Raw genomic sequence first — 144179 nt, forward strand, 5'->3', positions numbered from 1 at the left:
GTGCAAGTTGTGCATGCTTACTTCATTAGGTGCACAGTCTGCAGACCAGACCCAGAACATCTGACACCACTCGAACAAATGGGATCATTGTTGATTCAAAGTTGCCATCATGTTGGCATCGACAGTGCAATGACACTCCTGCCAAAACTCGCTGAGTGTCTTTTAATGTAAACTTTCAGGCAGCCATTTCTAATCGTTGATGCCATCATGCCAGTGTTAAGATGATGCCATCATATGTGCGCACTCTTCTGCTTACCTGCACGCGCACAAACACACACCAAGGGGGCTCATTCATTTTCTTCCGCTCACGATACGAGAGTGCAACTTGCGTGCATTTCATCACTGTAATTAAAAAGGGATAAATTATCGCGGTGGACATGAAAAGAAGACGACTCCAACTTCGTGACCCCGTTAATCAAGGCTGAAACGATCCGCCTAACTGGGATTTAATTGCCGTCTGCCGTCGTCTTCCAGCAATAATTTCGGGTTCGAATCGGCGACGCTGCGCCACTGAAGTAAGCCAAGCCCTGTTGGCCCATTAAAAGCTAAGGCACTCTGTTTTGGTGGGTGAAGGGGGTGAAGGGAGGGGTGTGGGGGGAAGGGGCGGGGCGGGGCGGGGGGGCAGGTGAAGGGGGTTGATGGCAACGCACACGGGGTGACTCACAATTGTGAAGTCCATGGAAGTCAATGTAAGACTATAAAGAAAGAAGCTTCCCTCTCTGGGGTGTGGTGAGGTTTAAGGGCTTTCACATACAACTTTAAAGAGCCCAAGTTTTAAATCCTCGGATATACTGTTAAATCACATGGGAGGCTTATTGTTTTCAAGGCTTCGCATATAAGCACCGTTAACCCTCTGAATGCCATTGAAACCAGTCCGATGTATGCTCATTATAGAGTATGAGCAATCATCAGCGGGGCAGGTGTCAGTGAAACGCGCCCGTGATCGAGCGTACAGTTCACGGTGCTCGACTGTGTTTCCAGTTATTATCCGATATCATGTTACATTGTGTTGAAAGAAATTCGCCGTCGCCCCTCCCAGGTCTTCCCCCTCCCATCTGCGTGTGTCCATATATGACTGAGCATACATTTGTATGACCACCAGCCCCAATGAAACCGCCCTGACATCACTGAATGCTTTTTTGCTGCATCGGCAAAACCATCCAGCAGGCCGAGAATAAATCCGTTTCATTAATCTATCATCAGCTGCAACTCAGGCTGTCTGCGAGGCAACGCTTTTCCTCTTCGGGCTGGGAAACAAGATGAGGAGAAATTAATAAGAAATAGCACGCGCGGTTGCAAAGAAATTCTGACAGGCTTCTTTTTGTCATTTTAGACAAATTGTTCCATCCTGGAGATCTCCAGGGGATGATGGGAGTCACAATAACAAGCCACGGAAAAAAGAAATATATAAGAAGTGAGTATTTTTATGATCAAATTAGTTCAAAAGTAAGATTTTTATTTGAAAAAAAAAAAAAAAAAACACCACTCAAGACCACCAACAACTACAAACCAAAAAGAAGCCCAAGTACAGAGAGTTTTAAACTGAACTAAAATACCAGTCAGAAAAACAAACAACGAACACCTTTGCACCCAAAAGACAGTAAGACCGACGACCTCAGTGTATCACAACTCGAGCTGACAGCTCACACACAACCTGCGACCTGCAGAAAGGCCCGACGGAAGCGGCTGCGTTGCCGCTCCCAGTCTTTATACTCGATCTCAATGAGCAAATTGGAAACAGGTGCGTCCAATCACCTGCTGCAGGTGCACGAAAAACAAATGTAACACAAATGCATTAAAAAAAAAAAAAAGGGCAACAACCACTAACAAGCATGGATGAAAATATAGTGTATAGATCTGAATTTGTAACAGGATGTCAGATCTCTTCTTTTTCAAAATAAAATTTTACATTTAGACGTCATTGAATTAGTGCAAATGTTACTAATTTTCTGACCCTTTTTTTTTTTTCCAGTCTATGTTTACATTTAAAGTTTATTTATTTATTGCTCAAATTTGATATTTATGTATTTGAGCAAAGGGGACTGTTACAAAAAAAACAAAAAAAACATCTAAGGAGTGCAGAAAGTTTAAATCCATGACCACAAAGACACAGCTGAACACTAAATCCTCCTCATAGAGGAATTTCAGTTACTTTTCTTTTGAAAATAAAAAACATAACATTTCAACCACCAAATCCTCATTTTCCTGCTTGTTTTCATTTAACCAGCCGCAGCTCATCCTCCCTGTGTGGTTGGCTGCTCAGATAGTGTCAAGAAGTAAGATATGATTGTATCATCAGATATCGATCCCGGCCCCAACCTGCTCCATTGCCTCGTATTGATTCAACTCAAACTGGTGCAGGAGACCTGAAATTGGTCTTTGCAGTGAATTTCACTGGTGTAGTGTTTTTATTTGTCAAGAAAACATTCATGCACTGCTCAGCCATGTCAGTACTCGCTGTCTGTCTGAATATCTGGCTGCTTTTTTGTGTTACATTCGTCTTTCTGAAGGGCAGTTATGGGTTTTTGCCAAATATCTGTTGATGTGTATCTAGATCTAATGCTTTTTATGTGCAAAGTGCAAAAGCGATGAGAATAAAACTGCACTGCTTTGCTTATTAGGTCGGTAAAATTGTCTGTTTGCTCCAACCCGCATGAGTCTTTGTTTTAAATGAGAGCAGTGAGCAGTAATTATTCAGGCTTAATTTCTAATTTTCACCAAATCCAAGAGAGTGAGGGCTAGAAATCATTAAAGGTAAAAAAAACAAAAAAAATATATTATTCAAACCTCAAACTCGGACTTTTTAACTGAGCCCCCAAACTTGTTGTTTAGTTATCAATGCCACCAAATTGAAGTGAAATGGTTAGTGAAATAAAAACAGATAAATACAAAGCCTTCTTTTATACCTCAGCAGCCGCACTTACATGACAGCGCTGCTCTATCTGATGGTGTAAAAAGCAAATGTGCTCTGCTCGAGTGTAGCATGGCATGCATCTCACTATATTTAATTTCACTGGAAAATATGAGTCAGTTGTAGAAATGTATCCATCTAAAAGCTCGACTGCTGCAGTGCCAGTCAGTCCGTCAGTCCGTCAGTCAGTCAGTCCGTCAGTCAGTGCAGTCAGCCATTCCAGCTGCAGCTTTCAGCTCCTCTTCACCGACTTTAATTTATTTTGAAATAAGATTATGTGGGAAGTTTTAGGGGCCTTAATCTGTCAGATCTGAAGTTGGTTCTGGCTGGGATTCTGATGCTGAAAAAAACATTATACTGCATTTGTACTGCAGCTTGAACAAACACAAAGAATATCAGTGAAAATGAAGAACAAATTTGTGGGAACAATTAGCACGTCATGGATTCTGTAGCAGAAACTATTCATCAGGCATTTTGCTGCTGCTATCTCTCCATATTTATTTATACTGAGATATTTTTCTGATGCTTGAAAAAAAAAAATCCACTTTTCTTTTGTTTTTCTGTTACATCCTCATAAATTAAGAAATCTATAATTTTTTGTCGATTTTATACTATTTCAGGGGCATAATAATAATAATAGGAAATAATAAGAAGGAAAAGATGTATACCCACAAACAGGCAATTTACTACCATCCACACCCGTAATCCTTCATTGCAGTAGCATGGTTGTGATGTAGCTAAAGTGATTTAACCACTGCTGACAAAACCTATTATTCCGAGGAACACCAGCTAAACAACAGGACTCTGCTCGTCCCATAATGAAGTCACTAATTTAATATGCCACTGTGCTTTGGTGGCAATAGATTCAAAATCTAATCTGGGCCAAAACTGATTAGGCCTATTAAGTGGTAATGGAGCGGGGAGCACTTAGCATGCTCGGAGGTTAAGCACCTTTATCTAAGGCGTGGCTGCTCTTTTGTTGTCTTGCTGTTAAGCTGATTGGGCCGCCGTGGCCAGCTGTCTACTTGTGTGGTCTTCATTTTTTTTTTTTTTTGGTCAGATTCTTCAAATGTGTTCACTTGTTAGGCTTACAGATGCGCTTTGGGAGAGCAAGATGCATTTAAAATGGAGAAGTTTGTGAATAAAACTGAAATAAAGTTAAGATAATGGATGTGATATATAACATGTGCTACATTTAAAAATGTCCTTTCATCATTTACATTTCCTGTTGATTTAGACACCTGTCAACCTGAATACTTTGATATTTTTTGTGAAGGATTTTTGTGGACAAAAATATGAAAACCTAGAACAAATCACAATCAATTTTGGCAACACATTTGGCAGAATTTGACAGCTAAACATTTCAATCATTATCACATATCATTTTGACATATGTCACATTTGATCAGAGACGCATTTGAAAATATATACTATTTCATTCCCTTTAAGTAGTGATGACTCCGGCTTAATCAAGTGTTAGCGAGAGAGGGAGAGGGAGCTGTATGTAATACAGTAAAATCTTCCCAATGGCAGTAGCCTATTGCGTCGTACTTAAATAGTAGAAATAAGCCTTCAACATCTTTTGATGTGTGACTGATCTGCCGACGAGCACATCCAGAAGGCATTCCTTACCCAGAGAGCTGGCTGTGGATCCTCACTCTCTGCCAGCTGAACGCTCGCTGCCACGGCACGTTTTCTTCTCACTCCCAGAAGGCCCTGACACTTTTCTGGCATGTATGAGGAATGGATCACGGGGCATAAAAAAAGACAATGTCCTGCAGTATTGAAAATTTACGGCCGAAACAGCTCACGAGGGCCCATACGTTAAAGGAGGGGACATGAGGGGCCATTCTTAAAGCAGCAATCAAATACATCTCAATTAGAGCTTCTTTTTTTTTTTTTTTTTTTTTTTTTTTTCTTCCCGGTAATACCTGCTTTAATTTGATGGGCTGAAGACACATGCCAGACTGAGATTCAAGAGACATTCAAAGCCTTTGACATGACTTGTATGATAGCTGTGAGTGGAGTTATTTCTGTCTTTGAACTTCTAGTCAGGGCCGAGTTCTTCAAACTGCATAAAATATTTTTAAAAAGTGGTAGAAAACATAGAATATAGCTTGTTTTACTGGGCTTAAGAAATTAATTTAAACTGCAAGCAAACATTGGATATTTTTAGACAATAAAACATCTATTAAAGCAGTGAAATCCCTTAATTAATGACTTCAGTCAGAATTTAAGTGAACTTAAATTACACTAATATGTAAAGGATTTTTGTGAAACAGAAAATGTCTTTTAATCTCAACATGTGTTTTTAGTTTTGCCCTTATTGTTACATTTTATTTTGCTTCGGATATGATATGGGTTTCGTAGATCTTAACTAGAAAATAGTGTTTTATACACAGTATTTTTCCTTTTATAGGAATTTATTTGTTATTAGTAATCCAACAGTAAGCGCAGATTTGCAGGGAAACTGACAGTGGTAGTGGGGCAGTGTTTACATCTAAAGCAGGTGTCAGATGCCATCTACTGGCAGCTCAAGCTGCTCTACCGTTCAACAAGCTACTACTTAATATTCACATACTTGCAGAGAGTAGAGAGACCTTAAAAGACGTAGTGTTGGTTTTTTTTGTTTTTTAATATATATTGAATACTTAAATATCTATTTAAATTCACTGAATATGAATAATGAAAATAAAACAAGGCTATAAGATGAGTGGAAAGAAAGGAGCACATTTGTATCATGGATGAAACAATTGCATCATTTTCTAGTTTTGAAAACACTTAGAAATAGTTCACGATGGTATAAAAAAAAAAAAACGCTTTATATTTTTGTGTGATTTGAAATGAGGAAAATGTGATATAGTAGTGAGTGGCCATATACGTAAATACATTGATCGGTTAACCTCCTAAATACCGTAATTAGAATATGTTTATTCTAAAAGTTAAAAACCAAAGTTATCCAAACGAAATAAAAATCCAAAATCAAACAAACAAACTGCACAGTTTGAATAATTTCACTCAGGACTCAATCAGCTCGCGTCCCCAGCCGTTTCAGTGTAGACTCATAAGATTTTGAGGCTGACGGCACAGACACGGAGCAGCTGAGCACCATCCTGTCTGTGACTCTACCATGTGACCCCGCGGCCTGTCTATCCAGATGGCCACTTCTCTGTCTGCGTGTCTGTTCGCCTCTCTTCCTGTCTCTCCCTCTCGCAGCTCCACCCAGCTGAGCCGGTCGCCGAGCGGCATGGGAGCAATTCCTCTGACAGCTCGCTGAGGCCCCCCCCCCCCCGCTGCTAACCAGCACCAAAATATCCAGACTGACCTGGGTTGCATGCAGTTCAGTGTGTGAAGGGTTAAATCAGGAGGACGCGGGTTTAAATGTGGGTTTATACACAGCTGATATCAATTTGAATACCAATTGTAATAAACGTGATGTTATCTGATGGATTTTCAAACAGCAATGTTAAATATGTGCTGTTTTTATGCCAGAGAAAGGCCATGAATCCCATATTATTTCTCATGATAGTCCTCTGTGGGTGAAAAGTTTATAGAAAAGCCACCGAACCAACTCGGGACATTAAAAGCTGTAATCGAAGCCCGAGCTGATAAAAAATTCCTTCAAGCAGCTTTGCAGCTCTTTGAAACAATGACTCACTGTTTTAATGGAAAAAAAAAAAAAAACTCTTGAGATGTAATGCTCCCTTTAGATGAAGAAATAAACAAACTACTTTACCTAACTAAACTTATAAAGTTGGCCCACTGATAACGTTTGAAGGTGAAAATCAACCGAATATCCCAGACGAGTTGACGCATATCGTCGAATCTGTGTTAAACAAAGGGAAAAGGATTGTCAGGGTGCTCGTATGTGGACGTCAGCAGAAGAATATAGCTCATGTGCAGGTACAGAGAAACATTTGCAGGTTATTTTTACAGATGCCATTTTCCATGACCCTGTTCTGTAAGCTGACTCTGCCTCTTATAAGCAGGAGAGACTGCAGAGCTCAGGTGGGTGTCTTCCTCGCAGGCCACGCCCACCGATATGGAGGATCTCCTCCGAGTTGTGTTTTCATCGTTTCTGGACTTAAGTGTAGGCCACTTAACTATCTAAGCTTTCGTAGTGATCATCCCATTTATCTGGGATTATTGCAGTGAATTTACTGTTTGGTCTTCTTCCAGGCCTAAAATGTCAAGTCCAAAGTCATGTATGCAGTAGCTTTATTCGGTAAGACCTTCGCAGATCCGTCCAAAGCTGGTAGCAGTTGATCTTTGGATAGAGCATGAAATAAATAAATCCTCTTTAGCAGATCAATATTCATCCTATTTAATGCTGGATGTGAAACTGCTGGATTTGAGGTGGTAATGCTGATGTACAGCTAATCGTTGGAAAATAAGCAGCGGGGCTTTGCGATTCTCCAGCAGATAGTTTAAACAGGAAGACGGATGAGTAAATGCCGATTGTCTAGGCAGTGGAAAAAAAAAAAACTGATAGTGATTACTTGTAATTTATACCTTCCAATTAATACGCATAACGTCTACTCTGGAGTGGGAGGCGATAGGAGCGTAAAGGACTCGCGATGATGAGTGTGTTATTGAAGCAGGGAAAATGAGCCGCTGACACCTTTCCTGCTGCAGGTTCACAGTAATGACATTGTACACTAATGATATTAGTTGACACCGCTCGTATAAATAGAGAGACAGGAAGTGAATTGATATAACAGAGGGATGTGAGGCTTCATTATTATTATCCCTGTGTGTTTCACTGTATAAAGGCCAAGCGAAAGGACATGACCTCTGGCTGGATTGGATTTTGGCACAAAGGAGGAACCGCTTCTTCCTCCATGTGTTAAATTCACTCTGGAGTAACGGCACTAAAGCACCTGTGACAGAGTGTGACAGTGGAGAGCCCTGTGGACTCCTGACAAGCAGCGACTGCTTCGTTTGCGGTGCACGCATGCACGGCCAGGTTCCCAGAGCATAAAATACATTAAAGCATCGAGAAGTTGACCGGCGTAATTTACGGCTGAACTTTCAGTTCCGTTGCGAAGTGCCCCGCCCCCACAGACTCTCGGCCTCTCCGGCCAATGATTTACTTCACCCATACCTACGATGATGTGAGATCCAAAGTCTGCATACCGACTCTTTACCGTCCTCTAGGCTACCTGATGTTAGCTGGACTGCAGCTCACGTTGATGGATCGTCCCAAGATGTGTCCGCAGCAACAAATGAAAAAGGAGATAGTTTGTAAAACGTGAATGTCCAATTCTTCTTTTTTTTTTTTTTTTTAATCATCAAAAGTTTCCCAATTATCACTCTAGTGCTTAAGTGTCTTGATTTAAGAGCTTTTAATGGGATTTTTTTTTTTTTTTTTTACTTTCAGATATTATAGAATGTTTTGATTTTTTTTTTCTCACGTTAACAATATGTTTTCCCAAAAGCACCAAACCTTACAATACAGAAGTATTTTTTTGCCATTTGTCTACACTTTTTACATAAGTATTTTTGAAAAGTCCCAGACTTTCTTGTAGGCTACTTCCTGTGTAAACTATGAGCTTCAATCCTGTCGATTCCCAGAAAATCTTGGCAATCTTCTAAGCAGAACCGTGACAGGATGACAATATAAAATATAAATATTAGGCCATAAAGGTTGTCTTTGCCAATCAGGGATTACATCAATGAGCTAGCAGGTATGACATTGATTTTAGCGACCCACGTGACAACCATATGGCGGTGCAACTGTCATGTGTACACATCCATTACATTTTGAAAGGTAGACCCAAAACATCTGTTTTTGTGGCTGCAGTCTGGCTGAATAAGACAGTCTAATAGAAAGTAACGGTTGAGTTGATGTTGTTTGGAGCTTGCTGCTCAGTAAAGTCAACACTTAAGAGCAAAAACATTTTTTATTTTTTTTATTTTTTTTTAATGTTTCATAATTTACTCCTTGTTTACTGTTGTTTCTACGAATATCAAAACCAAAGATGACTGGGAATGTAAATTCATAAAAGACAAGTATTAGGTCACTGAAACTGTGCTGAAACCAAAGATCCCAGAGCAAAAAGGGGGACGCTGAGAGGGAGACCGGCTCAGTGCTACAAAGCTGCCGGGCCGGGATGTTTACCAAGGATTTTTGGCTCACCAAGCTGAAGGGCTAAGAGGGAAAAGAAGAAAGCAAAGACGAAAGAGGAAGAAGACGGAAAAAAAAAAAAAAAAAGAAGATATTTGGCATTTCTGACTTTTCCTCAACAAACACCCGAGGGTCTAAGAGTCTCATTTAAATAAACAAAACCAAGGGGGCTGGATCAATTTGTGGACAATAAGCTTTGCCTCGGGGCCCCGTGCTCTGACTAGCTTTGAAAGTGGCGCCGGACTGGGTCTTGCTGAGTCAGAGGTAAAAATCCCATCCTTCAACAAGCTGTTGTGGAGCAATGTTCACAGGCTTCACTGGTGGCCTCAGCGAAAACTTTGAAGTTAGTGGAAGCAGACGCAGGCTGCAAATAGGCAAATCTCCATGTACAAAATGGCCGCTTGCCACAAAGTGTGTAGGAGTGGTGAAAAAAGCAGCTCTTGGCTTTGGCTGTGGGGAGTGGAGCTTGGATGGAAACTGGTGCTTGGAGCAGATTTAGGGTTTAGGATAGTGAGTGGAGCACCTGCAGGCTCCAACAGCCAGGTCTCCGTCCTGCTCCAAAGGTCGCGACCTCTCTTCAGAGGTAAATGAGGGGGCTTCCATCATGTTTGTATCTTTGACAGCAGCAGTCCAGTGAAGCCATTGTTCCTTGTTCTTTGTAGTTATTATGTATGGCCAGCAGATGGCGACCATGACACAAAGAAATCCCACAAGATCAGTGTCGGTACTTTTAAATTGTCAACAAATATGGCAATAAATTGTTATTTCTCAGAGCTACTTGGCAGTTAAGACTTTTTTTAAATGTGTCTAATATGCATAAGAAGAATTACTTGTGTTTCTTAAGACAAGATTATAAGAAATTCAGTTCTGAAACACTGATGCTCTTAAAGCATGTGAGCCTAAAAACAAACAAATCAACAGGGAAACAAACACTTTTCTTCTTTTTCATTTGTTATTAATGTAGAAGGCTGAGGCAAGACATATTTACTCGGAAAACTGAATCACACTGATAGGAAGGGAGAAATTCAGAGTGATTATTTATTTATGTTCATAGTAATTATGTATATGTGGATTAACATTCAGTCTGTGTATTTGTATAAATTGGTTCTCAGGACTGCTGCAAAATATTACAGGCTAAGACATTAAAAGTTTTCTTGCTATTTAATAAATTAGGGTCACTCTAAACACGGGGGGGGGGCTATTTGAAGCGCATCAGGACCAGAAGTCAGCTGTGATGTGTCTCATAGACCACTAGAGACTGAACTGCATCCACAAAAGAAACTTTTTTTTTTACCAAAAAGTAAAGCTCCAACCCAAAAACAAGACTCAAACAACTGCTTTACATGCAATACCGAAAATGTAACACCACTTGGAGCTTTTATTTTCAGTCTTTACTTTTTTGTTTCAGTTGTTTTTCATTATTTTCTGTTCACTGTTCATTATAGTTCTATTTTTAACCTACTCATGACATCCTTTGATCGACGCTGGCACATCCTGACATCACAGTTTGCGCTTTTAGCTGACGCAGGTCAGTTACTTGCTGATGGTCACATGGCTGCTGACGAGGATGAACTTGTACACATCATATCTGACATTGCATTCATGAAGAGAGAGAAGGATGGGTGTTTTGTGTACAATGCAACGGATCATGTTTCAGAAAAGCATGATCCACTTTCTGAGTTTTTTTTATACGCAGGTCATCACAGATTAAGTGGACAAGCTCAGTTGCGACTGAAGGAAAAAGTGGTGTCCACACTGGGATCATTGGTCATTGGTGTTACAAGTCATTTCATATTTCTAGGCCAAAAGGGCTGATAGCTTGCGTGTTCTTAATTCCTATTACACAGTAATTAAATGTGTATTTTCTTTCTACAAAATGCATTTGTTGTTGGTACAAGGAGGAGCTTGAGGCATATTGGTGGTGGATTGTATGACTAGTTTGTATGTGTCTTGTCCTGAAATTATCAGTCAGTCGAAAATACTGTTAAATGTCGGACATCCTTTGTCAATATAGATCAAGCCGGCCTTTAAATTGTCAGTAAAGTCCATTTTGTCATTGACACTACAATTCAGAATATTTATTTACAGTAGATTTCCTCTGTCGTACTAATAATAAATTCCTAAACTTGTTTCCAGTAGGGTTGAACTTCAGAGTAGAGCCCTTCGCATGTTATCTAGCCGTCATAGTTCAGCAAGGAGTCACCTGGGTTCATTAAGAGCCTGTCTGACACGTTACTCCATACCCCAGTCTCCAAATCTTATCCATACGCAGACGACATTTCCAGGATGTATGACTGTCCATAAAAAGGTCGGAGAACTGAATCAGACTTTAAAATATGACATCACCACCAAGGCGGGACAGAAAAGTGTGATACCACCACCAGTGCTGTCCATCTTCTGTCAGGTACACGCTAACAATGTTGCTTCTCGTTTATCGAGGAAATGGATTGATGAAAGTCGAGGCCAGCCAGACTGTGGGAATACATAAAGAAGAAAAAACAGATAGCGAGAGCATGATAAATAGAACATTTTCCAGAGGCTGTGCAGGGTTGGGAGAACAACAAGTCCTTCAACCGAAACGACCACGTAGGTCGTCAGTATATTCTCAAATATGACTCAAAGGAGTGTTTCTTAAATTGGCGGACTTGGTTACGTTGAAGCATCAAAAACTATTTGATAGAGTTAGAGAAAGATAATGGTTTGGGTTAAAATGATTACTTGAACTGTGTTGTGCCATTAATTACTCCGTTGTCGTGGCAACAGTGAACGTTGTTTTTTAAACAAAACTATCACGATTCAAAGATGGAAACAGGAAATAAACCGCAGTGTCCTGTGCAACCTTCGTTGTCGTTGGAACAGTTTTAAAATCAAGCAAGACTCCAGCTTGGTGTATTATGAAACCTGTAGAGAAAAAAAAAACATCTTTTCTTTCATTCAACAACTTCACAACATTCACAAGGAAGTATGCGAGAACTAGTCGCAGTAAAACATCCAGAAACAAAGAAAAAGGACAATTTACAACTGTGGGTTCAGGAAGGAGCATCTACGTTAATGAAACCATTCATTTCTTTGATCAACTGAGCTGATGTCCCTTAATTTGTCTTCCCGTATTTCTATTGGTTTTTGTGTTTGATATCGACACACTCACAGGGGAGGTATCACTTGTGCTTCAGATAGTATAAATGAAGGAATTGAGACTCTTAATTTCTTTGATCCCGTGGCTTCCTGAAATTGCCGGCTTAAACATTGTTCTGCTGTTCTCTTTCTTCCCACCGGAGACTCTCCATCCCATCCCAGACACTGAACGAGCTAGTGTAAGCCTCACTAAGTCACTCTTAGCTCCGCCGCCCCAGCTTGTGTGAGCCAATTCATGCTGAATAAGACCATGTTAATCTGGGGTTTACAACGGGACTGAGGAACTTGATTTCTTTCCTCTGTTAACCTGAAATCGCTGCGATGGCCAACTGGACTCATTGCTGACAAGTTTTTATTGTTACTGTTCCCGAGTCAAGGCGCGCACTCATACAAACACATGCGCACACATTGGCTTCACACTGTGTCCAAAAAAAGGGGCTTCACGCACAACTTGAATAATTTCCTGTTGCACACAAATACAAATACATCCCCTTAACATTGTCTTTTATGACTGTCAGTAAACTCAAATACACAATGTTCATCTTTTGTATTTCTCTGCAGAATATTTCAATCACCTCTACAGACCTTTAACAAGCTTTGATTATCGTTTTTTTTTTTTTTCCATTTCTTTTCAATACAAAGTTAAACAGAAAAATGAAGTTGTATGTAAGCTGTGTCTGAAAACAAATCAAAAATTCTTAAATTTCCAGATACTTCAATCCAGAGTTTATAGATTTTTTTTTAATGTAAAACTAAATTTCAAGATATAACTTGTGTGCCTTTTATGATTTATCCCTTTTGCAAACAAACCTGGTGTCTGTTTTTCTTTGGCAGCTTTGACAAGGAGTTTGAAGTTGATGAAAACCTGTCATCGGCAATCGTCAGATTCGGGCCTCGTGGTATTTGTTCCCGTGGGAGACTGGACTTATCAGCAACTGTCTGCACAGTGTGACGAATGGCAGGATTCGTCTTTAAGAGGTAAACACACAAAAAATGGCAACTTCACTTGATGCGAGGTATTTAAATGAGTACTTTAGTAGAGTTTTACATGAATGGGACATGTTTTGCGATTGTTTCATGATAAAAAAAAGGTTATAAAATGATTAAACATATATTCAGTTTTCATTTCAGTCACCCACAGACCAGAAAAAAAAAGAGAGCACGTGATCAATTTGAATGTTTTAACAATTTCAAAAGTACTTTGTTTGCCATAAACAGAGAGCAAAATCTAGTGTTAGCAGCTATTGTTTTTACAGTAATAAAGGAAAATAAAAACTTGATCTTACAGGAGTTGTTACACAAATGGGATAAAAAAATAAAAAATAGTAGAAAGATCATCCACCTGTCCACCTATTTAGTTCCATGTATCAGCTGATCTACTGTATATCACTAACATTGACCCAATTACATGCCAAAAACTGAACTTAAGACTTGTAACCGATAAAAATGTTCCGAAACACAGATAATCATTTCAGATGTCACTTGTACAGCTCTTTACATAGTCACACAAAAACTAATCCACACAAAGTGTCCGACATTACACAAAGTGTCCGACATTACTCAAAGGTACCTCAAAAAAATGCCGTTATCAGAGGCCCAGTGTGGAGTACAGTCAGAGGACACCTTGCCTTCTGCCCCTTATCTCGGCGCTCTTCAGTGCGGGTGAGTGTTTGGCGGTGGGAGATGGGGAGGGAGATGAGAGGGGTCTCTGGTTGTGTTGTGTATGGGCAGGGGAGCCTCTCGTGACTGGACAGTGTCAGGTGGGGTCAGCTGCAGGGGCCGGCCCGTGGGCTCACCGAAAGAATGCAGTCGTCTTATCAGTTGTAAAGGAGCCCTATAGACACTCTGAGAGAAAAGCAAATGTCTCCGCGGGAATACACAGATATTTTTCTTGTCCTGCTTCGCTCCGGTTGGCAGATTTAAAGCCGGGGTGCAGATACCGAGTACTCTGTCTGTCATGGAGGCTGTGATTTAAGACATGTTTCCCCCTCTTCTTTTTTTTTTTACAGTTTTTTTTTTTTTTTTTATCCCTTTACCTCCCTTTCTCCTAATGTTTTGATAGATTTATATGACATACTGATAATGATGAGTATTCATCATCTAGTACAGTAGCCACGGAAGCTCAAGGCCCAAAACTTGAGGTGCATTCACATCTGTAATTTAAGAGTTTGTAGTAAGTAAGGTAAAGTAAAGATTTAGCGTTATTCCATCTCATAAAAGAACTGGCAATTAATTTAAGACAGTTTGCAGGTTCTAGTCTCAGATTTTTGTTGGTGAAGCAACCGTAAATTTCAATTAGGGACTTAATGTTTCAATATGTCCTGGAATCAAAGGTTTTTTTTGTAAACCCCAAGAAAATATAATCCACTTAATACATCTTGGACAAACTAATCTTTACAAAGATTATTCAAAGTAATAAATGGAGCTGAAAGGTGGAGAATGTAGTTTATTGTACTGCTGGCTCATCAGATTTTTATACTACAGATGTTTTTGATTAATTAATAACTGCCCTATTCACCCTATAGTTTTGTCTTTTATTACTTACAGATAAATTTAAAATCAGTAAAAGTGCAGTATGAATTGTCTTGAATTGTTTAAAATCGGATAATAATGTAAAAGTATATGTAATCTTGTGTTAATTTTAACCTCTTCTTCATGGTACATGATCCAGTGCACACATCAGATCAGTTACACATCCACAAAGACAAACTTGGAGAGAAAAAAGTTGACGCAACTGACGCAGAGCTGCAAAGAAAAAGTTTTCTGTTTTCATGAAAAATTCAGCAGGATTTTCTATCAGCTGTGAAGTTGCTGAACTCAGGCTGCCTTTCTCTCCTGGGCCACTTCTCATCCCATAATCCCTTGCTCTGTTTCCTCCTCTCCTCATTGGCAAGCCCGGCCAATCAAAGACTTGAGAGGGGTGAGTGATAGGGGGTCGGATGAACCAATTACTGTGGTGATGACTGAAACCCTCCCTACAAACAGCCAAGTCACTAAGTCGCAGACTTGTTGCTCTGCGGGAAGCGAGCGCTGGTAGATTAGCGCTGCAGCAAACAGGCACAAGGGCCAACATGGCAGGGGGCTGTGACCCCGTGAGGGGTGGGGGCAGAGGTCCACCCCTCCATGTGAACCTCATAAAAAAACATGCCATCGGAAGGTAAAGGAGCCCCCCTGCGTGCCGAGCTGACCGGCGTTGTAAGGACTGGCGCGGTGATGCAGTTGGGTGGTCATGACCCCATCGCCATGGCGCCGAGAGGTTGACAAACCAAAAGTAAATCCTCCGGCTCACAGAGAGCAGATTTATAAATAGACTCAGTCTGGTCTCTACTTTAAAGTGATCGTCACTGGAATAAAACAGGGCATGTGCAATCACACAGTGAAGTCCACAGTAAACAAGGTTTGTTCTTTTTTTTTTTTTTTCACCAGAGATGCACCTGCACCGGACTCACCTGATGCGGAGTCATCAAAACAGAGCAGGTGTGGCTTTGATTGTGACGCAACAAAGAAGTCATCACTTCCAGTTTGAAAAGTCATTATGTACATAAACAATTTGGGGTTAGTTTACTTGAGTCGTTCCATTTTATACTCCCTTATACTTTGACTCCACTACATTTGAAGACATATATTGTACTATATACTCCACTGCATATTTGCATGTATACAATTGATGGTGATTGGCATTATAGATTCAGATACTCCGCAATGTACAGTAGTTAAAACAAGTCCACCTTTTAGCGACTGCAACATTAAGGTGATGTTTACACATTAATACATACAATCAAATAATGTATATTATTCTGAAATTCTGAAATCTAAATTTTACTTGTAACATCACAAGTTACATTTTTACGTTACAAGTTAGTTTTCAACACTAAACTTATTTTTTTGTTGAACTTAAATGACCAAAGATTTTAGTACTTTTTCCACAAATGCCGACCAATCAACAGTAAAAATGCACCTTTTTTTGTATAATAATGGGCATAATTACTGGTTACATAAGCACTATTAGCAAATTCGAGTAATATTTATGCATACATATTTTGACATGCTAATAATAAATGAATAATAGGTTAAGGTTATGATTTTCAGTCAGTGTGGCATGTGTTTCCTCAAAATGTCATGTCTACTTTGGACCCATTGTCACTCGTTGCATTAAGTATGAAGTATGAAGAAATACTTTTTTTTCAACCTTCAACAAGATACGCTGTAAATATCTGCTTGTATTTCATTTGTCTAATGAACCCTTGTGGAAAAGTTTGTGTTAGAAATCCCCGTCATAAATAATCAGAGATAAACAAGAAAGAAGTACTATAAAAAAAACAAAAAACACCCAGCACAAAAAAAACTTATTCAACAAAATATGTTAACAAATACAAAAATATCACAGTGGGCCAAACCGCACGTATTCAAGGCTTGGATTCTCGATGTGTCAGCATCATTTTAAATTTACAAAGTAAGATTAATACTTAACATTAAAAAAATCATTTTTGGAACGGTTTCCACACAAATGATTGAATATGTGTCACACAGTCCCAGTGGGATCCATCACTTCAGCATTTGGTTTGAGAGAGTTTGAAGACCTGTTTTGATGGAGAGACTAAACGAAACGTTTCACCACGGCTCCTCTGCCAGGAAACAATGGCACCGCTGTCAGTGGGTATAAATGATTATTGCTTTCATCTGTTTGTTTTGTTTTTTTTGCCGCTGTCAGGTACACACACAAGACAGTGTTCTCCCGTGTGTCTGATCTCTTGAGGAAAAAAAAGAAATCAGTGATTTTATTATTCATTTTATTTCGTCATTTAAGTGCTTTCTGTGCATTATCTGACCTACTAGCTGAAAAATGACAACTAAGTCATAATCATTAGCCTGAAAGTGTGTTTATACACACACATCATTTTCATGCGTCTCCATATGCACACGCTGAACATTACACGCTGCGTTGCTCTCAACACGCGGACAGCATACCGATCAGCATCAACAGTAAACAAGTTGCCATCCAGCTGGACTCCGGAGACAAGACATCTAAACAACCAGAGAGATGTGTATATTACACACACACACGCACACGCACACACACACACACACACACACACACACACACACACACACACACAGACGCGCATTCTCCCTCAGTCTAATGACCACTACAGAGATAAATTCGTGTGAACAGTGGTTATACACGAGCTTCGTATGCATAGGTTAACACACTAAGACTTAGAAAGTTTGTCTGGAAGTTGACTGCATGCAGCAAAACAATGTTGTAATCAACAGCAACATGTTATTAGTTTGTAATGTGACACGAGACTTGGAAATATGGAACAACAGCCAGCGTCTCCTGCGTTTTCTTTACTGTATTATATGTACTTTTGCCTATCTGAAAGCTAACATACTACACTTTATATAGTAATATCATGATAACACACACGTTTCCATGCTTTTTTTCCTGAAATGTTCGGATGTGTAGCAGCTGTAAAAATTGTTTGGGAACACCCATACTTTACTTAAGTCAATACATATTCAGGAATGTGGCTTGTTTTTACATTTTCACATAACTTTTCCATAAATTACAGAAAAAGTCCCTTTCAAAATGATTAATAGAACAAAAGTTGAATTCCCAGGCTGGCCCTTTCACAGACTCAATCCTCTGATACTTTCAGAAAGACTGAATCTTGAACTGATAGGTTTCCAAAGAGTTGTTATTTTTCTGAACTCCTTACACAGCCCCACTGAAAGCGTTCTGCAGGGTACTGATGACAGACATAAACGACTGATTTAAACATCTATTATTCAATCCAAAAGTGGCCCATAACTCTGAGGTGTGTTGGCACCGCGGGGGCCACCGCGTCCCGCTGAGCCAGAAGCCTGAGCGATGAGCTGCAGGAGCGCCAAGCCTCGTCTCTGCAGAGGCAACCAGGGCCTCATCTGTGACTGAGTGGGTGCTAGAACGCCAAGCAGAGAAGTGCCGGGTCGCAGCAAAGGTTAACAAAATCAAGGAAGGGAATTTACGAGCGTCCGTGCTTCACAAGCGATGTCGCCAGCAGCGAGGGAGGGAGTGTAAAAGACAGGGGTGGATGAGAGGATTATAGAGTGTGTGTGAGCCAGCGTGCAGTTGCATGGGTGTTTGCGTGCATTTGGTAGTGAGATTTTCGCCTACTTTGCAAGCAATGCATTGTGACAGAATGATGAGGGACTTTTACTGCGAGTGTGTGTTTGTTTCACACACTGTCGGGCCTGCAGCCTTCTGCAAACTGACTAAAAGTAGCTGGACCGCAGACAGAGAGACCAATAACTTCGAATGAGTTCACAGACATCGCCACCTTCTCATTAAATTTGGCATATGCAGCTCATTGTCGCGTACATGAACTAAAGGTCCAGTCGGTAGGGATTATAATCACAACAAAGGCTCTCAAAACGTCAAATCCCGAGTGTGTTAAAGAGCTTCGTACTCAACAACAGCGACAAAGGCGAAAAACTGTGAGTTTTTTCAGACTGCAATCTGTTTAATCAGCGTAATAAGTATGTAATATATCGGTGGCACCAGCAGATGTGATCCTGTTTGCACTCTGCTGACATTTGGATTTTTGTATGATTTTGTTCATTTTTTTTAACTTCCTGAAAAGGAAATTTGAAACAGATTTAGGAAGTGTTGAGTTTGTATTAATGTATTATGCAGTAACGAGGCTTCAAGCTGACGACGTGAATCAGCTGATATGCCGTAGATGTCAATCTGAAATTGTGACAACAGCAGATCTTGTCTTATTTTAACTAAAGTTCAACACTGTTGTGTCTTTGACTTTATTTAAAAAAAAAAAAAAAACGTGTTAAGAAATGAAGGGTTTCTGTCTACTGAAATTTCATAGGGCTTTTAATGTGAAACAGATACAAGAGTTGTTGAGTTTGTATTAATGCTGTACTATGCAGTAACGAGGCCTCAAGTTGACAATGTGAATCAATCAATCCACCGTAAATGTCAACATGAGACCGAATTAACTTTAACTTTTCACACTAAGACAGGACCAAATGTGACACTGGCACGGTATCTTCTGGCGTACTTTGACGTGATACCAGTTACATTACCAAGGAGGTTGACATCAGCTGCCATTGCTAACAGATATTGCCAAAAAATGTGCTCCTTGATGCCAAGTAAGAAACACTTTTAAACATACAAAGTATCTTCTGTCTGATTTGGCTTATCCTTCTGTCGCTGCTGCGTAGCTCTTTGTTGTACAACAGATTCTGTTAGAAGTGACTTTAATAGTCATTTTGATTGTGAAGGATTACAAAAGTTACCAAACTTTTGTCGTGTTTTGGGATTTTCTATGACATCGCTGACAATAAACTGAAACACTGCGGTCACATTAAGTCATTAAATTTACACTTGATGGATCTGTTCATATCAAACCCCTTTAGGCTTTGTCATGAATCAGCTAAAAACATTATCTAAAAGTGAAGATACTGGCATGCAGTAATAGGAACTATACGCACACACACACCACCAACACACACACACAGAGACACTCACACTGTACAGATAAGATGCCTCGCCTGTGTTTTGTGGCTGGCTATAAGTGGACTAGAGGCCCGAGATTTTGGGAGACAACCTAGCGATAGGACACTTCATCACGGTGGTTTGTGGAAGGTTCTCAGCTCACTCTCCCCCACTGATAGCTCCAGTTTGTCTGGAAGACGTTATGCTTTGTGATAGTCTGGCAGAATCGTGGATTTGTCTCCTCAAACCAGTTGGAAACCGTACAGTGTATCAAGTTTTAGCAGCATGTGGTTTCAATTCGATCCCTCACAAAACTGCTTTCATTTCTCTTGATTAATGTCAAACTGTTTCTAATGCTATTATTCTATGCATTATCAAAGTAACAACAGATGATAGAAGTGGTTGATTTCCAACCAAGTGAACCGCTGCGGGTTGAACGTGTACGTTTAATGCTGCATCATGTTCTGGCTCCCCGACCGGCTCCTCGCTGGTATCTTCTGGTCCTCGCCGCATGCGAACACATTCATCATTTTCACATATAATAACACGCAGCATTGGATTTCCCTTTTCTTATTTTTACAAAGCCTCCCCTGAGCTTAGTGCACAGTAGGCATCGGTCTGCCTGTCCATCTAACCCACTGCGCCGCTGACGGCTGATCTAATTCGAGCAATATTTTTGACTTTCCAAAAAGCCGTGGGGGAGAATCTGTGGCTGATGGCTCCACCCCGGGCTGAGCACCATTCATCCCCCCCCCTCCCCCCCTCTCCCACCTCCCGACCCGTCGCCTGCCGGCCCCCCTCTGCCAAACGCCGCCCCACTTGAGATCCATCCGGAGAGCATATTTGCCAGATGACAGCGCGCTCTGTGTACCATCCATTATGGCTAAGGTGGATACATTGTCATCGGGAGCTTCTCACGCTGGCATAAATCCACGGTCAACAGTAAGTCTAGGTCAAGTGATTTATACACAGGGCCACGCACGGACATACTCTCTCGCGCCGCTCTCCAGACATATACACAGAAGGTACTCTCAAACACACATCTGCCATGCAACTGCCCCGGCGCAAACTATGGAAACCTGTTACTGTACTCACAAGGGCTGTAATGGGAGTCTTGTTTAAAGTACAGAGGAATCTGGCCAAAGTCTGGCGGAGGTCACTTTTTGTGAGGAAATGCAGAGCCCGGAGGGAGTGAGTGCTCCCTGTTCACCTCCTCCTCCTCTGCTCCTCTTCACAGAGGAGGAGGAGGAGGTACAGTGTGAATCACACAGATGCACTTATACATTTCACACATGCACGCATGCCGCAATGAGGCGGCGGGCCAAGCACAGACAGCGGAAGATGAAGTGCTAAGTGGGTTGACTGTACTTGACCATAATCTCTGGATGAGAACTGAGGAGATTCAGAGTGTGTCTCGGAGGCTCGCATGTAACATGTCTGTGCAGCCCAAACGGGCGAGAGGCGAGCAGCGGAGATATCACCCGTTGGTTTGTCAACAGCCGTAACGAAGCCTCAAGTGTGGATTTTGGCCGGTGCCATTTTTCTAGTACCGAGCAGTTTGGAGCCGGAAGTGACCATATATTTGGACGAGCTGGGGGGGGGGGGGGGGGGGGACGAGCTATGGAAATCTCACTGGATCTGATTGAAACCTGGTAATACTGCGTCCCAGCGATAGTTGTTACCTGACTGCACCACAGGCCTGTCAATCAAACAGACACGCCCTCAAAAACGCGTATTTTCAAATTAATGACGGGATTATTTTCAGATGGACTGCCAGAAAACAAATAAGAAGGAACGACTTTAGCTAGAAAAAAAGAGACAAGACATTTTATTGACTTCGAATTTATGAGACTAGTTGAGTCGGAGTTTATGGAGCCGGCGGCTTTTTGGAGCCAACCTCTAGTGGCACTCGGTGGTATTGCAGTTTAAGGCACTTCCGCGTCAGCCTCATTTTTAGAACCGGAAGCTACGTCCAGTTTTATATACGGTGTGTAGTACAGCCTCTTGCTACTATCGCATTACAATCGTCCAGAGAGGGACATTTTACTTGAGTCAACTGGATTGTTTTCTCAAGGTCACAGCAGTGTTAAATGAGCACACAGCTGATATAGCACCAGGACTGAAGAATTAATAAAGCATTTTGTCAATAAAATGACGGACCACCTGCGCCATAACTCACGCATGAATCTTATCAACTATAATGGCAGCACAAAATGTAAGCGTCGTGGCCTAAATCTGGATTTACAGTGTTTCTAAAATAGCTAAATAATGTCATTTCCATCACAGCAAACAGACAAGTGCAATGACAGGACTATCGGGGATCTGTCAAAGTCACATCACTGCAGGGAGAGCGTTTGATCCTTCTGATATTGCCCACTGTCTCGTCTTTGAAAAATACAACTGACAGTTGCTCGTCTTAGCCGTAGTCCTCGCGGCCGCCCCTGTTGTACATCATCAGACTTCAACAATATTGACTTCTGTTGAGGAGATTAGCTGTCAAGCTTTTATTTTGTTAAGGGATCAAGGTCCTTCATGTTCTTACCTAAATATAACTTTACTCCGTTGCAGGTTTGAAATTGCTGGTGCAGGTGGTATTTCATTTATGAGAGCGCTCGAGACCCAAAATGCCTCGGCTTGACCGCTGGGCTTTGGAGGGATTATCTGATGAATTCGTGTTTTACAGCAGCTGTTAGTGAGAAGTCACCAGGGGTCTAAAAGTGGACGCGAATGCCCTCCGTCAATTGTGCCATATGGCCACTTTCATTTTTCACTCGTCTGAAAAGTTGCCATTACCTCCCGTTTATTTGAAGAACTTTGCGTTGCCTATTCGATACAACCGCTTAAAGATATGAACGGATTTGATTGTGAGGGAATGGGAAAAAAACAAAAACATATGACATCAGGACTGTACTGTGTGATAGGGGACGTATCAAACTACACCCAAAATTAAACGTCCTTAACCCTGTCTCCAAAAGCATCAAGTTAATCTTGTGCATGTCTACATTGATAAGGATCTCCTGCAAGACAACTATGCAGCACCTCTTCGGTCATTGGAGATTTTGATTTATGAGGCAGGAGGGGCCACGATTGACGAATTGCTAATGCCCACTCGGATGTTTGGATTGCTGTTGCCATTCACAAGAGGCCAGCGGGCCTCGACTAAATGAGACTGGGCTGGAAATGTCACCTGCGTGCACAACCTTTTATGCCCCAGAGCCCTTCTCAGAACTGTAAACTCTATCTTGCCACATCCATTGATGGCTTATGGCAGAATCCCACCAGCGACACCAGCCTTCCCCTCACTTCACTGTAAATCAAATTGCTATCTAAAGCAGCAGGACTCAGCTTTACAGTGCTGGACAGCGACATGTGGGAAATTCCACAGCGCTGCAATATACCGTTGGACGTCCAACAAGATCATAAAGGTCACGGGCTACACTTGGCGACTTGCGTTTTGGATTTTTGTTACATGGTGTGCAAGCAGAGAGAAAGCCGAGCGCCAGACCCCCTTCAGCAAGAAAAGCCTTGTTGACAGAGTTTAAATAATTGAGAGCCAATCGACTGTGTAAATTAATGTTGGTTTTAACGAAGAATGAACACAAGTATTTCAATAATCCTGCTTCTGATCATAACTCTGAAATAGCTTAACCTGTGAATGAAGTGTGTCTACGGTGTGTGTGTGTGTGTGGGTGGCTGAATGAAACTGATAACGGGTTTATGCGACAAGGAAATAGAAGATTATTGACTTATATTCAGTGTGCATTGTATAAAGATTTATTAAGCATTGGTAGATGCTGCTCTACTCAAACTGCTCTCTTAAAAACAATCACAATTGCTGACAGATTTTTGGAGTGCTGGCATGTCCCTGAGGTGTCCTCGGTTTTTGGTTGAATGTGAAGTTTATGCTGATGAATACCACAGTCTGTGGCTGACTTCAAGGCATTTCTTTTGTCTGGAGCAGCTGGCTCCATACTCTGCTTTGGCTCACCAAATGCCACAGTCTCTCCAGACTACTAGATCTTTCAGATTGTCTGTCACCAACGTCACGAAGAAAAGACAGAAGTGAAGTCCTTTTTTTTATCATTGGATTTGAAATCTCCATGTCTAATAAGTTAATTTTACATTTGGGCCAGCATAAATTTTGAGCCTTTGAATATCTCAAATAAGTATTATTTAAACCTGCATCACACCAAAGTATGTAATACACCTGTCTGTCCACTAGAGGATAACGTATCACCGTCACCTTTTGCCTCGCAAAAGGGCTAAAAGTAAAGTTCCTTGTGTTTAGACACCAAAAAACACAAAATAAGTAATTTTATGGATGTAACATTACGTACGTAAGTTAAATACGTTAAGTTTTATAAGTAGCTTACTTGCGTTACTTAAAATAAATCCTTGTTAAGTTTTTCTTTCTCATGGACACAAACACTGTTCTTCCATGGGAAAGCCCTGTTTTTATTCCTTCCAACCATTTCATTCTTCCTCCCAATCGTGGTGTTTATCACTCTTTATACTTCATATCCATCTTCGAACCAGGCTGGGCTGGTCTTACATGCGTGTACCTTTCACGCATGTAAGACCAGGCAAGGCAAAACACGGCACCAACACGGCATCCTCCAGTGGACGGGCGGTTGCATTACACGCTTCAGTTTGATACTGGGCTAATTATTTGTACAATATTCAACTGCTTTCTATCTTTCAAAAATTCTAAACTGAACTCACCTCCCACTGAGCCTGGCAGACATGATTATTCTGCGGTTTCAGTAACATCAAGCTGAAAAGATTGGATGGCGCACTGGTATTATTTTACATCACTATTTGTGTTGTGATACCTCTCGTTACCTCATCACTAAATATATCTGCTAGCTCTTGGCTTGAATTATTAATCAACCCTTTAACATGATGACATATGGTTTTATCATTTGCGTCAATTACAGGCCATTACAAGCCCCGTCAGGGGCCTGTCAATGCTGCTGCACTCTATTTGTATTCCTGAACACTTGAGATGTGGTTCCTCAGCCAGCAGCAGTGATGAGTCTGTGGCAGCTGGCCTCTGTACTGTGCCTGGCTCGCCACATGCAAAAAAAGAAAAAAAAAAATCCTCGACCCTCTACACACACACACACACACACACACACACACACACACACACACACACACACACACACACACACATACGCCCCCTCCCCAGGGTATCGCACTCTGAGTAATGAGACATAACTGGGCCTATGTTCAGCGCGCCGTCACTTAATGTGACATGAATCTCCTTTGCTATGTGTGATCGATCTATTTATTACCCTGTTTATGTAAAGCCAAGCAAAGTCTCCTGACGTGGGATTTCGTCAGGCTGAAATATCAATGGCCATCACTCACTTTTTATTGCTTTTTTTTCCTTGTCCTTTCTGGTCTTGTGGCATTTGTTTTGTGGTGCATTGAGGGCAGGTTATAAGATATGGAACAACGCCGCAGCAAATCTGTAGGTACATGCGCTGGTTCTATCCATGGAATTCATGATATTTGCCAATGGCCAGGAATAGAAGTCTTATACAGTCATTGGGACACTGATTTTGTCTTTATCAGAATATGTTAAAGAACATATTTTGATATCAGACAAGAATACCGTACTGTATGCATCAACAATTTCTATTTGTCGCAGAAAAATGATGATTATGGTGCCTATGATACCTCTTGCAGTGCTGCCTTGCATCGCATACAATTTGATATTATGTTTCTATATTGCTTTCAATGAAAGACAAGGTTTTTCACAGTTAATATAATTCGGAAAGAACTAGTCTGCTCCAATTGAAGTGCTTGTTGGAGGGTCAAACGATCTCCACCACCCTTTCACAGCTAATTCTGTCACGTTGTGTGTATAAAAATAAGAACGCACCATGAATGCCTCTGAAAGTATCAGCTGTTATCCCTAATTAAACAAATCCCAGTACCAACTCTGTGTATGATGGCCAGCCTTCAAATGTGGCCATTCAGGACACTTTTGCCTCGACACACCGTAGAATGAATCATTGCACAAACCAGTTACTTTTCAGCAAAACCCTAGGCTTGATTTTGAACATCCAACTTTCAGTGAATGTTCTGCAATACAGCCATAACTCTACATGTGATCAAGGTTATATGTTTTACCCTATAATCTTCGTCATCTCCATCGTCTCCAGCTGACATGTCCACATCACCTCAGAAAAAGAAAGTGGGAGTTTCAACATTTTCGCATGTTATGCCAAACCTGGTGGGGTCAAAATGTACGGCACGGACTGGAGCGAAGTGATGGGCTGTTCGTTAATATTAATACGTAAGCAAATTTCTTAAAACATGTAAAAACATGTCAAATGCCCGGCAAAACTGTTTGTAGTGTTTATCAATTAAAGCAACATTTTTCTTACAACTACGAGAAATCGATAGAGATTTGTTGGCTGATGCGTTTCACTTAATGTCGACTCAGATAAGTTTCATTGAAAGCTTTAACTTACGTAGCTGAACGGCTAAGCTGAGGGAATGGAAACAGCTAGATGTTTCTGGTGTTGTAGAACATGTACGAGAGAGGCTACGGCTCTGTTTTGTATGGCAGTGCAGTATCTGGTCTTTCCACCTCAGATCAGAGGTGTGCTGTGTGCTTCTGTCCAAACCACCATCCGGACCTGCCGTGTGCGGCGGCTCTGTGAGCGTCAGGGCTTTTTGCTATCGTGCAGATACCAGGCCTTCCTAAGAGGGCTTCTTGGGGCAATCCCAGTTACAAGCTCTGGTGTTAACCCGCTGGAGGACTCTTATCAGCTACATGTCATGTTCGTATTTTCCCCGCAGGTCCGCCAGCCCTCTCACCGTCATCTCAACACTCACCTAAGCTCCACCCTGAGAGGGACGCTTTTATCTGGAGCTCTAAAGTGGCAAACATATTTGTCCAGAGCTTTCCCACAGTCGACAGAGTTGGAAATTGGACGAAGCAACAGCACTGTGAAGCAGGACAAGAGTCAGTGTGTCCCAATGGAGCCCCGGGTTTCAAGTGGGCCTGTTGGCCCCTTAGTGTTGATGCCCCTGTTTCTTTTTAGATAGTTCTGCATGCTTTAGCACATTAATGTGCCGTATACGCGACAGTAACAGTCTTAACTATTTTCCAATATTGTACAAGACTAGATTAAGACACTGCCATCCAAACTGTCAGTGCTTTCCATGAATTTTAGAACAGCAAAAAGGAACAACTTGCAGAGATTATCCACCTGTTCGAGATAGTTGATCTTGAAAGGTAGAGAATTAATATTTTTTTAAGCGCTCACTTTTCTTTGATAGCAATAACTGTATTTTAAATGCTTCTGGATTTCACACAAATACCGTTTTTGATTGGAGACACCTTGATCTTTTGGCATCTATATTGTACACGGGATTTTACAAAATAATATATTCTCATTTTTAGCCACACGAGAAACAATTTCTAAAAGGAATCTGTCTCGTGTCCAGAGATCTTCTGATGATGCTTGATGGGCATTGGCAAAGTGGGCTTTTGACTCTTTTCCTCTGCTGACAACCACAAACTAAGACCCCCACCTACCACAGACACCTCTTGTCCATGCTGAAACTGTTCAATACAGGGAACAGTGAAAGATAAGAACAGGGACAAAAAAAACAAAAAAACAACTGGGTAAAGTTTTAGTGCTTGTGTTTTGCCATATCCACTCACAAGTGGCAAAAACTTTCAGTTTTGATGATGGGGGGTTGGAGTTGGCTTTGTTCGCCTCCCTTTGCCTTTGAGTACTGTCGAGTCTTTTATGTTCTTCCTGTGGATTTGGGGTCACTGTCAGAGGAGAGACTTGGAGAGGGTGTGAAGGAAATTTAAATGTGGCCCCTCAAAGGCTGGGAGAGGATATTGATTGGCTCATTTCCTTTGGGGAAATACAGAATTTTTGTCCTGAGTGTTGGAGTTCAGCTCAGCCTTTGATGCCTCTGGAAAATGTGAGTGTCTTTTTTTATTGGCATGTTAACACCATCATTTATTGCAGAACTGCTTTTCCTCTCTTTTCTTATACTGTGAGTTGTTGCACTGGTATTAGAAGTGTTTTGTATTGTACTGATTTGATCATTTCACATAAAAATGTAGAAATATTAAGTGACATGTAGCGTAATGGGGTTGTTTTCCGTATTTATCAGTCTTTCAAGTCTTTGGAAAACTCCTCTGGTTGGCCACTGAAGGGACACCCATCTCCGCCTCTATGTTGGCACCTTTCTCCCTCCTTGGGGATTAGGAGCTGTCAATGGGCCCCTCTGCTCCACATGCACACCCATACGCTGCACACACACGGCAGTAGCTACTCAAATCTCTAGTTCTTAGGGTACTGTGTATGATAGTGACTGGGCAAGCTCGGGGCTTGATTAGTGCAGTTAGCCCTTCTAAGGCTCTGGCTGTTTACAGTGGATTACAGGGAGGGAGGCAGGGGTTAAGTCTACCCAGGCACAATGCCCCCCCTACCCTCCTCGGACTCCCCCACTCCCTACTCCCGTCCCTCTACCCCCCGCCCCCACGGGAGCCACTGCAGCAGGCCTGGCAGCTCGTCTGGGCTCCACATCGCAAGGCCAGGCTGACAGGTAGCGGGATTTGGCAGAGCACTTTGCATGAGAGCCAACAAGAAAAACTGAACATGGCGGATTAGCTCGGGATTATGTTGTCAGAGTTAGCCTTGACGGACAAACTGCAGAGGAATAAATTGCAATCTGTTTGAGGAGCGCGCTGCCACGCAAACAGGAGAAGGCGTCAGCTCGTTTTGCAGCCTGTCCAGAATGACAGGGAGGGGAGAAAAATCATTAATAATTTATAAACAAAAAAAAAAATAAAAAATAAATCCACGGCCATTACTGACGTCAGCCCACTCCGGCCGGACGAGACGTCTGGTTGTCTGAACCCTGAACACCAGGAGCTGGTTCATGTTAAATCCTAAAACTAAAAGTGACAGGGCATGTGTGGAGATAAGAGAACGTTACACTGAGACAGGCTTGTAAAATGAACTCGCTGCTACTGTGATTTAAAGTCTATCACTCTGTTTCTGATAAGGCAGCGTGTGAGGAGCAGGCGGGGAGATGCGGATCTACCGCTGGCACTTTCTGAACTGTCAGCTTGATATTCATTAGCTTACAGTTGTGACTAATTTTGGCACCTGCCACCTTAGAGTGAGGTTTTAGTAAAGCTGTGGAAAAAGCTTAGGAAGCTTTTATGAAGCCAATAAACAAAGCCTGGTGTTTAGTTTGAGACCCATTAATTGCTTAAAGCATGTTACAGTATTTTTGATTTTTTTTTTTTTTTTTTTTTTTTAGGCAACTAATAGATTGTGTGTAGAACCAGTTTCTGTTTTCTTTGGCAATATTTGTACCTTTATTACGGGTATGTTTGCAACAAAATAAGGGGGAAAACTATAGTAAGCAGGTCCCTTTTACCAATTGTTGCTTTATTTGTATTTATTTTATACAATTTCTGCCCTTTAGGGAAAATATATATCCAAAATATAACGTGAGATTATCCATGATACTAAATAGGAATGCCATCTTGAAAATAATGCTGTTGTTTCACACATTTTCTTGTTATTTAAATCCTGATTTACATGCTTCAAAATCTGCCTTGTTTATAACATGATTAGGAATCATTTAAAATGGTGAGAAAAAAAACCTGAAAAAGCTGTTACTTGGAAATGGGTGAAAGGGCAAACGTCTTGATTGTTAATGTCTCATGAGAAAAGAAAAAAAAAACTTAAGGAATAGAAGCTCCATAAATGAGAAACTAGAAGAGATATTAATAAAAGAAAAAGGACAAATTTTCCACTGAAAGAGTAAACACGATACACCGACTCCATTTCATTTCTCTCTGTTTTCATCTCACATTCGTGATGTTCTTTGTTGGTGAACTGAATTATCTGAATTCGACAGCGTGCGGCAGCAGCAGCAGCAGCGCTCTCGTGCCGAGGACTGACTGGCATGGTAAAACGTATTAATGAGCTTTATTGCATTCTCCCCTCTCCTACATCATTAGGAATGCTTGTCTGTATGTTAAACATATGAATATGCATCGGCATAGAGCATTTGCTCTCAGAGTTAGCAGCGAGCCAGAGTTGTGCCTTGAATAATAATCCATCTGAGAAATGAACTGCATTTCCTTTGCCTTCACTTTGTAATTGAAAAAAGAAGGATAATAAGACTTTTATTTATTATTATTATTATTATTAATGACATATTGAGTAAACTGGTAAATTTCTTTGTGGTGATATTTGCTCATATGATAAAAAAAAAAAAATTTAAAAGTTAATTTAGTGTTGCATGTCTTGATTAATCTTATTCATTTATCCAATATCTGTATTTGATCACATTACTGTATCATGTAATACATTAGCAAACAAATAGACTAAATTGTGGGTTTTTTTCACCAAGTTAATTAGAGGTATGAGTTGGTGAGCAAATACATTACACCGAGATATATTTCTTTCCTTTTCTGTTTCACTAAACTGAATTCGGTCCAGTGCTCCTCGCAGCAGACTGAGGGTGAGTCTGAGGTCAGCAGAGATCACTGGATAAAGGTTAACAAATTACCACGATGCCTCTCACACACCTGATTGATGTGGAGTGGGGGGAGGGGCCGTGTGTAGAGGTTAGGTCAAGATAAGGTAAAGCATTTGCTATAAAATGTGCTTTACAGCAAGAAACATAAACAATTAACGCTGATATGAGGCCAGACTTATATTGTGTTCGTCTGCGAGGGCGTGCATGTCAATGCACAAACTTCAAAACCGATGACCAGTGAGATTAAGACTATTTTTCAGAACAAAAGTGAATTTTATTTGGCATTTATGTGTATTGTGGCATCTAATGTGGTTAATTATCTTCGACGATGAAGGAATATGTTTAATTATCCAACAACAGGAAACAGTTATGTTCCATTAAACAGTGTTATAAATTCAATAATCTCCCATGTAAATGAGAAAATCAGGACCTACAGGTGGAAACTGGACATTTGCTTAATCTAAGAAAAAGAAAAAAATCATTTTTAATTGCAACTGAGTCATGATGCGTGTTTTTTTCTTCGCTGTATTCCAGTTCTCTTACACTATATGCACCCAAAGAAGACCTGCTTTACATTTGACACACACATACACACTCACACACACGCACACAAACACACACACACACAAGTCGCCACTGAAAACAGCCGGCGCCCCTCACGAACAAAGACACTATCTGCACACATCGGGCAGCATGTTAGAAGAAACGGGGTGACATGAAGCAGTTGAAGTGAGGGAGTTGACGGACGCTACTGATTTACTGACAGGATAATTAGAAGGAGCTAATCTGCTATCTGAGCTAAATATTCCAGATAGGGTGGGCATGCAGCAGGGTGGTGGAAGGGGGGTGGGGAGGGGAAGTGGGGCGCTCACCAAGTGGGGCGCCATGGGGGGCGTTTCTGTTGATTGATTTATCTGGGTAAAGGTGGGAGACTCAGATCCACAGGGCTCCATATACTGTTGAGCCGTTGTTGTTCTCACTAGCATCCGAGCAGGAAAGAAAATTGTGCCAAAAACTACAAGACTACTGACAATTATTCAATCCAGCATTTACAATCCAGGAAGATAAATGCCAGACATCGAAATAGTTTCCAGGATGGACATGAATGGTTTCCATAAGACACTAAAAACCTGCAGTAGAAAGTTAGTAATATGTGCTGCTCATTTTCTTCAATTGCAAATAAATAGATGAGCCACAATTTGGTACCTGCGATGTCTTCACTCCCCCAAAACCTACACTTTCCATTTTCTCTTTGATTTTCCAACAGTATTATCTTTGCTCTCGAGTGGAGCGAGGGTAAACAGTAGCGGTGGAGAATCATATGTCTCTTTAAATAAACTGCATTGTCTGATGATGTTTTAATGGGCAAACCTCGATCCCCTGGGCAGTGACCCTTCTGAGTGTGCCTCAGCTCTGTACTCTGCACAGGGTGCTGAGATGTAATTGCTATGTACATACCAGGCTATTCTCTGGTTACTACACTGTAAAAAATATCCAACTGAATGACTGACTTTCAGAATTGCACTGTAGAGACGACTTCAAGCCTTTCTTCCTTCAGTTCATGAATAGAAGGTGCAAATATGGTCAGAAAGTTGTATTTGTCTTATTTTCACTGATTTCAGAACTTTTCATGAAACCTATGACAATTCTTTTTTTTTTTTTAAATCTTGCAGTGGCATCCCATAAACATATCTGAAATTAATCCAAAGAGATTTACATTGGAGAAAACGTAAATAATCTTACCCCACTGCCAGATTTGGTAATTTTGGCACTCAGAGCTAAACATAAATTATAATTGAGTTTTGCTGAGAACTACATGATGTATGATATTTTTAGTATTTGTTTTAACTTTTCAAACTTTTCAAAAAGAGGGAATTCCAGTTTTATTTATTTTCTGCACCGACAGCACCCACAACATTTGTGTTTTTTTTGAGTGGCGTGACCTTTCGGTCCGAACCGGCAATGTCAGAAGTAATCATTTAACTTTTTCTAATAGTTTTTTGAGCGAGCATGAAAATGATTAGGAATCATTCCTGTGTCCGATGGGGGGGCGCCAACATTGTTAGTCATCACTCAGTGACTCTGTAACTCAGGGGATTAGGGCGGCCCACTGCTGCAAGTTTTGAAAGTCTCATCATTTGTCATCACCACAAGTGAACTAATGCAAGAATCCCTCCATTGTATGATGCACTGGATGCACATGTGGTAGAAGTCAGCGCCAACACTGGCAAGCTAGGCTTGAAGGTTGGAAAGGGACACGTCTTAAATCGCTAATGATACACAACCAACGTAGGTATTTTGATGAGGGAAAAAAATATATATATTTGTAAGACACGCTCCAGTCAGTTACCACACCAGCAACGCCGGCACTCAAACGTTAGCGTATACCGCTGCCATGGAAAATACCAAACTGAAAACTCAAAGCTTTAACGCTGTTTCCACAGAAATGTGCAGAAACAGTTTCATCCGCTTCGGAAAAATATGGAAAAAATGGGCACAGTAGGTGCAGTAAGGTGGCCTAATAGTTAAGCCACCAGTTTGTTATCGCACCTGAGAGTGCCATACACCTCTCGGTCTGCTAGAGGAAACCGTGTCAGCGTTACATTTTGCCTTTTTCTTTGTGTGAAAAGGACAAAAGTATGAGCAGGCTGAGCAGGGTCAAAGGTCGTCACGTCACAAAGGATGATAAAGTCCACATATGAAGACGTTTGAGCCTGTGAGGCTGCAAATGTGTCAATGTGGACATGTCATGTCGTATTAAACGATGATTTCTACATAACCCCAGTTTATGTGCCTAACTTTCTAATCTATTCACGGGCGATACCGGATTAAGGGAGCATAAAACACCGCTGCGAAGTCCAAGTTTCCTGTCCAGGCTTTTGTCGCACGTCAGTGTCAAAAGAAGTTATCAGAATTCAAGTTGTCACTGAAGATATTGTTTGCAGTGGTGTCTGCCTGTCTATAATGTTCCTCCCACCTTATTCCCACATGGGGATTCATTTCCAGTCAAAACAGAGGAGGGGGTCCACAGAACAGGCAACAAGGAGATTTCTTTTATTGCCAGACACGCCAACACCCTGAGTTTCAGTGATGTTTTCCTGGGAAGAAACAGAAACATGTGCCTGGAATGAAGGGATGACAAGAGGATGGGAAACTTTACAGAAAAAAAAGAAGAAAAAAAAAAAAAGAAACAGAGGATGTTATCAGATTGAAGAAATGAGTATGAGAGGGGGAAAAAAAAAAAAGAGACAAAGTACCTCAACTCAATATGTGCTCTACGCCCCCATTTTCCTTTTTCTAGGCGAAACTAATGAATTTTTGCGGGGAGAGGAAATGCTTTGGGAATAGGTAAAAATTTCATCAAACACCGGATGTGTGCACTTGATTAGTCATTCAGACCCAAGCTAACTTCGGTAGGACAATATTACAAGAGGGCTCAAGGAAATAGCTAATGAGCAGCTAAGCTAACTTTATCTTGTTCCAGAGCATACAGTCATCTGATTTCCTCGGCGTTGAACCCTAATTGGATTGTGGAGAAGTGGAGAGAACGGAGAACATTTATCCCTCACAATTATCAGGAATTCATATCTTGGGCAAATTTGCTGGCTTGCATTACCATTTGATTGAATTAACTATTGATGAGCAGCAGAAAGCAATGTCTTTTCAATCTTCCAGCCATTTAACAGTCCATAGATGATTCTGATTTTGGATATTAAAAAACTTTGAAAACCCACCATTAATTTTTTTTGGACCATGTTTTCAGCCCTGTTTGTAATTCCTGAGCTCGTCTCTCTCTTTCTGTCTCGACACCTGTCTTCCATTAGGGCCCAGTGACCACCTATTGACTCACCGTGCACAGGAAACGACGCATTGACTTGCCGGACGGTCTCGAAATCATTGAGGAAGTGGCCTGATGAAGATGTAAAGTAATATCCCAGCAGCACATGAGGTCAGTCAGCTCTTTTTTTTTTTTTTTTTTTTTTTTTTTTACAGGCAACATGAAAAGAGGTTCGAGCAAGGGTCACAAGACGGTCGTTTCAACAAGGGTTCATCAGTTCACGTAACAAAGCGGGGTGAGGTGGCTGCTGCAGGCCATTTCTAATGTAATTAGATAATATCGCATGCGCGCGTTTGACATTTGCAGACACAAACAATGTTCAGGAGTGAGAGTTATATCATCGCTGCCAGGTGAGATTTCATATTTCCTTGAAGTCCGTTTTTTATTAGAGATTAAAACTTTAATTTTAAATGAGTCATGACAGAGTTTTAATAGCTTATAAAGTTTAAGAATTTTCTTTTTTCTTTTTGTATGTTTTTTTTACTTCAATCATAGGGAACAAAAGTTTAAAAATGGCAGAACAGTGTAAGAAATGCCATCTTTTTCCGACTTTTTTTTTTTTTTTTTCACACTTGAAGGTCAAGGGTCACAGTGATATTTTGCCTACGATCAAAGTAGAAAACAACCGAATAACTTGAGGTAATTTGTGTCTATTTTGACACTGTCCACGAGTTATAGGGCGCTAACGAACCCCAGACGGCTGGAAATCGCCCACACGAGAGGTGACGTGAGGTGATTCAACAGCACTTTGGTATTAGTCCCGTGAACGCGAGCTGACGGTGGGGATTTCAGAAGCAGGGGAGGGGGAGTGGTGGTGCTGGTGGTGGTGGTGGCGGCGGCGGCGGCGGCGGCTGTGTTGGTGGAGGTCCAGAGGGTTCGTGTTCAGGCCTCTTGTGTGAATCATGCAGCCTAGCGTGCGATCGGCACACTGCCCTCCTCTTGACTCCCTCATAAGCTCTGTTACAATAACACACTTGCCTTTCACTCTGGTCCTAACCCCCGAACCTCCCCGTCCTAAACTCCCCCCCACCACCGCTAACACTCCGCCTCTCTGAAAAACGCAAGAGGTAAAAACAAAGAGAAGAAGAAGAAGAAGAAACAGCCGTGCACCTACAGTTTAAAGATAAAAGCTGGAGGGTGTTTTATTTTGGCCGCCGGCTGCTCTCAAAACTTCATTACTGTTGTTCGTCTAACTGCGACGACAAAGATAGTCTTTATTGTTATTATTATTATCATTATTATTATTATTATTATTATTATTATTATTCCTCACTTTAATAATTTTTTCCCTGGAGCTCAGGACGGTAATGAGGAGCAGACACTGACTCCTTCTTTATACGCCACTCGACTTTCCTAAACAATGAAGTCACAACCAAGTGCAAGTCAAGGTTAACAGTGCCATCTACAGTAGAGAGAACAGTAGTCCATCATGTGCTCTGAGGATATGAGAGGTACGGACAGATCGGAAGTATCAGCCATCTTGCACTGATGAAACTTCTGCCGTTATTTACTGCGGATTCAGCAAAATTAGGCCCCTTTTTTTTTCTCTATAGTACTACTACAACAAGAATACAGTCATGTTTTTCATGGTATCATCAAATTGTACAATTCTTATTCCCACACGTATGTAAAGTTTTGAAGAGAATTGAGCTGTTTGAAAGTTATATACTACAAACTGCAACAGGTCCTTTTTCCATGTCTTGTTTTAAAGCTTCAGAGGAACAACTTGACAGTTTGTTTCTGGGACACTGATATTCAGTACCTGTAGGCTCGTAAGGATGATTTAATACACGTGTCCAATAAGCACTGAATTAATCACAAGTACAGCTTCGTCATTTTAATCAGTCGTGGTAAAATAAACTGATCGTCAGTGTGCCTGTTAAAATGCTGCGTATATTTCAAAAATAACAAAAATGTTGAACCCAGACAATCAGAAATCAGTAAAAAAAATAAAATAAAAAAAAAAAGATTTTTTTCGAGCTGTAGTATGATAAGGATAGAGCTCAGAAAATAAGTTGTAATTCAGAGATAATTTAGGAATACAAATGTAGATTCAGAAATTATACAACAAAACCACGACAACATTAGCGAAATTATTTTTGTTGAATAAAAATGGCAAAAATTGCAGAGATGTTGCACTAAAAACATGCAGAGAAAACAGCTGAAACAAGTGCTGAATATTTCATAGTAAAAAAAACAAAAAAACAATATTGATATATTTTTTTCAAACATGATTAGTGACAGCATGCCTTTTTAAACACGCAATGTTTGCCATAACTGGTTGGTTTATAGCCTGTCCATAAAGTCTTTATGTTTTTTAGCATCAAAATTACTTGTCAGTCCATTTTCCAAGAACACATCCCCAACTGCCTCTCTTTTTGAATTTCCCCACATCCGTGATAATATTACAAAAATGTTACAAAATAAAGTGTCTTATCAGACATATCCTTGATGAACACAGAAACTCGTGCTCAGCTGGTTTTATCGTCACTTTGTCAGAATATTCCTTGAAAAATGTTTACCGACGTAATCATTTGAGGCTTGTTGAGTGGCATGAACTAATTCACAGCTGACTAATTTAGCACATCAATGTCAGGGACTACACGCAGGGATTCGGAGCTTTAACCATTTGCCTTGACAAGAGACGGAGGGAAAAAAAAAAGAGTCTGAAGACGAACCATTACTGTTTATCCTCAGCCTTATCACTACTGGCGATGGGCTTGTAAATATTATCCTATTCTCCTTAATCCACTGCACGACGCCGTGCTCACCCACTTACCGGAAGCTCCGACATTTACCTCGGGATTTGCCGGGGCTTGGGCTAGAGTGGCTGTGAGTGGGAAAGTGCTAATCTACAAGGCAGATTCGGGATTAGTCTGGTGAGCCAGGTGACCTGAGGGCCTGAGATCTTATTGGCCACAGGAGATGCGGGCCTGTGGTCCATGGCGGGGGGCGACTCATTAAAGGGAAAGTAGGAAGGCGAAGGCGAAGGGGGGTGGGGGGGGTGGTACCGTCTCCTTGTTTCTCCCACTCTCCTTTTTTTTCCCTCCTCACTCCTTCTCCCCTTGTCTCTCCTCCACGCTCTTTCTCTCTCACTCTCGAGGAGCCTTGATGAGAATTCCACTAATCATCTGAGGATTAACAGGGACTCAGACAACACTACATCTAATTCCCCCTTCACCGCCGCTGGGGCAACAAGAGGCCTCGCACAGCACTGCAGCACACCAGCACTCAACACATCACTACGCATGTACAGTACTAGTTCTGATACAACAGACATTCACTTGTTGATTTCAACGTAATTGAGCCAAACTTAGTTGTCTGTCAGTTCCTCCATTGTTCGCGAGTGTACTTGTTTGTTTTGCCGTGTGCATTTTTAAGTAAATGTAATTTGTGCCCGGGTTTTTGTTCAGCTGCAACATATTTGTGTTGTTGTTTTTTTTCAGAAAAAAATCAGCAAAATTTAGATGACAGAGACCGGAGCTCGTATCCCGAGTCCTGCGTGATGTTGTAGGTTTAGGAGAGAAGAGCACTTTAAAGCCAGGCAGAGATTGAGAATCGAATGGTGAAAGTAAGAAAGTTAAAACAAAAACATCAACTTCTTAAATATTTAACCAAGTCCCTGATACTCTATATCCACATCTTTAACCAAAATGCTGCAAGTGTCTCAGCTAAAATTCTTAAAATATGTGAACAGACATTTTATTTTTGCAATGAGCAGATATTGTTGTGCAAAAGCAGAAAGTGTCGTCAGCTGAACTGCTTTGTGAGCATTCTTATGTATGTTCAGTATCACACTTAACAGATATGTTCATTAATTACATTTCTTAGTTTCTTTTTATAAAAATATAATTTAGTAGGACATTACGTTTTTTTCCACAAATTTCAACTTGTTGCAAATGAGAGTTTTTTATTTGAGGGCAGTTTTTGTCTTTTATTGTATTTGTAAAGTTTTGAATTCTAAAAGTCACAGCAAGAGGAAATTAGTAAATGGAGCTTCTTCTTTCTTTCTTTCTTTCTTTCTTTCTTTCTTTCTTTCTTTCTTTCTTTCTCTCTTTCTTTCTTTCTTTCTTTCTTTCTTTCTTTCTTTCTTTCTTCTCTCTCTTTCTTTCTTTCTTTCTTTCTTTCTTTCTTTCTTTTTGTAATGGACAGAGATGCAGAGCTGTAAAGACAGGGAAATGTGACAAGTATCACAGGTTTCTGGCTAAAATTGAATCCTCATGGCGATTCAAAACTATTTATCAAAAAATGAGAATAATCATCATTTGCAACCCTGCAAGAATATAAGTGACTTTAGTTCCGTCTGTAAATGTGTGCTGCTGTGCTATTGTTGGGAATAATCCTGAAATATGTTGTATGTAAAGTCTGATAATAATAATAATTAAAAAAAAAAAAGATAAAAAGGAAGAAAAAGATAACAATACGTGACTGTTCTTGGCTTAAATACCCAAATTGGCAAAAAAAATTAGCTGCTCAAACACGGCAAAGCTCGATGTTTTGGCCGCGGCGTTGTCTTTTATTTTTAGTTTTTCGCAGTCTGAGACAAGTGTGTAAGCCTACATGACTGTTCGGAGCGTAATCCCGTAGGCTCGGATAAGAACACGATGGTCAGCTTGTGTTTTTCAAAGTGACACTGGCATCAGGAACTCATTCATTGTAATGCCGAGGCTCATTTACTTGCCGGGTCATGCTGGGCCACCCACAGAGCAAAAATACAACAAAAAAAATCAAGTGAACATCAAGAGTGTTTCGTTTCACGTGCTGTAAAGTGGGATATGTGATATGTTTTAAAGTCAGTATTTCTGCATCTACTTAATATGAATGCCTCAAACTGTGCATTGCGTCCGATGCTCAATGCGTGATAGAGGCATCAAGGGTAAGTGGGCTGCATTTTCAGTCTGGTTAAGTAGATTTTGGCAGCAGTCCCGTGCTATCTCGGAGACAGGTTGGCTTCCCAGCCTCCCACAGTTTTGCAGTAATGAAGGAGCTGTCTTACCCAAACAAACAGGCTCTCTGGAGATGTACCTCAACTACCTCCTTAATCCAGGAAGTCTCTCTTATCTCCCCACAAATGGCCCCGTAGTGAGGCGCAGCACACTACAGTGTCATTCATCAGTTATACCCCAGAGCGATGAGCAGGTACGACTGCCTCATGTTCGGAAAGGGAAAAGTGACAAGCACGCACTGTGGCGGAGAAGATCAGAGCTGTAACATCACTTTTTGTCGTTGCGACATCAGTTTGTTTGAAACGATGCTCGAACAATGATGTGATTTTATTTTTGGTTGGCACGGTAACAACAATTGTCCTCCCGAAGTCCTCTCCGCTGTGGTGGGGCTGTAATGTTGGACATGTTGAGTTTGTTCAACAGCAGGATTTGTCATTAACCTTCAAAGGGAAGAGGCTATTAAGTCAAAATATTTTGAACAGTGCTGCTCACATAATCAATCAATATAATTGTGTTACCAAAAAACATCTTTCTGTCCGGGAAGTTTAAGCCTGTGAAATTCAGTACAGCCTACAAATAAGGATTTGTGTGCAGTTTTCTCTTTTATGTCTTTTTTTTTTTTAAGTTTTAAAGTGTTTTTCATTTTGTTTTTCTGATCAGTATTTTCCTTCTTTTTCCATATTTTCTTCAGTTTGTTTTTAAGCATGTTTGGAATTAAGCGTTGTTTGATTGACTTGATTTGTTTCGAGACCAACAAGACTTTAAATAAAATGGCTGGGAAATAGAACATGAACAGGAACTTCTCTGAAACACAAATTATATCTTAGTCTTCCCCCTTTTGTCCCTGTTTTTCTGTGTCGCAAATATGTAATTTTTTTTGGGGTGGGGAACAAAAAAAAAGGCCGCACAAACTAGGCACCAAATGTTCTTATCCAGCCAAATTTGTGCACTTTGTTCTGAAATTTGTTACGGTTTCTTGTCGAACACATTCATTTGTGCCTGATAAACAGGCCCCACGGTCATATTTTTTCCATCATATAGTCATTGACAGAGCACAAAGTGTGTAACATCTGATGGAAATGTAGTGAACTGTTTGACAGCTTGTCCCAAGAGATGGCAGTGCCTCTAGGTGTTGACAGGGAAAAATAAAATAGGGGAAAAAAGTGAGGGGGAGTGAAGACTGTCAGCAGAGAAAAGTAATTTGTGGAGGAGTTGTGACACTCGGCGCCGCTCATTAGACAACTTCATAAAGAACTAAAAGCTTTGCTTCCCCCCCCCTCCTCCCCTCCCCTCCCCCAAACGCACTCCCACACAAAGCTGACTGGACCATGTCAGGCACAACGCTGTCAAATGGGAGGAAAACGAGTCTATTAAAGTTTGCTAAAAATTTAACAAAGAATGTTAAAATTGTGTTCTTGTACAGCAATTATTTACAAAGTGATTTTAGCAATTTTATAATGGATTTTAATCTAATTTTAAAGTAGCAGGAAAATTACAGTTGAGTAACACACAAATACACAGACACACACACACACACACACACACACACACACACACACACACACACACTCCATATCAACTTCTGATTTTGAAAAGTTTTCACTGCACAAATTAACAATAGTTTGAAAGTGCCATTTGTCATGTAGTCTGACATCTGCAATGCAAAATGGAAATTAAAAATAGCATTACTTTAGGTTTGTCAGTCACATATATTGGCTAATTTAGGTCTATTGTTGTAGTTATTTAATTATAGACCTTAACTGTATTTTACAAAGAAAATAAAGCTATAACTACAGTTAAAGCTTTATCATTTTCATGAGTAATTTAGAAAGTAAGATTTCAATGTATAATTAAATGATAAATTTTTCAAAGGAAAGTAGATCAAATAAAAAAAATTAAAAAGCACATTTTTGCTATTTTTTTCTTTTCCACCAAACTTCATATTTATAAACATAATAGCCATTATTTTTTTTTCAATAATTTATTTTTGTAATGATACAAAATTCTGATATTTTTCTTTTGCTGCTGCATGTATTTTCTCAACATGTCACATATTTACCTGAAGTCTTAAATCAATTTCTGGGTTTTTCTTACTGATGACTTACATGGTAAGAGCAGGTATTACGTTTTAATCTTGCATACATTAATGCCAGCGCTAAAATAGTCATATTGTTCTGTTTCCAATATTTTATAGTTGTTTTGTCATTTGTGACTGTGCTGTTATTTGCGTATCTTTAGTCTTTATTTAAATACCTGTTCTCTTTCAGCTCAGACGTGACTGAATTGTTTGCCCCCCTCCTGTGTTAATATGTGTATGTGTTAAATAGCCGAGCAGTTTCCCATTACTATCAGTTACTCTGAGGCAGGTTTTGAGCCGGTTGCTAAGAGCTTTCATCTAACAGTGTTGATCGTTAATACTGATCTGTACATTTTCCCAACTAAAGCTCTTATAAAGAGCTAAGACCATAAGACTGTGTTTGCGAGTTTAGCGACTACGCCAACAAGGCAACAAGGAGCTGGAGAGAATTGGAAACCGAGCACGCAGCCGGTTCAGAAAGCTGAAAACAGCTGTGTTTTTACAACCACTGAAACACAACGCTAGAAAGGATTTTTTTTTTTTTTTTTTTTTTTTTTTTTTTTCATCGGCTACCCATACTGCACCTGCCGTTTCCATCACAGCCATGTGGTCACAAAGGGAGCAGTATATCTGTCAACAGGATCAAGTCCTCAATAGACCCCGCAAGCCACTCAATCCTTCAAGACACCCCCTCTACTGGCCTCAACAAAGCCTCAAAACCCCTCAACCTGGCCGTCTCAGCCCGATTCATTCAGGATATCCTCCTATTTTATGTAAGGAAGATACTTCCTTCAACTGTTTGAACTGTCCAGACTACCCGGGGGGCAGTGTTACTAATACGACCCCAAGTCAGTCGCTTTTGAACGTAACATTCCCAAGTTCATTTTGGAGAATTTCAAAATGAACTTCCTGCTGCGATAGAAAGAAGTCGAGGTCGTGCGAAATGCAAATGTCACACTCAACGTCACCTGTCTCGACAACGATATTTACAAGTGTCAGAAGAGCAAGGACAGGGCAAATAAAAACCTACTGCCCCTCGTTAAGAGACCTGTCATCGTGGCTCAGGTCTGAACTCTACATGGGCATTAAATAGTACGCGTCTTGAGCGATCTCCACGTCCAACTCTAGTGTAAGCATGGGGCAGCAGGCGCCCTCAGAGGTAGAACAAACCCCCCCCCCCCAAAAAAAAAAAAAAAGGGAACGAAGGAAACGGGGAGTCTGGGTCGACCTGCTGGGGATTAAGGAGGGTTCACAGTGGATCAGCTGGGTCTTCCTCTCCCACAGAGAAGGAAAAACAAATATTAATCACCTCAAGCACTTCACACACAAAAGGGCCTCAAGACGCAAGGGCAGGAGGGCTCGCCGAGAAGAAGACGCAGGCCTCGACAACTAATGAAAAGCCTCCTTAAGGCCTTTTCCTCGGTGGGGCCGACGCTCTCGGGGGGACACCTCAGTGTGTGAATGTGAGTTTTGGAGGCAAATGCAGGTGACGATCGATGACGATTCTGCATTGCGAGCATGTTGACCTCCGTGAAGTGCCTCAGGTCTTCATGTAGAGAAGTATACCGGAGCGATCAAGCTACAGAAAGAAAAGTGAGTGTGTGTGTGTGTGTGTGTGTGTGTGTCACAGAGAAGGTAACGGGAATGTGTCTTTGTTTACTCTGTTCCTACTTGGCACCACGCGCCTCTTCCTCCCACACCTCCCCAAAACACACCCCCTCCATCCCTCCATCCCTCCCATCCTTCGTCCATGAGGCATCTCACGAGTGGCAACGACGAACCCCACCTGGCATACTGGCGTCGGTGCCATCTGGTCGCGGCCACGGCTCGCCATCGGGCCCGCAGTCAGTACCCACAGTGCCAGTGTGGTGTTGTTTAATGAGCGCATATGAGCAAACATTTGACTGCCAGGTGGCGTTGCAGCCACGCCACGCCGACCAGGCGGGGTTTTTTTTTTTTTTTTTTTGCCACCGCCGTTCAAACCCGGGGGCATCAAAGGGGGCCTTGGATTTCTAAAGTAACTAAGCCATAATCCACCCCCTTATTGGTCCCATTCATATTGAAATACATGATCAGAGGAGCTGCAGAGGCCCTAATCTTGCCAATGAGCGGTCCGGCACAGCTGCAGGGATAAAGTCAGAGTATGAGACCGCCAGTATATTAGAAAAACTCAGGCCTTGCTGATTGGATTAGGGGGAGACGAGGGAGTGTTGGGGGGGGGGGGAATTGTGGGGTTGCTGGTGGGACGGGTGGCGGTCTTAGGGGTGAGGAAATGTCATCTTCCAGCGTTATGTGTGGCGCGGTGGTCTTCGGTGTCGGCGACCGAGGATCAGGAGGTGGGGCAGATACACTTTGTCCCCGGGTTCGGTGACCCACAAAGGAGGAATCGGGGTGGGGGAGTGGAGGGGGGGGAGAGTAGGAGGGGGGGGGGGGATAGCGGCAACAAAATGGAAAGCAAAGAGCAAGGGCTGAGTGTGTAGGGTCAGGCCTCGATAGCACCTCCCAGCCGCCCAGCGTGAGCTCGTCTGGTGTTAAGTTCTAGCGCGGCAGTTTTGAGGAGGAAAAGAAAAAAGAGAGAGAGAGAGAGAGAAAGAGAGAGAGAGGACTAAACCGGGCATTAGCTGTCGACTTAAAGGTTTGTTCTGGTTCCTCTGGTAGGAAGAGCCGCCCCGTTTAAGTGTGATTGAGCGTGGCTTAGATGGGGATCAATGGTTATCCTCTCAACTGTTTTGTTTTGAGGTTTCTTTTCTGTATTTACTGTGAGGAGAAGGAGAAGCCATTTTGTTTCACAAAGCAGGAGCCAAATATTTCCATAGTCGAATGTCTGGCACTGGCAATGTGATTTATTCATTCAAAGTGGCGAAGACACCTCAAACCCAAACTTCATCGTTTATTACTGTTGCACTTTTGACTGCTCCTCGATCCTCGTCTTTGACTTTGACTGGAATAACGTTTAAATTGTTGCTTACTAAATTATCCCCGGTGCAAAGCAAAGGCTCTTTGCTGGGAGTCGAGCGGGCATTCGATTCTGCTCTCTGCAGCGGTAACTTGACAGTAAAAAAATAACTTTAATATGCTCACATCATATCACGTGACAACAAGTCGCAGACACAGCGTTTTTGATCTGGGGTCTTAAGATTGGCAGGAAACTTTGCACCACTTCTGCAAAGGAGTTCGAAGTTATCAATAGAATATATTCTAATTGAAATAATCAATCTTCATCTTATGGCTGGTGCAACTCAGCTTTAAGAAAATGGCAAAGACATGACACTTCATGCTCTTTTACAATAAAGCATGAGTTGAATATTATTATTAATTATTCTCTCTTACCACATCAAATGTACTGTGTTCTTAATCATAGCCTACAAGGGAGTTATAGTTTTTTTGTAAAATGTACAATTGCATGTTTTGTTTAAATTTCAAAAGGTTTATTGTTGTTGTTTTTTTTTTAACAGATTTCAAAATATTCTTGATATACAATGTTTAGATTTTTAGCACACAAGATTTTGTATACATGTAAAATACAAAAGAACACAAAAAAAAGTCATAATATAAGTAAACACACAAAAAAAGTGATTATTTTTTTCTGCTCGTAGTCTAGAGTAATTAGGCTATATATTTATATATTTTTTTAATGAGGACATTTATTGCACTTGGGGATTCAGCTTGATTCTCTGCTCCAGACTCTACAGTTGGGAGCAGAAGCAGGGAGTCACACAGCCTATATACGTTGGGCTGACGATGGATTTTTGGCTCTTGCTACACCTGCCCAAGATATTTACTCTGGATTGACACTCACTCCGCCGTAAGGATACCGTTCTACAGAAAGACCTGAATCTTTTTCGCCTCCCGTTAACATTTTTTAAGATATATTTTACATTGAAGATGTCAAATTTGAAGGACGCCAGCCTGAAGTTCGCAGATGCTTCTCATCCAATCTGATGGAGTTTGAGAGGATCTTTTTGAAGAATGGGATAAACTGTCCAAATTCAGGTGTGCAATACTGAGAGAGACTTACCCTGCTACACATGAAGCTGTACTTGCTGCCAAATGTACAAAATTCTGAATTTAGGATATGACCACTTTTGCAAATGAGAGATTTCTGTTTCTCTTTGACTCTAAAATACAACAGCTTCTTATTGAAATGCCATTTAAATTTGAATAGAAATGCACATATGATGATGAATGGACACATGCATGTTTCCCCAGACATAAACACAAGTGTGTGCACGTGCACAAACACACACAGACACACAGGTGGCATATCTCATCTCAGTCATTCTCTCAGTTTGTAGACAGCAGACTTTCCTGGAATCCCTCTGCAAATTGATCCAGCCGCAGTGGAAAAACTTCCCCACTTCTTCTTTTGACTGTGACGATGATATGCCAAGCACATTTCTTCGTAACATGTTAAAGATAAACTTAAAATCCAGGAAAACAATGTTTTAATCTGACAGACGAACCACAAATAGCAGCTTTCAATTAAGGTACATTGTATCTTTAGGATTTAGTTTAGATTCGTTTTGAATCCATCTCTTAACTGGACCGCCCACTTCTCCCAAACTGGATCCCCACTGGGTCCGATGGGGCTGCAGTGTCGATGACCACTGATCCCTCTATAAAAGTTCTCATGTGACCAGACAAAATATAACCCCCTTTTTTTAAGGGCAGTACGTGTTCACACTAAAAAAAAATTATATGTAGCAAATGACATAACATGCTGTCATGCGTAATTATTCATGACTTTATTAGCTGGACATGTTTATTCCGGACTACAACGTACAACAGCAATTAAAGAGCTACACACATGATTAGGCTACTAATCAATGCAAATTTAGCTGTTGTTTTTTTGTTTGTTTTTTTATTCAAAATTGTGCATAAATGTACAATAAATGAATGTACACCAACTATGAAAATAATAGTCCAAAATACATTTAGAATTGGCGTTTAGCATTTAAGTATGAAACTGAGATACACTAAAGTTTAGGAATTTCTGATAAAGATATTTAAACAGAATTTTACCATTTGTTTGGTGGGTTTTCTTATATTCTTACATATGGTGTCATAGATTGACTAATCAGAGCAATTTACTTAGAAATACTTCAAACCTCAGTGACAGCATTTTGACAAAAGGTTTTTTTTGTCAAAATGCTGTCACCCTTCTTCTGTAATTTAGTTGAGGGAGGTCTTCCTTGCACATTCAGGCAGTTTAAACTCATCCCCAAAAATATTTTACAAAGTAATTATTCTTTTAAATATAGAGAACATGTATAAATATGAATCCTCCTGCCTGGAAAGATGTGATCGCGAAATGACTTTTAATATATTGTGTTTCAATGAGAAGTTGCTTAATAGATACAGTTTTATGTCAAAAATGTTCAACGTGTTACGTGTTTTAAAAATGGCTTTCAAAATTTCACATCACTTGAAGGCTGCATATCTGCTCCATCTATCATGGCGTGTACTCTCTGTGAGTGCGCTGTGAGGGTCATTCCGGTCTAAAACAAATGTCAGCTCTGGTCCCTGTGGGCTCAGTCTGCTAGCTCAACAATGCTATCGGTCCTCAGTGGGATCTACAGTTGATTAAATGTCCTGTTGAGAGACTGGAGCCGTTGCCAAACAAATACTAAAATGTCCAGAGAAACAATGATTGGCCAAGTGCCAGAGCTCATTATCCACCGCGCGGATCATTACATTAGCGAATTTCAAATGAACATTTACACGTGTGGCTTCACATGTGCACGAGTTCCCCGCACGACCTGCGATGGCCCGAGACGACCGGCAAGAGCTTTACGTTCTGAGGTCAAGAGGATGAAAGTGTGTTTGGATCCTTTTGTGAAGGAAAATGGAATAATTAAGTCATTTATTGTATTTTTTTGCATCATTATTTTGCTCATCGAGCATTAAAATGTAGTCTTGGTTGAAGTTTGTTTTTTCTAAATGTTTATATGTCATTAACCAATTACAAAAAGTTTACATATTTTTTATTTTTATTTTGTTAAGTTTAAAAACACAGTAAGACGTAAAGAAGTTTAGTTAATTATAAATGCAACCTGTCATGAAATACTAACGATAAAAAGACCAACAGATTTGGAGTGGCTTTAGCTGTTGACAGCACCTCAGAAGCATACCGATTCAAATTGCTAAGAGTCTAAAGAACGTGTCGATAGAAATTCATATTTTCCTAAGTTGACTTAATTATAGTCACATCTATTTTCCCTCTCAGCATTACAGGGCTTTTGGTAGGTGCCCTCCTTCTGCTACCCAGCCTGACAGCCTGTGCCAATATGCCAGACTGCAAATCCGTATCCGCGGTGCTCCCTGGGAGTTGGCCGACAGTTTGTGTCAGCTGCGTCTTTTACCTGTCGTCGAAGGAGCGGCCGCCGTCCCTTCTTCCTGTCTCTGTGAGCAGGTTTCTCTTTCTTGCATCAGAGGTCTCCTCGCTGGGCGACATGCCTCTGTAATGCCGGGGATTGTAACCCCCCCCACCACCCCCCACCACCCCAGAGCTATTTATCTCCATCTCTGCACCTTTTGGAATTGGCAACATCTCGTTTCGCTGGCGATGCCTCTGAGTCCCGGGCTATCGGTCCGGAGCTGTGACGCTTGCATGTTCTTAAACGCTGAAATAGCAGCGAGCGAGCGAGTAGGTGAGCGACTGAGTGTTGAATTTGTCAGTTGCACCAGCGTGTTTAGTCCGCGGTCAGGCCTTCTGGGGTACGAATTGCGAGCGAGGGTGTCGCACCACAAATGTATCAAATCTCCAAACAGCTGTGAATGATATCAGCGTGGAAACTGCAGAGTCTGTGAACAGAGTGACGTTCGACGTGAGCGAGATTTGTTGCGCAAACAAACAAAATTACCAGCTGCCGACATCACGGCAGAGTGACACCCGTCAGTCCGTTACGGGACGTCGTGCGTCTGACAAAGTTTCAGAAGTCTTACGCTGATTGCGAAAGGTATCTCGACACGCACCCGACCTTGTGCACCTCGGTCGAGCACCCTTCTTGTGCATCCTTATTAAAAACAAATAGTATTTTCACCCGTCACCGCATATTTATTGAATTTGTTTCTTTTATTCTCAAAAGTTACGAAAGAAGAAGGCATGCTGGGAAATGCCAATTTGTTTGTCCAATGATGTTACTCCTTGTCATTTGCGATACGTCACGTGTGTGGGGTATCCGAGGCAGGGAGAGGATCCAAAGAAAAATATTTGCGCTGGGGCCAATGACAACATATGTCATGCTGTAACGTGTCACCGTCACGTTTCTTTCTCACCTAGGCGTGAAAATAAGATGCACAAACCAAAAAAACACGTTGCCAGGGTTTGGAGAAAATCATGTTTTCGGTTATAATAAGTCATTTCGCTTAAGTAATCTACATACGTCACGTTATATTACGTTAAGAAATCCAATAAATGCAGACTTTATCGGGGTTTTTTTTGTATTTCAACATATGACATCAGTCACATGACCTCCTTTTTAAATCCCGGTCATACGAGTGTACTTTTCTCACCTGTTCATGAGCCAAAACCTGACACTGACATGATATGCTCTAGTGGACTGACGGGTGTATTACAAACTTTGGCGTGACGCAGGCCTCTACCATGCAAGTCTTGATTTTACCTAAGAACACCAGGTTTTCTGAGAAAATTGTCAGCTTTAGATCCCGTTTAGTGAGCTTTACTGTGCCTCATACAGTAGCCAATAAATGACCTGAAATATGCAGTGTAAACATTTACAGGATATGTTGAAAAAAATATATATAAATCTTTAAAATGACTGGTTTTGTCGCTGCAGCTTTGGACCGAGATTGATTGAGAAATGAACTTGTCTGAAGTCTGTGTTGTCTGTTGACTCAGAAGTCAACTCCATATGGCGTGAACACTGAAAAGGCTCAATTTAAACTGTAACCCCCTCAGATTATGCTAATTATACACAATAACAGACTCAGTCCTTTGAAGGTTAAGCCTCGCTTACTTCTTCGTGTAAGCACACGCACCGGTGAAAGATCACAGGAAAACCCCGGGAGTCGTGTGAACACGTCCAAAATCTGCTGCAACTCCAAACAGTGAGTGCATGTTTTTAGAATTCTGTACTTTCCACAAAACAGACTGAATTCTCACAAGTTTCTCTGTTTATTAACGAGGTTCACGGCTCCCTATTCACATCTGGATTGTGGAGGAGTGCGTTAAAATCGACTTGAGCAAACATTTTCGATGTACTGAAAATTCAGTGCACAATAGGATGAGTATTGTTGTTGTTTTTTTTTAAGCAGATTAAATAAATATTTGTCTATGTTTTGTTTATCTAAGATCAGTTCAGGTTTGTCAGGCGTGTTGTTGTTGGCCCACTCAGCAATTTCAGCTCAGTGCTTATGTGATTTTCGTTGCAATTTCGTCAGGCCTATCTTGTAAATGAGAAAGACAATAAGGTAATCTTCCCGGGTTTACCTGAAATAAAGTTGAAACACACTCGCTTAAATCCACCTGCTGCTTCACTGCCGGTGTGAAATCAAAACAGGCTTCTTTTTCTGAATTACAACATTTATATAACATTTCCTCAATAACTTTTTTTAACGAATATTTCAGCCCGGCATCCCGCCGAAGCGTGTTGTACATCCATCAGTCCACTGGAGAATATCGTATCAGGGACACATTTTTTGCTTGCTGAGGTGTGAAAAGTGCGTGCTGGGGGGAACCAGGATCAAAGAACGAGGTCGTGTGACGGTGATCATGTGACAGAGTACAAAGAGTGACACAAGTCCACAAAGAGACGATAGGCGTTCAAGTCTGTGAGAGTCCGTGGCTTTGATCAGACCGCAGGCAAATTAGATTTGTTTCTTAAATTCCCCTGTTATTTGAAAGTAAGCGGATCAGATGTGACGTGTTCAGACATCACCAACCTACCTCCATGGATCGCTGTGGTAACGACGCATGCGTAGCTGTGATGATGATGATGATGCGTCTTTCCAACGCGGAAGCAGCGGTGATTTATTTCAGCATCTGTTGAACGGACTGTTGTTGTCCTTGTCCTCCTTAGCGCCAAAATCTCCACCCTCTGATAACGCTCTGGTATCGGTAGCATAGATTCTGCTCACTCTGTCACTCTGAAAATGACGTTGTCATCGGGCGCGAGTGATGCAAGAAGTCCAATCGTAGCCACCAGAGCGTCCGGGCTGAGATGCATTTAACCGATTGGGATCGTATTTCAAACCACCTCCGAACTCTTGTTTGGATCTTGATTTACGGATATCAAATTTCGTGTGTTTTTTTTTTTTTTTTTTTGCTGTATAGTTACGTACCAAATGAAAGGTGTTTAACTTACTTAATGTACGTTAAATAGCAACATGACTTATGTAACAGTAGTTTTGTGAAATGACTTATTTGAACCCAAACCACGGTCTTCTCCCGACCCTAACCAAGTCGTTTTTGTATGTAATACTCACCAAATTATGACTGTTGCTTATTAACAAAACCATGATTTTTTTTTTTTTTTCCTAAACCCAACCACATGATTTATGGTGCCTTAACTATTGTACAAGATACTTTTTATACCTATGCAAGGCAAAACATGACACTGACACTGCCATCTAGTGGACTGGTGTTGTATTACATGCTTTGGCGTGACACGAGGTAGACATATTTATAGTTCTCCTTGGAGCTCCACACCACTTCAGTTTTGGAAACCAACATTTAAAATATACCGACATCGGCGGTGAGGTCACGCGGCCTTTCTGAGACGTTCAGACAGAGGAATCATATGGTGAAAGGATGGGTCCTGTAAAAGAGATCAAAGATTTATCGTGCCTTTGTTGCACCCATGCCTTGATGTCATAAAATTTTATGATGTGTTTTCCACAGTACATTTTAAGCACATCTTTACCAGACAGCAGAGACATAATTCACTCACTGACGTGACGAAGTCATGACTTTTCTCAGCCTGATATGAACCTGCTTTGAGTTGCTGAAGCACAGGCACGAGAGACGATCTTTAATGTTGTGTTTTGAGGGCAAAGCCAAGTGTTTCTGCAGGTCAGGTGGACAGCGGAAAAGTACATACAAAATGGGGTTAGAGTGACGCTGTACATCGGGCTGTTTCTGGCTTTTTAGACGATAAACATCGGATGAAGGTTGCTGTGTTGTCCACTGGCAATGTGCTCGGGGTTATTTGTCAGTGTTCGTTATGAAAGTGTAAAACTTTCCGTTGTATCTTAACTTTCATATTTCACTTATTGCAAAAAGGAAAATTTTGTTCAGGGTCTTTTCAAGTTAATTTTGGCCTTTATTTCTTTAAGTTATAGTTTATTCTGCAGCTTAAGTGTTGCAATAAAGACTTAAAAATATGAGGCTTTTTTTTTTTCTTTTACTTTTAAAGAAATAACATTGTGTGTTTTATGCTACTGTTTGAGAGTCATGAACCTTACCTTCTGGCTCAGCTTATTTACTGAAACTAATTTGAATGGTAGCCGTTATTATCCAAAAAAACGTTTTACGTTAACTTCTTGAAGAGAAGAAAGTTCCCCAGATTTTCCCACACCATTAAACAGTCGGGGTCGTGACCCCGCTTTAAAGAGATGCTAACAGAATTTACGGGCCTTACGTGAAGAGTTTTATGGCTATATAGTATTTTATGCTGGAGGTGTTTCAACTCTGCCAAAAAACAATTTCTGAAGGAAACACTGTCACTCTTTGGCATGCACATGGTTCAGTTAAAAGATATCCAAAACGAGCACGAAACTTCTATTATAACCCGATTCAAAACAAAAACAGTTGTACTAATCAAACCTTAACACTAATCTGCACTGGATTTACATTAACCTTACGATGTATGGGCAGAAGACGGAACACATAACTCGGATTCAAACACACAAATCCATGGATACTATTGAAAAATGTTACACCGACAAGAGTTTTGGCAGTGATTGTGTTTTAATTAAGCTTGGATGTTTTGGTTCTCAGTTCATTTGGAGTGCAACGGGGGTTCAAACTTGTCTTCTGAGTGATTCGATTGGAGGACACTAAATCCTCGCTCTGTTAATGAAGGCTCAAAGAAAAATTGTGGATGAGAGAAAATTTCTTGGCAAAAGGCATCCGTGAGGGATGCTCATGGGAAATTATTGTTTTTAAGTTAATAAGTTGTTTTACTCTTAGCAGAGTGAAAAGGGATTTCGGGGATTCAAATCAAAACAAACAAAATGTCCAAATGAACTGAAGTGCAGAGGGATGAATCTGTGAAAGGAAATCAGTTTTACGCAGACTTTGAACAAAATAAGGTCCAGATGTCGTCAGAAGAAATTCTGCTTTCAGCAGTGTTTATGCACATGCCTCGACTTTTACAAACACACACACACTATCTGAAAATGTCTTGTCAAAGATAAAAAAAAAATTATGGAGCCCACGATTTCTTCGTGCGAATCAAGATAAATAGTTTCTACTGTAGCAAATTGAACAGGCTCCATTTAATGCTTCTCTAATTTCTTATCTCAGCAGAGGCGTGCCATTTAAATAAATTGTGAACATGAAGGTTTGCATAATATTTAAAAGCTTGAACGCAGTCACGTGATTAATGTAGTGCAGTTGGCAGATAAGAGACACATTAATGACTGAAAGCAGGTTTTATCGCACCTTGACAGTCGATGAGTGGTTTCCAAGCTTTACTCTGAGCACATTTTGTCTCCAAAAATAATGTTTGTAATTAAAATGAAATGTTCATGTGTTCTACATTTTCATTCAAGAATTTAAACCATATGTCTAAACATAATAATACAAAAAAAAAGTTCTTTCCATGGAGCAATTTAGCACTTTCAAAAAGAAAAAAAAACAACCCAAAAGAACACCCTCTTTTAATTTAAGCCATTAACAGAAACATAAAAATAATATGATCAAAATGACAACAAAAAAGAAACATAGAAGAAAAGGATCATTTGCATGGAGAAGTAAATTACCACCATTGTCAAAGCAACAGTAATTCTGTTGCAATTATGTAAAGTGATATATTTTTTATTATCATATAATTTTCATCAATAAAACATTATAACTGAGAACATATTACCCTCTGTGTAATGTCCCATTAAGCCAGATACTTGATATTTCCATACTTCAATGAATAGAAGTGAATTATTGAAAATTAAGATAACATGAAAAAAAAAATCATGAAAATAAAGAGCTTTAAGTGTTTTCATAATGATGATGACACTCTTACTTGTTGCACAGCTGTGCAAAACTAAAAGTTTCAATTTTAAAATCTACAAAAAAAATCCATGGCAAATATTTCACTACTCAGAAGAGAATTTCATTATAGTTTATATTAGTGTTTGATAATGTGATTTATCTACCAAAAAAAAGCAAAAGATGAATGATTTACTACACACGCTGTAATTAGAACAAAAGCGTTCAGTGTAAACAGTTATATAATAAATCCGAAATATTTCTTAAAATCAGAATATGCAGCTCGATCCATGCACACATGAAAACGCTTCTTTGCATGATCTTGTCTCAGTCAGCAGATGTGCTTTTCAGCTTGGTCAGACTATTTGTTTCTGAAACTAATGCAATGACAAGATTCTGTGCAACACTGCTCCCCCTAGTGGAATTTCACCATCACTGCATTTGCAAGAAAACAACCAAAGACGAATTGTACATTTTGATTTTGCACAAACATATCCAGTTGTTTCCTAACACCCCTGTTGTAGATTGCAGCTCTTTGCTTTGAACATGTCTGCAAAGCTGCAAATTTTCAACCAAAAAAAAAATGAATCACACCAAACTGATCTCTCCCCTCGTGTCTCCAAACATTGACCACTTTTCAAAGAGCAAAGCTGTAACTGATCATTAAGCAACATTTTCCCGTTCAAACTCTCCTTGAAACAGCCCAATTAGCGGATAGAGGAGCTGATCCCTCTGCCACTGAGCTCTGCAGCCGTTAAACCTGCTTTCTTAATGAGCCAAGAGACGAGGCCTCGTCTGTGTGCTAACCAGGTGGGACACGGACACACACCGGCCAGAAAATCAATCGGCTTCCCATCTCTGCACATTGTCATATTTTCCTTCACACTGGCAATACCACACACAAAGTTGTGTTATATTTATGCCATAATTAAATGTTTTGCTACATAAAAATAGTTGCGTACAGAGATCTACTCCATCTATAGTTTTTTTTTTTTTTTTTTTTTTTTTTTTTTTTTTTGTCTTAACACAGTTCATCTTTATCATATGAGATACTTATAATATAACTGGATGTATTTAGCTTCTTTTTTTTTTTTCTTTTTTTTTAGTGTGTTGTGCTGTTCGACTTTGCAAACGTCGCTGGTTGCTGCTCTTAACATTCGTATTTGGTTCAACGAAATGCCCTAAAACGTGGCTGTTGGGTGTTCCAAGGGCCCCGGCAGTACACTAACTTGTCAGGGCAGGACAGAGCTCTGGAGTGGGTAAATCGGCCTCCCGTACCCTGGGGATGAGGGATTACTCCAGGGCCATTTGGCTGTTTCCAAACAGGTGAGGAGCCAGGTTAGACAAGACCGACTTTGTTGAGGTGTCCAGGGCTTAGGGGGATATTACTTTTAAAAGCAACTCGGTGGGTGTTCCCGGTGTCTTCTCTTTGGTTGTTTGTTTGTCAGTCATTAGAGAGGGAGCATTTTGTGTGGGCAGTGGTTCTTAATCCGAGTGGTAGTGATTATAGACGGCGGTCAATAGAAGCTAATTGTGTGCGCTGCAGAGTTAATAACACAAACATAATCAGCTTTAAATGATGATGCAATCTCGTGTTGTGCCGCAGGGCTTTCTTTACTTATTCCTTAATGAACAAAATGAAGAAAAGATATCATTATTTTTTTTTGTGATCACATTTGACCAGTGTGGGTGAAAAAAAAAAAAAAAAAAAAAAAAAAAAAAACACAACAGGAATTGTTACTCGACCCTTTTGTCAAACGTAAACCCCCTTCTAGGCCGGGGACTTTGTCTACCTTAATAAAGTCCTAATAACTGAGAAGCATTGTTTATTTTCTGAAACACTGGCCCTGGGGCCGCACAAATTTAAACCCTCTGGCACTGCGGCTTTGCCTCAAAGCCTCAAATATCCGCTAAATACCACCAGTGATCTGAGACTTTTGCTCGACCGTCCCTTTCATTAATGTTTGTTGGTGACCTGACTCGGCCTCTTCTGGCACCATCTTTTGGTGAATCAGCTTGGCTTTCTCCATTAAACATAATGGAGTTCATTCCACAGGGACGTGAATTATTTGTTATCGATTTGCCTCCGACGCTGTCTCTTCTCATTTGTTCCTTTTACACGCAGTGTTTGCAGTTTAGGATTTGTGACTTGTTCTGCTTTTACTTTTACTAGTCTGGTTAAGAGCAGCAACTTAATGCTGAAAATTACAAGAGGAATATCTCTAAAATATCAATGTAAATCTAAGAGTTCTGTCAAAGTAGAGGATACATAAGCACTTGAATAATAGACAAAGAATAATTTTGATTAACAAGCTAAATTCAAGTAAACACAGCAATCTGGTCTTTTTTGTTGTACTAACTCCTTAAAAAGTTCTGTGTATTTGGAGTGGCAAACAAATGTTTTAAAAAGATTTGATAGTATTAGCATGAAGTATTTATAATGTGGCTGAGTGGATCTGGCTTGTTGTGGATAATCACATCGCCACCTAGTGGAGCTTGTTGTTTTTGCAGCGCCAGCAGATGGACTTCTGGTCTAAATACAGGACTGAAAAGAAAAATAAAAGTTAACACCATATCATTTCAAACATTAAAACCAGGCCATGTACGTCCCTTCGTAAGGCCTCCGTGTGAGGATCAAAACATCTCATCCCAATTATCACTGACTGTCACTGATATTCATATCAAGGCTAGATTTCCTCTGTTTACTCAGGGAACGTCCCCATTCAAGAAAATGTGTTTGCTCATACTCTCAAGACATGTGAGCTGAGGAATGAAATATCAAACAGGACAACTGTTTAATGGGATGCACTCACACACACACACAAACACACACACTCACACACACACACACACACACACACACACACACACACACACACACACACACACACGCATGCATGCTTCACACACATGCTGCATTTCTCAAACACAAGCAGGTGAATCTGTGAGCATATATACACTCCCTGACACCCCCCGTACCTCAGTGTCCTAAATGATAATTAGCCCTGTGTGGTGCCTGCAGAATGATCAATGACTGCACTGTAAATTTTGCATTAATAATTTGTGAAGGAGAGAGTGTGACAAAGAGTGTGCGGGGAGAGCTGAAGATGTGTCCTGTTGTGTTCTGGGACAGGGGGAAGGCTAGATTACCCGCGTGCCAGGGGAATCTAATGCAATTATGAGTGTTTGCTTACACCATGTGTCCTCTTCCGTCTGCGCAGCAGCGTCGGGACTGCACCCGCCCGCCATCCTCCCATTCAGCTCTCTTGTTTGTTTTCAGTATTTACGCCACCACCGCCGCCACCGCCACCTCCTCCTCCTCCTCCTCCTCCTCATTTGCCCCCTGCTTTCAATATCACTAATTAAAGTAAACCAATAAGGTTGGGGGAGGGCAGAAAATAAGATGTGTTTGAAGACCAGATTGAACTCTACCGGCAACTCAGAAGTCAAAAGAGACATTGTGTGGGGGTTGTTGTGTGTGTACGTGTGTGTGTGTGTGTTTGTGTGTGTACACGTGTGTGTGTGTGTGTGTGTGTGTGTGTGTGTGTGTGTGTGTGTGTGTGTGTTGCTGGCAAAATATACATTATTTATAATGCAAGAAAGGAGGCCACATAGGGAGAGAGGAGGTTTGTTTAAGAGATTAGCGATGGCCTGCTTATTAGCTTTAGCTCTCATTCCCAGTCATTTGCCTATTCTCCCATGCCATCCTCAAAGAAGTAGTTAGATTATTATTGATTAAAATCCATTTTATTATCTTTTTTTTTCTTTCACTTTTAGTCTCATTATGGCTCCTTATTGATAGATAGATAGATAGATAGATAGACAGATAGACAGACAGACAGACAGACAGACAGACAGACAGATAGATAGATAGATAGATAGATAGATAGATAGATAGATAGATAGATAGATAGATAGACAGACAGATAGACAGATAGATAGATAGATAGATAGATAGATAGACAGACAGACAGACAGACAGACAGACAGATAGATAGACAGACAGACAGACAGACAGACAGACAGATAGATAGATAGATAGATAGATAGATAGATAGATAGATAGATAGATAGATAGATAGATAGATAGATAGATAGATAGATAGACAGACAGACAGACAGACAGACAGATAGATAGATAGATAGACAGACAGACAGACAGACAGACAGACAGACAGACAGACAGACAGACAGACAGACAGACAGACAGACAGACAGACAGATAGATAGATAGATAGACAGACAGACAGACAGACAGACAGACAGATAGATAGATAGATAGATAGATAGATAGATAGATGTTATTATTTTGGGATTTAAATGTTGCTCTTTGCACTATATCAAGCAGGGCAGCCCTAGTTTGACTTTCTTATTTTGACGACACCCTGGGACACGGATGACATTTACATTTTGTGTGTTTAGTGCCAAGGATGATATTAAGCTAATCTGCCCATGCTCCTGTTTGCTCTCCAGGATTTGGGAAGTATAGGCAAACACGGAGCACGCAGAGACTCCAGCTAAGACGAGGGGCGACGGAGAGACTTTTTTTTTTTTTTTTTTGGTAAAGCGAGGCTGCACGCTGTTGGCTCTCTCAGTGTGAGGTTGTGAGAAGACCGTCATGTCCACACCTCACCGGTTGGGATTACATATTTGATGTTTAATCCGTCGCTAAAGTTTAAATCTGTGTGTTTTACTGGCAGCAATGTTGACCTTACAATGTGAACCTTAAAAGCTAACTTCCCAAAGGCATTCAGGATTTCTGCTGGCATCAGTCAAGATCAGTGGAGGGGGGTCACTTTTTTTTTTTTAAATAACAAATAATTTGGATCACAAAAGGAGAAATAACACAATAACTGCAGATGCCTGGTACGATCGCCGATTTAAAGTCAGATTGCTTTTTAATTTATTTGGTAATTGTGTCAATGTCGTGTAGAAAATGTCGACAGCTTTGAGGTCTTTAATAAGCAAGAAAAAAAACCTTCTGCGACAACTTTCGTATTGTGTACCAAAACCCCAAGTTTACACCATAGACTGTATGGTTTGAACTACAAACATCCTCATTATCAAGTCACTACAGACTATTGCACATTGTACTACACTACTTTAAACTAACCAGTATTTGACCTGACTTGTACATTGAACGAGGGACTTATTTTGTGTCCTGTAGTTTTCAGTGTTATACCTACTGTAGACTACACAGTATATTACATATTATAGGCCTACTCTGTTGAATATTTCATACAATTGCATACACTGTAACTCTAACTACATATATAAAGTACTATGAAGAGAACTGATATCCAAACTTAAGCACGACTCCTGTGAAGTCACATTTAAACCTAAGAGAAGTCTCACTGGACTTTTAACATCTTCAAATTAAAAAAATTATTTAATGAACAAATCATGTAAATGTACTGTAATGGGCACAAAGCTTTCGAATGTCATCTGTTATTTTGAAGAATTTATTATTTGAATTGTTCTTTTTTTAAATAATTTTCCCACACAAATTTTTTTTGTTGTGCTATGAAATCAAAATTTTGCCCCTGGAAAATTATTGACATAATGCTTTTGTTATTTATGTTTAATTGTCCATAGTACTAATAAACTTTTGTTAATGTCAGCTTTAAAAATAAATCTTTGCTTCCATGCCTTGCCGGAAAAGATTATACTGTATTTAAAGAACAGAAAATACCTCAGTATACATCGCTGAGGTTGATATTAAGCAAATGTTTTCTCATTCTATCCACAGTAATGTGTCTTATTTAGACATTATTGCTTGCTATGCAACCTCGTAAAGGCAAAATTGGCTAAGAATTTTTGACGTAAATGTGAATTCAGCATTCCTCACCTCGATCCTTCCTGTCAATGTATAATTTAAACTGCGGGATACCTGAGAACGAGTCATCGGCCCCTGCATCTAAAATGGATTATTTCAGGTTTCTTTTTTTCTTGGGTTCAGTTAGGAGTGTTCTTTTGAGGACTGGCCCAAACTTCTTGTGGTCTGACAGTAAGCCAATGAATGGTGATCTGGGAGTCTCACCTTTTGGACAACAGCGAGAAAAACAGAAAGATGTATTTAATTGTTTTGCTACATGACGACTCATTATAATTTGTCTTGTCCTACCACAACCTTGAAACTCATGTATAGCAACGTTCAAACGATGCAAGATACATAAAGTGAAACAGAGATGTAAAACAAATTGTAAAAACAAGTGAAACATACAGTAACAACCTCAAAAGTCATCAGAGTCAGTATCTTTATCTTCGGGTCCAACAAGTGCAAAACCATTTTGGTGAAGGGAAGTTTTTTTTTATTGTTACTATTATTATCATTTTCTTAGCTTTTTTTAGCTTCCAGTTTTTTTCGGTAATATAGTTTAAAATGTCATTCATCACTTACAGAATAGCACAGGAAAATGTCTCTGGGCTACACAGTATTTCTGTTGGGAAATAGGACACACACTGGCAGAAAAAACTCTTCTCAATTTCTACCAAGAGTGACAAGTATTAATTTAATGACACCAAAACTGTAAAATCTTTCAATTTTTTTCATATCTTCCTACTGCAATATACAAATATATTTATTTATGGTCTTATCCAACTTTATCTGGTTTTAATTTTAACTGTAGGCTGTATCACTGCTCCTCTGTTGAAACATGTTATTACATGTTAAGAAACATTCTAGGCAATAATTTTGAACTATACTGCAGTAAACTATATAGTTTTATTCCACATAATGACACCCTCCCTTTATGAATAGCATCGCTAAACCTTTGTAGACTGTTTCTGTGTCATATCAATTATATTCCCACCATTTCAAAAATAAAACTTTCACAAACATTCCCATGAATTACCCGCATCCCGTGTGGCTGTGGGAAACTAGGGGAGCAGGTAAACTGAGTAGGTTTGGAAAGGTAGTTTAAATCTCCCAGTACTTTCCTAACTCTTGTGAACTTCTCAGGGATTAGGGAGCAAACACACAGGGTCTGAGAAGAAATATCTCCCCCTACCTCCATCCCGCAGCCACATCAAATGACTCTGTTGACTCAACGTTGGCACATTGAAAGAAAGAGTAAGTGGCAGAATGGATTGGGACTGCGTTCAAGTCTATCATGGATAAGTCCTGTCAAGCCCGCAAGGTCAAATGATTCAAAATGAAGATATCTTACCTTTTTTTTTTTTTTTTTTTTTTTTTTTTTTTTTTTTTTAGGCTACCAGAAAGAAGTCAAGATTTTGTTTTGTATGCCGTTGCTACGGATACCGTTTCCGGTCCAGGTCATTTATGACATTCAAAAGACCTCAAATAAGGCAAACCACTCAAATCTAACTCAGCGTAGGACTCCTTCCCATGCCTTTTGGTAATGTGCTGTGTGATCAAGATGGGAGAGGCCACACAAAGGAGTGCCATGATAGCACCTTAGAGCTAATCTCTCAATTACTACTTTACTGCTGCTGTCAGACAACGCACAACAAAAGCTTAGACCTGTCACGCATCTATGTCTTTGTGTGTGTGTGTGTGTGTGTGTGTATGTGTGTGTGCGTTTCTCTTTGGTAGAAGCCATGTGTGGTCTGTCTAATCCAGTTCTTTTCTGTTGCAACTTCCCTGTAAAAGACTGCGACTGACAAATTACAAAATGCAAAACAGACGACCTTGTATGGCTCAATAAGGAAGGCACGATGCAGTTTATATATTGTTATCAAATGCAAAACACATGGAGTTGTTTTTTTTTAATTTTTTAATTTTAAATAATTTATAAAAATGCTAACATTCTGGATGTACTATACACGATCCTTCTCGAAACAACCCGCCCCGCTGCGCCAGATTTGTTCCTGCACGGCGCACTAATGCAGCGGAAAACCAGTTGCCCGTCCAAGACACTAAGTAGCGTATTGTGCTGTCCTCCAGTGAAGCCGAGTGTATTCCACTGACACAGAAGCTAAAGCTAACCGTGTCAGAGAAAGACCGGGGATGTCACAGGCAATGCCTGGCATTAGGCGTATAATGGCCAGGATTTGCTGATAAAACAGGGGCCTCACATTGGCAGTCTTTAGTGACTTAAGTGGGCCGTTCTTCCATAGCCGTGGGGCTATACAGTATATCTGTCCCTCTGTCTGTGTCTCTTTCAAATTGAGCTCCCCTCTGGCACATGTGGATGTGGTTCGGTTTTTTTTGCCCCATTATTTTGATTTAATATTACGTCCTTGTGATGTTCACGTGATATATAGCTCATATTTACACCGACAGGTGTATCAATGTTTGTGTGACAGCACAGTGATGTCCTCTTCGTGCAATGTAATATCCTTGCGCCGGAAAAAAAAAATTAAAAATAAATGTCTCGGTGGTCCTAGATTAGACTACTGTATATATAATGTTATGATGGGCCGTATTTCACAGCCGACTTGTGTCACAAATTTCCCAGTAAGCCGTGAATGTGCGACAGTTATCCAGCGTGCACAAGACGAGGCATTCGGACACGAAAAGACTCTTATGGTTTGCATGAATTCACGAGTAAATGCAGAACAGAAAAATATGTACTTCCTCAAAGTGGGGGCATTTTAACATTGTATCAGACTTGTTTCAGTCATCTGGACAAAAAACATTGCGGTCTAAGCCAAAAGGATGTGAGGAATCCAGCTACAGATTTATTGAAGCTTGCTGTGAATTCTCATCACATGACGCTTGTCGTCTCTGACAGAAACAGAATGTGAAAGCTGAATCTAACATCAGGTAGAGCTAAACAAATATATAATAGACGTGCTAAGTTGTTATTGGACATCGAGTACTGGAGAACCTGCAGCTTTACTAATTCTTTCTTGTGCAAAAAAAAAAGTCTTCTATATATATTGAAATAAGACCCAATAGACTGCTGAACCAGAGCGACACCAATTCAATTGACAATAAAAAAAAATCTCTGTCTTTGTTAAAACAGGGTGTTTCCCACCAAATATTTTCATGTTCTCATCATATTCAATGTGCCATCATCCGTCTGTCACACACGAATATAGCTTAATAAATAAGAGGAAATCCCTTGATCCCAATCTAAATATTGTGAAAGGCAAGGCAGCACTTTTTGGCTCTTTTTTTCTTTCCAGACATGCCTTTATTTGTGTGATGGCATTTACCTCATCGAGCATTTCTGTTGTCAATTATTTTCATGAAGTCTCACGTCTGGAAGAGTTCTCAGAGTCAAGTGATGATACCAGAAGGTAAAACAAAAGGAAAATGTAAATATGACTTGCAAATGTCAGGGTCGGTATCCCTACCATGATTTGACTCTGTGCCACTTTATGCTTAAGTTTCCTGTCTGCAGAAACGCTGCACAGACGAATGTGAAACATGACAAGATGGACAGTTAAGACTTTCAAAAAATGCGTGCGTGCGTGCGCCGCTGTGGTTGCAATTCAGATAGCATGTCCTCCCTGTATCAGTTGCACAATGCTGTGACTGCTCGAGAGGTTGCCGGGATCAAAAAACAAAAGTGGGGAGGTGTGTGTGTGTGTGTGGGGGGGGGGGTTGGAGACTTGTGGTCGTCACTTTGGATAGATTTCCCGTAGATGAGGCAGACAGTCGGACACATGTCCCCAAGAAAGCCTTATAAATCTGTGAGCATGTCCAACATTTACAGATGACGGTGCCCAGCCACAGAAACACCTGTCAGATCTCGTCTTCCACTTTCTTTTGATCTCCCCTTCTTATCTCCTCCTCCTGCTCTGTTATCTGCATTATTCTGCCTGTTCATTTTTGAAAACCGTAAGATTTTTGTTGCTGTTGTTAGTAAGAGTTGATCTGAAGCTGAATAATCGGTGCTCGACAGCGCACAGGTCAACACAAGAGAGGGAACACCAATTTATTTTCCATTTTAAATGGAGATGGAAAAGTGGGGTAAGAGCCAAGGGTATTCATTTGATCTGAATGGAACTTCAATAAAACAAATTCCTTCGACGGCTATTTCAGTTCTTCGCCGAGAGGCATTCCCCAAACAACCTTTTGTCTTCTGTCCTGACAGCCCACAACTGTTATTCTAGCCCTTCTTGGTGACTCCCTTTTTAAATCAATATATAATATTACCAAGGATGAAATCTGGTAAGCCTGACCACATGAAGCAGATACTTCTCTGTGGCTGATGACAGATTCAGCCATTTGGTTCCTATGTCTTTTAGCTGTATAGAAATACAAGGGTGCTCAATTCTAACTATTGATATCTGGACCAGAAGCATTATCACTGTCGCTGCCAAGTATGACAGATGCAGAGAGAAATTTTCCTGATGTTACTGCAGATGATGCACATTAATGTGTTACATTCTGTATAATTTTAAAAACAGTAAGAGCAGTGAACATTGTGTATTTTTTTTTAATGTAAAACTGTGTTAAACAAAAAAACAAAACAAAAAGAATATAACCTAAATAACAGAATAATCTGCAGATTAAAAAGTACAGTGTTTTAGAAGGTTAGATGTTATTCACGAAGACACGCTGAAGGTTTTACATGATACAACACTGACATCTAGTGGCAAATGTGGTAATTTGCTACAAAATCAATGAGGGGAAAAAACTCTTACTCGTCAACATCCTTTCAGAAAAAGAGCATAAAAATGACAAAAACACACTGCAGAGTTGTATGCGGTATGTCATTATATCGAAAGAATGTCAATCTTCCATTTTATACAGCAGCTTCTTCAGGTTTTACAACAGCACAGATGCTGAAAAAAAAAGCAGAAAAATAACTAGAATGACTCATCAGACCCAGTATCAAATATGTAAACAATAAAAAATAAAGTTAGATTAATGATCAATAAACCAGCAAACAGAAAATGAATTTGTTTTGAGGACAGATTATTATTATTATTATTAATAATTATTTTTTGGCCAACATTTCCTGGTTCCATCTTCTCCAATGTGAAAATTTGCTAGTTGGGCAAAATAGGAACTGTGTAGTCAACTTGGACTGAAATTTAATAGGCAAGTATTTCATCTTTTAATTGAGAAGATAATCTGCAGATTTGTGAAAATAATAGAGCCAGTATATGTACACTATCTGCTAAAGTACTATACTATATGTTCTATCTCATATATGACATAGAATGATAAATACAGCGTATTTATATCACAAGTATTTCAGAAAAATGTGCAGTTTGTAAAATCCTTGGTATTTTGCCAACAATTATTCAAATTTCACAACTTTCCCCGTTTTGAATACTGAACCTGTTAGTTTCTATAATCAAACAGGCCACTTTAACAAGGTTTGTCTGAAAAGACTAAATAGGAAGTTAAAGTTTCAGCGAGTCTATTTTTGACAACGTTTTTAACCTAAGACTAATCTTAACCCTAAACCAAGTCTTAACCCTCAAAAAAAATGTAAAAGGTCAACTTTGTTACGCAATACTGGCATACCATGACCTTGTACGGCTATGACATCATTATGTCAACATTACAGAATATTGCTATTGTTATGACATATTTTTATACCCCGCATGTAACATTTGAGTCCCAGTTTGGCAGTGTGAGCAGCACACACACACACATACGCACCTTGTACCGCTCTTTAGAAGGTCAAAGGCGTCGTTGATTTGATCCAGCTGGCAGTTGTGAGTGATAAACTCATCCAGTTTCAACTTCTTGTTCATGTAGTCGTCCACCAGTTGAGGCACTTCCAGCGCACTCTTCCAGCCTTTAGAAGAGGGCGACAGAACAGACTTCTTATGAACCACAACACAGCGAACGTTATACTGAACCCTTTTCTGTATACTCTCATTGTTAGATAAAGTGTATGTCAGATCTTAATGACTTTTTGTGTGTCCTTCCTGCAGCTTTCATTAGTCTCCACTTCATTTAGTGATTCCCCGTGTTCAACCATATTATTACGACTTTCAGTCATATCTGAATGCATGGTTACATACTGCAAGATTGATCTGACCCTTATAAATACTTAAAAACGTTGCATGTTGTGAGGCTGCTTTGCACTTTGGTCGAGCATTTCGTCTGACAGTGGGAGATTTTTTTTTGTATTATCAAATCTCCAGCTGAAACCATTAACTGATCGGGGTATCGATAAATCACTTCACAAGTTCACCTCCAAAATAAGTCCCCTTCAAGATGCGTCCCATCAGGATCTTTTCCACCTTGACGGTCATTGTGTCCGTTTCTGTCCACCCAGAAATAACACAAGTGCCCCAGCCCTCTGTTGTGGACTCAAGTGCAGCACTCTACAACAGGAAGAGGTGTCTTAAATAATTATTCTTTTAAAATACATTCACATAATCAGATAAAGAAAAAGGTAGTTGCAAAATTGGGTGACTGTGTCACTTTTGTAGAACTGATGAAACCTAGTTCATGTGCACATAACTGCATTACAGACTTATCTGGTCGTGACACAGAATACAGTGTTAATACTGTATGTGTACAACTGGGCTTCCATTGAAATACTTTATACCATGATGGCTGGATTTCCAACACACTCCAGAGCGTAGTCCACCCCTCCGTTGGTCATCTCCACCAGAACGTCTTGGATGGGCTTGTCATAATCGCTGGGGTTGACACACTCGGTGGCCCCGAACAGTTTGGCTTTCTCGAACTTGTCAGGGTTGATGTCGACTGCGATGATCTTTTTTGCCATGGCAACCTTGCAGCCCATGATGGCAGCTAGTCCCACAGCTCCGAGCCCAAACACGGCACACGATGAATCTTTTTCAACCTGGATGCACACAAATTGGAAGCCAGTCAACCGAAAGCTATTGAAGATCGCTTCATCAGGGGAAACGTGATAGCTGAGAGGTTAGAGAATGCAGTGAAGTCCCCGGTTTGATTCCAGGTCGGTGGGAACTTGACTGCATGTCAGTTTTAAAGACCTCCTTGTGTTTATTCCATTACATTTAAACCGTATTGGCTCTTTTTATTCTGAAGTGAGCCTGACCTTAATTAAGAGGGTAACTGTGTTCTTTTAAAATACTCCAGATAAGGATTTTCACTTATCTTCAGTATTCTGAAAGAGGTAAATCTTATCATCCATTATCATCTAAAAAGGCTCTGTCATTCTTTGTAATGAGATTTCACTTCGTTTTTAGTTTAATTACCTGCAATGTTACGGAGTGGCAAAATATTCAGAATGAGTTTTGATCGTGTTGTTAAAGGAGGACATTCAACAAATATTTTTGTTTTCTTTAAGCCAAAACAGTTTAAAAAAAGAAAAACAAAAGCGTTCTTCCTTCTATTTTGTTGTCACCCTATTTTAATGTGAGAAAATTATGAAATAATGAAAAAGTATGGAGTATCAGATTTCCAAGTCTTTTTAATCCACTACAAATAGAGCTGTTATGATTAGCCAATTAGTTGTCTGACAAGAAATTCAACTTTGTGATAATTAATTAATCAGTTTAAATCATTTCTTAAATGAAAAATTGCTAAAATGCTCTGATTCCAGCTTGTTTAATGTGAAAACTTTCCGGTTCCTTTAATCCTGTATAATAATAAACTGAATATTTTTTTTGTGGCCTTATTGGTGTGGACAAAACGAGACATTTTAGCTGTTGCACTGGGCTTTCTGAAAACAGCGGTTGACATTTGTCACCAACTTTCTGACATTCTTAATGGAATGATACGAAAATAAAATCATCAAAAGACTAATCACTAATGAAAAAAATGATTAGTTTCAGGCCTAGTTGCAAAGAACAGTGTGGGGTTCATGTTATCTACCGCCATCTAGAGGGGGACAAGAAAAACTACAGTCGAGTCACGTTTTGTAAACAATACTGAGGCAGCAGTTTAGGAAACGTTCAAATCCAAATTACAACTAAAACGTGTTTCTCATTCATATACATATTTTATTATAATCATCTCAACTATTTATAACTGTCATAGTAATACATGAGTTGCATCTGGATTCTGCAGAGAACAACCGCTGCTCCACATCAGAGCTGAGGTGAATTTTGAGTTATTAATCCTGTTACCTTTCCCGTTTTAACAGCGGCTCCATACCCAGTGGCGACACCGCAGCCGAGCAGACACACTTTGTCCAGCGGTGCATCGGGACGTATCTTTGCCAGCGAGGTGTCGGGAACCACGGTGTACTGGGAGAAGGAGCCGACACCAAGGAACTGATGGATCTGCTGGCCCTTGAAAGATATCCTGCTTGTGCCATCTGCTAAAACACCCATTTGTGAATTTGTCCTACAAAGCCACACGGGACAGTATGTATATAAACGCCGTGAAAGTATAACGGTAAATGTGTGCGTGTGTTTGAACATGTCGTAATGAAATTTACCAGTTCCTCCTGCAAAGATTTGTTTTTGGACTTTGGCAGCGTTCACATTCCCCACAGTACGGCAGGAAAAGAGGAATCACTTTATCCCCTAAACAAAATAATTAAGTCAGTTATAAAGAAAAGAAAAGAAAAGAAAAGAAAAGAAAAGGTTGTTGGTTGTGAGTTGTGAGTGGTACAATTTACCCGGTGAGAAATTGGTGACTTCTGGGCCTACGCTCTCCACTATGCCGGCGGCCTCGTGGCCCAGAACCAGAGGGAAAGGTCTGAATCTCACCTGTTTCCCAGTCTCATATAGGTATTCCCTGTCGGTGTGGCACACGCCTGCGGCACAAACCTAAACAAATACAGTAGGTATGGGGATGATTCATCATGTGACATTAGAGGAAGTGGGTTGAAGGTGGTGTGCAAAAAAGTCAGACAGCGGAAGTGACATGTGATATTTATTACATAAAGGATCAACTTTAAAACCGGAACCCCCGGCACAATCGACACTTAGGATAATTACGATTGAATTAACCTTCACCCTGACTTTTTCTGCTTCCACGCACGATTACATTTCCAGCTCCATTTTAAATAACAAATACGCACATTGTTTGCGTTGCAGGTAAACTTGGCATGTGCTGCTGACCTTGATTCGGACTTCGTGGGTCTTAGGTGGGTCCACCTCCACCTCCTCAATAGACAGAGGCTTCCCAGACTCCCAAGCAACAGCTGCTTTGCATCTGATGACCTGAGGGCGGTACATAAACAGGTGCTTTGTGAATCACTCACAGGCGTGGCCGTTTGTTTAAGTAAACAACAAAAAAACAAAACATGAAATGGAAATTCTTTCTAAAAGAGCGATAAAATTTTGGTTAAAATAGAACTAAAATGAAGAAACTTTACCAGTTGTCAGAAAAGGCACAGTCAACGCAACAATAACATCAGTTTATGCTATTTATTAGTAAAAACAAAAAAAAAAAGTGGAAATGTTTTTTTTTTTCTTACCTGACCTGTTAGTTCCATTATTGGCTGATGCCTCCAAAACCAACAGCCTTTTTTTTTTATTTATTTATTTATTTTTTTAACTAAAGAATCGTAAAATCTATCACAGAGACAACTTTGTGCAATACATCAAATCTCGACGGTCTGTCCCTGGCTGCGTCTTGATCACAGACTGCGTTGTCACCGACTGCGCCCCTTTCTTTTTTTTTTTTAAGAATGAACTCAACCGAGTTGGAGGCTTTACGACACTTTCCGACACCGCCGACTACCTTTCCGGCAGTCTCCGGTCACACGTGCTGCGTCGCATGGAAGCGAGTTGCGTGCCAGAGAGCGCAGCTTAGCCGGGTACGAAACGTGAGTAACTCGCCTTTAACCGTGTCGCAAACGGCGTTTCGAGGCTTTTTCATTGGCTCTGTTTTTGGAAGTGAGTGTATTAACGTGTCAGAAACTGCGGAGGGACCTCGTAGCGGCGGTAATGAGCGTTTGAACGAGGCTAACGAGTTTAGCCCGAAGTTCTCCAACGCGCCTCCACGTCGCCTCCTGCTCCGTGACGGACTTTCTCTCGTCTCTCTCTCTCTCTCTCTCTCTCCAGATTATTCGGAGAACATGTCGTTCAGAGGAGGCGGAGGACGAGGCGGAGGCTTTAACCGAGGCGGCGGGGGAGGAAGAGGAGGCAGAGGAGGCTTCGGTGGAGGCAGAGGAGGAGGAGGAGGGTATGGAGGAGGAGGAGGGTACGGACGCGGCGGTGGAAGAGGGGGTTTTAACCGACAGCAGGACTACGGTCCTCCTGAATACGTCGTCGGTAAGTTCACGAAGTCATTATAACTTGGGAGCTTAATATTAAATATTAAAAAAAAAAAAGTAACCAAAACAAATGTAACTTTTTTAGGGACAGACTGCAAACCTTGTTTCCAAAGAACTTCTAATTGTGACGTCATAGCGTGCGTGATACGCGCGTGTTTCCGTTTGCGCCGTATTTATGAGTCAAAAGCGTTGATTGACACGATGACAGTTGTGGTACCGGGACGTGATGTGAAGTCGTGGAGTTGTTTCCAGAAGTGTTTGGTCACTTTTGAACTTTTGACCTCATCTTCTGATTTTAAAGCAGTATGGCTCTTATCTCTCTCTAAATGTACGTGAATGAAAATGCAAGATTTCTCCGCCTAAGAACCCGTTATATTTTGGATCTGCTCCAAAACCTAAACCTTAAAGGTTAATCATACCGCACGCGGTCGACTTCACGATCACGCGAGCGTCTCGGGTTTTTCCCGAAACGCTCGCGAATTGTAAATGAACGCCAGAGACGTTCGAATCTCTTTTTTTTTTTTTTTTTTTTTTTTTTACCTTTCGTCCCATTTGACCTTCAGGAACGGGGACGCTCGCGAGGTCACCATCATGTTGAACCGGAGCACTATTTAGTGCCGCCCCCCCTCTACTTAGAGTCCAAAAAAGCTTTCCTTTCGTTAACGCCATCCACGTTGTGTCGATATTTTCCTGTTTCAAAGGTTCCTCTTTCATTGTCGTTGTTTCCGCCCCCCTTTTTATTTTATTTTTTTTGCAAATTCTGCAGAAATCCCGTAATAAGCGCTCAAATAGTCGAGCGGAGAAACAAATCGAGGCTCTCGCTGATTGGACAAACGGGGGCGGCAGTTTGAACTAAGAACCTCAAGCCGTGAGGGCGACTCCCGTCATTCAAGTGTGCTCTCGTGTCCTTCCACTCTCCAGCGGTGGGCGAGTTCATGCATCCGTGCGAAGACGACGTCGTGTGCAAGTGCACGACGGAGGAAAACAAAGTTCCCTACTTCAACGCGCCGGTGTATCTGGAAAACAAGGAGCAGATCGGGAAAGTGGATGAAATATTTGGCCAACTGCGAGACTTCGTATCCTTTTCTGTCGCGCTTGTTGTTTTTTTGTTTTGTTTTGTTTTTAAGTCTCCGGGGAACTTTGTGGGATTAGACGTCGGGCCATCCCGTTCGTTCCTCCCTTGACCCGTTCTCGCAGTACTTTTCGGTCAAGCTCTCCGACAACATGAAGGCGTCGTCGTTCAAGAAGCTGCAGAAGGTACGAAAGCCGAGTAACCTCCGTGACATTTGGCACCCGCGAATCGGCGTACTCGGCGGTGTTTAATTCTACACGTTCCTCTTTTAGTTTTACATCGATCCCATGAAGCTCCTCCCGTTGCAAAGGTTCCTCCCGAGGCCGCCGGGCGAGAAGGGCCCGCCCAGAGGAGGCCGAGGAGGTCGAGGCGGAGGAAGAGGCGGCGGCCGCGGAGGTGAGGCAGCACTCGCTCGCTTTCAGCAATCTCCTGGTTTTAAGTGTAAAATGTGACTAGTCTTGTTTTTTTTGTGTTGTCCCCCCCACCCTCACCCTCACCCCCACCCCCACCCCCACTCGAGCGCCTCTGCTCCGTTATCCGCGACGCTCCGCTGCCGCTCTGGATTTACGATGAGAACGAAGACTCCCGCGTTGCTTATTCGGGCCGCGACGGTTTGATTGATCCTTTTTGTTTTTGGCTCCAGGTGGTTTTCGAGGCGGGCGGGGCGGCGGCGGATTCGGAGGCGGACGCGGCGGATTCGGAGGCGGGCGCGGAGGAGGCTTCAGAGGAAGAGGAGGCGGAGGCGGACGCGGATTCAGAGGTTTGGCTCCGGTTTCTTAAGTTTCTCCACAGATTTTAAAGTTGTCTCTCTCTGGGTTTGAAAATATCCGTGTGTTTTCAAACGGCTTATAACGCCTGATTTTTTGTTTTTTTTTAATTGATTTTTATTTTGTACACCTACAGGTGGAAGATGATCGAACTCTGCCGGTCTGGCGTGTTCACTTCGTACTTGTCTACTCCAGCTAAAAAGGCTTCTCTCCATCAGATCCGGGCCTGTTGGACTCGTACGGACTTTGTCTCTGTAGAACTTGAGTCTCTTTTTTGTTTTATTTGTTTTACCAGTTATGGGTGACAGATGGATCTTGATGATTTTTTTTAATTTAAAAGGTTCATATGTACGCTCGCGTGACGCATCAGGGACCTTTTTATTTTATCCTGTTGTGGAGGGTAGTCGGATCCCTTTTATGAACAGGCTTGTTATTATCTTGTACTGACTATGTTTGACCGTGACCGACGTTTGTTTGGAGATTTCAGGAAAAACATTTTTCACAAACTCTTTGCGTACCAATTTCCTCACACACAGGAAAAGACTTTATTCAATGTTAGCCGAAAACATTTTAATACTCAATTTGTAAAATAAAGCAAAAATATTGTTGCATTTTTTGTTTGATTAAAAGATGCTTTGTAACTGCGTCTCTGTTCTGTGCTCTCAGGTCTTGCAGGTGTTTTTTTGACTTTCTGAACTGGAACACACTGTTTATCATTTCAGTGATATTTAGAATAGAAATTAACAAAAAAAAAAACAACAACAATGTTTGCAGCAAGTTTCCAGAACTTGTTAAAAGAAAATTCTGTACGTTTCCTTCCAAAACGTGCTGTTTGACCGTCACCGTGAAGAATGACACCACCGAGTGCAGCTTTTGAGTCTAGAAGCGTGTTTTCAAATTTGTCAGCTGAAGATGGAACCTTTTTTTTTTTTCTTTTTCTTCTTTCGAGTCAAAATGTAGACGTACGAGATCATTTCCTGATGTCACAACTAGTTTGGAAGCCAGTCATGTTCCAACAACGCAAAAAAGTGGTGCGGAGAATTAAAATCTCACATTTCATGCCTCGTCCGATGAGCAAATACCTGATTCTCGTCGATTTAAGCCTGGCCCTTTTGCTTCTGACCCTCCACGTCTTCCTTCTGAGCCGTACCGTGGTGGATTGGCCGTGCTCAGGATCTGTTGAAAGGTCTGCCTCCGGTTCGACTTCAACTTTCAGACAATTGGCCTCACAGTATCTTTAAGCACTCTTTTGGTGAGATCAAGAATTTATAGCAATGACGCCAACCTACACAGTCCCTGAGTCATAAAAGTAATTGGAAAACAGTTGCATATGTGCAGATTGTTTATGACGGAGAGAAGTCGTTTTTTTTTTTTTAAGTCTTCATGAAATAACACATTTGTCAAATCGTCTCAATGCAAGTCAAATGCCATTACCTTTCCAGATTTTAATAATATAATTTTTGTCAAGGTCAAGAAGATTTAAACCAAAGTGTGGGCGTAATATACTCGTTTTTATGGGCTATAAACATTTTACTGAGGTACACTAACGCTGTTGTTCTTTCTGGGCCTCATTTTCTTCTCTTGGCCGGGTCTGCGTTCTCGTTTCTGATTGGTCGGGAGGTTACCTCCTTTACGGCAGCTCTCTCTCTCTGTGTGGCCCGTCCTCTCGTGCTGAAGGAACGAACATGGAGACAGCTGGCAAAGTAAGTGCATTTTTCCCACAAATGATGCCAGAAATGTTGTGAATGCATTATTTGTTTCATGCATGTGGTCGCTAAGGCTCCACGAAAGTAGTTCAAGATGGGACTGTGTGCACGCATCCATGTGCGTTTAATAAACTGCCACGAGAGAAACGCTGCTGAGTTACTTGACCGGGGATGTTTGGGTCAGTCGGTTGCAAGCTTGTCCGTAGTAGTGTTTGAAACTTCAGTTTTGAGACAAGAAATCGATTAAAAAGGAGTTTTGTTTGGCGGTAAAGCCGAGCCTCGTCACGCCCGTTTAGTGTCAGAATAAAAGAATAAAATAAAAAACGCTATTAAAGCAAAACATAATCAGTTTCTCCAACAGGAATCTACTGGAACTATTGCATAAGCTTGGATGGAGGTCAAAGACTAACACGCACTGGAACTAACGGGCACTGAAGCTGCAGTCAAACCCACTGCTGGATTCAATCAAATAATTGTAACGGCAGTATATATATATATAAAACCTGTACTGTGTTTTCCCCTCAGGTCATCAAGTGCAAGGCAGCTGTGGCCTGGGAACCTGGGAAGCCTCTTTCCATCGAAGAGGTGGAGGTCGCCCCACCTAAGGCCCATGAAGTTCGCATTAAGGTGAGGATGAGGTCGTTCATCTTTAATTCAGATATATTTACAATGTAAAATCAGCACGTCACGTGTCCCCGGTGCACTTTACAGTTCAAACGACATGCAGCAGTGATGTACAACTGCTTTGAGAGCAAATAAAAATGAAAACGTAAGGAAGGGACGTTGTTACACACTTTACAGGTACAGTCAATGGAATAATAGACAGTCACATTAAAATGAATAATGTTATAGAATCAATGAAATATCCAAGTTAAGGAAATGTGATAACATCATGCAGTAGTGGCAAATGCATGGACAGCAAAGGGGATAGTTGAGGGTCATTTTAGCCAACCCTAACTGTGAGCTTTATCAAAGAGGAAAGTTTTAAGCCTGATTTTTGTTTTGTTTTTAAGTAAAGCGAGTGTCTGCCTCCCTAACACAAACCTAGGAGCTGGTTCCTCAGAGGAGGAGCCTAATTGTTAAACTTTTGTCTCCCAGTCCACTTTTGGAAACTCTTGGAGCTGCAGGGTACTATAGTATTTTTTTTTAGGAAAAGTCTGATTAACATGTGCAGCAGCAGCAATTACAATTTTCCCCTTGAAGAATCATAATCCTCCCAACCATAATCCTCCGTTTTAAGCTTGGAAAGCAAACGCATAATGAGGGTCATTGTGTTGTTTCATGAATGAGCTACAGGTTGACTTAAACATGTTTAGAAAGCGCTGTTAATATTCCACTCTTAAAACGTAGCAGTCATGTCTGGCGTGGACTTTAACGGACCCCGTGTGCCCTCCCAGGTCTTCGCTACGGGGGTGTGTCACACAGACGCCTACACTCTGAGCGGCAGCGACCCCGAGGGCCTCTTCCCTGTCATCTTGGGACACGAGGGCGCCGGGACAGTCGAGAGCGTCGGTGAGGGTGTCACCAAATTCAAGCCAGGTGAGCAGCAGCCCGGAAAATCATTTAAAACGTTCATATTTTTGCTCAGCTCGTTTATGAATACGTTTTCCTCGTGTGTGTGTTTTTTTTTTTTTTTTTTAAATTATTAACTGTTGTTTCTCTCTAAGGGGACACTGTCATTCCGTTGTATGTCCCGCAGTGTGGTGAATGCAAATTCTGCAAAAATCCCAAGACCAACCTGTGCCAGAAAATTAGGTAATGTAAACAGACTAATTTACGCCACCCTGAGTTTTGCGAAGACAGTTTTAGTGACAAGAATAACATTTTAAAAAGTTGCCTCACCTCGAAGGGCAGCCAAATCAAAAGCCTCAGTCATCATTAACAATTTAGTTCCCTCACACATTTATGATGCAGAAACATGTACCCCCCCCCCTCACCCTGCAGAGTAACCCAAGGTCAGGGCCTGCTCCCCGACAATACCTCCCGCTTCACCTGCAAGGGAAAGCAAGTATTTCACTTCATGGGGACCAGCACCTTCTCCGAGTACACCGTCGTGGCCGACATCTCCCTGGCCAAGGTCAACGAGAAGGCTCCGATGGATAGAGTGTGCCTTCTCGGATGTGGCATCTCTACAGGTTACGGTGCTGCTCTCAACACCGCCAAGGTGGGTTTGAAAGGGCTGCTGGCCATGTGATGAATCTAATATCTCATATATAAGAGATGCAAATGTTGTCAGTGTTTTCAGGTCTTAGTGTGTCGTAGATATTTAATCCTGTAGATCTGCTATAAATAGGATTTGTTGCCAGGAGGGTCTGTTATCAAGTTGTATTTGTGGAGTTTTTCCAAATATTTATGTTGCAATATTATTTGAATCCCCCCCCAAAAAAAATCTTTTGATACGTTAACAGTTTATTAGGAAAATTATTTTCATAAACAAGTATTTGTCTCCAGAGAAAGAATATCGCGTGGCCCAACACTCGCAATGCATGTTTCCTGATATTATCACTTTTTGATCCTCAGTACTTGCATTGATTAAAGATAGAGAAACTGCAATAAAACACAAAATGAAATGCAAGAAATTCCAATCTGATATTCCAATTTCTAACTGCGATCAGGCCGCATCAGCCAGAACATTTTTGAAGGCCGTCACATTTTCATTTTCCAATTACTTTGCAGCGCTGCAATTGTCACATTATTATTCTCCCTCACGCTCGCTCAGGTCGAGCCCGGCTCCACGTGTGCCGTGTTTGGCCTCGGAGCTGTCGGCTTGGCTGTTATTATGGGCTGCAAAGTTGCCGGGGCAACCAGGATCATCGGCGTGGACATCAACCCCGACAAGTTCGAGAAAGCCAAGGAGTTCGGAGCCACCGAGTTTGTGAACCCGAAGGACCACAGCAAGCCCATCCAGGAGGTGCTGGTGGAGATGACTGACGGGGGCGTGGACTATTCGTTTGAGTGCATCGGAAATGTGCAAATCATGGTGAGATTCGCAATTTGATATGCCGAACATATGCAGCATCGACACAGAAATGAACAACACCGTGAGTTGATAGTTACAGCAGGTCGACAGGTGTGTAAAAGTCTGCGACGCGTGAGACCGGTTTATTATTCCAGAGAGCTGCTCTGGAGGCATGCCACAAAGGTTGGGGCGAGAGCGTGATCATCGGTGTAGCCGGCGCTGGACAGGAGATCTCCACCCGACCCTTCCAGCTGGTGACGGGCCGAGTGTGGAGAGGCACCGCTTTTGGAGGTGAGCGGCTGCTGTAAAGGGCTTAATGCAGTCTGGCTGCAGCTCCCACTTTCTTTTCCATATTTTAACATGAGCAGAACCTTGTCTTTTATGAAGTGGACTCGGAGATGACAAATAGCTCTCTCATGAAAATGTCTTTTGTTTGTGTGTGTGTGTGTTGTACTATATTCACTTTTGTGTGGTCACGTCACAACTATGCAAGGAAAATTCAGTATTTAAACCTTTATATTCAGAATATAAAATGTTGTATCATTTTTGGTTGTTTTTATGAGGTAAATCTTGATCGCTATCTTTTTTTTTTTTATCTAAGAAATAAGTGCCTTCCTGAAGGCCTGTTGGTGAAACAGCGCTGGTCAAACGGTTAAGTTTTGCCTCGATGGAAATTCCATTCGTTTAACTGGTTTTGATAATCACCTCCAGGATGGAAGAGTGTGGAGAGCGTTCCCAAACTTGTGGAGGACTACATGAATAAGAAGCTGAAGGTGGATGAGTTTGTGACCCACACTCTGCCCTTTGAGAAGATCAATGAAGGATTTGACCTCATGCATGCTGGAAAGAGGTGTGGAAAACAGTTCATTCATGTCGTCAGTTCTAAAATATCTCCTTGGTTTGACTATTTTTGTTTGGTTGTTCGTAAAGCCCTTTGTTCAACTGTAACGCCTTTATTTTCCTAACGTCTTTTTCCTTTTCTCCTCCTTACAGCATCCGCACAGTGCTGACTTTCTGAAGTGCCTAAACTGAAATCCTTCACATCCGGCCTTAAAAACAAAACAAAAATCTCCTTCCATAGTTGCAGCACTTGTTTTGATAACATAAGCTTCAGTGTTAGAAGACTTTTTTTTTTTTTTTTTTGATCAACATCCTGATACCCGTTTGGTTCTGACTTAAATGTGTCATTAAATTTTTTTTTTTGAAAAATCAAAGCTCTGCTGCTCCTTGTGTTTCCATGTCAGGCATTTAACTGCTGCTCTCATTCATAACAAACAACAGTGAGACTCTTTCGGTCGTACAGTTGCTCTGTAACAAGTTCATAGCATGAAACCAGCATTTAACTAGATAGATAGTTACTTTATTAATCCCCAAGGGGAATTTTTTTTTTTGCTACAGCAGCATTATAGGTACAGGAAAGCAATAAAACAACAGTAAAAAAATATTAAATATAAAAAATGCACAGTATATACAATAAATAGAATAAAATAAAATACAATAATTAAATTAAAACTAACTAAACAATAGTGCAACATTTTTTTTTCCATTACTTCACAGTGTCACATCTGTACTTATTATTTGCAGCTTATTATGTAACGCAGTGTACCCATGAATCACATGCCAGATACTAAATATCACAATAAAACCATGAATAATTAGGAATTCTGTTTACATAATGCTGCTATTTAAAAAGAACAAGTCTCCTACAGATGGCCTCATTTTTTATTTCGCACTAATATACCGCCACAGTTTGTGTGGCACATACTGGACTTTTTCACATTTCTTATATTTGTTCCTATTAGAAATCATTTTCCATATAATATAAAATATATACAATTTTCTTTGGCTGTTTGAAAGGATGTGTTTGCTTAAAGGCCTACTGTGAGGGCTGTAGAACTGATTTTGATGTAACTGACCCTGCCTTTTTGAGTCATCTTTACCGCCCGGGAAACACTAATGTGGACGGTAACACGCGCGTGGTTATCAGCAATATTTATTTACAGCTGGGATGATTCATTAGGGGGAGAAAAAAAAAAAAAAAACATTTTGTTGGTCAATCAGCTTCCTGACCACGTCATCCTGACAAATTGACTTTGTGGTTCTGTACTGCTCTGCCCTCTTTGACCATCAAATATATAACTAGTTTAGAAATACTTGGGGCAAAAAAAACACAACAGAAAGTTTGAGATCACGTTAACTAGTTCTATTAATTTGAGATCACGTTAACTAGTTCTATGAATCACCTCAAAGTTGGTTGGTTCTCTTTTTAGAGAAGTTTAGGACTTTTTTTTTTTTTTTTTTTTTTTTTTTTTATTATTTGACAATGTGAGTATGATGCATAGTATCGATATCTGGAGGAGGACACACACACACACACACACACCCACGCTTACGGATCACGCTGTACTTTGTCATCTTCCTGCGCATGCGTACTGTTCCGCACCAGATGACCCAATCAGCTATTTTAACAGACGCCAAAAAAAACACACTGAACGTGATTTCCAGAAGATGGCGACCGCTCTGGTGGTGAGTTCCCCTGCCAAGCTCCTTGGATTTTTTTTTTTTTTTTTAACCCTCCAGGCAACACGTTTACTCGGTAGCCATAAAAACAACAACAAAAAAACAAAGTTAGCGACAGTTTTTTTGAGGGGAGGGGGGAGGGGGGGGCTTGAGAAACGGGAGAGATTCAGTAAACTTCGCGCGGACAGCTCGTAGTAACTCGCTAGCCCCCGAATATCAATTTTAGCATCGTAGATTAAAAGTCAGCCGATTTATTTATTTTTTTTAATCCAGGTTAACTCAAAAAAAAAAAAACAACAACAACATTTACCGCTTTGTCAGACGTTTCCGGTTGGAGATATCGCAGCCGGTACGTGGAGTTAAAAGTACCGGGATTGAATGGGAGCACGCACCGGGGGACGGGGTCGAGTCAACCGCTCCTGGCCGACGTTGGTCGATACGGGCTTTAAAAAGATCTATTTATTAACATATAGTGAAAGGTAGATCCCAGCATCGGGAACACCAATGCAGTAAATCCTACCCTTTTTTAAAAAAAACAAAAAGTTTATTTTTCCTTCTTCTTCTTCCGCTTTGTAAATTCTCTACAAGTCAATGTTTAGTTCTTCCACATGGAGGTCTGAGCAGGCTCGGTTGTCAAGGTAGTGTAATGACAGGGTAACGTGACAAGTTTTTAAAAAAAAAAGTATTTTATTATTCTTAATATAATGCGTCTCTTGTTTTGTTGTTCTTTCTCAGGTGTCAAATTCAGTTCCTGCAAATCCTGAAGAGGAAACATGTGAAACGACCGTTCAACAGGTTGTGAATCCCGAAGCATACGTCAAGCATCCCTTACAAAACAAGTAAGATCCTGCTCATTTTTTATTTTATTTTTTTTTGCCTGACAACACGCAGTTTAAAAGCCTGGTGACAATGAAGAGTTTATTATTGTCTTAGAAGTGCATTTTTTTTTTAATGAGGAGAGAGGCAAATACAAAAGTTTGTTTGCGTGTTGGTAAAGAGGAACATGACGAATTAATTGCTGCAGTCATGGGTCTTTTTTTTTTTTTTTTTTTTTTTTTTTTTCTTAGGTGGGCTCTTTGGTTTTTCAAGAATGACAAAAGCAAAACATGGCAAGCCAACCTTCGTCTCATCTCCAAATTTGACACTGTGGAAGACTTCTGGGCGTAAGTATATTGTGTGAATGCTCTAAAAGGAAACCGCATCCAACTTATTCATAATATTTGAAGCAGCATTTGTTTGTACTTGTGACCTTTTTAAAATGACATTTGGCGTAGAGGATTATAGATTTGAGGACAATGTGAATGAAGCTTTGTGCTCCTTGTTTTTAATCCGTGCTTCTTCTGTGGAACAGATAACATTTGATCGATCACCTGTTTTTTTGGTTTTTTTTTTTCTGTGTCGTCACCGAGACGAAGTTTACAGTTGTTGGTGATTACAAAAAAAAATATCCCTCCTTCCTTTTCAGATTATACAATCACATACAGCTGTCAAGTAACCTGATGTCTGGCTGTGACTACTCGCTGTTTAAGGTAGGAGATCTTTTGTCACCGGCCGTTCCCCGTGTTCAATACACTCGCTCAAAACTTCGCTCCGTGAATTGTCTCGGCTTCCGCTGTTCATCGGTGTTTGCTGGACTCGGTCACAATGCGAGTTCGTGTTGCCGGCTGTTAGTTCAGGTTCATTTGTTTACTCGCGCGTCGTAAGGGAGCGTCAAGTTTTTACACAAAGCCACACGGCCCGGTGGGTAATTCATTGAAGATCAGCAGACCTCCGTCATCTGCGATGCGTTCGTTGGAAGGAACCCAAACACCGTTTATTCCAGCGACGAGCAGCAAATCAGGCTCCACGTCACTGCACTTCACTTTATCTTCTTCGGTGGTCACGAAGAGTTTATGCTGAAAGACTTGGTTATAAGTATCAATCAGGGCTGAAAGTAGACTCCCATCTGTCAAATAATGCCAGAGAGTTAGAAGCAGGGAATAGAAAGGAGGCTTCCTTTTATAGTATCGCTATTGTCGGATGACGGGTGGGTTTCGACTGTACTCATTGTTTGTGAGGTATTTCCACAGTTCGGTGTCGGGCTGACGAGTGGCGTAATCCTTGTGCAATCACTTGTTTACTTTTGAATTCATGCAAATGTCACATCCAGGCTGTTCTGTCACACTCTCAAAGAACTGAGGGGGTTGAAAAAAAAAAAAGAAAGAAAGAAACCCGTTTCTCCCGAGCTGAATCCCACCACGGCCTGTTCAGACCTCATTAACGGGTTCGACGCGACGCGCCTCCTCAGCAATTCTCCAACGCCGGAATTAAACAAGCATCATGCTGCTGTTCATCTGGAGCGTCTCGCGACTCGAGCAGACTTCCGCAGAGTCCATTAATACCTTTCTGTTGCGTGCGCGACGAGCAGTGCAGATGTTACTGGTTTGTATTTGACTGCAGGATGGGATCGAGCCCATGTGGGAGGACGAAAGGAACCGACAAGGCGGCCGCTGGCTGATAACTCTGTCCAAGCAGCAACGTAGAGCAGATCTGGACCGGTTCTGGTTGGAGACGGTATGTTCGGTCCTGTTCGGTATTTATTTATTTTTCATTTATTTATTTTTGAACTGTGCCATCTTTGTACTTTATCTTGCCTTATTTGGACACAATGCAGTTGGAAAAAGTACCGTTGGAAACTATAGAAATAATGACAACCGAACTCCATTTAGCTCCTCCGTTCCGGGATGTTTTGAATGCCGGCTCACTTTTACGCCGTCGTGGTTTACTCGATCACTCGATCACGCCAAACCCAATCCGTCGGCACCACCGGCCGTTCCCACCGTCACAGGCCGACGCCCGCTCCGACTCCTTTCGGGACGCATCAGATGCCCACTTGCATTTGAAAGAAAGGGAACCGTTCCCCAATAACAAGGCGTTTTGGAAATGTCTTGACTTTCCCGCAGCTCTTGTGTCTCGTGGGCGAAGCGTTCGACGAACACAGCGACGACGTCTGCGGAGCCGTCATTAACGTCCGCGCCAAAGGAGATAAAATAGCCGTGTGGACCACGGACTATGAAAACAAAGAGGCCATCACGCACATAGGGTGAGCTGAGTACGCCACGATTATTGTCAAATTTGTCGCAAATAATTGTGCGTTTATATAAATGATATAACCAGCATCACGTTTCAGCCTTTCACACCGGCTTCCGTGTATCATTCGTGTCATTAATGGCCACTACGCATACCATTTCTTCAAACGTGTTTTCCTGTGTGTTTCCGCCAATGTAAAACACGTGTCTGTTCTGTCAGGCGTGTGTACAAAGAGAGATTAGGCGTCCCGCAAAAAGTGATCATCGGATACCAGTCGCATGCGGACACGGCCACGAAGAGCGGCTCCACCACCAAGAACAAGTTCGTAGCCTGAGGACCTGAGGAATCGTCCAACACGCTTCTTTATTATTATTATTTTTTTTTTTTGCTGTTTTTTTTTTTCAGCGTAGATTTTCTGTAATTTTTCCATGAATGTAAATGACAAGTTTATCCACCAAAAAAAAACAAAAAACATTTGCAGTGGAGATAAAAATTGCTTCCTTTTTTTTTTTTGTTTTTTTTTTGTTTACCTGTTTGTTGACCAAAGCTTTTGTTTATGGTACAAGTGTGTGAGGTTAAATATCGAGCACTCCTCTGGAATAATTGGGAGTTTTTTAAATTTTTTTTTATTTAATTCTGGTGGTGGGCTCAAGTTGCCTGTTTTAATTTTGAAATGCCGCAGTATATTTTGTGAAAGTTGAATTTAACCAGCCCTTGGAAGTACTTACTTACAGTAAGTCACATTAAAGGCAAAGATTTAAGTAAAACTTTTCTGGTTTGAAATAAGTTTGAGCTAATCGCTAGTACTTTACACGTCACTCATATCTGTACAGATTTACTGAAGATGTTGATGCAGTCTGATTTTTTTTTTTTTTTTAATTATTATTTTTTTTTTTCACTAGACTCTTGAGTTTTACCTGCATCTTCTGAAAATGAACAGAAGTCAAATAACACTTTTATAGTAATCGTTCTTCTTTTTTTTTTCACTAAAATTTCAGCTGGGTTTTTGACGTCTTTGTGGAGGGATGTTGGACATATTCAAAAGTCACTTTATTGGCATTATTGCAGAGGTCTGAGGTTAAACTGTTCAGTTTCCTTTCGAGAAGCTTGTGCAATATGTGAAGTGTTCGACTGAGATGTCCATCACTCCACATCACAACACATATTTGGACACTTGTGGTGCTTCACAATTGAGTGTCTAAAGGTTTTGAGGTTTTATGAATCACAATGTTTACTACAGAATGGACCAAGAAGCGAAGTAAATCCTTTGGTGTATCTCAGATTTACCACTCAGAGATGCAGTATATATACACCAGCCATTCATTCCTGAGCTGCTGGGATAATTTTCTCCTTTTTCAGATGAGTTATTGAGAATTTTGAGTTGCAGAGCACCTGCACTTATTTTCACCCCATTATCTAAAATGGGTGAATTTAGCAGTTTTCTTTTTCTTTTTTTTTCCCCCCTTGTAATTGCGCAAGCAGTGTTGTGTTCAGTTCAAAAGTTTTCTTTTCTTTTGACACGAGTTTTCATGATCTACTGCTTCGTTGAGGTTTACATAGTAATTATTTCCATTCCAGACATTGTTTTGTATGAGAATATAAGCAAAGTGAATATTGTTTGGAGGGAGTGAAATGTGCCTTTAATGTAAAACCCTGCCACATATTTCTGAGTTTCTGAAATGTACAAAGGAGCAATGTAAATAAACGTGGACAGTGAAATATGTTTGCTCGAAAGAAGGTGCCAAGAAGTGATCATTTGAAACAAATCGAATAGGAAACAGAACGGCGTATTGAAGTAAACGTTTCATATTACAGGGTTGGTTAAAAGCTTGAAATGTCCTGTAATGCAATCCGGAGAAGTATTTCTTCTGTATGATATTCGGTGTTATGGAAAGTAAAAAAAAAATGACAGCTCGGGAAAGAAATTTAACGATTTCTAACGATGCACGTTTCGTCGACACTTCGGAGGCACATCTGCTTTTGGACGACGCACGACACAAACAACAAATTCGGCCCTATAAAGAGTCGAGATTTTACACCCTGCTCCTGAACACTGAAATGTTTTCTGCTTTGAGCTGCTTTAAGTGATGATCATCACGAAGTCACCCCTTGCATCTTTCGCTTCTGGCAGTGTGTGTTTGGGTTTTGTAACTATATAAAGGTAGATTAAGAGATTTCTGTAGAGGCTGCAGCTACAGTAATTTATGGGGCTCTGCTTTATTAGGCTCCACAAATTGCAGATTGAGTTAAAGGGGGCTTTAAGTAATCTATGACATCCATTGACCGCTGTTTGAGAGCAACAGCAGCACAGCCCCTCGCGTCCATTGGAAATAAGCCTCCCTGTAATTGACACAATCTGTCAAGGCACATTTTCACACTCGAGACAATTAGGAGGAAATTAGAAGAGAGAGCTGCGGAAATGTCTCACGAGGTTGTAAGAAAAAGGATTTTACCTCGCGTTGAACGCCACTACAAGCTTTTGGAACATTTTTTGCTTTGTTGCTGTTAGATACCCGAAACCGCTTTGTGCCACTGTTGAACAGCTAGAGATAATTGAACATATTATCAGTCTCTGTCTCACCGCTGACCTTAGAAGGAAACGTCATGGGCTGGAAACAGCAGCTAATGAAACTGTAGACTGCAGACTCACCGGCTCAGCTGAATAAGAGACTCCACGCCGCAGTGACTCAGACACTTAAATCTCATGTGTATATAAATAAAACAGAACTGGTAATGGTTCAGTGTCTTTGATAAGCTGTGATGCGCAAAGTATGACCCAAATCAGAGCTAAATGGTTGTATCAGATTGTTTTCTTTAAAAGCTTGAGATTTTTTTTTTAGAGCATAACCACAAACTTAAACCCTGAAAGTTTTCTTTGGATTTATAAAGATTTTTTTTTTCTGAAATGTCCCGCTCTTCAATGTGCAATGTTGTAGTTATCGTTGTTCTATTTGTCCAAATACATAGTTTTAAAGGGATTTGTGTCAGATCAACGTATATAATTGTATGTAAAGCTGATGAGCTGTAAATCCCGGCAGTGGATTTATTTTTGCTGGAATTATATTTACACTCTGCTATGATGTACGTTCAAATGAATTAACTTAATTCTGTAATGGAGAGTGCTTCAGGCCTCCGATGTCTTCAGATGTCCTCGCGGTCCAGGTCAGTGAGATTATTTTCCCATCAATTCTATGGAACGCAATTACACATTAAGGGGCTTAAATGTTCTTTTCGATGGGTGCAAATTACACATGAATGAAAAGATCAGCTTTATAATGTAAACATCTCGTGGTGATGATAATGTGATGACTCTATGGTCGTTAGTTACGAACATTTATTTCAGTTATTGAATCAAAACACGCATTATTCTGAAATTACATTATAGGTTATTTCTCATGTTACCAGCAAGCCTAATATAAGACAATGATGCTTCCTGATCATAACCAGGTATTAGCTGCAGTATTTTGTCTGAGCTTAAGCAAAACCTACTTTTTTCTCCATTTTCCCATTAGAGCTGATTAGCACCTCTTATGCTCCTCAAGTGTTAACAGCTGAAACGAGGTGTGTGGATGTGATGGCTCTGGATTTCCTTGTCAGATAGAATTGCTAATCCGTCGTGACACCTGCAATCGACAAGAGTGCTCCATCTCAAAAGCTTGCAGGAGATACCCAGCGGATGTTCTCATGCAGAATTTTTTTTTTTTAAGCCCATGGCATGGATTTTAGCCAGTGGCAGTGCCAGGACTTGATTTGAGTTGCTATAAATTTGAGTTTGTTAGTTTGGAGTTGCTATAGCAACACAATTTTTTTTTTTTTTTTTTTTTTTTTTTTTTTGTGCAAATGCTAAGCAACCACAAGGTTTTATGAAAACTACGGATATAAAGACCATATGGAAAAAAAAACAATTATACATTTAAATGGCTTTATTATTTTAAAGAATTTTTTTTTTTTTTTTTTTTTTTTTTTTTTTTTTTTGGAGCCATACTGACAAAATCTCGCGAGAGCCTGTCGCAGGTCAGGTGTGCGTCGGTCGTAAGGCGGGATAACGCGGGACCCAGCTGGCCGCCGACGTTAGCTCTTCAGCTACTGATGGACCAAGGTGTGGACCACGCGACAGAAAATACCTGTTCGAGAAGTACAGACTGAAAATGCCGTCACAATGTACTTGGTTTGAGTACTAAATATTTATATATATATATATATATTTGCCTGCAGCCTTCTCCAAACTAAGGAGAGAGAGAGAGATTGCCTTTTCCTTGGACGACAACAACAACAACAACAGAGAGAGTCTCCTGCTTTGATGTGACATCCATGGGTATGTGGACTCTTCTTCACTGAAGTGTGTTTGTGTTTACTGTTTGTTGGGGAGGTTAAATGCAGTGTAACATGTGTAGGCTGTATTTGTTGTTTTGATGGTGACAGTATGAACAGGCTTATATTTTTTTTTGATCCATGGGGATTGTATTTTTTTTGTTTTTGTTTTTTTTTGTTTGGAAAATGTAACACCAACTCTTTGCTGTCACATAGACCTTTTTCCACAGAAGACATTTAAGTCTTGTTATTGTTAGGAAAGCGCAGGGGACATTTAGGTTTCCTTTGGTGTCCCTGTAAGACATGACAGTGAACTAACATGCACAAAAGCAAGTCTGCATTAGAAAGGGTTATATGTCAACTAATGAGCTACTGTAGGGCAAAATTAAAAAAAAAAAAAAATCATGGTGCCGCTCATGCTTTTAGCCAGTTTTGGAAATATTATTCACATCATTCGCTCAATTAATCGTGGCCCTTCATCAATGTCAAAACACTTGACCAAAGCAAAAAGTTCTGTTCTCCAAAGTCTTCCAAAGGAACATTTCTCGGATCTTTTATATTTATTGCAATCTCGTAGGTTCGTAAAAAATCAGGTCCTCGTGTGTCAAAATGAAGCTTGGACTAGTGAGTTGCATGATTTCCGCTAATGCTGCTGTTGAGAGGGGATTAGAGCGGGTAGGCTTGGGTTCACTGCTCATCTAATCAAAGCATACTTTGATAAGATGTCCGTTTACGAGCTGGTTGGCAGTTTTAAAGCATCGACGCCTACGTGCAGTCGAAGAATACACCGTATATGATAATGTTCTTTTACCCATTACGTGCATGCTCAAAGGACGCGTGTGAATTACGACGAAACCGCCATTCCCATCCTAAATAATGCCTCGACACGGCGCGTACAATTTACGACAAAAGCAGGAATTAGTCGTTTGCAGCCTCTGCTATTCTGGAAAGGCTTTCCACAACATTTTTAAACCCGGCTGCAGGGATTTTCTCCTATTCAGCCACAACAACTTTCCAAAAATCAGGCGATGAGGCCTCGTTTATTGTCGGCATCTCTGAATTCAGAAGTCGGGTATCTGTGCAGATGGCAAAGTCTACTCAAAATCTATCTATTTATCTGTCTCACCTTTGTTGCTGTGGGTAATGATCAATGATGGAGCAGGACACTCTGGAACAGGGTCGTTTTCTTCTCCTTTCGTAAACTGTCCACCAGGAGGCAGTATAGCTACACATTTCACTCTCCAATCTTTCAATCCTCCATAAATGTTTTGGTCGAGGAAATTGGGATTCCACTGAGTGTGTCTCTGTTCCACAAACTAGGGAAAAGAAGATATCTGTAAATAGCAGCTGGGTGCCTTATTTATTTATATATATATCCCCCCCCCCCCCCCCAACCCCCAAAAAAATCTAATTCGCATTCAGTCGCCTGAGGTGACTGTCAACCTGCTGCTCACCAGCCCACCTCATATGCACAAAGTGCAGGAGGTATAAACCCAGTGACATTACACTGCAATGGACAAAGCTGCAGCATAAAAGGTTGCAGATAGTTCTCTGCATCTGCAGGAGGTGCTGCTCCCCTCTGCGTTTCCTGACAGATGTGTCACTGAACTGTTCGTTCACTGTAACTCAGCAGCGGCTGCTTCTGAGGACCCTGAGCTAGGCTCAGTAGGTAGGTTATTATCCGTAGTGCCGCTGACAGAGTCCTAGAGTCAATAATAGTCTTATCATCCTTCTGTCTGAACTGGAGGGAGGAGCACTCATTTGCCAAGTAGTGTACAGGAGGCTTTGTGTCGCGTAGACACGGACATGTGCGCACGAACGCACGCTCGTGCTCGAGCTCCTGTAACACAGACCTCACGCTTTCAGATCGGTAGAAGAAGGTGAAGGCAGCTGGGAGTAAAAACATGTTTTTCCTCTGTTTGAAGTATTGTGTATCTACGCGAGTGTTTACATGTCTACGGTTTTGCTTCGCTGACGGTATTTGGTTTGCAGCAATATTTTCAACACGTTTATATGATTTTTTTTAATTTATTAAATTTGTCTCATAAACAAGTATGTACTGTAAATATGAGTGGCTCACTTGGCAGTCCACTGCGCCATGTTTTGTTGATATCGGCATCTGGGTTATGACATCTGGCAACCTTTTAAATATGTTGGTCTGGAGATTCCAAACAAAACTTCAATGACGTGTCATTGAGCTAGAACTATAAGTAAAGTCCTTAATATTCTCCAAATATGGCTCATCTAAAGTAACGATATAGTTTGAATTTCTAATGTGTGAAGGATTCTTGTCTTTGTGTGCATTGCAAGATGCTCATTAATTCTTGCAAAGACTTGAGAGGGAAGTTGTCAGTTGTAACATTTTGTAATATTCTGTGGTGTCAAGTTGGCTGAGTAGCAGCGAGTACAATTTCAATACACACTAAATAGTCAAATTTGCAGGCTTTTATTTGTATCAAAGGAGAACTTGTGTGTCTGTCTTTTTGACATCACTTTGAACCGAGTCTGTTTTTCTCTCCGTTTTAAGCTGTTTTGCTTTGTTCTGTAAACCACTTTGTCATAAACTTGTTTGATTGAAAAGGCTTTGCAAATAAATTCTACTTTTCTTGACTTACTGGAAAGAGAGAGGCTGCAGTGCTAAAAGCAGCCAACACCGGGATGCGCTGCTCATATTTACACTCATAATTGCTTCAAACTGAGCCATGTTCAAGTATGCACAAGGCATTTTTTTTTAGTAAGACTCAACTTGTGAAAGTTCAATCAGCATTATCCGCAGTTAAAGCACCAGAATCCCAATTCAGTCAAATACTGATGTTGCTCTTCTTTGTTACTTTTTCCAACAGCAGGATAGTAGTTGGGATGAACACTAATCTGAAGGTCGGTGGTTCAATCCGGCTCCTCTTGTCCACGTGCCTAAGTTCCCTTGGGCAAAGACGCTGAACCCCGAGTGGCTCCCGACGGCACACCAATGTGAATGATGGCGGGCACCTTGCGTGGCAGCTCAGTCTCATTAGTGGGTGAATGGAAAACGGTGTACCATTTAGTTCTTAGTGAAGACTTTTGTACACAACTTTTATATGTGTAGTTTTTTTTTTTTTTTTTTAAGTTGCTTCGCCACAACTGCTGCTTCCTCCGGTTTGAAATTAGGCCGGTGGTCCCTCCCTTTTTGCAAAGTAGCCATGATGGCGACTGTTGAGGGTGAGAATTGTCCAGTCTTACATATCAGTACGAGTACACTAACTGGGTACTCGTAGTGTTATTTTACTTTTGTTTTCTTTGCATATCCACATTCATAATTTAAGCAAACTCACACCGAACTTACACTGAATGCTTAGTAAACACACACACACACACACACACACACACACACACTATTGACTGCTGTTATTGTCTTTGCGTTATTCCCTTAGTTCCCTTTTTTTCAATTAATAAAACATAAAAGAGAATAAGAATGCCTTCCCAGGCATTTGTGACATGGCCAAGAAAAAAAAACAGCTGCATAATCAGCAGACTGCAGACAAACATCATGCAACAGCCTACATAGAAAATAAAATAAAAAAAAAAATCACTTGCTAGTGAAGTGCAAAGTGAAAACTTCGATGAGTCGGCCTTCAAAACGTCAGCAGTTCAAAAGCAGCCCTGATGGATACTAGCTAAAATAAGCATAGGCACCTCTTCTATAAAGTCTGCCTCTAAATCCTCTCTCAATTATTTTAAACATTTCAAATGAACCACTTTAAATGTTAGAAATCTATTTTCATATTCTTTTCAGATCAACCAATGTTGATCTATAAAACTTTTCTTTCTTTCTTTCCCCATCAGTTCGCTTCTTCCTTTTGCAATTTCTCTACCTCATAAGAATTTTAAATTGTAATGAAAACAGCCACTGGTGATAAGAAGCCTTCCTTAGTACAAAACCTAGTAATAAACTAACACAATCTGATAAGAGTCTCTAGGGTAAGGAGTGAACCTATGTAAAACGGTAAAAAAACTAGTTAGAAAACAAACATCTTCTGGCCTTTATTATACAGGAAAAATAAATAAAGTCTTTTCCACATTGTAAGCAACGCTTCCATCCATGGTAATTTGACCTTGAGCAAAAAAAAAAAAATGAACTACTACCTGCTTCTGGCAGTTTTGTGCTGTGACCCAGCTGGTGAAACAGCAAGGCACGGTATCTCTGTGTAACATAGCGAGGATGTTGCTTTACTACTACAACAACAACAACAACAACAAACACCAAAAAAGTCATTCTCTTCCGTCGGTTCTCGCACACATGATCAGTTTGGGCAGGAAAAAGATCCCCTGGCAGTTACTTAGTTAAATGAGCTTTCCCTCCTCTCGGTTCAGCAGTAATCACTGGTGTCAGAGCTACAGAATCCACTCCATGTTAAATTTATTCCCCAAAGCTTCGGGTATCATCCATCTCCGAGCCTGCTTTCCCGGACAAGTTGGGATTTGTGACCCGGGTTTTTTTTTTTTTTTTTTTTTTTTTGTCCCCTTCTTTAATCTGCAGCACATTTACATCAGGTAACACCAGGGCAGCGCGAGCTGCTGCGTCTTATGCGGTTTGATGTTGACTCTGAGGTCAGCTCATCATCCGTAAGATGGTGTTTCCCTGGCAACATATTCCATATAAGAAACCCTGGTGAACGCAGTGGAGCGAGTGGAGGGGAGTTCTCTATCTGGATCGCGATGGTGATCACAGAAGATTAATATTCTACACTTTAGGTCACAAATTGACACGTCAAGTATCAGAATTCCAGACACGCGTACGTCGACACCAGAGAGGCTCGACCGGAGACAACATATTGGCAATCGCTGCTCATTAAAGAAGTGGAGCTGCTCATCCTCAGGTTGCTTATACGAAGCGGACTCCGAAAGGAGACGACACTCTGAAAATTCAAGGTGTCAAAACCTGTGGCCCTGCTATGTATTAGAAAGGTCTCTTCACCTTGCCTGCTTTCAAGCATTCATAAATACAACTTTCCTGAGAAGAATTGTGTTTGGACGACTGACTCGTTGCGTTCTGCTCTAAATACTTAGGCCACATCAGATATTGATATGCCATTACATTCGCACAGCACATCGCATTTTTTTTTTTTTTCTGTTTTTTTTTTGTGATGGATAACGGAGGCGCGACATTATTTGTGAAACAAACAGCATCTCGCTCGGCCGTCCGGTTCTTCGGCACGGAGGTCAATGCCACAAAATCCTGCATGTTCGACATTTGTGACTACACAAAACTGCCTCTAATCCAAGTCTCCAGTGTTTAGGGGAATGTGTTTTTTTTTTGTTTTTTTTCCCTTCTGTGTGTGTGTGTGCGTGCGTGCGCGCGCGCTTGTGCATGCATCGATTTGTTAGCTGTGTAATCCTCGATTGTGACAACGGTCAGTGAGATTAGGGGCTGGAGCCACAGCGCCGGCCCTTTTAGGCGGGTAATGGGCAAAAAAAAAAAAAAAGCGTGTTAATTGCCCTTGACTGTTGAAAGTAAATTAATTATTGATCGCTCTCTCGACTCCTCTTCTGTACTTACATACCCTTTACAAATCCTTTTTATCTCCGGCTCGGAGAAAGAACATTTCCTCTTTCCCCATCATTATGCAGGCTGGCGAGCCAGAGGACCACTAGCCAAACCCCTTCAACCAAAGCCGTCTTGTTTTCTTGTTCCTGCTCGTTGTTGTGCCGCGTGCTGAACGGACCTGTCGGAGAATCTCCCCTCAAAAGACGCCGTACCTTCCTCCGTGATGTCTCGCTGCCTCTTTCTCACACGTCCTCTCTCTTTCTTCCCCCTCCTTTCTAATTTTCTAATAGCGTCTCCTTCATGTTTGTGCTTCTTCCTGCCGTCTCCCACTCGTGCACACACACGCACACACGCACACACACACACACACACACACGCGCACACGCACACACACATCCACAGCCCACATACTACACACACATGCACACATTCTCTCGCCCCCACATCAGCACTTGTTACAAATAAATAAGAGAAGAAGATGAATAAGAACCAGAGCGGAGGTCTAAAGGCTGTCGTAAATTGATGACAGTAAATGTAAAGGCGTAGAAGCCGTACAGACAGCAGCGTCATTATTCTAACTATTGATTTTCTCCCCGTGCTGCGAAAAGGAAAAAGCCACCTTGTATTTGAAATGAGATATAAACAAAGTCTTAACAACTGCATATATCGTTCCTGCAGCCACAGATGTCAGAACCCTTTGGATTAAAGCTTTACCCTGAAAAAAAAGAAAAGAAAAAAGAGGCTTACCTGAGGTATTTATACGTAACTAATGTTGAAGTGTGTGCTTGGGAGAGACGGGTACTGTTATGCGTTACACCTATATATATATATATATATATATATATATATATATTTGTTTTTCCTACATCAAACTGCATCTCAAGGTAAGAGGAGGTTTGATCTATATGGAGTTAGGCATTCAGCGGTGGTGCACCACTGTCTGGTCTTACATCACTAGTCCTACTTTCAGTTAGAGCTGGGTGCCGTGATCAAAACTTTGCGTCACGCTATTTCTTACGATTCAGGCAGTTTTACTGTTTTTTGGGGGGTTTTTTTTGTTTTGTTTTTGCATGACTAGGCTTTTATATAGAGCTGTAACGGCTTATCCGACTGTCTGGAGTACATAGAAGATCAAAACATTTTACTGGCAGTTCATCGGGGGTCCATGCTCGTCGCACAGGGTTGTGTCGAGCTCTGCATGGAAGTGTCCCCTGTAGCTGTAAGGCTAGTTCAACGTATAAAGATTATGAAGTTTTGGTATGGTATATAATGGGAGACATTTATAACGGTATGTCAGATTAATTGGTAATTCCATCCAGCTTTACTGTCAGTCCAAATTGATAAAGGGTCATTTCATTAAAGCAATAGTTAGACCTCTTTGGAAATTTGGGTCTTTATTATTACTTACAAAGAGATGAGAAGTTTGGATACCAATCTCTCATGTCTTTGATATAAAGGGTCAGGAGGCGAGTTGCTTTGCTTAGAATAAAAACTGGAGACCGGTAGAATTGGTTATCCCGGTGAGTTTTGTGTCCGCTGGCTGCCTGGAAACTTCGCTGTGATGCCCAGGGAAATTGTCACAGTGTGAAACTGTCCCTACAATCCTAGCTTGTCAATTTTACTCACCAGTTTTTGTATGGATTAAAAAAACAACAACCAAAAAACTAAAAATGTGTTAATTGAGGGCTGAGGTGCATGTAGCTGTATTTGTTTTAACTTCTAACACAGCCGGACTGACTGTTTTGCTTCCAGTGCAAACTGTGTAATTAAGGCACATCTGAGCAGTGTTGGTCTTTTAGTGAAAGCATGGAAGAAAATGGCCCAAAATGCCACACTTTCTTAAAATTTTTTTTTTATTTTTTTTTAATCTGCTGTAGATATTTTAGGATATGTCAAACTGAGCTGTCATCAGTCCAAGCTGGAGCCTACTTTGTTAACCTCAGCTGCCCTCGCTGTAATTGCCTCGAGCCGAATGTGACACGCATTCGAACAACCGTGCACATTGGCGTCGGTTAATTAGACTTCTGGTCACGAAAGCGATGTTCACCTGGAATCACGTGATGTTCACCAGATCGACATCAACGGTGAAAGTTGTCCCCGTGCTGATGGGAAAATGTAGAGGGCGTCGGTCAGTACACGGCCACACAGCGAGAGGTGTAATCAAGATGTTCGATGTGTGGTGTGAACATCTGTAACGGCTGTCCGAGTCGGTCCAAATGGGCAAAATGTATTGGTTTCACAATAACGCATTCTCAAACCGTGGACCGACGTAGCTGTTACTCGTGTTGATGTGAGACTTGGCTGAAGGGGGTCTGTATTTATTTATTTATTTTAAATGATGGTTACAAACATGCTGCCCTTTAGCATGATTAGTAATGACTGGATATTAACTTGCTGATGTTTAACGCATAACATTTAGTGTGTGAGCACGCAAAGGGATTTCTTTCCTGACTATTTGAAACCAATTTCATTCCCGCACATGCGAAAGGCGTTTCACGACCAAATTTCCCCACTGTGGGATTAATAAAGTCTAAAACCCCCCCCCCCCCCCCCCCCCCCCCCAAAAAAAAATCTATTGGCAGTTGGGGGATTTAGGCATCATCTGCCCTCAGTGATCTTAATAAAAAAAAAAATAAACTACTCTGTGCAGCATTTTTTTTTTAAATTTGTTAGTTTATTAAAGCTCCTGGATTATAGATACAGTATTATACAATTCCTTTCTTTGGCACCATCTGCCGGTACATTATGCCAGAAAATATTCACTACAATTGCACGGAGCAAGATTGTTGCGCAAGCGTATTTGCATATTCCTCAGAAATCCACCGTCTGCTGTCATTCTCGCGCAAAGTACAGAAACGGAAAACGTACACCTGCAAAACAATGCACCCAGAAACGAAGAAGCTGTTCTGTGTCTCGTCCTGCCCTGTTGCACTATGACTGAGTTTGTGTTGCACTTGAAGTCGTCCCCGCCTTATTGTACTTGCATGACTTTGATAGTCGTTTACTGAATGTTCCCGCACCAATGTCACAAGTAGAATTCAATTCACATTCATTGCTCTTGGAGACTTCAGCTATTCTTATTCTGACATCTTTATCATCGAAGGACCTTGAATCCTCCTGCAGCATTTCTATGATAATTGAGAGAGATTTAGACAGATCTCAGGCTTTTCTGTGTCCTCGGCGTTGGCAGGGGGGGGGGGGGTGTTCATCTCTTTGAGGCTGAGATCTTTATGGCGATCTAATCTCTTGCATTTAGGGTTTCGGTCAGCGGAATTATATCCTTTCACTTTGTGAACAAGAAAGCAATTTCTTTTTGGCTGAGGTTTACGCACTGAACCATTTAACAGACTCAGACTCGCCCTGAAGAAAGTTGGAGGCTCAAAATTAGCAATGACCAAATTACTTTGACTGCACTTTTCATATCGCGTCAAATGTATTTTAACAGGTTTTAGCAAATGGGTGGAAACAACGTATGGAAAATTGGAATGGGCATTTCATGCAAAAAAAAAAACCTACTTAACATTTGCCGGGATAAAGCTAATAATTATTCAAAGAGCCGCAGTATGTACACACACACACACACACACACACACACACACACACACACACACACACACACACACACACACACACAGAAAGAGAGAGAGACTCACTCACACCTTCAACTTGAGCTCAAGAAATGTCATCAAACTTTGAAAATCCAAAGCTGATGAGAAGCACGTCTTTAGCTATCATCTTTGAGAGACATCTTTGGGGCGTAAGACGTGCCCTGCTCTCAAACCTTCTATGTTTGGTGACAAAGCTGTGGAAGACTTGGGACATGCTAATTCTACCTGGCAGAGTTTGCACCGCACCTCACTTTCATTTATTCTTTTGAATGACTCCCATTGAGAACTTTCTGACCGTTTGACTTCAGTTTAGACGGTTTGCAGTGGGTTCTACTGGGAGGTGCTCCTCACATTTTATCCACCCAATTTATTTCAATAAGAGGGACAACATATCAGGAGCACCTCTCGGTATAACCGAGTGCAGTTGAACAGCCCCACAAATTACAGCCTCCAAAATGACCATTAGAATAAATCAGCACCTCTCTCAATTGGATTTAATAACAACTGGAAGGATTTAATGCTGGACTGCGATGTTATAGTTAATGCTTCACTTAATGCTGATTGATGTGTACAATACATGCAGTGTCTTGATGATCATTTTTTATAGGATATATGGCTGTGATTCTTTTCCTATTCGTCAATTCATTGATTATAAATCAGCGTGCCATTGTATGTGAACCTTTGCTGGGATTCAGGGACATCCGTTCCCTGAATCCCGTTGTGTCCACGGACGTGTGTCCCGCTAAAGGTTTTCCTCTGTCGCCCGTTCCTTCATACTTTTCCATTACATGACGCATGAATGATTCAGGAGCCACTGTGTTTGTTGCAAATAGTCATTCATTTTTGATAGCAGCTTTATTCTTGAAAAACCTCTCTTGTCCTGGATCAACCCGTTGGATCATGGTTGGATTTCATCGCTGGTGGGTGAAGTGCCATGCAGGCATTTTTATTTATTTATTTTTTTTCCCCGACCTGCCCAGATGCCGGGATTCATACATTGTGGATGTGGTACTGATGGACTCCCTTGTTTTGTCTGATGATATTTCCATACGCGGCTCACGGGGGGGGGGGATGTCACTTGGACTCACGAGCATCGCATCATCACCTCGTATGATAAATATGATGCAGTGAGTGTTTCCAAACAGCCCCCACACAATACATGTACAGTTTTAAATTCTCACTGTTTTGCATATCTTCTGCACCAAGCCCACAAGGTTTATTTTGCCCCATTCACACAGCAAATGCTTTTCAGTGGGAAGGCAAATGCATGCGCATCACTAATTGACTGTGCGTGGTTATGTGCTCTTAGGTGTCCGTTGAGTCAGCCTCATTTAAAGCCACATCCTGTATAGCTTCTCTGCAGAAGTAGCTATTTACTCAATGACCAAAATATCAAATGATATAAATGCATTATGTAAGAGGTGCTCTTTTTTAAGAGGCAAAAATCAGCAAAGTTGATTCTCAGACCCCCAAGCTATTAGTCAAGGTATAATACAACCACACATCAACTTTTCACGCCTATGGCTTATCACAAAATAAACACTATGCTGAACTGAGGCATTTATGCTGCAATGTAATTGAATTTTGACCTAAAGAACAGATATAGAGCTGCAATGTGCCAGCGACCCGACTATGATTGGGTGCAATGGGGCCATCCAAAATCTCCGCTGGGGCAGAAAATAAAAAAGAGCTAGTCATGTTTCTTGTGGTGTGTGTGTGCGAGTGTGTCAGGGAGTGCGCCGCTGTACTGTACGTAGTGTGTGTGTGTGTGTGTGTGTGTGTGTGTGTGTGTGTGTGTGTGTATATCCCTGGCTGCAGTCATTTCCCGCCAGCCTTGAGGGGACAGTTATCTCCTTGACTTTCCTCTACCTCGAGCGAGTGGCAGACTCTCCACCCACCTAAATCTGCAGCTGTGCCAGGTGAGAGTGGCAACCTCATTTAGCTAAATGTTTGTATTTATTTTTTTTCTTCCCCAGTAACTTCAGCTTGTAAAAAAAGAAAAAAAAAAGAAAGAAAAAGGAGTTCAAAGGGAAGTTATCTTGTCCTTTCCTCACACCACGTCCCCCTCTCTCAATTCAATTCTCTCTCTTCCCTTTCTTTTTTTTTATTTTTCCCCCTCTCTCTTTTTCTTTACCACCACATCTCAAGATTAATAATGCAGCATAACTGATCCCCTGCCCACCACCCCCCGCCCACCCTCCGCCTCCCCTCCCCCTCCTTATTTTATCTACACCAGATAGTGCTCAGGCAGCACAAGCTAATTTTAGAGGATGACACTGCTGAGTGCTTGCGATAAGCAGCTCACAATGAGTGGGACATTATTTTCCCTCTCTCAGGTTCCAGTCCTTCTCAGGTGGAAATCACTGTAAACACAGCGTGTCCCAGATCTTGAAGATTGCAGAAATTGCGGAACATATTTTGCATCATTACTCCAAGCTTTGTAACGTGCATCTCGCATACGCCGTGCCTCTATTTCCATTGTGCACAGTGTCTTACAAAGTTGGGAGTTGGCTGGGATGGATGCGTTTGTCTATAATTCTTATTAATAACAAATACTGCTGTTTGCGTGAACTGCCGTAGTGTGTTGCCGTTGGAAACGTTTCCAAACCGAGATGAAATAAGCGAAACCGTCTCTGAGAAAATAATTGATATTGCGTTCAAAGCTCGTCATGTCCCTTTTTTTTTTTTTTTTTTTTTTTTTTTTTTTTTGTTTGTTTTCTTTCCCCGGGCAGATAACAAGAGATTTCAGAGACGCATTTTCAGCAATTAGGAAAGCGGTTTAGCAACAGCAGGGGGCTCCACAACCTCGGTTGGCACAGCAACCTGTTTAGCATTCCCTGCTCGGAGCCCACGGTGCTTAGTGTTTATCATACGAAATGTATTATTAATTTCCAAGCCTTCAGAAATATCGACCTCAGTATTTGTCTAACCTAATCATGTTTATTTTATCTTGCCCATAGCGTGTAAATCATGCTAAATCAGCTTTAATTACACTAGAGTGGAGTTTGTCTCCAGTCGAGGCAGGAGAGATTAGATTCAAGGACAGGATTATTTTATTGCTATCGCTGATTTTTGTTGTTGTTGTTGTTGTTGTTGTTGTTGTTGCCGCCGCCGCCTGTTCCGTATTGCTACGCTGACATATAGGTGTGTGCGACCTTATCCGACGCGCGCGATGATTGGAATTTATAGGATGTAATACGGCCGTGCATCAAATACTGCAGGAGCAGCAACGTAGCTACCGTTTGTCCTATCACGGCTGTTCATTTTCTAAGAGTGGTTTTAAAATAGGAAAGCCGGTGGCGGGATGATACAGTAGATCCCGACACGTCCTGCACCTGGGATTTCCTCTTCTGTTCTTAACGCGGGCAAAACCACATGCGTCGAGTGCAGGTGGTACTTCGTTGTAACCTGGGGATTTAAATGCAGCAACACATTATCTTTTATAAAGCCTTCTCGGTCTCGGAGGACATTTTAGCAGCTGTTATCTATTTTCTCGTGTCTCCAGTTTGTGCTTCCTCCTCTCAGCCACCGCACTGATTACAGAACAGGAAATGTTCGATTATTGTAAGCAGCACCATGCGGCGCCCAAAAAAAAAGCGAAGTGAGGAAGTGTGAAGGCCTGGTTTGCAGGTAAAATCAATTCCTCTGAAAGGCAATACTGCAGTCCGCGGATGGGGCAAATTAATCGGAATGTATTTTTCATGTTGAGTTTGACAATGGCAAACTTTCGGCAGCAGGTTAGTCCAAAAAAAAAAAAAAAAAAAAAAAAAAAAAAAGGGCTCTGGGACCACGCGCTTTATTTACCTCTTCTGTTGGGAGTGTGAGCTGTTTGACGGAAGAGGCCGGTCAAAGAGGCAGAAGTGGGTCTTGAAAAGAAATTGTGTGAACCTTCGTCCCATTAACGGCAGGCTAACAAGCTTTCTAAATGAGTGTGCAAATTAGCATGAGATTTTTTTTCTTATAAGTACAATGAAAAGAAATTGCAAAAAGTAAATTAAAAGTTATCAAGTTGGGATGGGTAGGCCGCTGACAATTATTACCTCATTGGCCGATAACGATTATTTGAGCCGCCCTTAATTATTTCAAATAATCGTTCGAATTCTTTCCATCCATTTGTACAAAAACAGCTGAATGAAACATTTCCATGTCGCTCTCCGCCGGTTGATGTTCGTCTGGCACTCTTGTAACGTCTTGTTGTACCTTCTTCCCCTGCTCTGTTTATTTGACGTTACGTATATTTAATGGCGGACGAGTGGAGCGCCACCAACTGTTTACCTTGACGGGCGTAACCTCTGATATTTAAGTAACCGTATTTCAATGCGCAGTTATTAATATTAGCATCATGGATTTAGGTTCAAATTAAAACACCACGACCAAGAAATGTCTTTCCTTCTTCATGACGTGTATGTCTATTATTACACTGTGATCAAGCCAATACTATATTAGTGAGATAAAATGAAAAGGAGACAACAAATCGTTAATCGCAATTTTCCGAATGACAACTAATTGTCAACAAGAGTTTCATAATTGTGACAGCCCCTTGGATAAGTCATGATTTTAGAATTTTCAAATAGTTATTCGATATATATTTTTTTTCGGGACAGTGGTCTTGGGTTATTTACCATTTCTTTTACCGGCGCCTGGTAGTAATGTGTTATAACTGGCAGAAGGTGGCAGTAATACACCTAAGAGAAGAACGTGTTGCTACCGAGGTTTGAATTATAGTCGATCAGTTCCCAGCGAATATTGAACAGTAGTTTTGTTAGCAACAGTAATCCCAAGTAAAAAAAAGAGCATTTGAATTTGAGCTACCGCCGTCTTAACTTGCTACGTGCCATGATTTTTTTTATTTTTATTTCTAAGGGCTCAAAATAATAATTCACTATAGGTCTCTTGTACAAGAAGTTTTCCCCTCGGTATTCTTTAAGGCCCTCTCGCTCTGTGAGTGTGTCCACACCACCGTGATTATACATCTCATTGAAGGAGTACAGATTCAAGGTATCCTCCCAGAAATATGTGAATGGTCCCTTTTATTCTTTGCACAGTGAGATGTATTATCGCCGTGGTGTTGGAAGTAACAATCTCTGTCACCGCAAAGGGTTAGAGGAATATATGCAGAGATTCTTGTCGTATTCAAATGAATGTTTGACAAATGAGTTTCTCTTGAGGACATATGATACATTATTAGCATTTTATTATAACTAATGATGTGGGTGATCAGGATTATGTAGAGAAGATAAATCATTTCCTTTCCTTTCATTTGGAGAATGACAAGGCTTTTTATGGCTCTTCGCTGGGCATTAGACCCGGGTCAAAGATTTCCTTAGTCAATTTTAAAAGGATATTTTCAACCAGGGCCTTATTTTCATCGTTTTTGCAGCCATGACAATTGATCGTGTTGAAAATCTCATCACTGACTTCTCAGTGGAGCTGTAACTGTCACACAACGAGGCAAAACAATTCCCAACACTACTGTACCCGAAAGGAGATTAAAGCACAACCAAAGCCTGCATATGTGCTTAATTACTTCTACAGTTGCAGGCAACCATTACAGAAGTCCCCTCGCCTCCATTTATATTGCGTTAATACTACAGCGTAACCATAGTGGAGGTCCCAGCTCCTTCATCTATACTGCATTTACCCTGCAGTGATCAGTCCCCCTCCCGACATCTACGCTGCATTAATACTGTAATAACAGCACAAGTAAAGGTCCCTCACAATGCATCCATCCCACATTAGTCTTGCAGGAGCCGATTCAACCTATTCTTTTAAAAACGTGATAAAGTGGAGTTGAAGACTTGCAGTATATTGCGACAGCGACCTCACATCTCAAACAACTGGGTGCTCAGCTATTCCTCTTGCGCCTGACGGCTGAGAAGAGAGCGCGTTTTAATTTCTTTGACCGTTTCTTCTAAGGACAAAAGCAACACTGTGCAAATAAAAGCAGTGCCGCGGCGGGCAGTGAAAAATGATTTGCGTGACGGGGAGGGCCTCGGCCAGTTTTATAAGGCCGGCTTGGAGACAGACTTATAAACATATAATACCAGTGAGAGAGACAGTTTGAATACACAGACCACTCGTTCCCGGCTGCCGGCAGCGTGTGCAGCCCGGGCTACCTTAAGGCTTTATCCTGGGAGTTTTCTATGCAGGACTGATGTCCTCCAAACTGTACCGAAAATACAAGTCCGGTGAAGAGTGTTCGCTGCAGCGGCACAGGACAGCCTCTGTTCTGGGGATTTTAATTTGCATTCAAGGCTCTTCTTCCCTTCCTCTCACCGCTTCCTTCTGTCTCGCGGCTACCAAAAGCACACGGACGGGATTAATTGAAAAGAAAGGCAAAAACTTCATTTGTTTAATTAGCATGTGGTATGAGCAGAAAGTGTTTTCTTTCACTTGGCATTCACTAACAAGTGAAGCATCAAAACTGTTTCCCATTCTGTAATTGCATGCCAACCTTTTTTTGTTCAAGATGTTCTTGATGATATTTTGTAAAAATAATTAAAAAAAAAAAGTGACCATGCATAATATCTACGTGTGAATAGATTAATGTATGACTGTGAGCTTTTGGCATATGGTTATTATGGTGGATAAAATAAGTGTTTTAGCAGCTTTAGTTGTTACCCACTTAAATTCCGAGTATCGCGCTCTTGATCCCTCAAAACCTGTTAACAGCCGACTGTTTAATTCAGAATAGCCGTGGCCACCAAAAACAAAATCATTCTTTCGCCTCGCATTACGCTGAAGCAGATACCACACGCTGCTTTTCATGCAGATTTTTTTATCCACATTAATGTGGTGTGCAAAGAACAGTCGGACAGTAAGTTTTATCGCTTATCCCATGAATCCCGTGATGAATTTTATTATGCTTTGTATGTTCATCTCGCGGTACATTGCTCACCTGCAGGTCCCTCGTTGTCCCCGTCGGGAGCAGCAAACCTGCAATTTATCATGCTGCTTCAATACATGCCCGTAAGCTGAATGTATATGTGATGGGGGTTACATGCATCCGAGAGGCTTTATGTTGGACGGTGATGATTAATAGGATCTGTTGTCCCCTGCACAATTTCTACCCACTTGTGTGTCATTCGTCAGCAATATGTGGTGTTTGTTTTTATGGTTCGATGGAAGTAACGGGGTTAGAAAGTGACTATCGGCAGTAACTAGTAATGTAACGAGTTGCTTCGTTACAATTATAGAAATTGAAAGGAAAAACAAGTTAACGTTGTTAAAAACAGGGATTGGCAACTTGCAAACTGTAGAAGACAAATACAGCCTATTGATAAAATGTCCTGCCTGACCGAGTGTGGATGCAGGAGGAGAGTTGGCTTCTCAGAGGTGACCAGAGCAAAGCAACGTGCAGTGCGAGAGTTTAGGGGGTTTCCGAGTGGCAGGTCGGGACCGGGTGTCGCCACAAGGGGATCCTGCAACGGCCTCTGCGTACAACCTGATGTCAAGTCCGTCAGCCCTTGGCGCTTTTTTTTTTTTGGGGGGGGGGGGGGGGGGGGGGCAAAAGAACCTCGGTGATCTGGGATGGGATGGAAAGGAAGGCAGGACAACAACATTTACTTTTTTTTTAATGCTGTAATTGGTTGATTGATTCAAGTATTGGCAACTAAATTTGAATCACTTACTTTACCCACAGTGGTTATGATGAAATTCAATATATATATATATATATATTTTTTTTTTTTTTTTTTTTGATGGCTGCCTTCCCACAGCCTGCCTTGACTTTTTAAGTGAAGGATTCTCAACATTACCCACACTGTCTTTTGACAGTCCCAATGGAGCATGTGTGAACTTGTTGCATTCATTTTTGGGTTTCGCACATTCGTGAAGAGAGCAAAAGAGCCCAAAGCAAAGCTTTTCCAAAGCACAGATTGGGGCACTGACTCGAAACTCAAAAATGAGTGAATGGCATTTTTCTTTTTTTCTCACAGTATTGTGGTGATTAAAGCAGGATTTTTTTTTTTTTTTTTTTTTTTTTTTTACTTCACTAAATATCAGCACCAATCACAACATTTCTCGACATATTTATTTCATTTTCATCTGTCTGAACTGTAAGCAGCTTCAGGAACCAGTGATGGATGGAGAGGGTCATGCCACCTTCCTTCAGCGCTGATAGGTAGCCTGCTGTCGAGACTTCTGGAGCTGGTTGAATGGGGCTAAGCCTCAGAGCAGATCATGCCGACTGCGAAAATTCCGTCACACAGCAGTCGAGACAAAGGTGCCCTGTACCTGAACTCAAACACATTTTTATTTATTTATTTCCTCACTATACAAGGGTTATTGTATTATTTTTGCAAGGCAGTGACTACTGTATATGAATTGATCCGTCCTGAAATGCGAAATGTCTTCGCAAATTTAGAGAGGTATTACATGCCTTCGCAAATCCCGAAGACGGTAGATCAAATAACTGCCTGGGCTTCCTATTCTGATGTAGCTGAGCAAGCTTTTGATTGAAAGATAAATTGAGAATGCTGACTGCTCATTTGTTCCACTGACTGCGGTCTAATAATACCCTCAAGCCCTTCATTTCGTCACACAGCGTTATTCTTAAAAAAAATATTTTTTTTTGCAGAGGTCAGAAGAGCAAAAGAGGATATCTCTATACGGCCGATGAGCAACCTCTTCGGTGTGTGGGTTTAATACCATCATCATCTTCCAGTAACATTGGCCTTTTGACTGGTTGGTTCTCGTAATCAGGTTCCGGGTTCCAGAATGGGCATTAAAAGAACATTTACGACACAGATTCATCGGCGACCCTATCACAAGTCGATCAGGCATTATGTCCGGCTGCTCTGCGTTGAAAAACTGCACGCCTCGTGGTTTACCGGGATTGATGTGAAAAACCGTCGCGCGTGGGGTTGAAGAGCGCTCCCGGTCCGTCACGGTGACACCCCGGCACCAAATCCGCACGGGGGGGGGGGGGGCGGCTTTTTTTTTAATCGAGCGCTGTCGATTTAGAGGGCCGCAACCCCGTCGGGTCTCCGATGCGCCGAGGTGGTTTTCTTTTTTTCTTTTTTCCTGCGGCTTGTCTGGTCTGCATGCAGCAAGTCTTGTAGAACAACGGCGTGACACGGGAGTTGCGTGTCAGGTTTTTTTTTTTTTTCTTTCTTTCTTCCCCTCACTGTCGGCATCGGCCGAAGGTGATTTGCCTTGCTGCGTGTTTATTTGCCGCGTGTCTCACGATGAGCGGTCGGGTGGAAAATTCAAAAGCCAGACCTAATTATTTCCTTAGCCCTCACGTAATTTCATAACCAGCAAAACCGGTCGTGTACACAGTTTAATCAATAGCTCTCTGACGTAACTTACTCGGCTCTCGCAGACGCCACCGCCCGTGGACGGGGGGGGGGGCTGACGAATGCAGCAAAATGGACTCCCGAGTACCTGCGTTAAGAGTAATGTGCTACAAGGTCAGAAATTATGCCAATTGCACACCATATATAGCGAGTGTGGAAACGCAGCGCCCGGGAGTGCCTGGAGGACTCCACTTATGTCGGAGCATTAAAATTTTTCAGAGAGCTGTCTTGTAGCAAGTTTATGTGCATCCATTTGTCCAATTGTGCCACAGAAGATACGACCCCTACTGCTTATGTCTCTAATGGTCTGTCAGTATGGGAGACAGTCAACTCGATAATAGGCTGTGACAAAATTATTATTCTAAAGCTCAGCAAGTTGTGAGAAAGCTGATGTAGTCAACATCAAACGTGTAAAAAAATAAATAAATAAAATGCTGATATCCTGGTCAGTTTTTTTCCCCAAGACGGCGGTAGGTAGGCGAAACGCTGGACTTTGCAGGCTTAGAACTGAAATAAGAGTCCACATTTTCAGCGTACGCGTGGTGAGATTTCTCAGCAGATGCGGACTACAGAACCGCGTAAGCGCAGTTCCCGGATCTGCACGCAAGCCAGACCCGACACGTTTAAGTTCCAAAGTGAAGTGTACCCGGAGCGTGTCCTCAGTCAACTCCACCGCCCAAATGTCTTGTCTGTTACCTCGTGCGGCAGCCCGAAGTAAGCCTCTGTACTTTTTCCTGTTTCTGTTTGCGAGTTGCTGTATTCCCAAGAGCTTTATCTTCAATAAAGAACACGGCTGTATTCCAGGATTCCTGCTGCCTCAACCGTTAGGTCCCGTCGACCGAGCGTGACGGAGAAAGTCCGAGACGACTTCATACGGGCAAAGACTGTAAAGAAAAGCTTAGGTAGTTTAGTAAGTGACCTGAATTAAGGGTTTAGCGTGACCTAAGAGGCCAAATATACAGAAACGACAGGCTCGTTTCTAATCCCAAACCAGGCTACTCATAATACAAAAATACTGCTACTTACAGCTGAATAATCACCATGATACCACCGTTTTAGTAATTGGCCCGCGGCAAAAACCACGATACAGAGGAGTAATTGTTATGATCCATTAGGTCAGCCATTAGTTAGGTTTTTCAGCAGTTTAGGATAACTTTTATTCTAATTGGTGCATTTATTTGCTTCAGCACCCAAATGGGTGAAAAGTCTATTATGAGACAATTGAGTTTTATTTGCCATGGATGAATTTGGGTTATGCACGCGAAAACACATTTGACTTCAAACTGCCTCAACCCCAACCTGCAGCCGCTTTTGATAATTTTTGAATTGCAGGATGTCCATCTCAATGGATGCATGGAAAATGTACAAAATAAACAAAAGATGATTGTTAAATTCATGAAGTACAGCGCAGCGCATTAGTCCTCGTGGAGAATCCTCCTCCCATGTTGCCTGACAGAAAATGCACTGATTACAGTGGGAGCAGCGAAGGCTGTTTACAGTTGTAAATCGATTGTCTGAGAGAGTTACACAATGAAATATCCACGGGTGTTTTTTTTTTTTTTTTTTTTTTTTTTTTTTTTTTTTTTACCGAGCTGTTTCAACCGTTAATACATTTCGGGCTGCAGATTATAACAGCTCTGGGTATTTGTTTGGATGCAATGCATAATTCTCACTATGAATTTGGCGGTTTTCATTCCCACCACTTTTCCTCGAGACGTCCTGTTATCTGGTCGGCAAGTAAACGTACAGTATTTGTATTCGTTCTTCGTCCGCAGCAGTCTTTTTGTTTTGCTGCACGCTGTCACGTTCTTCACCTAAGGCTGGACCTGTCTGCGGTAACACACTGAAAGTCAACACGTAGTAATCACGTTTTGTTTGGTTAATTAAAAGGCATTTACTTTCACGTGTACTCAAATCATGTTTTGAGGCTCGGCTTCAGTACCGACAGATTCTCGCAATGCCAAGTTTCAGTTTCAGTTTTAAAGGCCGTCTGATGCGTGCAGGTGCGTTGCTATGCTGCGAGCTGAACACACAAAAAGGTCGACGATAGGACCGTAGCTTTTGAAGTTTTTCCTGAAGTCCAACTGTGAAGCACAAAACATTATTGGACAACAAATTTAGCGAGGAGTAGGCCAAAGGCGTTGGAAAAAGTGATTAGTACAGTAACAAGGAAGCAAAATTAACAACAGGATGTGCTGTCAAATTAGTTACATTTAGAAAAGTATCATCAAGTCCCCATGGGAAGTGCAGCACCATAAGAACATAACCTCTACTCCCAGCACAAAGTTATTCATCCACAACTGCTGTAACTGAAGCTGGACAAATCTGAGCAGTGCTTGATTTTTAAAAACATGAGGTTTTTAAAGGAGCGGGTGGAAAAGTCAGTATATGCAACCGTGAAGACAGAAAAATGGAAAGTAAAGAAGGTGCAAATAATTCAAATTGCAAGAAAAAAAAGATGAAGTAGCAGAAGAGGCAGGACCGAGACGCGGAGGCTACAAACTCGCGAGCGGGCAAGACAACTGATGTGGTCTAACTCGCTGATTTTAAAGGCACAACCTCAAGCTAACAAAATCTAACAAAATTGGGTCCAGCTTTAAAAGGACTGACACATCTCGGGGGGGGGGGGGGGGGGGGTTGAGACTATATTGATTTATTGGCTTGTTACGCAGTTTAAGCGGCATTTTTCAACAGTAAACGGGACATAATCTGTGGTGTGTGAAGACACGGCACTAAAACGACCCGAGGAGTTTCGGTTCAGAAATCGAGACGTAGAAGTCCGTCTTTCCACCGTCAAAGCCCTTCTGGGATCATATGACAGAGTAGCAGAGAAATGGCGGGGTTTACCCACCTTTTGATTTTGCCACTGAAACCCTGGAGCAGGTCAATTTGTTTGCTCACGGTGTAATTGTAATTTAATTGCTCGGCTATTGTCATTTTCTTCTCCTTCATAGCAGCCCGGTTGTGTGCTGTTGGCTGTTTTTTTGTGTTTTTTTTAGCCTGCGTCAGAGCTGCATCGTAGAAGTTACTGCTTCACATTAGAAGTATTCAACTGGGTAAAACACAGGGTTTGTTTATATCGTGTAGCAGGTACTCCAGCGGCAATGTATTTGTCACAGTTTGTAGCTATAACCCCAACTGTGCTTTCCATTTTCGGTTACCGCGGGTCACCACAGGTGTCGCCAAATCGACGAGAACTGAAACTTACAACTTTTAAAAGTGCACCGGCTGTGGGAAGGGACCGGTTGCTATTGGCAACGGACCAATTGCCGGTTAAGAAAAAAAAAAACTAGCAAAATGAGGAAAATGGCTTGTGCTGTGAATTAAAATATCAATTATTAATCACATGTTTTCTGGGAATTTTTTTTGGAGGGGGGAGGGTAAATTCCTGTGTACACAAAGCCTTTATCTTAGCACCATGTTGCATAAAGGAATGGACAAGGACGCACAAAAATACCTTGTACCAATTATTATCTCTAATTAAGGAAGGGTGTTTTCCAGTCATGAAGTTCTCCCAGGTTCTACTAATTAAACCTGACTGTGGGTGTGTTCGAGATAGTAAGTGAGATGAGCTTGTGAGTGTGTGCACACCCATGTGCACATCTCATTTCCTTGAAAAAAAAACCTAATAATCTCCATATTTACTGCACAAGACTTGTAGTAGAGATTAGTTCTGCACCAGAGACTTTGCTGTGTGTGTGTGTGTGTGTGCGTGTGTGTGTGTGTGAGACTGTGTGCATATTGTGTGCCAACAGGTCAGTCCAGTAATTAGCCTCGCAATCATTTTTTAATTTAAAAAAAAAAAAGACAACAATCCGTCTGCTAGGTGGGAACCCCAGTTGTTTCTGGTCTAAAGCCCATTTCTGAAGCACGTGTCAAGAATTTAACTGACTTGACCGACATGATCTTTAACACCGAGAGCATCACATTGTCATTTCATCTGCAACAAATTGCATCGGAAGAGAATAAATTCACTTCGCCTCACTGTTAACATTTTTTCATTTGTTTTAAGGAAATACGACTTACGAGGATCATTACCGAATGAAGCGACTTGTTAAGACGAATATTATTTGCAGTGACTTGCTGCCGGGGCCATCACCTGCAACGTAGTAGGGAACGGTGTTGTGATGGACTGCGACGAGGGCAGTTACTGACATTCACCTTGAGATAAGGGTCGCACTCCTGCCTCATAATCCATAAAGGAGCCATAATAGCCTTTTCCCTTCTTCCAGACACGATCCCTTTTTTTTTTTTTTTTGTTACACCAGAGTACAACAACACTGTCTGTCGACGCAGACGGGTACTTTTATACTCTCAAAGTAATTGAACGTGCGCGGGCACGTGGGACAACCGAGGCATGTTTGAAGCATGCAACGAAGAGAGGCGTGCACGCAAACAAAGGCTCGAGAAGTTCATTCCTCCCCCCCCCTCCCCCCACGACCTGTTCTGGCTAACATTACCAGTCAGCTTCCGACAGTAACGTTGGATTTCGTTACAGAGATGAGATGAGCAGACAAACAGGTTTTGATAAGAAAAGTAGGCAAGTTCAGTTGAGCGCTTCAGTCGGCCATTTTAAGAGCAAAAGACGTCGCAAGGACACGGATGATGCCGTAAACACTTTCCCTTATTTCTCTGCTCAGCATTGCAAAACAATGCAATTGGCCCCCTGGTGGAAGCAGGTCCTTGGAAGAGGCAGCGTAAGAGCATTTCAGAGAAAAACACCTTTAAAAAAAACAAAAAAACAATTCAGTTGAAACTGACAAAAGTCATTTTCATCCACAATTCTTTCTTCCACGTCGAACAGAACAGACTCCCCGTGAGACTTTTGAACTGGTGGTTTGCCTCGCCGCTCTCGAGTGAGCCGCTCCAGTTCTCCAGGCGCGATCGGTGTTTGCTACCAAATGCGTCAGGGATCACCAAAGATCGGGGCTTCTCGTAGGCCACCCCGGAACGGTGCCGCGTTTTCTTCTCATCCATCCTCGGGTGCTCTAAATGCATGTTTCAAGTCATTGTCATGCTGCAGACGCCTCAAAACGGAGATAATAATCTTCTCATTTTATTGTCCCCTGCACAGATTCAAGGCACCGTGTGTCAGACAGCGCAAAGAATTCACGGTGTTTTAAAAATGGGGAATGGTGTTGTGTTCATGGAAAGCGTCATGTTTTCTTCTGTGAATATTAAACTGATGTGACCTCGTAAAATGCAAAAATTTTGTTTCATCTGCCCCCCCCCCCCCTCAAAAAAAAAAAAAAAAAAAATCCCATTACTAACTAACTAACTAAACCCAGATGAATTGACTTAAAAACATGCATTTTTATTAATAATTCCCTTTTAAAAGTTGGGTCTCCTCAGCTCCTCTTTCATTCAGAAAGTGACATAGTGCAACTACACACTGTCATACCTTGGTTTTAGCTTTTATGTGTTTTAATATTAGAATTTTTTTTTTCTGCGTGTTCCTTTTTCCACCCTTCAAACTATCCTTGTCTTCATTTCGGGTACATTTTTCTGTTGTGGCCACGTACAGGGGGGTGTTGGCTATGGTACCGTGAAACTTAAAAGGTTCCATATTTTACACTTTTTTTTTTTTTGGTGTTGCATTTGCCGTCTTAATATCCATAAAAATATATTTGTGTGGTTTTAAAGACCAAAAACCATCTCTACATAGTTTTACATCTCCGGAGCTCAACTAAGAACAGACTGTTTTGTGTCTGTCTTCATGGTGCATGGATATCAACGGACCCTCTCTTCTCACTGGCTGATTCTTTTCTTGGTAACTCACGCCCCAGCCAACCACAGGTTTTCTTTGGTCTCGTAGCTCGCCGGCGTTTTATTCTGCATGAAAGGTCACAGTGAAACAAAAACAAGTGCAAATCCAAAGAAAATGAAACGACGTCACAGAGAAGTCCAAAAACACAGCTGCAGTTACTGCTCATCGCCATAAGTGCTGCCAAAGAAAACCAAACGGGTGTCTTGGAGATTGTTGCTTTAAACCTCTTAATATTTATAGCTGTGTAGAATAGAGACATCAAGCTGCTTTGACAAAGTCTTGTAGCTTTTAATTTGCCCACACTTGGCAATCATCTTCTTCCTTATGTACACAGGCAACGATCCTCTTTTCTTTCCCCTGTCCACATTAAGTGTGATGCCCACAATGACACCAAACCGCTCAATGAGTGCTTTTCTCCATCTGAATCTTTTCACGGCTTCGTTGTTTTAGTCTGTGAAGGAACCGAAGGAATGCTGGTCCGAATGACACGAGAGCTTTACATTTCAAGACTTTTTAATGATAAGCGGCGCGTTGTCGCCACGAGTTGACAGGGTAACAACCAAATGACGTCGCAAATACGCACGCACCGGTCGTGGTCGTCATCGAGTCTGTGATCCATCCTCATGTACCACTTTTCAACCTTGTGTATAACACTTATTTTTTTGAGTCATATTCTTTTGTTTCACCAAAAATGAATACGCTATAATTTCCGGGCATTACTACAGGCCTGTTTAATTTGGCTACTTTATTCTCAAAAGTTACCAAGGAAGAAGGCATGCTGGGAAATATCAATTTGCTTGTTTAGTGACCCTGCGTCCTGTTGACATCGTGGCAAATTTTTTTTTCTCAACAGTTTAACCATTGAGAAAGATACTCTTCGAGGGGTGGGGCCCAAGAATAATATTTGCACCGGGGAAAAATATTTATCACAATTTTGTTACGCAACAGGTACCAACTCTCTTGGCAATACATCTGAATATACAGTGTTGAGAGGAGTTTATATGTATTTAGTATTTATCCTGAGTTAAAAGAGTAATACACTTTCTCTATGGAAGTCCTTGTACTAATAACATTCGATTTGCATTGTATAAAGTTTTTTTATTATCTATACCAAGCTTCGAGTATTCCCGGAAATACTGGTGAGCTTTTTGCATCACTGACGCTCTCTGAACCAACAATTGAGAAAAAAAAAACAGACACAAAGATGAAAACTGAGTCGGACGGACAGATTTGTTGAGAGGTAATGTTGTTTTGCTTTTCTCCGAGAGTGCGAAGGTCCTTGAACGAAGTAATTATGGCTGCTACTAAAAACTACCGTCATTCTGTCGCTTCAGAGCACTCTGGAGTATAACGATTGTCACACTAAATATGTCAAAAGCACAAATCCAAACAGATGTTTTGTGGATATCTTAGTTAAGTTAGTTAATTTCCCCACAAAATCATGCTAATTAATTAAACACTGTATGCAGACAATCCATCTTGGAACAGAGTTATTACCAGCAATGACTGAGTCTCCTTGAAATTTTATCACCCCCCCCCCCCCCCCCCCCCACACACACACACACACTTTACAAGAGCTCGTGTCCTCATTTCAGAATGGTGGACGGATACCAAATTCATCAACATTTATTTGTAATTTTTGTTCTGTCAATCATTTCTTGAGAGCAGGTGTCATGTTTCTCCGAAGACGAATGTAGTGTCTCGCGTCAAACTTTTTGAGCTACAGGCTTTTAGGAAACACACTTTCCTAATTAATGACCACCAAAATGCCCCATCGCCCGCACTTATTCGGTCAGACGCTTAATGAATTTGCTGTTTTTGTATTATTACGATTCTGCTCAGCCACCAAAATCTTTAGCCGGCACGTACGCAGCGGTGATGGACTCCACGTGTCTGACAAAGACGGCTATTAGAGACAGAGCGAGAGAGAGAGAGCGAGCCGGAGAGGGATACTCAGCGAAAAAGGGCGAAATTGGACTAAAGTGAGCAGCCTAATACCTCCACCAGCAGCTGTCAAGCCATCTCATGGCCCCGGTGCTAAATGAACTCTATGGCCCTACTGTTCACACTTCGCCCACCTCCTCCACCCACCTCTGTCTTCTTCACCCTCCCATCCGCCTGGTCCCCCCTCTCTTCTCTCGGAAAATGGGCACTGATAATCCATTCTGGCCCACAAATCAAATCATATTATATTGTCATTTTCCATCTCTACCCTGCCTCTTCCTCACCATACGTCCCTCTCTCACTCTCTCATTCTATCTCTCACCCTCGTGCCTCCCTCTGTCCAGATCTTCCTCCTCCATCTCTCTCCCCGCCCCGAGACAAGAGTATCTGATGTGATGAAAGATTTAAGTCAGGGGGTGGGTAACTCTCCCATTCGTACGGTGTAATCCCATCAGATCAGCCGGAGACTTTAGGCTCAAAAGTCACAGACGACATGGTTGCTTCTCAGTCCGACTTGAACGTTTCTCATCTCCGCAGTGCCTTTTGTAACTAGAGTCCGGCGGAAGAAGCGAGCCCATTTAATAACGGTCATATTCTTCAAGAGTCCTTCCTACTGAAGTGGAATGACAAGTGGGGACGTTTAACCATGCTGCTTGGCTCACGGTGTCTTCCTCCCGTTTTTTTTTTTTTTTTGATGTCGTGTTCACCACCGAACATAATGGCTTCCATCTTTTAAAGGGGAACTCCAAAGGCACACAAAAGTACAGTAAAGTGAAGAACAGGGACGAGGCATCGATGCAGACACACAAAAACACAGGACCGCACCTCTCTTCCTGGTTGAGTGATCATCTTTCAAGGAACTCGGAAAGGCCCTTTCAGATGCTTTAGGCTGCATGCTGTGGTCAGTCGGTTTAATAGAGGAGCTCCTAATGAAAATCCTAGGGAGGGGGGGGGGGTTTGCCTCCTCATCGGGAGTACCTGTCGCTGACCTTGGGGACATTAGAGATTTAACATCCTTGACCAATCCTATGAAATAACAATCCTGTCTCACACACAAGTCCAGCTCTCCGCTCTGCCTCTGGGCTCTTTACGAGTGGAATATCAAGAAATCCTCTCTGAACAATTTCTCCCCCTGGGGCAGCGCTATGCGCATATATCAGGGAGTCCAAACAGACAGTTGGCTCTCGCAGGCGAAGAATGGATCAGTTCACAACCCACAAGAAGGACTGCAGTATTTGAGATGTAAAAGCACGAGTAGTTTCACTCTGACATGAGATATTAACATTATTTTAAAAATATAAAAAGGGCAACAAAATGATTGGCACACTGTAATTTAATCTAGACTAAACATGGTTCTTTTTAAATGAATGCATGGAAGTCCTTTAAAAATCGGGATAATCCACTATCCCCATTTATTCTTTTTCTTCTTTTTTACTGAATTGTTTTATCGAAATAGTACACAAACTAAAACCATAATAAATGAAGCTTATATGCAGGTAATTAATTCAGTCATGAGCATTGTGAGGATTAAAAAGGAATAACGCAGACAAACATGATCGGAATAAAAACGGTTGCATAAAAGCATGTCTTCAATAAATTGTTTTAAGAGGTAGTTTAAGGATTATGCAAATCTTTTCAAAGCCATTACTCCTCAGATGGGATATGCCAGGTAACTCTGGCCCTATAGCCTGTGGCCCTCAGTCTAGACTTTGCAATTGCTAATTAGTCCCTAGTTTTTTGAAATTCCCTCACCATCCATGGGAAAAATGAGTCATTCACTTGCCCTCTTCATAACAAGGTCAAAGCCTGTGGTCAGCAGCAAAATGGCCCTTTCAGCAGGGATGGTTCCACCATCTTCAGCGGATCAGATCCTTGAAGTGGTGAGCTTTGGACCCCGGCTTATATATAATTAAGGATGGACTTTCCAGCCACTGTACCAACCTCTATAATATGTCGTATGGAATATTTTAGCTTCCTTTTGATATCACCGCTCCGTTTGAGTCCACCTGTGGTACCATTATGGAAGTATAGAATTGCAAATAAAAGCAGGCAGTGGATTAGAAGGCGATGGATCTTTATTTTCAGGCCACAAAAGTTAATTATGCTAGTACTCCGCTTCCTTATAATGAAGGTACTTCAAGAATACATCCACTGTAATTGACCGTCAAGGGTAAAATCACAGGGTTAGATATAAACACAAAAGGTGAAACTGCATTTCAGAACAAGGTAGGACGTGAGCTTTGTGATGCTGTACTCGGAGCATGGTGGTTAGTCTCAAATTTGTTGAAACAACCTTCAACCAAATTTAATGTTATGTTATTTTTTTTTATAATATGTTACGCTATGTATTTGGTTGTGGAACCTTAGCAGTTTCTATGGAAACTGTTAGATATTGCTTTCAGTATATTTATTTTGTTATATATTTGCCGTACCATAAAAGAATCTTGCAAATATTTTCGGTGTATGTGGGTGTGTGAACGTGTGGTTTAACCATCACAGAGCAACTCTAAGCATAATAGAAGATCCACCTACGACCTCGGTTAAGCTACAGAGGAAGAAGGTGTCTTGGCCGCTGAGTGAAGCTGAACTGATTTCTGTATTTTTTTTTTTTTTTTCCAATTCGTGTTAAAGCTTGTGGATTTACTTGATTATTCCTGACACGTATTGACACAGTTTTCCCCGAAAAGTTGGTGAACTGAGGGTTTTTGTATGTTTTTATTTTTTCCAACTATTGCTTTACACATTTGTCACACCTGGTTTGACTATAAAATGGGTGGTTATTATCACATCGGATCCAAGTATATGGGCGAGTCGGCGATTTCTGAGCCTACCAGTGGGTTCGGCAATGTGTTATTAATGAGATAAACATTAAACGGTAGCAGCGACGGCTGCACCAGACCTTCAGCGTGATGAAAAACAAATATGCGGTTGACGTCGTGACACCGTGCAGTTTTGTTAGATTTGGGAAAAGATCATGCTCGTTCACTCGCACACGCAACTTCAAAAAAAAAAAAAGTCAATGTTGCCGTTTGTTTCACGCGGGACAAGATCGGCAGTCTCGTGGGTGAAAAATCCTGCGTTTGAAACAACACTGGCTTCCTCCTTTACATATGCAGACGAGGTACCTCTCAATAGTCTGTCACCTGTCTTTGCCCTCCCCCCCCGCCCCGTCATTACAAGTACCGCCACTAGAGATCGCATTAAATGTAACCTACTAGGCCTCCGAGTACGTACAGTTTGCCCAGTCTGAGCTTTGGATCAATTAAATGAACGTGTGGTTACTGCCTCCTGAACCTACGAGGTTCACCTCGCCCTTACTCGGCCATATTTTTGGCCGGCGTGCGATGACAATCGCCTCGTCGATAGTCTTGACAAGTCAAATCAGGTGAATCTGTCTTTGTGTTCAGCTGTTCAGAGCGGTTATGTAGAAATAGAAATAGGCACATCGCATCCGTAACTGAGACAGTCTTCGGAGAAGATGAACACAGGAGTAAACATTTTCGAACGGAAAATAAAAGGCTTTTTCAAGGTACTTTCTCATTAATGGAATTTCTGTTCTTCATATCAAGAAGAAGGTCAGAGAAAAGTCAGTCTGATATTTTTTCTTTTGAGTAAAAGAGAAATATCCATTAATCCAACTGATTGCATGTGGCTGGTTAATGAAAGGTTTTTACTGTCTCTATCAGAGATTTTATGCTTTTGAGGTTTTACAATTATAACTGTACAAATATGCCTCAGGAATACACAAACAGGGAAGAAAGTGCTTGTTTATGCTAGAATAGGGAGGTATATATATATATATATATATAGTACTTAAAATGGCAATTTGAATTCTGCAAAAATGATTCTGGGATTATAAAGATTGTTTTCTTTTGCTTTGGGATATTTGAAATCCTTTTTGGCTTTAAAGGCTTTTTGCAATTCACTCGGTGTCAATCACTGACAGGAACTTTTGGGGCTTTGGGACTGAAAGAGCAGCAGGCTCAGTCAGCTGCATCAGGGCAACCAATAATATCATTTCAGCATACAAATATCCTCGAGAGAAATGTTTAATTCTTTTGCGATAGCCAGGAGCCAAAGTCCAGTCCAAGTTCACGCTGCACACAAAAGAATCACGCAGGTAAAAAGGAAATACACCAACTAAATTCTTACTACCAGCTGGGATGAGTGGGATACAAGCTGATTTGTTTTGATCTCCATTCTTTTGAACTTGGCTACAGGAAAGCAGCAGACTTGCGCCACCATTTCTATGTGGGAAAGATCCAGAGTAAGTGTGAAGGACGGAAAAACTGCGAGAAACAACAAATGTGCCAAAATCCAGTCTGATAAATAGAAAACAAAAATGGCAACATTTCTAAAGGGTTGGACAAAAGAGAAAAAAAATGAAATAATGACATCTAAATGTGGAATGGCGTTAGAGGTCAGGTGTGATTATCCTGCCGTATAACTGAGTGAGTTAAGAAGGGGTGAAGACATGTCAGTTTATTATATCCATTCTCAGTTAGGAGCTGACAAGGAGACGAGTTAATCAAGTTGTCAAGACGTTTTTTTTTTTTTTATGGTCACAGGACGATTATGCAAGTAGGCTATTTTTAAAAAAAAAAAAAAATTTTTGCACTCAGGACTTTCTGGACTAGCACAAGCAATGTCTAGAGAGTTCATATCTTGATAATGTTCTTTCTTAAAATCAGAATTAGGAATCACTCATTGGCATCGGGTTTTTGCGACATTTTCAAGACCTGGTTTGTTATATGGATCTGGTCATGCTCCCCTGGGGATTAATTCCAGTCGGTGCTTCCTAACGGTTGCAGCTTGGGTTAATGTTGAAACTATAAGAGAAGCCTCTAACCAATCAGCATTGACAACCATATGCTCCGAAACTCTTTACCACCGCTGCCACCGTTGGAACTAAATTTAGAAACAAACACTTCAACATCAGAGCACTTCGCTCCTCCACTGGTTGCTAATTGATCTTCCATTTAGAGTGACTGAGCGAACCTTCACGGGAACAGGGTGTCCTGACGATAATTATGGTGAAGACTGCCGCTGCGAGCAGCAGTCAGGGCGAAGCCGGGCTTAAAAGCAGAACGTTAACCGGCTAGAAACCCCGCTGGCCCCGGTAAGTCGCCGGTTTCCCAAAGCAGGCCAGAGTGCTCGGCGGCTAACTGCCTTACAAAGCTTACAGCTGAAGCTTTTCCTTTGTGTAGATCAATTGGTTTTTCAGCAGAAAAGGATTTAAAGCGCGTGTCGTCCACGTCACTACCGATATACGGCGTGGCTTCCTCCGTTTTGGGTCTCAAGGTGAGCGCTGTCACGGATGAACAGCACAAATGTACATGTCAAAGTACAACATAGTTGAACACAACATAAAAAGAAAAGTGTTCAGTTTTCTGTTTTTGACCGTCAAACCATTGGAAAGGTTTACTTTTTTTACTTTTTTTATTTTTTTAGCAATACACGTCAAGACTGATGTATTGAAAGCCTTACATATACTGAAATGTAAATTTTACAAGGCAGTTGAGTTGAGTTCAGAAGTGCATTTAACCCATACAATATTCACATATCATCTACCGAGCAATGAAACTTTACTGCCATAAAATATTTAATTTGAACTTTTTCACCCTTTTAAAACAACAAAATACTTGTGGCTCCCCGGCAGTACATGCAAGAATATTGATTTGCTAAATGCAACAAATTTTAATACGTTTTTGAAACATTTTATGTTGCAGCCTTCAGGTCAGCAGACCTGTGCTGACCTAAAAAAAAAAAAAAAAAAAAAGAGAAAGGGCTGAACGCCTTCACCGACATCACACCATTCCTTAGCGACCTTCACCCTTCACCCCTCCCCTTCCCTATAAGCGATCAATAAATATGCTATTTCAAGTCGTGATGGGAAAATCAATCAGAGAGGTCTTTTTTCCTCTCCATCACCTCCCTCCCCATCCCCTCCCCTCCCCAGCTACATTTTTCAGAGTGCCTCCGAGGGTCAGTTGCTGAAGTGGAAAGTATTTTCAAGGACTGCTCTGGATGTGATTGAATGGTGAGATTAATGAAGCTTGACAAACATAAGAAATGTGTTGCACAGGAGAGCAATGGATTCGGTTTGATTTTTATTTCTGACAAATTTCACTCACCACAGAAAAAGCCTTAAAATTGACCATGATTAATTGATCATTGATTTAAAAGAAGAAGAAGAAGAAGAAAAAAACTTGTTCTGAACTCTCATTTTGGGGATTGTATGCGAAACACAAGATTAACCTTTTATGTCACCACATTTTTGTTTTGGAATTAAAACATTTATAAACACAAGACGCGCATTAAAAAGATTACTTATTATATTTGCACTTCAATCTTTTTGAGAAAAACAGGTAATCGGAGCTGAGACGCTATACTTAACTGACTTAAAGTCTGAATATTGAAAATAATCTTCTAAATCACCTCATTTACTTATTCACCCATGTTATCAATGAACCCAAAATGAGAAATAACTTCAATAACACCTCTGACATAGTTCACTAATGTTTGTCAGCGTATTTAGTAAAGCCCTTACAATTTTTGGAGAACACGTGGGCGATATTTTCCAAAACGATGAATAAACGTGTATATGACTGTATAATCTTCAATGACCAGCTGTGGAACCAGCGGGGGAGAGCGAAATAGACACTCAGTTATATGAATCACCTGTTACATGTCCATTCATGAACCTAATAACCTAAAGAACCCGGTGCCCCGGAAACAATTCAGATCACTAACGTGTAGAAATGTGGATGGAACATAACTTGGAGAATAAACTTGTAACCTGTTTTTAAACAACAAATCAATGCAAATTTTTCTTTATATATATATAAAATTTTGCAATTCTCCCTCAAATGTGGTTTTTAAACAATTTTGAAACACCAAATAACGATTTGAAAAACACAACACAAATAGAGCAATTTCTCATTTACCCCAAGCATCTTTTTATCGTTTAATGTTGTGGAAGAAAAAGCTTTCATATTGCTGCATATCGGGCGACATATACTTTGATAGGGATATATCTGTGATAGGCCAATATCAGCCATTAAATTGGTCGGGCTTTAATTATATTACTTGGATGACTAACAATCTTCATAGACATGTAAATTTGAATTAATGGGAAATCTGAATAAATTAGTGGAGAAATAATAAACAGTGCATGGATCCCTATGAACATGAGTTCAGTCATCTCTCCGCCACTATCAGCAATCATCAGTATTTTCATTTGTTTTACAAGAATGTTGTTCATCCCTCCAATAGAGACTTATCTTACTGAGAAACTTGCACTACAAACCTTTGAGTAATTCATTTGCAGATATAACTCTTGTAACATGGGAACAAAATAAATAAAAACGCCCATTTGAAAATGTGACTTGGACAGGTGATCTGATACGTATCCAACCTGTCACAGTAAGAACTGTCAGATCAAATTCTGTTGCATCACAGTTCACCGCGCTTCATGGCCGCTCTCTTGGGACCATTTTTAATCCATATTAGTGGCAGCAGTTGGTGCTACAACTGCAACTCTGCCTTTGGCCCTTTTGCACCTTCTCCGCAGCGCCTGACTGTCACTCAACCCCAACAGCAAATAACCTTTCAGATGAGCCCCCTTGCTGCTGTTATGTTAATTTGATCGACTGCCCTACTAATTTGTTATTGCAGGTAATGGACAGGATAATTTTTGGAAATTTGCACATTGCTTGGTTCACTTCTAAACATGGATGTGGGAGGAAATATTAGATTTAAAAAAAAAGAAGTGAAATTAAACATGCAGGTCTGTAAAATAAGTGGCGGTTTATATCACACATTCAACGGAGACTTCCTTATTACAGGTCAATAAAAGCAAATACACACATAATTAATTGTTCCTTTTACATTAAAACATACATTTCAGCTGACATTGATAACAGTTTGCCACAAAATAATTACAACTACCTTCAAAATAAAAAAAAACAACGTCTTGAAAAACACTTATCAACACAGACGTTAATCAGGAGCATTAACCTTTTCACTGCATGAAAATATGTGCGTCAAGACCATGAATTCCCTTTACTGCCCAGACTAAATCGTTTAGCAGTCAAGCCATACTCTGTGCAACTAAATCATTCAGTCAAATAATAGGTTACATCACATTGTAGCTGCAGCCTCATGGCAATCATCTTTTTGCTGAAAATGGTCACAAGAGGCGTCAAACAGCATTATTGAAAAGTATATTTTCATTATATTAACATATTTTTTTCTCCACAATAAACAGATTTGAAAAAAAAAAAAAAAAGTTAATTCGAAAATACATCTTCACATATACAGTAGTTTGTGTTTCAGTTTTCTGTGCTTGCATATGAGAAATTTGAGTTTCATTGTTTGTTTTAAATATTTCTCGCTCCACTGATGCTTGGATGACCTAATTGCATCTGGTGGATGATTCAGTATAATTTAAGGTCTTAAAATGGTCAATAAAAGGATTAATTTAAAGAAAGTTAATTTGAAACTATCTTGATAAACTATTAATTATTTTTTTCAAGTGTTTAGTTGTTGGTTGGACTAAATCATGAGCTCTGGGAAATTATATTGAGCGTGTTTTTGAGTTGAAAATGTACCTGTGAGTTTCTGTCCTCCCTGAAACAAATGCATACACCCTTTCTCTCTTTTTTTTTTTTTTTTATGTGCCTAAATCCTATTTTTGTTTTGTTTTAAATAATTTTTTTTTCTTCTCTATTCAAGTCCTAAAAAAAAAAAATCAAAATCATTGTCGGTTGTCTTTTCTGATTGATCCTTGTGTTGTTTTTAATGCACTGTGGTGAAGCCAATGATGCGTTTCCACATCGTGGGCAATAGAGTTCCTAATGAACCGACTTCCCCTGTTTGCAAGTGTTTCACTTTGTACCTCGGCAGCAAACAAGAGTAACGAAATTAACGGGATCAATATGAGACAGCACAGCTCAATTCACTCGCTTACTTGCGCCTTTTACTTTTTGGACTGGGTGAACTCTGCAAAAGTTTCCTCAATTCAAAAGTTAAACTCCGTGGTTGTTTATGTAAGCCCGCACGCAGAGCACTGTTTGGCTATCCAACTTCAAACAAAATTTGCCTAATGGAGAGCGAGGGGGAGAATGAAAGGTCTCAAGCATCCACGGTCCGTTTTACTGATGTAAAATAAATTTAGCCGACCTTAACCAGTGTGACTTCCACCGACTGTCGCGGTATTCCTGACTATTAATATTGCAAATGGCCAACAGCGCACGGTAAAAACAAAGATGCAGACAGTTGCTGAGGCTAAAGTGATGAGAAAAATATAGTTGGACGCTGACAAAACTTTGCCTTGCGGGGGTGTCTTAGACAACAGGACTCTGAGGTTACTCAGATCACTGAAAGTCACGGAAAACAAACTGCTACGTGGTAGAATATTTCTATGTGCGGCATATTATAACTTACGCTATGGACAGTTTAAACTTCCCTCATGAGAAAAATGATAGCGGTTGTCATTTTATCAGGCTTAATATGACGTGTGTTTATACTTTCACAAAGAACAACTACTTCTGGTCATCATTAATTATGGCTGTTAGTGGCAAAGAGAATATTCCCTCCCACCTGCAGTCAGCTTTTATGTTGATATACAGCCTAATTGCATCATCAACAACAGAACCATGCAATAGTGTTCAAGTACAGTTCTTATGGATATAAAGAGAGCCTGTATCATAGACATACAGTACATGCCAGATTACAAAACTACTGTACTTTAATACAGCCTATTTGAAAAACCATTGACAATGTATTCCATTCGTGGTATTACAATTTCCAGGTATTGTACTGTAACTACTAAAGCATACTTTGTATGGTTTATGCCGCTTTAGGTTTAGGTTGAGCCGCAGTCTTTTCTGAAAAAGTGACTTGAAGCATGACCAAGGATGTGATTGATTTACAATAGCTCTCCAGCTTAAAGGAATCAAATTGGGGTGAGAAACCTTCACCATGAAAACGCTTGGGAAAGGTTATATTATCAAACCATAGGCTGCAACTAACAATTATATGATCAGTTATTATCATTATGTCGAGTGTTGAAATAAGCTTCCTAGCATTAACAATCGGGTAACAATCAAGTATTGATGTTTTAGAAGCTAGTACAAGTGAAATTTCAATATTTGATGGAAGTACTCAGACTATCAGCGTGCTATATTGTTGCAAACATTTTTTTTAGGTACTTTGTCGTAACCACAAATGACATTTACATTAAATTAAGTTCACTCTGCAAAATAAAAAAAAATAAAAAAACACTTAAACATCAGGGCAAATGAACTGCAATCTTGAAACCGCTTGTAGTAAAAAACAAAAAACTAAAAAAAAACAGGAATGTACTTTCGTAGTTTGGTCCTATCTCATAAATATAGAAAGACAAGACTCGATTTTTCATCTTGCGAACGCACAGGACATGCACGTGATGCTCGCATCAGTCTCCGTAACACGCTGTATACGTGCAGCGACAGTAAGTGCCTTTGTGTGTCCGTCTTTTTGCGCGTCACGTCTCCGAGCCCGAGTCCTCGGCGCTGCGCGGTTGTATCTTTTCGCCTCGCACGTACCCTTTCCCGTCTCCTCTACTGACACTGCTGTAACACTGCCCGGAGTCCTCGCAGACTGAACACCCTCGAGCCAAGCAAAGCTGTCATTGACGAAGGGCGAGCGAGTGCGTCTGTGCAAGCGTGTTGTACGTACACATCTGCCTTTTGCCTTCTATAACCACGTTGCCTTGACAACCGTGCCTCTGTGTTCTTTGTCCTTTGTCACTGTACAGAGCGGCGACGGGATGAAATCATTTGTCTGATCAAAGTCGTTCACAAGCACCAGAAAGAAAGAAAAAAAAAAAGAAAAGAAAAGAAAGGACCAGCCGTAAATTCAAATTTTCACTTCAGTCTGTGCTGTGGCAAAGCTCCCCGTCTGTTGAATCACATATTTTGGGCTATATTTTGATGACATTTATGAACGTGTCACTTCCAGGACTCCCTGGTGTCTGTTTTTTTTTTGTATTCCAGCTTGTGTCTTATTCGTCAGGGGAGGCGGGGAAATCTTTGGGGCCCTCCCCGCCCCCCCCGGTGCCCCCTCTAATCCTGGCTAAAAAGAAACATGACGCTACTGTAGCAAGAGCCTCGAGCCATTAACGGAAGAGAAAATAGACAGAGGCGGCCACCGGCAAATGGCACGGTGACATATGTCGGTTAAGGAGAGCGTCCCGATGAGACTGTTTGACATTTAATGCAGCACACAGAAGTTTATTTGTGCAGGGCGATCGGCTCAGTGCGGCATTCGAGGTTGCGTGTGGATAAATAGCATTACATTGTGCGTGTGCGTGTGCGTGTGTGTGTGCGTGTGCGTGTGCGTGTGCGCGTGCATGTTGTGTGTGCTGATGGGTTTCAACCATTTAAGGGATTCTGTGTCCTGCCCCGGAGGTTGGTCCTTCTGCATTTAAAGGTGAACTGAAATTCCTTAGAAAAAGTGCCACATATTTAACCTAAGACAAAAACAAATAATAATAACAGGCTATACGCGAGCTGCTAGGCATATTTAATTTATCCAAATCAAATGTTTTTTTGTTGTTGTTTTTTTTGTACACACGAGGACCAATCAAGAAGTTCTAAGACTTCAGTGTACGCGACGTACACGGATCGGGCGGAAGACGTAACCTTCGCGAGAAAGTATTCCACGTTACGGCGCTCGTTCACCGTAAGTTCCCCGGGCGCGACAACTGGCTCGTGCCCATTTGCGATATCGCCCCATTCGCCGAAGCCTCTTCCCGCACACGGCGAACACGATTGGCAGCATGCGGGCGGGCGGATCAGAAAGTTCTGAGGCTGCTTCTGTTGCCTGCAAACGGACTGCGACGACCACGATTTACAGGAAGCAAGGAACCGCTCGGTTGCGCACTTGACTTGTCCTGGTTTAACCCTGTTAGAAACGCGAACGCCCTTCAAAAGACCTTCCCGGGCTCGGGAGTTAGAGCTACTCCGAGCTCGGAGCACGTCACAGTGCTGCACGTTATTCGCGTGCAGCGGGAGCCGCCTCAGATATTCAGTCCAGTCGCTCCTCTTTTCATGCCACAAATGTCCTTGTTTTGAGTTCATCGCTTCCCCGCCGCGTCTCCTTGTGTCTTTTCCCTGTGGTTCGTGGACTTCAGTCGGTTCCCTCGTCTTGTATTTCTTGCCAGCTCCTTCTGTTTTGTAATTATTCGCCGGGCTCTTGTGAAGCTCATTTTGTTTCTCCCTTCTGCCTCCCGTGTCACGTGTTCGTTTTCCTCTTCCTCGTGACAAGTTTGCGACACTGACTTTGTTGCATTTTTACAAGAGCTTAATTTAACATGCAAACGGGCAGGTAACAGCTTCCTGTACCGCCGCGGCTACTCTTTCCCCGCGCGACAAACGTTCAGGATCTGCCATCGGTTCGTTTACAAAAATGGAACAGAACACTGCTTGAACTTAACAAGACGTTGCGCAATTGATTGAACAAATGGATAGTGACAGAAGCAAGGCTCATGTTTTAACAGACTGCCGAAGGCTAAAGAGAAGTGGAGCAAATGAAACGCCGCCATTCAGCGAGACAGAGGAATGCTGCTGTTAAAACTTGGACGTGTAGTTGCCATTCTGTCTCGGTTTTGTTATGTTTTAAGAATAAAATTGTACTGCGCACTACTCTGTACTCTGTGACTTTCTTCACAGCCTTTCTGTGCTTTGTGAGACTGAAGTCTTGGTTTTGCTGAAATCAGGCATCCAATGCGTCCGAGTGCCTTCAGGCTTCGTTTATTGGACTTCCCCGGCGTTGCGATAACACGTACACAGTCTATACGTCAGTAAACTACCGTAGTTTCTCGAGGTATTTGCTTCGTCTCCATCAGTTTTCTCCCTCTTTGTCACTGCTCGTGACGCTGTTGCGATGGGAGGGCCATATTTTTTGATGAAATGACATGTCATGAGTTCATTAATCAAATTCATGGTTTTCACTTTGTTTAACGCGACAGTATTTACACTCATGGCAACCATTTAACTAATAGATGGTTTACAGTCCTTACATACTGGTTAAAAAAAAAAAAAGAAAAAGTTAATGCTTTAAATTCTCAATCTATCAAATGTTCATTACCAAGAGGAACAATCCCTGCACCTTTATTGTACCCTGTGATTAATGACCTTCTGATCCAGAAAACATGTACAAGCACATATTTTCAATCAGCTGGGAATATACTCGCATAATGGAAAAAAGCAATAAAGGACATGATAATAAGGGCAGATAGCCAGCAGCGGGAACATCATGAGAGTAGAGCCGTTCAACGCTTTGGGCCCCGGTGAAATACAGCAGCTTATTCTCACATGTAATTACTGACAATATTCTCATGCTACACTGCCATAACCTACCTGAACTAATCAAAAGCCTATTATACATATCCAGCCACGATAAACAACTTTCGCGTCATTACCTAGCTGTCTGGGGAGCAATCAGGACTTCATAAATAACTCCTATAAACACGGCCTGCCAACGACAAGGCTCGCCTCGCTCCTTTTTTTTTTTTTTTTTTGGCCTCAGCAGCAGTCCTTATTAAGAAAATATCTAAAAAAAATAAACGAATTTGCCTCCAAAAATATTTTGTTTTCACATTTTTCATCTTTAATTTATGCCACTTATTGGATGCTACTGTCAAAAAAGAAAAAAACAAAGGCTCGTGTAATCCCAGCGGGAATCACACCCATGACCCCGGCAGTGTTGCGCGGCGCTCTGCTGCCTGAACTGCACCACGACTAAAGCAAACGTGTCCAACAACGACTGTGCGGTTCCACGCGGGGAAATCAGAAGGCCTGCGCCACCGTTCACACCGAGCCGCTTCCTCGTGCCAAGTTTTGTGCCTCCTTCTCAGTTTTGTCAACGTGACTTTCTCATCAATTTTATCCACGTGGAATAATTTAATGCTCCTTAGACGGGAGGTGTTGCATTCTCTGTAAAATTACAACGGGTAGTTTTGTCACAGCTGTGTATGTTTTTTTTTTTTTTTTTTTTGTTGTGTCGCCCTCAATCCAATTTCAGAGAAGCATCTCCACGTCGGTGCTCTCAAACGCTCGTGCACTGTCGATAAACCTCAAATTAGGCCCGTCTTGGGTGCACTAAGAATGACAATCTTTTCAGTTACGTCCAACAAAGTCATACGAGTGGATACGTAGACACATTTAGCGGCAAATGAATGATACTTAGATGCGATTTTTTTTTTTTTTTTTTTTCCATATTTCTGACAAAAATGGCAATGACTTGGACAACAGTGCTCCTGGAAGGCCATTAGGGAGTTTGATGGCAGCGCGGGCGGAGGGGGGGGGGCCTGGGTGGCATTATCGTCATTTAAAACCCCTGGGAGGATAGATTGAGGGGGAAAAGAGGATCGTCCTCGGTCTGTGGCCAAATATGCAGAGACAGCCACAGAATATTCAGGACAGATCATTAACTGAGTGAAAAGCTGCCAGAGTGAAAGGCAGTCTGCTGAATGACAAACCTCTTGACGCAAACACCAGGGAGCAAAAGTGGGATCTGTTGTCCCTTTTGGAAAGAGAGAAAGAGCAGGGATATCTGTTTGAATTTGTATCACCGATGTTGAATAGTCTATTCTCGGCTTCTCCTGAGGCAGATTTGTTTTAATTTTTTTTTTTTTTGTGTGTGTGTGTGTGTGAAAATGAGCCGCGAGAAACTTACCATAAACCGTTTTAAACCTTCAGTAAAAACTGAATATAATTGAAAACTTGGACTCGTGCGTACTCACTGTTCAGGCGACAGCCTGAACCGAGCAGAGTATTCGCATCAGGACTTTATTCAGCGTCATTTTGTTATTCAAAAGGAGAAGAAGATAAAGTATGAAAAAGAAAATAGACAAGTTTATTATGAATATTCCGTATTGATGTGGTAAATAACTGTCCCCGATAGTTTACAGGAGAAGAGAAGAATCCCGAATGCAAACGTCGAAAGCTGGAGGCCTCAGCAAACGGCGAGCTCTCCTCGTGCGGTTCAGCACATTCCTGGCAAACAAACGACACGGGGAGTAGATGAAAAGGCCGAAGACTCGGGGAACTGGCAAAATTCACACGCGGAGAGTAAATAAGACGGAACGCGACGAACTCAGCAGGCGGAACGAAGGCGCGACGATCCGGCAGCTGGAAGGGGGCGAGGAAGGACCGACGCTCGAATGAGAAAAAAAAAAAACCCAAAAAAACCAAACGTAAGGTCAGGAAGTAAAGCAACATATACGAGGTGTAACAGTAACACGGTAAATCCATCAATCTGAAAAAAAAAAAAGCAAAGCCGGGAGAATAACACATCCAGAGGGATTTGAGCAACATTCTTGTGGCGCGGTTCAAAGGCGTTTGTTAATATTCGCGTGCTCGTGTACGTCGCGCGTTGAAGCGCGGCTTACTTTAATCTTCCAGTCTGCTCGTATTGATGGGCTGCGGATGGAAAATGATGTGGAAATGCAGGGGCACAAATCCGCAGTCTTCCTTTTGTCAACCGAACAACAACTTTTACGATTCGCGTCTCGCTTCGCCCCGCCGCCGTTCCTCGGGCCTAATAGCGCGTGGGGTTTTAGAGAGCAATCGTAAATCAGCGCCACTCCTGAATAATCTATATTATTAAGAGCAGATGAATAATTAAAACAGGAGCGGGGTTAATTTGAGAGGAAGTGGCAGCGTGGGGGTCTTGTTCACATCCTTACGCGCACGGGGCGTAACAATAAAACTGTATAAGAGGCACCACAATAAATATTCTCACTGCGCAGAGATGCGTCTTATGGTGCATACTTATCTGATCTACGAGGGTTGTGTAGGCCTTTCTCCTCGGGTTCAGCTGTATATACAGTAGCGGAGTACAGATAATATACACACGGTGGTGCTTGAAAGTTTGTGAACCCTTTAGAGTTTTATACATTTCTGCATAAATACGGCAAAACACCGTCGAACTTTTAATTGCGTTATTGTTTCAAAAGAGCTGGTAAAGTTATGGCAATAGCAAAAGATCGTGCATCCTTCTTTATCGATTCTCTAAATGCAATTTCCTCCACTGAATATTGATACATGTGCTGAGAGATAAGTGTACATGCTTCCCACTCACTTGATCATCAATGTTTGGGAAATGCACTTGCGTTTAGTGTCTCTACTCATACAGGTTTTCTGGAGCACTTTAATTCCCTGACCTTGCTGACCCTTTAAAAAGGAGTGCAATTCCCCTTTTAAGGTTTTTTTTTTTTCTTCCCCCCCCAGCTGTAATGTTAATCAGTTCCCAAGAAGGGAATGTTTATTTGTTTAGCAATTTACCCTCCGATATTTATGTTTTGGTAATGTTTCTTCAGAAGGTCAATTTGATGAAATGTCTGTAAAGGTGATGCTGAGTAACGTGCAGCTCCTAAAGAGGAGAGGTTGATTGCACCTGGGTCAAAGAGACACTTAATTCCTGAGACCCTCCCTGATCGGCTAAAGAAAGCAGACAGGAGGGCGTACGCGGTTTTTGGAAAACAGCAAAGTAGGTTAGTTTAATTCAAGTTGATATTATTCTATTTTTATTTGTATACGAGTTGAATATAATGTGCATTTCAATTTCTTTTTATGTTTAATATTTTTTTACGACCTCTGTTTTATATTCCGTAATGTATTGCTTTGCCCTGTACGTGCTGCTGCAACGACAAAATGTCCCTTTGCGGGATTTGAGCGTCCGTCCGTCCGTCCGTCCGTCTGTCAATCAATCAATCAAACTGGTTGGTCTAATGTTTTGGCCCTGCAGGAAAAAGGAGGGAGCAATGTTTTGTGTGATTTGTTGTTGTTTGGTTTAGTGGTAGGTCTGAATGAATGTGATTTAAAAAAGATTTATGTATATATATATATATTTTTTCTTTCTTTCTTTTCACGTCACTAACCATCTTCAAATACATCGCAGATGCACTCAAAACCCTCGTAATCCCCGGCACCAGAAGAGAAACGCGACGGTGTGCGGCACAAAAGCCGAAAGAGGCGAAAGAGGAATGCCGCCGCGAAGGGTGCAAAACGCTCCGCCCACCACCTCAAGAACAGCACCCTCCGTTTCCTGCGCGCTATTCAAATCGCTCGGCATTCGGCTCTTCGGCGTGCTGTCAGCATGAAATGAAGCGCACGAGCAAAGCTTCCCTCAGCCGCCACTTACACGGCGACACAGCGGTATGTTAATCTAATTCAAGCTCCGCCGTTTCTGTCTCAAGAATCTGCTGACCACGTAGCCTCAGGATAACTGCACTGAGATCAAAAGCAGACAGGGTTCACTCCAGCACAACGAATAAGCCATTAAAAAAAAAAAAAAAGTTCTCTCTCTCCGTAAGGCTTCAGATCTACAGTGATGACGAACAGACAATAGCCGCGACCTCACGCCCGCGGCTTTGGTTCAACATGTGTCTCTGAAGCCTTGAGATATGTCAAAAACTGAGTCGGTGCAGCGCGCGAGGCCCGTTTTGCGCCACGTTTGAACTCGTACGCTTTCAAATCGGCAGCACAGCAGAAGGTTAGTCGCGGGACACTTCGCCAGCTGGAGCGTTATTTGAATTATTATTATTATTTATTTGTTTTTCTTCTCTTCAGCGGGCCGTTCATTTGAACAGCAGGCCTCTTCGCGACCTCACAGCTGATCCACCACCACCTTGACCGCGGCGCTCTCGCCGCTTCAGAGGCAACGCGCCAAGAGTAGGAACGCAGATAAACGCTTAATGCAAAACTAAATCCAGCCACTCTTCTGACATCGAAGCTGTAATGAACTCCTTTTAAGGTTTGCAGAGGAGGGCGGTTCTTTTTTTTTTTCGGTCGCCGGGGAATATTTTGCGCTTACAAACCGAGTGCCTGCTGCGCCCCATCTCGGTTTCCGCTACTGTCTGGCGCTCGTTGGAAGTAAACTTTCATCTAAAACAATCATCTTCTTCTTCTTCTCTCTCTCTCTCTCTCTCAGGGTGTTCTTTGCATCGTGATGGAGAGGAAATTGGCGGATGATTTGCCATTACATTGTAATGGAAATCACCTCGTTGTTTCTGCTCTCTTTTCAAACCCAAAAAAGCCTCACGAGAGAACACGTCGCCTCGGAGGAAACGCCGCCCGGATGCTGCGGGCCATCAAATAACAGGCGACTTTAATCTTTAGCAAAAGTGCGGACGAAGCGGGCGATCCTCTGCCCTTTAAAACTCTATATTTTCGTTTTTGGAGTGCGTATTTCGCGCTCTCCGCCTTCGTTGCGGCGACCCAGGGAAACGACGAGCGGCGGAACGCGCTCACATCGGCACGTCGGGCGGGCGAGCTCGAAGGACCAGCTGATCCTGAGCGCCACTGAGACTAAAAGTCCACCTGCTCTTGTGGTTGGGGAGTTCCTTCCGTTCGGGTGTGTTTAAGTTCCCCTTAACTGAAAAAAAAAAAATGACAGTATGACGTTGCGGCGTGCGATGGAGTTCATTGTTGATTTCATAAGCAATCTTTTTTTTTTTTTTTTTTTTTTAAGTAGAAATAACATCAAGCTCATAACGGTTAAAGTAGAGATCAAAGAATCTGCTGATTACCTTTCCCTCCGTTGCGTCTGAGGCCATTTAACAAAGTGGAGTTGATAAAAAAAAAAAACAACAACAACAACAACAATCAAGATATTGCTTATGTTTCGCTGTTATTTATTTTCCTCCTGCTGATCAATTCACATTTCCCCCCTCCCCTCTGAAATAATCAAACATTTGAATAAAATTAAGAAAAATCCAAAGCAATCCGACGCGAAAATAAGAGCTTCCTGTTGCGTGACGAGCTGCAGACTCGCGGGGCTTTTCAGCCCGGTGACACGATTTGCGGTTCGACACGAGTAGCCGCGAATAAATGTCAGCGGACGGCCCCGTCTTCCGCTTCGATCGCGAGCGCAAAAAAGAATATTGATAGGCGGCGCCGACGCAATAGCAGCGAGCGCCGTGCACGGCGCAGCGCTGACTCATCGACTCGGAGGAACGAGCGGGGGCTTCGTGTCGTTCGCCGAAGGAGAGCTCGGACGTCGATTGCAGCCGACCTAATGAGACGGCTGTTTTCGCGTCCCTTAAAGTCGACCTCGTCGTGCACGCGCTGAAATGTGTTCGCGCGAACCGAAGCGAAGGCGACGGAAATGACGGATTTCTTAATCGGAGAAATTAGTAATAATTTGCTTGCATGATAATTAGTTTCATTCGTTTGAGATCGTGATGCACGTCTCGGCAGGGATTTAGTGTGTTTTTTTTTTTTGTTTTTTTTGCATCTTTTGACAGCCGCCGGCCGTGCAGCAGCGTTATCGGTCGGTTCGGTTTGTGTTGCCGTATGTAAAATTGACCGCAACTGTTTCTAATGAGAAGATAGAATAATACGCATTCGCACAGCAATAGGAAATATAGAAAATAAGGACGGTTCTTTCCTTTCAAACTCGGCGCAACGGGATCAAAATACACTTATCTGCACTAAGTCTGTGTTTGTTGAATATGCGGCTGTAAAAAACGAAACAAAACTAAAACCTTTTAATGAAAAAAAAAAAAAAAAGGCCAAATCAAAATGCGATTTGAAGTGAATCCCAAGTGACAAAAACGTGCTCCTAAACACCCTCGGTTTGAAAAACAAACCGCTCCGGCGCTCTCCGAGGAATCCGCCAACCGACGCGCCTCGAGTGTCGACATTGATTTACACGTCTTCATCGATCCAATATGCCTCAAACCCAGGTGGTGTGTAGGTGTTCGTGAACGTATGTGGTTAGGGAGCAGCCGCAGAGTCAAGTGTGCAGACAATTCCTCGTTCTGGAGACGTGCAGGTTTTTTTTTTAAATTTATTTATTTATTTTTTTTTTGGAGGTTTTTCTAAATTCAATATGCACCCGACACTTTTCTCTAATAATCTGTAATGTGCCCGGGGTCGCATTGTAAATGATGAAAGAAAGGCGCCCCCCCCCCCACCCACACCCACACCCCCTCCTCCTCTCGAGCCTCTGCCCCCCCCCCCCCTCAAAAAAAAAAAGGAAATTGTATTCAGTACAAGAAGCGTGGAATCTCTCGCTTTGTGACCTTCGTCTGATGCGACGCCAAATGGGTCTCGAACGTTCGGCGCGCGCTTCGGCGAGTTTCCACGCAGGTGCCCGGGCTCGACATCAATTAGCCAGCGGACCCCGCAGGCAGGTCGAGGAGAGGCAGAACAAAAAAAAACAAAAACAAAAACAAAAAAAATCCATCTGATGAGCTGGAATGAACGAGGCAGATGTGACCGGAGAGGAAAACATATTTAATCGTGCTCTAGGTTTCAAACGAAAGGGATTTTGTTTTAGACCCCCGTCTGTCACGCAGCATCGTTTTTTTCTTTCGGATCACGCCGTAAGTGAAAAGTAAAAATAAATAAATAATAATAATAAAAACAATAACACTTCTACAGCGTGGAACGACACGAGCGTTAATCTGCCCGTTGCGCTGTCGTCCGCTTTTCGTTTGGCCTCTACTCATCCTGCCACGTCACGTTTTTAAAGGAATAGCAGGTGGCAATTATGGGATGTTCTTAGAAACATCACAGGTGCAGCTGCGCGCGTCAAACCCGGGAAACGGCGCATCAAATTTAAAACGCGACGCCTCGACCTTTTAAACTGCGTCGCTTCTGCACGTGGGCGCGCATCGCTGCGTCGCCGACGCGGGTTATTTCCGCTCTGTTGTTTGTTGGTTTAGCTTTTGTGCTTTCTTTTATGCACGAGGTGCAGACACATTCCCTGCCACGGCGGGACAGCAAACGCTGCACGAGCGACTTCGCCGTCACGTTTTGAAATCGCCGCGCCAGAAAATTAGTTTCACGCCGAATTTGACGTCGATCATCAAGTAGTGTACTCGGTGAGATTAGCAGGGTGTATGGTACGAGAGAGGAAAAAAAAAAAACACATTGTGTGTGTCGGACTTGTGGCTGAGGCAGTCGGACTCAGCAGATGAGGACTGCTGAGATAAAACCTCGAAGTAGCGAAATAAATTCCCCCCCCCCCCCCGCCACCCCCCCCCCCCCCCAAATTTAAAAAAATAAATAAATAAATAAACAAGAAAGACAGACTAAATTGCCTGTGGAGAGTCAGACGAGCGGATTTGTTGAGCATCTATTGGTTTTAAGGCCTGATATTTTCAGCATTAACAATTGACCACTTAACAAGATGTTGTTTTATTTTTTTTATTTTTTATTAATATGGTACGGAAGCTGTCAGGTTTCAGCAACCCTTCCCGTTACGCTAATCATTAAAAAAAAAAAAAGAAAAAGAAAGCAAAAAGAGCCAGTTTTGTTAATTATTTCCATAATTAGGTGTTGACTATCCTAATTAAAAGGCTCCTCTTTCACGATCGACCGACTTAATCGCAAACGCGGGCGGATTACACCAAATATTACATCTTTACAAGTTTGTCCCGCGACAAGCATCGTTTCATGAGCTCCGACCAGTGACCACGGTGACCGAGTGCGCTCCGGCTCTGAGAACACAGATAAAACACATCTGTTTAAACTGGCAAGAGATCTGACAGTTCGGAGGCATTTACGCAAAGCTTTTTGTAAAATATTGACGTCTCTATTAAACATTTGCATTCGAGCTACTGCTGTTGTGCGTAGACTTTTCCCACCACTCGTTTAGTTTTCTTTGGCTCGCTTCAGCGTCCCACCGCTGCACGTTAACCCTTCACAACGGGGGGACCGGCCCGCAGCCACGAGGCGCTCTCATCGGCTTAAATCGCAAAGCGAGTCTCGCAGCGGGCCGGACTGCGTCCCCTCTTCCCTAATTGGGACCTTGAACAATTGTCCGGTACGTTTTAAGTAACATTTTGGTGTCAGATATTGCCATCCGCAAACCGGGTATTTTATAAGAACAGCAATTCTTTTCTACGACTGTTTATTATTTGTCTTTCTTGCCTCTATTTTGACAAAAAAAACAACCTAATGACGTCTGGGCAGCGGTGTTTTAGATGTAATGCTTTTCCCTGCAGGAAAAAAATAATAATAATTTTGCTGCTTTGTTGTAGTGCTTTTTGAAAAAAAAAAAAAAAAAAAAAAAAAAAAAACTTTGACAGCCTTGAAACCGCAGGAGATGGATGAGATGTAACAATATGTTAATTTGGTTTTGTCATAGTTTTTTGATTTCCCATTATTTTGGAGGGAGTGAGCGTTTTTTTTTAATTCTAGCGGCGTATTGCGTAACCCTTCAGGAGCACCGAAGGAATTTTCTTCAACAAAATATTCCTTAAAAGTACTTTTTGTCACATTGTACAGTTTGTCAAAGCCGCCGCGTGTGTTTTGATCTCGGTCCGCCTCCAGCCGTGAACTTGATCGTTCAATGTCGGGTCGTTTCAGCTTTTTTTACGTCGGCGTTTTGAAAGTTTGTGAGCTGTTCACTGTTCAGTTTGTACATTTCTGCACAAATATCGGGAGTTTCCCACGTCCCGCGGGTGCAGCCGAAGTGTCGAAATATGCGACCGGGCGACGAGGCGTTTTGTTAAAACCGCGCGGCGCCGGAGCAATTTGGTCGATGCCATAAAAGTATCAAATCTGAGTCCCCCCCCCCCCCCCCCCCCCCCCCGTCCCGATTGTGGCCGCCGGCATGTTTCGCTGATTGGAACGCCATTGTTTTTTTGTTTTGTTTTTGTTTTTGTTTTGAATTCCTTCTCTCGTCCTTTATTGATGCGCGATGTCCGTCTCATTTTTGGAATCGGCATCCACTTTGTGTCCCCCCCGCCCCCCGCCCCCCCGCCATCTTCCGTCTAAACCCTTTCGTTCCACCATTCATCTGCTCACCTTGTCTCCCGTTTGTTTGCTCGTCTGAATCACATTTAGATACTCCAAGTCTTTCTCAGCCGAGTCTTGATTACCGTTTATTACCCTCGTTTTCTTTTACGACAGCGATCCTTCGGGATCGCGTGATCAACCGGCGCCTTTTTAAAAAAGGCTATTGCTGTTTTGTTTTTATTTGGTTCATTTGGTCGCGCGCCGGTTGACGATCAGCAACGATCGCGGCGACGTCGGTCGATTTGTTTGAACCGAAGCGCCGACAGCCGCCCCGTGCCGTCTGACGGTACGCGTGCCCGCTCAATAATATATCTATTTTTTTGGGATTTCCGCGCCGCCCGTCCTGTTCTGGCTTGTCGCTTCCAGACTCGTGCGTCTGTCCGCCAGCGGCCTGTTGAACCGCACGTGATCTCTGCTCTGCCGATCTTTGCAGCCCGACCGGCTTCGATCTCCGAAGCGTGAAATTCGCTTGTGAGCGCCTTTTTTAATCATGCAATCATCATTGCACGATTATTAGATTTTCTGATAAAAACGACAATTTTGAGGCTCCCCATCGTCCCGCCGGAGGCGACCTTTCAGCGATCTCTAGCGACGGCCGTACGAAACTACAGACAGTGGCCTCACGCTGATTTGACGTATTTTTAGAAGGAAATTTACCCACCACTGTTAACAATCTCTTTCACTGCATGCGACGTATCTTTGGTGAAAGTTCAATAAGGAAGATTTTATTTTATTTTTTTTCCCGCTCACGGGGAATTCCGACTGTTTTCCACTTCAGTCTGCTCCGTCACTTCCATTTCCTCACACTGTCAAAAATCCCATCAATTTCTGATGTCGCCGCATTCTTTGAGGCACGCGTTCAACAAGAAGTCGATGACACTCCTTCCAGATTCTGCTCCGTGTCGTGGTGATCGCGTCACATGTTTGTCTGCGGATTCCTTCCGACGGCGGAATCGGATCTGGAGGCCGCTGAGCACGGCCGCGGTCACACAACCGGTTTTAGTGAGCCTCCGCCCGCTGTTACTGCAGCCTCTGATTTGTTGCTGGCTGACGGGAGTGGGACCTGACGCGGTCCTCCGCCGTTGTGGCTCACCCGCCGCTGAGGTTTGACGTGTTGTGTGCTTTGAGATGCTTTTCCCTGCTCTCCACGGAGTGTTTGTCTAAGTTACCGTGGCCTTTCTGTCAGCTCCAACCGGCCCGGCCGTTCTCCCCTGACCTCTGCCTTCAACGAGGGGTTTCCTGCTGTCTGCAAAACTGCTGCTCGCTGGATGATTTTTGGTTTTTGCACCGTTCTGAGTAAACTCTGGAGATTGTTGCGCATTAAAATCCCAGGAGATCAGCAGGTTTCAGTCAACCAGCTTGTGCTGCACAAACAAACTCGCCATGTCACCGAGATTGCAATGTTTCCCCATTCTGATGTATCAAGTGAACATTAAATGAAGCCCCTGACCCATATATATATATATATAGTATCATTGCGTGAATAAGCAGGTGTCCAGGTGTTCCTATCAAGTGCTTGGTGAGATATTGCCAGAGAAAACATCATTTCCCACAAATGATGGGTTTCTTTGCAGGACAAACAGCAGATGTCAAAGCTTTTATGAAAGAGGTATAGACTAAACCGACGTATAAACAAATGTTTGTCCCCATCAGCTGACTACACACGATGGAAAATATCGAGGAAAATGTAATTGATTGTTCCCTGCCAGAAAGCATTTTGTATCATCTAAAAAAAAAAAAAAAAATCTCAGATAAATAGCCAATTCCCATAGTAGCGCTAGTAAAAATGCGGACTTGTTTATCTCCTTTCAAGAAAAGCTGGAGTGCTGCGTGAATGCTATCATCATGTACCGACACTGTACTGCACCCCAGAGCTCGGCATGTTTCCTTAACCTACAGAATTGTGTTTTCACAAATACCCGACTGAGATGCAGCACATAAAAGGCGGAGATGGAGGAGGGAAGAGATAACAGGAGAGACGATTTTGAAGTTTAAAGCCCCCGCACGGCCCGTGAGGTGGCGTATCCCGGGTAGGATCCTCCCTTCTAAAACGTACCGTGTCAAGTGCATAATCCATTTATTTCCGAAGCATCAAAGGGATGGAAATACAAAAGGACAATGGCGTATTGATTTCGTACGAACGATCTGGCTCTTAGTGTCATCAAACGCCCGCAACGTTGGAAATTGTCAAATGAAAAGCCCTTTTCTGAGAAACGTTTCCACTGTTATGACTACAAAAAAGAACACGGCATGCTTTGATAGTAAAGCAACTCGTTGACCCACTGCGTTGTATTGAGATATCCACGGGTATTTTCCAATCAGAAATTTACTCTTTGAATATTGGGCTGCGACTATTAGTTATTTTTTATTATTGGTTAATCAGTTAATTGTTGTTTGATTAATTGATGAGTCCATGAAATGTCAGAATACACACAATAGCTGTTTTGACATTTGAAATAACCCTTACTGACGCACACAAAGATGAATACAGTAACGTTCTTCAAACCCAGAGTAAGTTTCGCTTTTTTTGTATTTTTTATTTTACATCCAAAATTCTTTATGAAAAATTCTCATAAATATGTCAGTTTGAGATCATAAATAACCCCCCAAAAATCTGCTGTATTTTTGCTGTCAAAATACAGAAAGGTGATAAACAACCTCTCAATTATCCACATAAACCAACACGGGGACCAATTGGAGCTCACGTGGTCAACATTAATTGCACTATACTGAGTGCTCATGAGCGAGTGGGAAATTGGAAAGTTCTGTTTCGATATACTGTCATTTTTAATATTTAATGGCGCGAGCAAACTTGGTAGGCTCGTGTAACCAAGTCTGGCTATTTCACCATATTTTCCATTCCTGTCACCACAAACGCTCCAATGTCTAGTGACGTCAAACTTACTTGTCAGAGCTCTTAAAAAAGGATATTTCCAGTTTTGACAGGTATTCCGGTCAATTTTTTATAGAAGTGGGAACTTTCCTGCTTCCCAGTTTTTGTGTGAAACCATTAAGCTTTCATCTTCTCTTCTTTTAATTGTACAACAACTGTATTATTTTCAAGCAGTAATGTCGAATATTTGGTCTTTTTGTATAATTAAAAACAAATCGTTTCGGGAGACAACCTTTGAAAATGTGAGCCGAACAAGCTTAAATGCAACATGCGAGCACAGCTGTGACCACTGAAACAAAAGTGATTACGCATGCAATTCCCATTTTAAAGCCAATGGGACGAAGAAAGTTTTAAAAGAACCCCGGGAACACCACCGCTGCCTCAGTTTGTGGGTTGTGTCTAATGCAGCGTCGCTCCACATGCCAAGCGACTTCCCCAGTGAGTAAGAAACCAGACTGTGAGGCTTCATAAAAGACGGGATCAGCAGGCCACTGAAAATAAAAACAAAACACAGAGGTAAGGCGCTGTAGGAAGACTTGAGACGATCACGTGATAGCTATTTATGGCTCCTTGCAATAAAAACAACAACAACAACAGTCGGCTAAGTTCTTCTGACTTGGCACAAGGATTATCTAAAGAAACGAGTTTCAGTGGCCGCTCAGTGCGAGAGGCACCGGATGATCTCGGCCTCCGCGACCTGTGACCAAGAAAAACAAAAAAAAAAAACACCACTTTAAAAAGCAGCTCAAAACTGCAAGATCAAATTTACCCCCAAAATATATCAAAAAAGAATGCGTGCAGAATATTTCACATTCTTTGGTCCCGCGGAACCAAAATACGTTAGTTTGGATCCGACGGGGTCCGGTGTGTTCGGTGTGGACCTGACCGGGGAAACTACAGTAACTGCATAGCGCTGAGCGGTTCTGAACGAGAACACGAGTCCCAGTCTCAAGAAGCTTGTCGAGAGAGGGATTTTTTCAACATGACAAAGATAACGCACTTCAACAATCTCGCAAATGTGTTTCAAGAAGAAAAAAAAAAAAGAGGGTACACCGTGGCCTGGCCAAGTATATCTCCCGACTTGAATCCAACAGAACGCATCCGGAGTATTTTAAAGTGGAAAGGCAGAACAACAAAAACCCCCTCCAGCAAAGAGCAGTTGTAAAGAATCGTCTGAAGAATGACGGAGCCTCTCAACACAGATTTGTCCAAGACTGGTCAAATCTAGGGATGGGCATTTCAAACAAAACTAGTTATTGATCCTCGCTGGGAAATAGTTGACTATTTTTCTTCCTCTATTTTTAAAACATTTTGGCTGATTGTGCCGTATCTCACCGCACCGGTAAAAACAAGGGAAAGAAGACAAGACTATAGTTGCATTCGTTATCATATTATAAACTATATCTTTGTTTTTTTTGTGACTATTTTTGATAGTCTTAGCACAACAATGAGAGACAAAAAATATGGTAATTTCCCTCGTGAAAGATGTACTTACTTTTGTTAGGTTTAGGCTGCACTGTGGATCTGTTTGTAATATTGTCCGTCTGACGGGGACACTTGAAATCAACAAATAATGCATTTATTGTCCGAGATTACGCTTTTGAAAAATTCTATATTTCGGCGATACCGCAAGGGTGTTTTCGTTGTACGCCGTATTGCCGAACTTATTTATATTATAAGCAACCTGCCTTCAACAGCGTGCCACTTGACTGCTGTGCGACGAGGTTCAGCTTCCCTTAAACGACCAACTGACACACGTTCCCCCCCCCCCCCCCCCCGGATTCAAACTTGTACGCCGCGGACACCGACTTGCCATCGTCGCGGCGAGTTCATCAGAAGCGGTTATCGGCTTAATGTGGCCATCAGCTTAATCTTTTGGGAGGATAATGAAGCCTCTTGCTGTGCTCCTCGATAACCGCTTATCACGTTGCTGTGCCTGGCGTTTTTATGTCCTTAACGAGGTGTAACATCCCGTATTCAAAACTTGAAATAGTTTATGCGTATGGAGCTCCAGAGACAGATATGCCGAAACAAAACAACACCCGCTAGCATCGTGCTTTTTATGGAAACCGTTTACTCGCGGGTTCCGTTCTTGTTGCTGTGATTAAAAACTCTCCGCTTACGCTGAGGGCGCCTTCCTGCCTTTTAGTTTGTTGTATTTCCTGTTTTACTTTAAATCGCTCCCCCCCCGCCCCCCCACCTGTGCCTTTGTTTATGTCACTTCCTGCCCGTGTGTGTTTTGCACTTGTGAATATCCAACGCGCCCTCGTTAGTTTCACCTGTCTCTCATTGTTCTCCTTTCCCCAGTGTATTTCGTGTGTCCCCTCCTTTTGTCGCTCAGTTTGCCGTTTCAGTTGTCGTTGTATTTTTGTGTGCCAAGTTCACTTTCAGAGGCGAAGTGTTTAATCCCGCCCAATTTTGTTGACACCCCGCCCTCCCTCACTTGTCGTAGATTTTTGTGCTCGTTCAAGTAGGCTACATCGTTAAATGGTTTACTTTATGGTCTGTTTCGCGTTTACTTTTGCTGCGTGTTACTTTGTTGGGCTGGAGCCTACAGACAAGGTTAATACAGTCGACTATGTTTTAATTGTTTCAAAAAAAAAAGGAATCGTCCTCATAAATATTTTGGAACTCTTTTTCCATGCAGGGCCTGCTGGCGTGAGGACAAGGCATTTTCTCGTCCCATTTGAATGACCAGGAGGCTAGATGTTGATGCAGCCATGTGACATTGCAGTACGATCTCCACATCCGCATTTCGAAAATGGACCGGATCCTCGATGTCGTTCTTTGTGTTTTCTGGCGAAGCGCAGCGCCGAGCTTCTTCTGGGCTGCGGCTGACGTGCGGAAATTGCTTTGAATGGCAACAATTGCTTTGAATGGCAACGATCAGCGGCGGCGTCAGAGCCGGAACGCAACGCACTCGATCGCGGTGGCAAATGAGCCTTAAAACCTGCTCCCGGTGCGTTGCGATTGGGTCCTCTTTCTCCCGTGGGAACGTAATCACCAATCATTAAAAGACTACAGCGGCCAAGAAATCATCCGCCTTCGGGAGAAGAGAACGATGGAGGCCTTAACATATAATGGCTCTTCTGCACAGGGGCGCTGCATTGTTATTATGTAATGTAAAAGTAAAAAAAAAAAAAAGAGGGAGTGTGAGCACGTTTGTGTGTGCATTCAGAAGGGGGTATTTGGCATTAATTAGGCGAGCCGTTGCAATTTCCGAGGCAGATAATTGGACGTGGATTCGTGCCGTGGGTTGGCCAAAGCCCCTGAAGCTCTGAACTCATTTGCTTGGATGCGGAACACCTTGTCAGGGTCACGATGTGGAAAATCTCCCTCCTCACCAACGCGTGCGTCGGGCCTTCAGATTGACTCCTCGAGTTCCATCTGATACGAGTTAGTTTTACATGAGATTAACTTCCTCGTTGCTGAAGTGCACCCAGATTTTCTGGGCTAAAGGTTTGATTTGTGTCAAGGTTTTTCCCATTATTGAGGATACTGAGGCTACGCTTATAAGATGTTATCTTCCGCGGTGCAATTTGGAAACTTTGGAAATTGATTTGTTCAAAAATAACCACTAACCATTTAAATTATATTAAATACAGTACCTGACATTGAAGTACGGTCTTGACTTGAATAGTGACTGAAATGTTTGTTGACGCTCCTTCCAAACTGGCTACCTTCCAACAACCTGTATTTTATGGATAATAACAACGGGAAAATTGTGTGTGGAAAAGTTAATAAATTCCTCTCGCTACGTTTAAAGTTACGAATGGACAAAATTCAAAAGCGATGTGCCTGCAAGGTTATAGTCTGAGGTTAAGGAGTCACATCATCCAGGAAGCTCAGACAATTTGCAGATGCTATGCCTCATAAACCAACAGAGAAAGTTATGTTATAGCACATCAAAAGACAGTGAACATCTTTTTTTTAATTTTTTTTTTATCACATCACAGCAGCATTGTCTCTCCTTAAAGTGCCCTTCCACTTAATGGCACCCCTTCAAGACTTTTGCATCGTAAGTGTAAGTAAGTAGCAGACGCATTGACCTGCAGTGTAGTTTACCTTTCAATCTGTCTCATGATTGGACCTTTAGTCAGTGGGTGTATCTTTGGGAAATAAAGGGTACAGACCCAGTAACACACGGGACAACTTTTTTCCTTTTCTTTTCTTTTTTTTTTTTTTTTTTTTTTAAAGCAAATGCAGTGGTGGCCTTGCAAAGGTCCGCCTTGTCCATTGGTTTATGTAACCGCCATTTAGAGAAATATAACGCCGTGGATTTAGCGAGGCTGAGCCTTTGTAATCCTCAGCACAGATACTTTTACAAATCCTGTATTTAATTAGATTTTCCCATTTACTCATTTGCAGTCAGAAGCCTAATTCCTGCATAATGCCTACAGTGAGAGTGTATTCCTGGCAAACTCGTGGATTGTGTCCGGTGTTCTACTTCAGTGTGCAATGGCCCAAGGAGTTCAATTTCACCTCAAACATCCCTGGTGGTTGTTTGAGCTTAACGGAACGGCGACCGGCTCACCTGGTGTTTTCCTTTCTTTATCTGAACATCGGTGTCACGCGGCGACACTCTTCGGCCCTTTTTATTCTCCCTTTGTACTCCGTTATTGGAGCAGTTTCGGAAATTACAGCGGATTTTTCACGTTTCTATGACAAGTGTCTCAAATGGACTAAAAATGTGCAGCTGTCGAATATAATAGAATGACGTAGTCCTGTGGCGCGTGCTGCTTTTATGAAGGTTAGAATGCTTTATTGTTGCCTACAATGTTTGGTTGACTTTTTTTTTTTTTTTGTACAGCAGATTTAATAACGAGGGAAACTGTGCAGTGTAAGGCAGGCCAGATACGGCCCTTTTGACTTTTTCCATGGCTCGCAAGAGGCTGCCTATAAATCAGGTGAAACGTTTTGAATATGATAAATAAAACGAAGACAGACATATGAGAATGTAAGCAAAGTAGGAGATTGACTCTTAAGGCATAGACGGTCTACGTGGGGTGACCTTGGTGTTTATTTACTTTGCAACCTGCAGCAAGTAATAAACCGTTGTGTTCACTGTGCAATGAATGCTTCGCTATCTATTGACATTGGACTTTAGATGATGGGGAGTTAATTGCAGCCATTAATTGACAAAGTATTGTGATTTTCCTATTTGGCAAACTTGCTATTGAAGTTGAGCCCTGGTGTAGGGCAATACAACAAACAAAAAGCTTTGAAGTAAATTCAGAATAAAATAAGAATCTTTTCTAAAAAAAACAACGTGAAATACAATTAGCCAAATATACTCAGCATTTGCGGGACATTTTATCCATATTTTGTGTTTCCCGGAAAGGAGTGTCACATGAAGTGTATTTATTTATACGAGCATAATAATACAGTTTGTTACTCTTTGTGGTAACTTACTCAAAAGCAGCGGTTGAACACCTCATCTGGTGTCACGCGTGTATTTCACCTCAGGCCACTCTCAACAACCCTGACTGGATTCGCTGGTGTGTTGCCAGAGATCTGCTCCCTTTCACCTGTAACCACACCCACCAGTGATGTCATCGCATGATGCTGATACACTCGTCCCTGCATATTTTTTTTGTCGCCGCAGCGTAGTAAGAAGTTAAAACGGAGGTCAGAGCAAACTATTTATTCTTAGCTGGTGCTAAGTTTCTCTTTAGCCTTATTTATGGGACCAGCGGTGCTGTGTGGACAGCTAAACAATGTTGACACGGCACTTTTCTTAAAGAAAATTCGGCCCTCCGGCCCGTTCCGGTGTTTCTAAACGCCTGGATCGGAAGCCGTTTCCACCACCTTGGTTTTCCATTTTGGAGGAAACTAACTGCAGTCAGTGTTACAATTTTATCAACACAATGACAAAATATTTACAATGAGCAAATCTACAATTAGTCAGTTTGTTTGTCTACTTCCCTGAAAATAGCCACCTCATCGTTTGTCTTATTTTCATAGTTATATTTAGACCCCTACAACAGGTGTCATTTTTATAATAATACAAATATTCCACATTTATGCAACTGCCATTATTACGCTGTAGTGGCTAAGATTTTTGTAAAAAAATAAATATATATATATATATATATAAAATAGAAACCCTGAGTAGAAGCTTGAAACTGGATGCTGTAGTGGATCATTACTACTGCAAGACACCAATACATCCCATGATAAGATTGGTCCTAATTTCACAGTATTTTTTATAAAGTGCAGCCTTTCATGACACTGTAAACGCAGGAACCGCTATAATAATGTCATGTTATGATATATTGTAGAAATGTGCATTATATTTTATGAAAACCAATGAGTAAAATGATACAATGAAAAGGTAATACTGTGGTAAATATAGAGACCATTAACTTTAATATGCCAATGATAATAATATAAATATTCCACATTTATGCAACTGCCATTATTACGCTGTAGTGGCTAAGATTTTTGTAAAAAAAAAAAAGTAGAAAAAAAAATCACCCTGAAAAAAAACTTGTCACTTGGAGCTGATTAGTTCATTTTCAGCTTTTTATTACTGTTAAAATGTCATACTATTTCTAGTAAAGTGCTAGTTGTAGCCACGTGGTAACCGACAATGATGTCACCCCTTGGTTTGTGAACTGAGAAGCCGAAGACACCATCATTTTCAGATGGA

General features: G+C 41.5%; 4 protein-coding genes and 1 long non-coding RNA gene across 6 annotated transcripts; 4 read left to right on the forward strand and 1 right to left on the reverse strand.

Annotated features, from left to right (window-relative positions):
• Positions 1 to 18415: 18415 nt before the first annotated feature.
• On the forward strand, positions 18416 to 67504 carry LOC138211330 (uncharacterized). The gene is made up of 3 exons (XR_011179331.1): positions 18416 to 18650; positions 34035 to 34159; positions 67202 to 67504. It is a non-coding gene; the product is annotated as an uncharacterized lncRNA (long non-coding RNA).
• LOC138211323 (alcohol dehydrogenase class-3-like) lies at positions 63597 to 68683 on the reverse strand. The gene is made up of 9 exons (XM_069171104.1): positions 68486 to 68683; positions 68127 to 68228; positions 67682 to 67832; positions 67499 to 67586; positions 67185 to 67404; positions 65672 to 65932; positions 65312 to 65444; positions 64771 to 64909; positions 63597 to 63941 (listed from the first exon to the last, which is right to left on the reverse strand). Exons 1-9 carry the CDS (start codon positions 68501 to 68503, stop codon positions 63902 to 63904), a joined length of 1152 nt encoding a protein of 383 aa, XP_069027205.1. The 5' UTR covers positions 68504 to 68683; the 3' UTR covers positions 63597 to 63901.
• Positions 68684 to 68728: 45 nt separating this feature from the next.
• Positions 68729 to 71766, forward strand: gar1 (GAR1 homolog, ribonucleoprotein). Of its 2 annotated transcripts, none has more exons than XM_069171112.1 (7): positions 68729 to 68836; positions 69075 to 69284; positions 70208 to 70362; positions 70484 to 70543; positions 70631 to 70754; positions 71002 to 71118; positions 71262 to 71766. In XM_069171112.1, the coding sequence occupies exons 2-7, from the start codon at positions 69089 to 69091 to the stop codon at positions 71270 to 71272; spliced, it is 663 nt and encodes a 220-aa protein (XP_069027213.1). In that variant the 5' UTR covers positions 68729 to 68836; positions 69075 to 69088; the 3' UTR covers positions 71273 to 71766. The 2 variants fall into 2 exon arrangements, with proteins under 2 accessions (XP_069027213.1, XP_069027214.1); XM_069171113.1 differs by having other exon boundaries at positions 68745 to 68827.
• Positions 71767 to 72723: 957 nt separating this feature from the next.
• Positions 72724 to 77004, forward strand: LOC138211489 (alcohol dehydrogenase class-3). The gene is made up of 9 exons (XM_069171424.1): positions 72724 to 72828; positions 73357 to 73458; positions 74229 to 74370; positions 74499 to 74586; positions 74776 to 74995; positions 75551 to 75811; positions 75946 to 76081; positions 76502 to 76640; positions 76784 to 77004. The coding sequence occupies exons 1-9, from the start codon at positions 72811 to 72813 to the stop codon at positions 76806 to 76808; spliced, it is 1131 nt and encodes a 376-aa protein (XP_069027525.1). The 5' UTR covers positions 72724 to 72810; the 3' UTR covers positions 76809 to 77004.
• A 1255-nt stretch (positions 77005 to 78259) lies between these two features.
• On the forward strand, positions 78260 to 83116 carry eif4ea (eukaryotic translation initiation factor 4ea). The gene is made up of 7 exons (XM_069171552.1): positions 78260 to 78316; positions 79046 to 79149; positions 79378 to 79473; positions 79776 to 79839; positions 80750 to 80863; positions 81253 to 81392; positions 81599 to 83116. The coding sequence occupies exons 1-7, from the start codon at positions 78299 to 78301 to the stop codon at positions 81711 to 81713; spliced, it is 651 nt and encodes a 216-aa protein (XP_069027653.1). The 5' UTR covers positions 78260 to 78298; the 3' UTR covers positions 81714 to 83116.
• The last annotated feature ends 61063 nt before the right edge of the window (positions 83117 to 144179 follow it).

This window comes from Embiotoca jacksoni, unplaced genomic scaffold, assembly GCF_022577435.1.
Source record: "Embiotoca jacksoni isolate LCO1_2020_lvr unplaced genomic scaffold, fEmbJac1.0.p SCAF_5, whole genome shotgun sequence".
NCBI lineage: Eukaryota > Metazoa > Chordata > Actinopteri > Embiotocidae > Embiotoca > Embiotoca jacksoni.

Bases quoted from the DNA above. Each gene is read 5' to 3' on its own strand.
- eif4ea (XM_069171552.1), top strand. The intron at 80,864-81,252 runs GTATGTTCGGTC...ACTTTCCCGCAG, and splicing joins ACCGGTTCTGGTTGGAGACG to CTCTTGTGTCTCGTGGGCGA. The intron at 81,393-81,598 runs GTGAGCTGAGTA...CTGTTCTGTCAG, and splicing joins GAGGCCATCACGCACATAGG to GCGTGTGTACAAAGAGAGAT.
- LOC138211489 (XM_069171424.1), top strand. The intron at 73,459-74,228 runs GTGAGGATGAGG...GTGCCCTCCCAG, and splicing joins CCCATGAAGTTCGCATTAAG to GTCTTCGCTACGGGGGTGTG. The intron at 76,082-76,501 runs GTGAGCGGCTGC...AATCACCTCCAG, and splicing joins GAGAGGCACCGCTTTTGGAG to GATGGAAGAGTGTGGAGAGC.
- LOC138211323 (XM_069171104.1), bottom strand. The intron at 65,933-67,184 runs GTAACAGGATTA...GTGTGCATCCAG, and splicing joins CCGCTGTTAAAACGGGAAAG to GTTGAAAAAGATTCATCGTG. The intron at 65,445-65,671 runs GTATAAAGTATT...TTCCTGTTGTAG, and splicing joins TTGGAAATCCAGCCATCATG to AGTGCTGCACTTGAGTCCAC.
- gar1 (XM_069171112.1), top strand. From the start codon at position 69,089: ATGTCGTTCAGAGGAGGCGGAGGACGAGGCGGAGGCTTTAACCGAGGC. The intron at 69,285-70,207 runs GTAAGTTCACGA...TCCACTCTCCAG, and splicing joins TCCTCCTGAATACGTCGTCG to CGGTGGGCGAGTTCATGCAT. The intron at 70,544-70,630 runs GTACGAAAGCCG...TTCCTCTTTTAG, and splicing joins CGTTCAAGAAGCTGCAGAAG to TTTTACATCGATCCCATGAA.